The sequence below is a fragment of the Chionomys nivalis genome, chromosome 14 (assembly GCF_950005125.1).
Source record: "Chionomys nivalis chromosome 14, mChiNiv1.1, whole genome shotgun sequence".
NCBI lineage: Eukaryota > Metazoa > Chordata > Mammalia > Rodentia > Cricetidae > Chionomys > Chionomys nivalis.
The window spans coordinates 30,305,056-30,449,234 of NC_080099.1; the positions used below are offsets into that span (position 1 = coordinate 30,305,056).

At 38.5% G+C, this 144,179-nt stretch overlaps 1 protein-coding gene across 10 annotated transcripts; it reads right to left on the reverse strand.

Annotated features, from left to right (window-relative positions):
- Positions 1–11,216: 11,216 nt before the first annotated feature.
- Positions 11,217–100,872, reverse strand: Csnk1g3 (casein kinase 1 gamma 3). 10 transcript variants are annotated; one of them, XM_057788635.1, is made up of 15 exons: positions 100,465–100,871; positions 90,188–90,310; positions 75,214–75,634; positions 66,382–66,422; positions 62,030–62,099; positions 53,974–54,122; positions 51,600–51,834; positions 39,951–40,036; positions 39,747–39,831; positions 37,579–37,727; positions 36,724–36,819; positions 33,247–33,342; positions 19,730–19,836; positions 19,210–19,233; positions 11,217–13,534 (listed from the first exon to the last, which is right to left on the reverse strand). In XM_057788635.1, exons 3-15 carry the CDS (start codon positions 75,389–75,391, stop codon positions 13,480–13,482), a joined length of 1,371 nt encoding a protein of 456 aa, XP_057644618.1. In that variant the 5' UTR covers positions 75,392–75,634; positions 90,188–90,310; positions 100,465–100,871; the 3' UTR covers positions 11,217–13,479. The 10 variants fall into 10 exon arrangements, with proteins under 10 accessions (XP_057644618.1, XP_057644619.1, XP_057644620.1 ...); XM_057788636.1 differs by lacking the exon at positions 100,465–100,871 and adding an exon at positions 100,002–100,123; XM_057788637.1 differs by lacking the exon at positions 90,188–90,310 and having other exon boundaries at positions 37,579–37,724.
- Between the last annotated feature and the right edge of the window lie 43,307 nt (positions 100,873–144,179).

Sequence of the window (144,179 nt, forward strand, 5' to 3'; positions counted from 1 at the left end):
TTGGTTCCACCGATAAGTTTCTCTCCATCCACCAAGTCTCACTCCCTAGCTCCTGAAGCTGCTCATGAAATAACCATTCTGAGGCTTAATATTAACTATATACTCTTTGGCCTATTAGCTCAGGCTTCTTATTAACTAACTCTTACATCTTAAATTAACCCATTTCTATTAATCTATGTATTATGTGGCTGTGGCCTACTGGTAAGTGTCTTTCTCCTTTAACAGCTACATAGCACCTATCTGACTCTGCCTTCTTTCTCCCTGCATTCAGTTTAGTTTTGCCGCCTAGCCCTATTCTGCCCTGCCATAAGCCAAAGCATCTTCCTTATTGACCAATGGCAATAAAACATTCACAACATACAGAGGGGAGCCCCACATCAATCAACCATTAATAAATGGGATCTTATAAAACTGAAAAGCTTCTGTATGGCAATGGACATCATCAACCAGACAAAGAAGCTGCCTACAAAACGGGTTGGGAATTTTGCCAATTGTACATCTGACAGAGGGTTGAGTAGTCTAAATACAGATATCTGTAATATACAAAAAACTAAAAAAAAAAAACAACTGGACATCAAGAAAGTAAACAATCCAGTTTAAAAATGGGGTATAAAGTTCTCAAAAGATAAAACATAAATGGCCGAGAAACACTTAAAAATCTTCAACATCCTTAGCCATAAGGGAAATACATTATTAAAATAACTCTGAGATTCATCTTAGCCCAGTTAGAATAGCCAAGACCAATAAAACAAATAGCAGCACATGCTGGCAAAGACGTGGGAATAGGGAAACACTGTTTCATTGCTGATGAGAATGAAAACTGGCACACGGCATACCCACTATAGAAATCAGCATGGAAACTCCTCAAAAAGGTGAAAGTAGATGCAGTTTATCACCCATGGGTATATACTCCAAAAACTCTACATCTTACTATAAAGATACTTGCTCACCAATGATCATTGCTGCTCTATTCATAATGGCCAGAAATTGGAAATAGCCCAGGTGTCTAGCAGCTGTTGAATGAATAATGAAATGTGATGCATTTGTTAGCCAGTTGTTAGGAAAAAAGAAATTGTGAGACTTGTAGGTAAATGGATGAAGCTAGAAACAATCTGGAGTGAGGTAACCCAGACCCAAAAGACAAAGAGACTGTGATCTCAAGATAGTGTCTTAGTGACTTTTCTCATTGCTGTGAGAAAAACAAACAAGCCAACCCTAACACCAGGGCACTTGAGGAAGGGCTTATTTTGGCTCCTAGTCTGAGGGTGTACTCCATCACAGCAAGAAAAGGAAACCAAAGCAGCTTCTGTTGTCCTCACAACCGCAAACCAAAGCACAATGAGGGTTAGAGTCAGCTCAATCCCTCCTTTGTACCACCCAGGATCCCCACTAAGGAAATGGTATTATCCACAGTTTCGATATCAATTAAAGTAATCTAGACAATCCCTTAAAGGCATGTCCCAAGGCTAACAATCTATATAATACCTCATAGGTGTGCCCAGATGTTGGTCTTCCAGGTGATTCTCTACCCAGTCAAGTTAATTATCACTATTAACTTTAACTATCACAGAGATAAAAATAATGCATTCAGTAGCATATCTCTTCAAAGGTAAAGGAAAGATGTATAAATCTGCCCATTTTAATTGTTCTAAGAAAACAGTATCTTCTAATGAAATCTGTATGAAGGGAGAAACTTCAGATCATCAGCAAAGAGATGTTACTGATCTGTTTACTGATCTACTCTTTCTTTTTGGCTTTAAACTAGCATTTCTACTTAGCACCATTTAATTCCCTATAAACACAGAAGCAGGGATAAAAAAACACATAAAATTGGACTTTCCCTCCAGAGCGGCTTTTCTATGGATATTACCAGATAGACATATACACAAATAGCAATTTCCATCTGTCTAAACTAGCAAATACGATTGGCTTAAAGTGGGCTTAAAAGTGGGCTTGGCTTAAAACTTATTTTGTTATGACATAAAATTTTAATTTCATATTTTTAAGTCATGACAGGTCGATAAGAATTTGAATCATTTTCTTATTGTTTAACTGTTAATTTTTCCACTAAAAAAAAAGACAACAGTTGGGCCAGTGAGATGACACAGTTCTGAGTTCAATCCCTAGATTGGTAGGAGGTTGTTAGAGAGAACCACCTCTCTCTCTCTCTCTCTCTCTCTCTCTCTCTCTCTCTCTCTCTCTCTCTCACACACACACACACACACACACATTTACACTTTGATCTGTAGTCTACAGACCTGGAAGTAAAATAGAGTTGCATTAGCACTTCTTGGGCTGATTATATTGCCACACTGATAGTGGAAAGAACATAAAATGATAAATATGGAACATCACAAAAAGCCAGCTAGGTGTATAATGTATCTTGTAATGCTGTGGACTCCTTACAAAAATAATTATGAAACATTTCTCATATAAAAAAAGATATTTTATAAGTAGATTCTCAGAACATGAGATTTCTTTCCTTTAAACACAAGTTTATAATCCAATCATCTTTCTATTGGTAATTTTATACGCTGCCTAAAAAAAATGAAAGCTAAGAATGGCAAATATTAAAACAAAACCATTTGAAGTAATTATATGTGTGCTTTGACATGTTAAAACATAAATCCCATACTCCTGATGGCTCCCTCTGTCCCAGACAACTGTGGACAGCCTTACATTGTGACTGTCAGCCGTGCTAGGCATGACTTACTTACCCCTTTCAGAGACAAGTCCCCAGGGCCTAAGCAACCTTTTTCCTCTGCACTTTCCCGAGTTTGGAGACCCAGCCTAGTGATCTCTGCTGACCTCATTCCTCCTTTCTTCCACATCACTGTTGGTGGTGTTGGGCTCATGCCTTCTGATCCTCCCGACTTCACTGACCCTAAAAATGAAGCATCCTCCTTGAACCTCTTCCCATGGGGCTCCTCCTGGACAGGGTTTTGAGAAAGTATCTGGGCTCGGGCTGTGCTGCTCCCTCATTCACTCACTGTAAGGTTTATGTTTTTACTTGAAAGGTACAAATTCAAGCAGATCACACTACCCATTAGTAAATATCACAGGCAGAGGGCAAGGCGGATGTTACACCGTGGCAGATGACAGGACCTTAGCTCCTGATGCAGATGACCCCAAGGCAGTCCCAGCTCTGGCCTACCTGGATGCCGGAATGGATTACTGTTCTTTGTGGATGCTCCTGTTCAAAGCAGACTATTGTTCATACCGTTCATACCTAGAGAATGAATTTTGTCTGTTTTGAAAACAAACTTCTCTAGCTAAACAGAAATAACAAACATGCTAGTCAGTTTTGTATTTAGAAATGCATTGGTAGTAGAAATGTTTTTATAATTTCCAAAAATTATGCATTCTTCATGAATCCTTTTGAATTACTGCATGCAAATACACATTTCCAAACTTAAAATATAGGTGTGAAAAGTGGGGGGGGATATTATGTATTAATACAAAAATATCTCCACAAAAACAAAATCCTAGAAAGACCAAGGTGGCTCAAGATCATATAGCTAGAATGAAGGCCGTCTCATAAAGTCTTGGTAAGAGTGTAATGGACACTTAAAGTGGTTTCTACAACAAACCCAAATGGAGGTGAAAGTCTAGACGTACCTCACTAGTTGCTATGACACTGCCACACCACAGAGGACTACAAGTTTCACTCCAGGAAACTCAAGAAGTATGACAACAAGTACCCACAAGAGCGCACAAACTCGTGAAGCTAGGCATACGGTGGCATGGGAAACTTGGTGTCAGAGTTGGTGATGCTGGGCACAGTGGAGTTTCTGACTGAAATGCACACCGAGAAGGGAGGAGCCAGCAAGCACACTAGGAACATACATTTTCCAACAGAAAAGCAGAACACTCAAGTTAGAACACACTACAGCATCTGAGCAGATGAGAAAAAATTGAGACATGATTATGAAAATGTATCCCAAAATCTGAGACCCAAGAAAATCAAATTAAAGAGTACAAGCCATTATCTAGCACAGTGTTTGCTCCACCTCATTCCTTCCTCTCTTTCTCTGTCTCCCTTCACTCCTTCCCCAATCTGCTCAAGACCATACCTACAGAGTGTTTAAGACTCAGATCATACACCTGCATCATGATTTCTCTCCTGCCTTTCCAAAAGTCACCCAGAAGTAGCTTTGCTCTATTTTCTAAAACCTGCCTTTTAATTCGGCTGGATTTGGCTTATTACATCAGTGGAAAAACACCTCCACTCCCTAAACCAGAGACTCAAAAATACTTACCTTAAGTATTAAAACACACACACACACACACACACACACAAAATTACCAAATGTAAATGTTAGTGAAAGAAAACTGAAATGACCTAGATACACCCAACCTCTAACTTTCCAGGGCCAGGAAATCTGAGAATGTTAAAATCCAACCTCCCAGAAAACACAGGAAGGAAAAGCTGAGGTTACTAGTTTGGAATACACACACACACACACACACACACACACACACACATACACACACAGGAACTGACTGATCAAGAAATGTTTGGTCTTGAGACAATGTTAGCACCTCATCTTAACATTTATGATTCTTAGTGAAAAACACAACTCTGATTTCAATTCTATAATTCATGATCCCAATAGGGAAAAAGAAGAGAAAGCTTGAAAAATGAAAAAGTATTCCTTCCCTTCAAGAAGCTCAGATTTTAAAATGCATACAAAAATGAAAAATAACAGTTTATACAGCAACTTAATGGGAAGTGATGTGATTTGTTTCCCAATTAGCTGGGATTTACAAGGGTTTATAAACTATACACAGCCCAGAAGTAAAAGTTGAGGACTGACTAACTGTAACCCTAGACTTGGCTTTGTTTCCTTCTGCTGATTTTATTTAAAACATGAACAATATTCCATCTAAAGAGTGGGGGCAAGAAAAAAAGACTTTTCACAGGTGGGTAACAAACTTCAAAAGTCAATGAATTCTTCAGATCCACCTCAAAAAACACAATCTGAGAGACCGTCAGGTGGTAATTGGAACACAAGAAAAAGACTAGAGACAAGAAATAAAACTGTCTCTTTAGAAGGGAGAATGTACAGTTACAGACTGGTAAATGATGAGTCTGTGGAAGATCAGGTATGATAAAGACAGTTTATCCATGTCAGAAATAGAAATGGTAATCTTTAGGAATAAACATGGACCAAGAACATTTTCTCCCCTGATGGAACAATGAGAACAGTAGGGAAAGGGAGTCACACATTTGCCTGGACTGCAGCACATATACGTGATCAAGGGGTGAAGGGTCATCACTGTCTCAAAAGAGCACTGACACGCTCCATTAGTAGTATGGTGGCCAAATAGTGCCCTAAACATAGGATTCCTGCGACCTGGCCGGGGGCAACTTAACAAGGTATAAAATTAATCATTTTTTAAGTATCACTAGATGAGAAGTATGATATGCCAATGACCAAGAGAATAAACAGATAGGCATGACTTTAATCCAAGCCAACATTTAACAAATACCAACCCTTATTCTCACCCCGAAGAGCAACAGCACTTTGTACTCAGTATTAAGACACATGACAAACACACTGAGCCTCAGAACCAGATGACAAAGTAGCTGTCATCCGCAACCTAAGTTGAGAAAACTAAAGCTAAGAAAAATAAATTGGCAGTTTTTGAAAACTGAAGGAAATTTGGATCTAAATTTATCTGTGGCAGGGAATGAGGGTTAGAGGCTTTCACCTAATGAAGGAGAGGCTGCCTGCTTGATTTCTAATGTCATAAATTGATCTGTCTTTTCAGGATCACCATTGCCTCTCATCTAAGTTCACATAGAAGTCTGGCTTACCTTGTCTTTTTCCTAGCTCCCACGTTTGGGATGTTCTTTACACTGTAATTCTTGGTACCACTCCAAAATGCTGTTTTCTTTTACATAAAATAGGGTCACCTTTCTATAAGCAATGTCTCTCAATTAGATAAAACATAATTTTCCTCAAACGTCCAAATCCTTTCAATGTGATCTGCAAGCCCATGTAGCCCATATCCTTCCTGTGTTTGGTTAGCTCATAAGTTAAGAATGATATCTAAATTTTCAGATAGTTGAAAAAATCACAAGAACATCTCAAAACACATAAAAACTATATGAAATTCAAATTGCAGTGTCCATAAATAAAACTTTATTGGAACACAGCCATGCTCATTCATTTACATATTGTATAGGGCTGCTTTCGTGCCACAAAAGCAGAGCTGAATAGCTGTGATAGAGACCATATGTGGCAGTTTCATGGCTTTGCACTGCTGTTGAAAACACTATAAAGCTCAGTAATGACTATAATTCAAGGTACCTCAAGCACCACACACAGTGTCAGACGTATTTTCATTACCAGTGCACATTCATCATGAAAAAAGGAATCTTTAAGTATTGCACTTTTAAGGCACAGTGGAATGTGGATTATAATACAATTACACGGCAGAGCATTGTGTTCATTATGCAATGACACTTTACCTGTATTAAAAGAATGCATTTCTATCTTATCAGAGTAAGCACTCATCACAATATTTTCAAGGAAAGCAGTAATTAGGACAATTAGAACACTAGAGCAGAGTATCTCACCCTGGATGCACAGAGGTGTAAGAGAGATAAAGAATCAAAGAACCTCCTGGGTAGCTCATTTGTTTAAAAAAAAAAAAAGCTACAGCAATGAAATGGAGTTAATTGCACTTGGCTGCAAAGGTCAAAAAAAAAAAAAAGGAACATGTTTGTGTTAATGCTTTGCAGCAGGAAGTTGTGAAGATACTAATGGTCACCAATCATAGATTCAAAACCAAAGCAATTGGTTTTGAGTAGTTTTCCTTGGCTTAAGTCAATAGGTGTTACCAATACTGCCCAGTTCTTTACCTAAGGTGATACTGAGATCAAAGTGACTTAACGATCCATTTTGTGAATACATTGAACAGAACTACAAGAAAGTATCTTCAAAGAAGTTGAGAAAACATCAATTTGGTACAACCTAAAGTACGCTGATATGTTGCAATAGATAATGCAGAAATGTGTATAGCAGGGAAAACTACTGGATACATTTGCAAAGCTTGAGACTGTTGGCTGTCTAAAGCCGATAGTTACTTTATGCTTAGGTTATTTTGTGGAAACATTTGTGTTTAACTAGTAAAGAGTTAAGTATTACTAGATCTGTACATTCTGTCAGGAAGGAAAACTGAGAACAGCGACTTTCCTAAACAGCTGTTTGATGGCAGTGCTTGCAGTTTCCGAACTCAACCAGTTATGTGTCTGAATTCCAACATAAGTACAGGGCACATTCCATACCTAACCAGCATCACAGTACAATCAAGGGGAGCATATCTGACAGCTGTGTTAGGAAGTGATTCATTGTCGTGATCAAATTTAAACTCCAGCTAAGTGAAATAGCATCTCAATAATAAACAAGTGCTTATCATTTGCAGACCTGTATTACAAACAAAACTTAATTCAAGTATTAACATACTTTGAATTTCACCAATAAAATATGTATATATATTTTTTCATTGGATAAGTATGTAAAAGCCGTGAATTTGCCTCTTGGCCTATAAAGCCTAAACTTTATCCTCCCCTAAAAGTTTCCAATGCATCCTAGGCAATAGGTGTAGAATGATTTCCAATTAAGAGAAACTACAACCTAACCAATACCCTATGAACAACTGTTCTAACAAAACTATTTTATGCTTGGCAATGGTAACAAGCCCAGCACTCAGGAGGCAGAGGCAAGAAGATCATGAGTTCAAGGCCAGCTTGGGCTATAAACTGAGAACATGGCTTAAAAGAAAAAAATTTTCATATCCCAGCAATATTTGCCTAATAATATGTTTACAGTCCCTTTCTTTGGTTATGATCTATACATTCTCACAAAGAAGATAATTTATTAACTTGTGGCTCTGTAAAAGCTAGGCATAGACAAACTAGTCATCTATTTTCAACATTAACGAAGCTCTATAGTCATGTTATACTCATTTGTACTTGGAAAAATAAGCTTTGAACTCTTCTAACCCATCAGCACAGTCCTGAAAGGCTAACTGGGAACATATCAGCTAAGGGACTTGAGATTCCCTTTATACCTGAAGTCAGTTTTCAAATACAACCATGCACTATGTTAGCAACATCTGAAGATGTGTTTATAAAACTCTGAAAACCGATAATGCTAAGATTAAAACCTGAGTTTGTGCCTTTGTGCTCTACTGTGTTTTTCTCAGATGGAGAGAGGGCACCGGTATTTCACTGCTTCACAGTTATTAACTTCCCCTATCTTTTCCCTCCAGGCTGCACACATTAGTTTCCTTACATCCAATGAGATAATACAGGTCACAGCGCAGGATCAATGGCAAGCAGGCTAGGAAATGTGCTATGCCAGTGGTATACAGTGTATACAGGAAATGTGCTATGCCAATGGTATACAGTGTATACAGGCACTACAAAGTTTGCAATAAAATAGGAAAAGGTGCAAAATCTCTAACAAAATAGTAAAGAATTCAAGGAAGAATTTTAATCCACAATAGTATTAAATAAATATTACAAGTTCAAAAGTTGGTGTTTTTGATACGTATTGGTATGCCATGAACATCCAGCTAAAAACAAAAACAGAACAATGAAAAAAGCAAATGCTCTTTTTGATATTGGAGGCCAAACAGAAGGTTAAATACTAGCAAATCTGCATACCTTATCTATGTTCAGCCAATCATTAACTCGTCCCCAAACTACACTGTTTTCTTATTACTCCCCTCCAAAATTAATAACTAATTCCAAATATCTCAACTAAACATGACAATAGAGACACATTTGTAAGCCTCGAGTTCTGTCCAAAATGATGTCACACAAAGGAGGAGAATGCATGCGTTGAATAGTACATTACTTATCAAGATGTACATGTTTCATAGGAGACCCTGACCTAGCTTACTTTCTTCTAAATCAGGTGATCTAATCCCTATCATGGCCTCAATAACCATGCTTCAGCAGATAACTTTTACATTTATATCTCTTCTATATTTGACTCATATCCTGTACTTTTTATCATGTATTTCACTGAATATACTAAATACACCTCAAATTTACCATATCCCACACCAAATTTGGGGCCTTTCTCATCTTTTCCCCTTCCATGTTCATGTCTAAACAAAATACGTCACCATCTTTTAAAATACCCAAGTGAGATCCTTGGAGCTCATTCTGATTTCCACACTTCCGTTCCCATGAGCAGTAATATAACTAATGAATCTACTTACTAATTACCTTTCCTTTCCCTCCAGTGAACACCTCAGTCTAAACCCGGAGCATTTCTTTTTAACCTACTCTTCCACATTCCTAATGTATCTAGAGCATCCATTCATACCTATTTTACATCTACTCACTGAAACACGGTGAATATTTTGTTGCTGTTTTCCAAGCAGCCAATGTAACCAAGGTCAAATGTCTTACTGTTCTTTCACGTGTCACTTCTCAAGTGTTTTCTAAACATGGACCTGCGGCTCAGGTCCAACCATCAGGAGGACAGCAGCTATTTGTCCACAGGTGTTGACTCTAGTGAATGGAAAGCTGTCGCACCTGCTGAGAACAGAACTGTTCCGTCTTCATTTGGTTACCAAGACAGCAGCATCAATGTCTCATGCTGCTGAACGGCTACTTGCCCTCAAGCTGAAAGTGAAAGCAGTAAGATGGAAGCAGAGCCAACAGATGGCACAAGAGAAGGGCGGGTGTCCGTTTGAACAGGAGCCAGTTTTACTGGGCTTTACAGCTAAATATTTTATTGCTTAAGTTAGGTTGAGTTCTTATCATTTGCAGGCGAAAAAGTCTTACTAATGCAAATATAGTCATGGAGACCAGAATCCACTCTAAACCCACATTGCTCTTCCTAGATAAAGCCTGCTGAAGATCATGTGTCTTCCTCAGATCACTCTGCTTCTGTGTGTATATGTGCTGTGTGTGCTGTGTATATATATGTGCTGTGTGTGCTGTATGTATACGTGAGTGTGGGTGCACCCAGTCATACATGCTGTGTTAGATGGTTTTAAGCCAACTTGACACAAGCTAAATTCGTCTGAAAGGAAGGAACCTCAATTAAGAAAATGCCTCCATAAGACCCAGTTGGAAGGCATTGTCTTAATTAGTGATTGACAGGGTAGAGCTCAGTCCTTTCTGGGTGGGGGCACCCCCGAGCTGGTGGTCTTTGGTTCTAAGACTGAGCAAGCCATGAGAAGCAGCCAGTAAGCAGCACTGCTCCATGGCCTCTGCATCAGTTTCCACCTCTAAGTTCCTGCCCTGTTTGCATTACCTCCCTGACTTCCTTCCATGATAAACAGTGATGCAAAAGTGTAAGCCAAATAAACCTTTTCCTCCCCAAGTTGCTTTAGTTATGGTATTTCACCACAGCAACAGAAACCCTAACTAAAACAAACATAGAACCCAGAGGGTGACATCTATCACTTTCCACACTGATTTGAGGCAGGTGTCTACTAAACCTGGAGCTAGACTCCAACAAGCCTCAGTGATCCTCCAATCACTACAGAACATGATGCTGGGGTAACAGGCGCATGCTTAACTTAATTATACTGAGTTTTTATAGGGGTTCTCAGGATTTGAACTTAAGCTCTCAGGCTTATATAGGAAGCACTTTTACCTGCCGAGGCATCTTCCTGATCCACAGGCTTCTATTCTCATTTTTTTTTTAAAGTCTCTGGTGCTCGATTCACATATCAGTCATGGGTTTATCTTCCCTACATCATCCTCAGTAAACAAGACTCCATCAATACCATTTGGTAAAACTGCTTCAAGGGCCAACATTAATGAGAAGTCCAATTACTGTTGCAAATATATGCTCCCCATCTGCAACGACTTTATTCACTTAAAATTAATTAAGAGCAAACTTCCATAAATAGCATGACTTCATTTTTAAAAAAGGAATAAAATCGTTGTTTATTCCCTTAAGTTATTAGAAGACAGCTTTAACTAATTGCTCTATTAAGTAACTCAGAAACAAATATACATTAAAAACTGCAAACAAAGCAAGCTTAGATCCTTCTTGTTTTGTGTTCCTTACAACTGTGTTCCAAAAAAGAACAAAAAACAGAAACAACACAACAAAAGCAGGTTCCTTCTGCCTCTTACAGAAATAAACCAACAGAAGTTAATTTTTAAACCACTGTGCAGCAGTGAATCGCGTTAGTTCTCTCATGGTTAGAGGACAGGGGAAAGAGCGAGTTTAAAAAAACTACCTTTATTTATTTCTTTTTCAGTTACATACTTTTAAACAGGGCTGTGTTTCAGTATTCAGACATTCAGGCAATGTTGACTTCATTAGTGTTGACAGAAAAGAAGCATAAAAATGCAAAACATTGTTGGCTTAACCTGAACATACCTGCATCACCTATCACTGACCAGTTTGTGTGCCAGAGACTTATTCTCCGACACTGAAATGGAGCACTTAAAAATATTGCTAAAAAGCAAACGTCTACACACTGGCCTTTGCAGCAAATGAGGGTATTCATACTTTTAAAATATTTAAGTCCATAATTGGATTAATATACACACCTTCTTATGTATAAGGAGTTCAGATCATATAAACACTGTACAGTCCAAAAAACCCTACTGAGAATAAAACTAAATAGGCTTATGATAAGAAATACAGATATCGCATGTATTTACAAATATCATAGACACACAAATTTGGTCAAATACTGTAAAGAAGTGGTTTCACATTATAAATGGCCAAAATATCCATCTATCTTGCTCAGAGCAAACAAAACCAAAAATTCAGTATTTAACTCCTGAAGTTTAGACATCATGACAGTATATCAATAGAATGGAAACTGCTGACCAAATATACAGCAAACGTTTTCTAGGTTGAATATAGGTCTTCAAGATCAAGAAAAAAGATTGCTCATTGGATTAGAAGAAACAATGATAACAATGTCCTGATTCGTGATGTTCATATGGGTGCCCAATTCATCAAAAGCAACTCATTGAACTTTTGGCTAATAAGAAAAATAAATTACGAAATACAATTAAATACCTGCAAATTCAATAATGAAGTAAAAAAAGGTGGATTCATTTCCTTTAATATATATTTTAAATGTTACCTTGAGACAAAAAATAAATAAGCATACCTGAAGGTTCACACTTACGACAGAGAAGAAACTTCAAGGACAGAGCAACAATTTCATAAATGAAAGAGGACGTGTGATGTGATCAACAGTATCTTCCTAGCCAGTCTTTTGTTTTCACTCTTGAGAAACAGAAGCATGCCTGTGTCCTATGGCTTCAAATAAAGCACACTTGCAAAGGAAGGTCTTACTACTAACAGAACTGTTCCTTGTTCGTTTGCAGCACTGTGAAAGCTATGGGGGCAAAGCACCTGGCCCACCCTCGCCAAACAATCTCCCATCATCAACACGATGCTCAAGACAGGAGAGTCCAGAGAACTAGCAAAGCTGAATACAAGAGACTACTGTGCACAGAGGGCAGTAGAGTGACCCAGTGGTTTCTGCTGGGAGTATGTTTCTTTCCTTTAATTGAAGAACTACATAACAAACAGCCACCACTGTATGGCACATCCTCAGACTTCTGCTTCTGGGAGATGTGGCCACCCAACAGCAGGCTTCAGGGGCTCCAGCCTTACACACTGCAGTAAGTTTCACATTTATTTCCTTTCCTTAGTGTATTTTTCCAACTCCAACATACATTACTTCTCCAGTATTCACTTTTTTTTCTATCTAGCATACATTATCACTTGGAAGCATAGAGTGACATTATACAAATCGGTGCTCCTGCCACTTCTGCAGCTGTGCTGTACACAGTGGAACAACAGAAGCTGAGCTCTTTTTTCCCACATTTCTTCTGGTTTATTTACCACCACCGTTTGCCAGTCCCATAGTGCTTTTTCCTCAGTGCTTTTTCCTCAGTACCTCTGGGCAGTGACTGTACCTTGATTTCACAGAGAGAATGTCAATATGAGTCATGAATAACAGTACCATAAGTCATACTGAAATCAATGCAGATGTCACAAAATAGGAACTTTTCATGAAAGCTGTTTTTAATATTTGGGCAACTGTTTTGTCTCCTGCACTATCCATTGGGAAAAAAATTCCTGTTTGATTATGCTTTCATATAAGACATAAAAAATCAAATTAGGTGCAATTAATTGACACTTAGACACCTGTATTGTTTTCTGTAACAGAAGAGGTTCTGAAAAATGTCCTCTGGAACTGTGTTCATCAACACCACGTCATTGGTCCACTCCATTCAATGATGGGCAAAGCACTCACATCTGATAAAATCTTAAAGCTTCCATAAAGTTAAATTAGGAGGAGAAATGAATGTAAGACAACCACAGAGTGAAATGTGAAAGTATGACATTTCTGTTTCAAGAGTGAGTCCTTGAAAATATATGTGGTCACTACAGAGATGATTTAATCACGAGACAGCATATGAACATGTAAGTAACTCCCCAGGATCTCTGTGTCCAGTCATTTGTGACGTTGTATGGTTTTCCTTTTCCTTCGTTTGAAAAAACAACAGCACCTGCAGATGAAGAAAACATTTCTTTATTAGAAAAACACTGAAGTTATCAGACACTGAATTTATCATAGTAATTTCGATGGTCATAAAAAGCAACAGGCTCGTGCAGGATAGACAGTGAACACATCAGCGAAGCATTGGTATTAGTGACCCGATGGCAGCTATTATGACTATTTCCTATCAGCACGCCTTTCAGGGATAGCAGGACATTCTGTGTAACATACGAAGGAGCCAGTAAGTCCAAAAGGCTTTGCTTCAAGAGGTGAAGAACTACAGTGCTCCGACTCTCAACTGATCTGTTGTCACATTTCACTCAGGACAGTCAATCGTCTCGTCTCGGTGTGCAATGCTTTTATAAAGGTTCATCTATACAGTCTGCTCCCTTTCTTTCTGGTAGTTTTGATTCCTGAAGCCAGTGTTACAAAGGCAATAATGACCCTACTTCATTTTAGTAGAAATAAGTTTAGAATGCAAAGCAAAACAAAAAATAACATTGATTAACAATATTTCCTACTATATTTATCAAGAGAGAGAGAAAACAGATTAAGTACAACATTAAGATTGGCACTTGTTTTAAGGTTTCTTTTGGGAAGGCAGGAGGGCAGACTCTCAAATGGCCCAGGCTCAAAATCAAATATAACTGATGATGACTCTAAACTCTTTATCTACCTGCCTTTACCCTTTTGGCTCTTTTAGAGTCAAAACTTATGTTAACTTATTTAATTTTTATCAAAGTAATTTTATACTTAACATGTAAAATAGCACAGCAAAGGTGAATTCATTTTATAATTCAAAAACTATATATTCTAAACTTGTTTTAAATGTTTTTTAAAATATAAAATTCAAAAACTATATATTCAATCCTTGTTTTTTTCCCTAAATAAAAACATGTACAATGTAAACTTTACCTCACTGCAGTAACCACCCAGAAAAGTCTGGAATGAGCAGGGGAGGGGAGTGTGAGTGTGTGTGAGTGTGTGTGTGTGTGTGTGAGAGAGAGAGAGAGAGAGAGAGAGAGAGAAATATTCATGGGCCTAAATTAGAGAGAGAGAGAGAGAGAGAGAGAGAGAGAGAGAAAGAGAGAGAGAAATATTCATGGGCCTAAATTAGAGCTACTGCCATAAAACAAAAACTAAGTGGGGGTGGGGAGAGAGGGAGAGAGAGAGAGAGAGATATTTTCATGGGCCTAAATTAGACCTACTGCCATAAAACAAAAACTAAGTATAAAAGACTGTTTCAGGAATTAGAAAACCAGTTCCGTTTACTTTCAACTATATGCACCTAATACTTTTTCAAATCTCAGATACATAAATTTTCAAATATAGAAACACAAAGGGACCCTGCTCAGTGGGCAGAGCCCTGGATTCAATCTTTAGTGTCACTAGTGTCTGACACACAGCGTTTGAGTTGAGTGTAGAATACATGAGACCCTGTCTCAAATAGACAGTGTAAAATATTATCAAGTAAATCTTTCAATTACCAGGAAACATTCACAGAGTAAAAGGTAAAATGGGGGGGGGGGGGTATTTAAAAGAAAAGAAATAGGGCTGAAAAGATGGCTCAGCCACTAAAGGCTAGGCTCACAACCAAAAATATAAAAGAAATAGACCAAATATTTAAAATATTCAATGTAAGCAATATTTCAATGAAAATTCAGTACTGTTTAATATGAAGTCCCTGGTCCTTCCTGATTTAAGTGTTTCTATATATTCTTATTTGACATTTCAAGCTCCAAAGTATATTCCTTCAAAATTTTTCTACTAAAAAGGTATTTGTATCGCAGAAGCTTTTTACAATGGGAAATGTAATGCAATTCAAGTTTTGATAAATAGGCTATTAACTGCTAGCTTGTCCACACTGGGGCTGTAGTCAGATGCTTCACTTATTTCTCTGGTTTTGTCTTTAGTTAATGAAAGTTCTTTCCATTTGTTAAAAACTTTTCTTTCTAATGCGAGTATTATGGCATAAAGAAAGTATGCCCAATCATTTATTTGAAACTAAATACAATTTTAAGAAAAAATCTAATGGCACAGGTTCTCTAAATTCAAAACTACATTAAAGCATTGTCCACATAACTTTAGACTAAATCCCACTAACTAGGATGGCATACTATTAAAGCAATTACCACCAGAGGGCAGCATTGATACATGCTCTATGACTGCATCTGCCCACAAAGCAGTGGCATTAAAGGAGGAAGTTAAAATGTTAACCCCTGCTGGTTTTTAAGATACAAGCCATGTGAAGCCAAGCTGATTCAGTCTTGGTGATAAAGAAATCACCCTCTCACTTATTTTCTGCTTCCAGGCACTCAATCTGAAAGGAGGCTGTTCTCACAGCACTGTCTTTGTCTGCATTTACTGCTCCTTTGAAATGATTCTTTGATTTACTACCTTTTCACACTAGGAAGAAGCTACTAATAGCAAGTTGACAGAAACAGCCCATCAAATGAGTGAAAAGTTGCCACTCGTTTAGTATTTGTTGAAGGATTTGCCTCATTAACACAACCAAACCCTACAGTAAGATCTAGTTAAAATTACAGGTAGGCTTTGAATCTAGAGTTCTTTACCCATGGGCCACAAACTACTGTAGCCTACAAAATGCACATTTCAGCACACTGTGAGGCTTTTCAGAAGAAAACTGGCCTGGGATACATTCTTAAAATGCTGAGTCTGAATCTCAAGGTTAATACTTGACATAGCTTCTGTATCTAATAAGACATTCGAAAGAAGGTTATTAACAAGAGGAAGACTTTAGCTTTCAGAACTGAAAGCTATCCCAGAGAAACAGTGAGGCAATCTGAATCCAACACCAGAGTAAACAAACTGGCAATTAACAGCCTATGCCATTAAAATCCATCTTCAAATCAGTGAGCCAAGCTCGGCTTTGCTGCTCACACCACACCTCCGTTCCACTTCACTTACTGCCCTCCTTCATCTAGATTTGCTGCTTTCTTACACACTTTTACTTCTCTCAATCAAACTGAAGCATGATTTCCTGCCTGGATCTGAGGTTCTTCCCTATGCCTTCTACAATGACTCATCGGCACCACCTTTGGTAGAGACTATTCCTGCATCCAGCCTGTACCACCCACTCAGGACTTCAGAAGTCCATCTCTCCAGCGCTGGCTTAAAGAGCATATGCAAAAATACCTTTTATGACAACTAGTATTTTCCTGGCAAATAAGTATTTTACCTTAAAATTAACACCCATACTGCAATGCCTTATCTTTGGATTTCTTATTTACTTATTTAATGTTTGTTTTTCGAGACAGGGTTTATCTGTATAACAGCTCTGGCTGTCCTGCAACTCACTTTGTCAACCAGGCTGGCCTCGAACTCACAGAGATCCACCTGCCTCTGCCTCCCAAGTGCTGGGATTAAAGGTGTGCACCACCACTGCCTGGCTTGTTTAAAGAGAATTTTAATGAAGAACTTTAAGGACAAGAAATTCTGAGGATTCTTGCAACTCAACTAGAATAAAGTCACATATAACTTTATGACTTTAAATAACACATATAAATAACATGTCATAAAATTTGCCCTCATATGGTGTACAATGCAGAGACAAATAGTCTATTTACAGAATTGTACAGACACCAAAACTACCTAACTTCAGAGCTGCCTCATTCATTCTGCATATCAGATATTTACATTACAATTCATATCAGTGGCAAAATTACATTTACAAAGTAGAGACAAAATAATTTTATGGTGGGAGTCACCACAACAAGAGGAGCTGTATTAAAGGGTTGCAGCATTAGGAAGGAAGGTTGAGAACCAATGCCTTAAAGGAACCCTGCTATCATCAGTCCCTCCCATTTTCTTCTCTGCCAAAGACAACCACTACTTAGTTTGCCATACTTTTACCACTGCCCTTTTCACAGTTTATGTAAGTGGCGCTAAATAATTCATGGCATTATTCTGCTCCTTTCACTTAGAAAAATTTTCAACCTTACTTCTTTGTATTATATAATAATGTATTTCACGGGTATGGTAAATTGCTTTAGTGAATTACTTACTAATAATTTTTTTGTGGTTTTCTATTTTAACCACTGGGGATCTAAAGTTAAAAAGTGCCTTATTTTCAATACATTAAGAAAGACATCATGATGTGAGAGATGTATAAAGAAAAACAACTGGCAGATTAACAAAACAGTAGCAAAATACAAAACATCAGAATTACACTGAGGCTGGAGGGAAGCAGGAAATAGTAAGAGTAAGCAAGCTATGAAGGGTTTTGATGTCATATCAAGAAATCTGGACACAATCCTCCAAGGAATGGATAACAGTCCCTTCAGGAACAACAAGCCCATTGCTTTCTTCACCCTTATCCTCCAATGCCTCTGCAGAGAAAAACCAGCCTATCTGCACGCATACATACCCTCTGCAGAGAAAAACCAGCCTATCTGCACGCATACATACCCTCTGCAGAGAAAAGCAAGCCTATTTGCACACATACATACCCTCTGCAGAGAAAAGCCAGCCTATCTGCACGCATACCCACAGGCATCACAACTAAGTGAACCATGTATTATGTCATTCTTGGAAGTCACCTTTCTAATCATCTAGTCAGGAAGTGATCCTCTTCTTTACAAGTTTCAAGTTTTACCTTGTACTAATATCTACTAATGCAACTGAAATCTCAGCAGTGTAACCACTGAATGAACAAATGGAGAATGGATAATTAGATCAAAAGTAACTCTCTGGAAGGAAGTAAGCACAGATACCCAGGCTTAACCAAGACTGTGGGACAGAGATGGAAGAAGCAACAGCCTATGAAGAGCACAGATGAGAAGGTCACCAGCAGCGAGTGAGGAGGAAATAAATAGGTGTGATAATAGCGACAAAGTCCCTGTATGTGACAGACAACCTAGCCTCACCACATCTACTATTTTCCAACTCCCTATGAGGTGGATATTATTAGCAGCATTTTATGAAAAAAGAAACAAGGCCTTAAAAAGTACCACACAACCACTCTATGTCATAACTGTCCTTAGCATCATACCTAAAATATATAGTTTTCTCAGTTTTCAGCTAGCAAATCAGTGTTTTTTATGGATGCAAGTAAAATGACCGACAGGCTTCAAAACTGAATATTTAAGGCTTTATTCACAGCAAAGCTGACTCAAATTTTGTCTTGAAATTAAGAGAAGCACTTAAACACAAAATTACAACTGCAGGCAAATATCAGAAATAACTAAAATCAAGTACCATTTCTCCCAGGAAGAATATCATTAAGAACCATTAGAGGATGTTTACTAGTTAGAAAATGAAATAAGATTTTAGTAATATTGTAGGGGAAAAATATGTATTCAAAAATTGAAAACAGGGAAATGTAAAGTTTAATTCAAAACTTAACCTTCTACTTAAAATAACACATAAAAACTCCCATGTTATAAAACAAATGCGCAAGCACAAGCAGTTGGCAAATCATCTATGCAGTTAAAAAGTGCCCCAAACGATGTAACTTAAAGCAAAAAAAAAAAAAGCTGCAGCAGGCAAAACAGCTCCTCAACAATTATTTCTTGCTTTTCAGAGCTAATGTTATTGTCATCAATTAATTTTCGGTTTTACCAATTATAATTTCTAAGTTAAGAATTTGTTTATATTAAATGGTGCTAAAATTTTGCAATTATAGTCTGTGGAGCTATTTCTGCCTGCCTACACTTGAGAACTCACCACATATTCAATACTTTCTGGCAGCTATACACAGAAAAACAAAAAGAAAAGAAAAAGGGAGAGAGGAAGAGAGAGAGAGATCATCAAAAATAGCCCATAATTAAGTGATCACATTGTTCTGCATGCTTAATTTTCCAAGCAGCATTACTATAATTTACATCTTAAAAATTAATCATAAAGTAACATTAAAAATGCAGCATCCTATAATGCCAAGTACTTAAACTTATAGAAAAGTAATAGATACAGCAGTAACATCAATGCTCCTAATATTAAAAGCAAAAAATGTACTATTAAGTTTAAAAGAAAATTTGAGCACAGTTACTAAATTACAATTTGTGTATTAAGAAAGTATTCACTAAAGTAGCAGCACTTTAAACAGTGATTAAGATAATCGATTATATCATTTTTTGTATGCTCTATTCCCTACAGAAAAAAATATGTGGAATAATTGTATGTAACTATAAAGTTCATAAATGCAAAGTTACCAACCAAAAAAAATAATGAAATAAACAAAACATACTTGGTTTCATCCATCACTTCTACTTCCGTAGGGGCTGTGATGGGTGCATTTGATCGTCCTGCTGTGGGATCATCTGTGTTTAACTCTCCATTTGTAGAACTTACAACCTGTTTAATAGAGAGAGAAAGAATATTTATGTATCTCAAACATATACACATAATCCTGTATACTAAGTAAAGATTAAGGCATTTAAATTAGAAAGTTAATATGAGAAACACAAAATAATTAGTGGATCAAAGCCATCCAACATGTGCTTTTGACTTACTTCCTTTCCATCTTAAAACTTCTACTTTCTGCTTCTCTCTAGACACTAGCTCCTACACTGAGGTTTCCATCAGTTCCTCTTGTGTGCCCATCTTCTTTGGCACATTACATATGATTGACTTCCCCTCCTGTAATCTGTTATCACTGAGACTCCAACTCACACTGCCCATTTTAAAAAAACAACAGTACCATTCATACATACAGCTTAGTGTGTAGACCCACATCTGATCTGTAAGCAGGTCCTCTGGGACACTGCCCCAAACACATATCCTATCTAATGAGTTCTCACTACCTCTTATTACCAGTAGGACTCCAGTACCAAAACCATGTGATTTCTCCTAAGGAAAAAAAAACAAACAAAAAAGCCTATTAATTAGTCTTCTGCTCTGACTTGCATTACAAGTAAAATACATTATCCACACAGCAACCAGAGTGCTCCTTTTGAGGTATAAAATCTCACTGAGATAGTTCCCTTCTGAAAAGTCCCAACCCTTGGCTTCTCATTTAACTTATAATAAAAAGCTGTATTCCTTACCCCACATGCTACAGTTCCATATAACCTACTGTCCGCCTAACTCACTAATACCTCGTTAGCTCAGCTGCTTCCACCTAACACAAAAGTCAGGCATTAGCACTGTACACTGTCACTGGCTAGGGTTCTAACTCTAGCCAGACACCTAGGGGTGGTCTTATTATGTCTCAGATTCTCAGAGAGCACCTCTATGACAGGCTTTTTCTAGCATATGCCTAAAATTTCCATGCAGAAACAGTCTTTAATGCTGCATTTTTTTTTGACTCTTTGTATAAGCTATTTGTGTTGATTTTCATTCAATTGTTTTTATGTTCAACATATGGTATCTCTACGTAGCCCTGGCTCTCTTGGAACCTGAACTCACAGAAACCTGTATGCCTCTGCTTTCTAGGTGCTAGAATTAAAGACACATACCACACTGGGCTTCTTTGTATGTTTTTGGTTTTGTCTTGATGTTATTTCCTGATTTATCTATTTTGTTGTTAATAATCTGCCTCTATTAAAACTGTTTCATGCTGGGCGGTGGTGACACACACCTTTAATCCCAGCATTTGGGAGGCAGAGGTGGGAGGATCTCTTTGAGTTTGAGGCCAGCTTTGAGTTTGGTCTACACGAGCTAGTTCCAGACATGCTCCACAGCTGAAACCTTGTCTTAAAAAAAAAAACAAAAGCAAAAGCAAACAAAGAAAAACCCTGTGTTTCATGAGAGCAGTAATCTCATCTTGCTCTCTAATAACATGACACAGAAGACTCTACTTATTTGTCAGAATACATAAATATAACCATCATGAATGATATTCTAGGACTTTTAGGATTATAATAACAAAATTCCTAAATTATCCACGACTCTACAAGCTCATTTAGTTACCCTACTCTTTTCTTTCCTCTTAATGTTAAATTGGAAAAGCTGGCCACACCTCACAGTTCACCCATTATCCCTTATCCCTACAGTTCACCCAATTCACTTTCGCCTGATCATCACCCGGTCAGCTCTGTCTTTACTTTCAAACTGAGAATTCCCTTGAAAACAGCTAGTTAAGTCTGAAAAATGTATTCTGTAAGCTTTGCTCATTCCTCATTTTCCTGCACAATTTCTGTATTTTTTGGCACCACTTGATCACTCTTCTCTCTATATAGACTTATCTAGAGTCTATATTAAGATGGATTCATATCCAAAACTAGCTGTACCACTAGCAGCTAAGCAAGCATGAGAAAGATACCTTGATCTTGCTAAATCTTGGGGTCCTCAACTATGAAACGGAAAATGGTGTCTACTTAACTGTCAGGCTGGAATGGCCAGTACATATAGCTAGAGATCAAGCAGTGGTGGCCATCAGCACTAGCAGCCAGCGTTTGAAGAGGTACGTTACAAAGGAAAAATGAAGGTACAATGCTACAGGGAAGCCCAAATCAATCAACTAAGCAAATACATTTTTAAAAACTTCATATCAAATTCTAAAAAACTGGTCTATTTAGCTGACATTTCTAGAATTATGACTAAACTAGAAGGTTGAAATATCAGTGTTTTTCAGGCTGACTTGTTTTCAGGGAAGTTTATAAAAATGTCAGATGATCTTAAGTTTGGCATTTCAGAATGTAATCAGGTATCTTAGAATTTACTGTTATAATGCTTAAAGACATTTTAAGACATTCTGCTCTGACATTCCAACTTTGAGGGAGAAAGGAAACCAACCATATAGTAGTTAGTATTTTAAGCAATTAACTCCAGTTTCACTGCGAAGTTTCAGAGGACAGGAGAAGAAAGCCCACTAGCAATTCCAAAAGCCATTCTCATAGTCAGATAAGACAGAGGAGGCCTCAGACAAAGCAGCACCTCTGTCACCAAAATCTGTGGGAAGAGGGTTGAGAGGAGTCTGCTGTACCGTCCAGGCTGTCTCTGCCTCCCTACTGCTAGTATCACTATAACTGGCTCATGGGCAATGATTTTCAAAAGCAAAATTAATACTTTCCACATAAAAATTCATAAAAATTACTTATACCACTACCTTTCTGGTTTCTATTTTATTTCTCAAAGGCATGGCTACCAAGTGTATACCACAGGTTCACAATATTAATGAATCAGACAGCCAGCTATCCATTAACTATATCAAAAATACTAAAACACATATCAGTATTCTCTAAGACATTCATTAAAAACCATGCTAATATGTGAGATACAGTTAAAAGAATATTTTTCAGAGTTTACTGAACCGATGCTAGTAAACACTTAAATCACTACATACTCTGGAAACTAGAGAATAATTGATAGTTGTCACTTTAAAAGATGATACCACAGTAAAATGGGTTTCTCATGGACCACAAGTATGATTCGCCATAAGCAGTTTTTATTCTTTCAATCAAAATAAGGCAGATTTTCAATTTAACTTTCACTAAAAGAGACAGCAATTGTAGCAAATTTCTCTGAGTATTCAAATCTTTGGATAGGTAAAATGTTATCAAAACAGAAGATCATAATAAACGAATCATACTGATTCATACCAATGTGACTCACCAGGAAACTTCCTAAACTAATGAGGGTGGAACTATTTACATGATAGAAACAATAACTACATCCTTCCATAAACACTCTTTTGCAGATATCAGTACCCCAGAAAACTATGGAGAGAAGAATGAATTATAAGTCACTCAATTTTGTTCATTATAACTCTGAATTGTTAATGACCTGATACAGAAAACTAAAACTAGCTTTAGAAATGTCTTTAGAAAGCTCACATATAGAATAAGCACAACTGAGAGCTCTCTGCAAGTGAAAATCACTCTTCTGTTTAGCCATGTGTGCTTGCTGCCACTACAGGATACTTCTGTTTACATCATTTTTATGTTAGTATTATCTGTATTTGAATCCGACACTAAATACGTAAAGACAAAATCTACTTATTACAACAATTTATATTATTATTTCATTTTTCTTACCAGTACCTGACTGTGCATGTCTTTTAGTTCATTTGTGATTCTATACCTGTCTTGGCCTAGATTCTCAAAAATAAATTTCCTAAGGTGCAAATTCTCAAAAATAATTTCCTAAGGAGCAAATAAAAAACTTCCAACCGTAAAAAATTCCCAAGCAATCAGGTCATTCAGCACACTAGTATCTTTAAGGTTTTTCTTCTTCCTTATGCTTATAGTTGCCAACTATCACTGTAGAATCCATTTTCAGTGGTGGTAAGCTAAATGAAGATGTACCACAATGAAAGGCTCAGCTACAATGGAAATGGAGATTACTACTATCTGTTAAGATCAGGATATTTTAAAACCTAGTTTTAGAGACCTGATCAACAAGGTAGGAACACATCAAACTGGGGTGGCAACTATGCTCCTAATTCCTAGCCCCCAGATCAACTAAATTCTACTTTCTATTATATTTCAAATCTTTCCATTTCTCTCACCTCTACTACTCATTCCTGCAATTCAGCTATAGACTTTTTTGTTTTGTTTTTCAATTTGGTTTATCAAGACCAGATTTCTCTGTATAGCAGCCATGGCCGTACTGGAACTCTCTGTGTAGCCCTGGCTGGCCTCGAATTCACAGAGACCCATCTGCCTCTGCTTCCTGAGCACTTGGATTAGCACTACCACGCCCTACCGACTTTTTTTTGGTTTTTTAAAGACACCTGTAACACAGACTGTAGGTCTTGAAGTTGTGGCAATCGTCCTTCAGCCTCTTAAGTGCTGGGATTATAGGCATGAGCTACCACACCCTGCTTCAGCTATAGACTTTTCATAGTTGTGTCTCTGACTCATGCTTCTCTCCCTTTAATCAAGTCTTTAGCAAAGTAATCTTTAAGCTTCCAGGGTAAGCAGACAGGTTGAAGCTGCTTCTTTGTGACAGGATGAAGACAGGGCAAGGTAACAAAATTTAGACTCCATTCCAAAGAGATACTGTGGAAGAACACTGCAAACACAAAATCAGAGAACCAATGCCGAACATAGATGCAGCAAAAGGAAGGCCCTGCAAAGCTCTCCGGGGAAGGAGGGACAGAGACCCTGAACAGCTCTCCAGGGAAAGAGGGGCACAGAAGTGCCATCTAAAGTTAAGCAAGGAGACAGAGACCTTGGTGAAAAGAAACCAGCAACCCTGCCTAACAAACAAGTACACAGTCTCCACAAGCCTTAGTACTTGAGAGTTTAGATAGTGACTCCTCTGGTATAACAGTTATCAGTGTGGAAGAGGTCCTTTCTTCCACTTCTCATACCTCAGAGGGCTGAGGCCAGGTATCAGTTTAAGAGGCAACCTGGTGTTTAAGACTAAATTACCCTGGGAGCCTGATAACAAGGAGCAATCACAGTCCAGGAGGAGCCTGGAACTAACCCAACACAACTTTAAGTGAGGGATAATTACAGCAGACAGTCTTAAAGAGTCAGCAACCTCAGCTGGGGCAGCAAAGGGTATGGTGGCCAGTAAACTACCCTCAATCACTAAGAACTTGCCTATCACCTAAGAATTACTGGGAATTCCAAGAAGCTCAGGCCAGTCATCAGCTGATAAGCTAGTCTCTGAAACCACATATCTGCCACAAGGTTCACTGCCACAAGGACTGAGAACTCTAACGTACCAGTAGACTGCTTGAAATCTGCGACCTACGACAGAACCCAATACTGGGCAGGTTTTCAAAGAGTACAAACTTCCAGGTGTGGTGGTGTATGCACAGGCAGTGGCAAGCTGATTCTCTGTGGGTTCAAGGACAGCCTAGTCAATGTATCCAAGTCCAGGACAACCAGGGTTACATAAAGAGACCATGTCTCAATAAACAAGCAAACAGTGGGAGACTGGTCTAGCTGTGTAGGTCTGAATGACATGCTTGCTTCTCCAGCTCCCCAGTACACTACGGAAGTATCTCTGACTAGAACAGCTAGACATCCCAGGGTGTATAAAACAGACGGGACCAGAAAAGAATCCGTGTGGTCCACAAACTGCAAAGCTAAGATGGCTAACAGAGTCTCCTGCCACATACAGAAAAGAAGGTACTAAAAGGAAAAATAGTTTTGTCAGGTAACCTCACACTCGTCCAGTCCTGGTTCAGCACAACTCAGAAGGGAGAAGAGAGAAAAAAAACAAAACAAGCAAACAAGCAAAGCGACTCTCCAGTTTCAACAGATCCCCACCCACCTTCATGCCTCTTCCTGAAGACACCAATTCCATTATTTTTAAGTGAGCTAGCTTTTTACTGAATAGTCACCTACAAGCAGTAACCTTCACAATTCCTGTTACTTCCACTCCCCCAACAACCATATTTTGATTCCTTCTTCTCCTTTCAAATTGTGTCTGGGTTTAATGTTGTGTCCTCTGATGAAACTTCTGCTCTTATGGACTGGGAAAAATCTATTTATCTTCTTTTAATTCATATTTTTAAAGATTATTAGCATATATTAATTAGACATAAAACAGGTTTTATTATGCCATTTTTACCCAGTTATATAATGAATTTAATTGTATTCATTCCCATTACTCTCATACTCTCATTCCCCTCCCACTTCTGCTCATCTCCTTCCTCTTCCCAGCCAGACCTCCTACATTCATGTCTTTTTTGGCATGGGGGGAGGGGACTGGAGTCCTATGGGAACATGAGTTACAGGACACTTGCAAGAGTATGGGCAACTAACAAGTGGCTACACCATTAAATATGACTCCAACTTTGGGACCCACAAAGGTACTCTAAGATTCCATCTTCTTCCCTCTATGCTTCTCCATTTCCCTCTTATTATGCTTTCAGCAGTATCTTAATTTTACTTTATGTGTTTAAAAAGGGCTTTTATGTTTTTATTTTTAATAATAATTCTTACATTTGTTTAGTTTCTTTATACATTTTCTCATTATTAGGCAATATTTTTAGCTCTTCTTTCCTCTTTCTTCATAATAGTCTTCCCTCTTCTTCCTTTTCCTCTTTTATTTAACCCTGCTTCTCCTCTGTTATTTTCTTTTTCTGTTTCCTTCCTTTAATATTACAGAACATTACATTATTTTTGCCATTTTCTGTACTACGGTCACTGGTAGTGCGCATCAGGGGGCTTTAACTGATATTAAGTACATTTCTATATCATATATATTTTTTAATTGCTGCTCCTACATCAGTAGGTTTTCTACTCTTTGAATGGTACTGGGGTTGAGTTCAAAGGAACTGCTCCTTAAGAACAACCTGAAATACAAACGCAGAGATAAGCAGCAGACACAGCTGTCACAAGACAAACAAAAAGGCAAGGCAGCACAGTGAATCCAGGAGACCATAAGCCACTGAAACAGTTGAAATGTCAGACAAAGAATCCAGAATCTATTTCTAAAAGCAACAAGTGACTCCTAGAAGGTAAGTCCACAGTAAGAAAATCAATCCAATATACAGACACAAAAATCAGCAACCTTCAAGAAGGCCAGCAGGAACAGAGAATCAGTGGGGACAGGTGATGGGGACTCTGGAACTCAGTTAAATGGTAGAAAACATCACCACAGACCAAGTAAAGCTGGAGAAAGAACAAAGAAAGGCTGAAGAAATACTAGATTCAAACATAAATGAAGAAAAGATAAGCCAAGCATGACAACAACATGAAAGAATTCTAGGACTTGATCAAGAAACCAAACCAAACATCCATGGGGTAGAAGCTTCAGCTGAGATAAGAAGTAATAAAAGAAGGGATTAAGAGGATGAGACAAAGTATCAATGAAACAAAGGAGTTGCTTCTTTGAAAATAAACAAGATTGACAAACCCTTAGCCAAATTAATCAAAACAAAGAGACAGAAGAGGAAAATATAAAATTAGAGATGAAAAGGTGAACATTACAATAACAATGAAATCCAGAGAATCCTTGGGGAATGCTCTGAAAACCTCTATTTTAAAATGATGGAAAGTCTAGAAGAAATGAGTAAATTATATTTATATAGTACCATCTACAAAAATTAAATCAGGAGGATTTAAACAACATAAACAGGCAACAAGATAGAAGCAGTGATAGTTTCCTAACAAAGAAAAGCTCAGGACTGGAGAGACTCACTGCCGAATTCTCCCAGAACTAAGAACAAATGAACACTGGTGTTTCTCAAATACTTTTCTAAAACAGAAAAGGAAGCAAAACTATCCCAAGTTAATTTTTGAAGAAAATGTTACAGATACCAAAAACAGATAAGGAAACAACAGAAGGAGGAAAGTGTCAATTTCCTCAATAAACATACATGTGAAAATTCTCAATAAAATACTTATAAAATTGAATTGAAAAATATTAAAAAGAATACTCCATGATTAAATTTACTTTATTACAGGAAATGTATGAAATATTTACTATATACATATAAAATAAATGCAACACTATACGTAATATACTTGGGGAAAGAAATCACTGACAATCTTACTAAATGTAGAAAAGACCTTTAACATAGTTCTGCGCCTCTTCATATTAAAAATTCTGAATTAACAAGGAATAGAAGGAGCATGCATCAACATCATAAAAACTATAAATATGAAACATTATACTAAATTGAAAGAACTAAACACATTTCCTCTAAACATGATCGTGAATGAGATAAAGATGTCCGGTAACTCTACTTCTATTCAATACAGTGCTTAATGTTTTGGATAGATCAATACAGCAACTAAAAAAAAATAAAAAGACATACAAATGGGAAAGGAAGAAATCAAATTACCCCCATTTGCAGATAACAGAGTTCCTCTATACTTCAAAAGACCTCAAGGATTCTAGTAGAAATTCTTACATCTATGAAACAATTTCAGCAATGTAGCAGGGTACATAATCCACACTCAAATCAGTAGTTCTTTTATACAATAACAAACTTGTTGGGAAAAAAAGGAAAAGCTTCATTCACAAGTGTTTCAAAGCAAAAATATCTAGTCATAAAACTAAGCAAAGAGATGAAAAATTACAATGAAAAATTTATAAAGAAATTTAAGAAGCTATAGACAATGGAAAGAATTCCCATAATCATAAATTCACAAAAGCAGTATTATAAAAATGGTTATATGACCAAAAAGGTTGCAAGTTCAATGTAATCTCCAACAAAATTTCAATGACAGTCTTGACAGAAAGAGAAAACAGTTTTAAAACTCATACGGAAGCTTGAAGGCCTCAAAAGGCCACAGTAATGACAAGCACTAAGAGCAGTGGTGGGGGTACAGATATCAAATTATACTACAAAGATTAGTAATAAAAACAGCAGTGTGCTGGAACAAGAATGGACACACAAACCAATGGGACAGAATAAAAGGTCCAGAAATGAATGCACACAGCCACGGCAGACACTGGGGTAAAGACAGCCTTTTCCATAAACGGTGCTTAGAAAACTGCTTGTTTGCATACAGAAGAATAAGAATAGATATATATCAATCACTCTGCACAAAAATCAATTAAAATGGATTAAAAGGCAATGTTAAATCTAAAGCCATGAAACTGCACAAGGAAAGAAAGGGAAAACAGTTCCAGAAATAAACATCCAATAACTGCCAGTCTTCTGCATAGGGAAGAAAATCGGCAGAGTAGAGAGGCAGTCTACAGGAGAAAATGCTTGTCAATTATGCATCTGAATGAGGGTCAGTATCTAGAATCTGTATTTTAAAAACCTAAAAGAATTAAAGACCAAAAGCTCAGATCATTCTATCAATAAACTGGCAAATTAATACATTTTTAAAAACAAGAAAATACAAATGATTAATAAACATAGGAAAAGTACCAAAAACCCTTAGCTGTCAGGGAACAGTGACTGAAAAGCACATCAAAACTCCATCTCATCTTGAGTTGAACCCACTAGAATCAAGTAAACAAGGCCAGGCAGGGTGGAGGCAAAAGCAGGTAGATCTCTGAGAGTTTGAGGCTGCTGGCCTGTGTCTACACAGTGAGACCATGTCTTAAAAAAAAACAAAAAGAAAAAGAAAGCAAAATCCCAACAGCATTAGCTAGTAAGGATGGGCTCGGGAGGAAGGAACCCTTATACTCCTCTAGGGGGCCAGTAAAGTAGTGCAACCAATGTAAAAATCAAGATGAATGTTCTTCAAAAATCAAAAATAGAATTAGCACATGATCTAACTGTACCACTTCTAAGTATATACCCACAGGAATCTGAGTTAGAATACTACAGATACCTGAGAACCTATGCTTACATAGCAGCCACCTATGTAACCATCACAAATGCACATCACCAAATGAACAAACCAGGAAAATGAGATAGACATAGACAACAGATTGTGTGTGTGTGTGTGTGTGTGTTTTGCATGTATGAGGGTGGTGTGCATGATTGTGTATATGTTTTCCCACATATCTAGAGGCTGGAAGTTGACATCAGGTATCTTTTTAATTGTTCTCCAGTTTCTTTGTTGAGAAAGTGGTGTTTACTGAATCCAGAGCTCATTAATTCAGTTAGTCTAGCTGATTAGCTTTCCTAGGGATACTGTCTCTGCCTGAGGTTACAAGCATGCACCACCATGACTAGCTTTACATAATCCTCTTTATGTTTGCCCAGTATCTTCAGAATAAAATTCAAAACTAATAACAAGGACTATTATATCTTTCACAATTTACAACCCACAGGCCTCCCAGTTTCAATTCTTACCAACACCTCTATCTACTGAGTTCAATTCTTAAGTGTCTCTCTCCTCACCAACTTTATGCATGCTGTTTTCTCTGCCTGAGACACTCTTCTTTCCCCTACTGCCTTCTTCAGCTGATAATCACTACTGATACTTTTGTATTCAGAGTATTTTTACATGAAAATCTGAATCATTAATTCAGGCCATTTTAGGTTTGTTTCTCTGACTATTCTCCTCGCACTCTGCTAACTACCTACCACAGTCTCCTGTCTCTCCATTCTTCTTTTCATTCCATGAGTCTAGAACAGTAACTAACACAAACAGTTTGTAACAACATAATAGTAACTTACATAAATATTTCTAAATAATAAAGAGCCAAAATTATGAATGGGTACGTCTCTTTCCCAGTCATATCCATTGCAATGGTTCTATGGACTAACAGAGATAGGCACACTAAATCCAGTGGCTTTCCAAAACATACACAGGCAAGAACAGACTCAAAATAACATCTTCAGATATACTAATTTATTCTTCATTCTTCTAGCAGAAAGAGTTTTTTGAATAAATAGCTACATATTTTTATATTTCACTAAATAAATATAAAAAAGAAAAAGTGAATTTGACAATGTTTTCTTTTGGTTATGTCCTTATTCTTCAATTTTAGGAAATGAATAAAATATAACTTCACTGATTAAAAAAGTAATCAATTGTACTTAGCACTTTGAAAACCTCAGTCTCTATATAAAATACCTTTTACAAAATTTTCACAGCGAAATCAAGGTGAAAATATTGTTAATATCCTCCTCCTTTTACTGATAAATAATCAGCATACAAAATTTGAACCAAATCTATTGTACTCAACAACATCATCATTTTGGTAACATGTATATCTGGTCTGTTAAATTATAATTAATCAGGACAGGAGAAAGTTCAAGTTTAGACTCTGCTACTTAGCATCTATTAAAAGATCATCAGGGGTAGGAATATGGCTCAGCTTCTACATATATGCACATGGGCACACAATCATTGGAACACGTGTATCACCACACTCACAGAAATAAACACTATCTTTCTTTAAGTCAAAACTTCAAGAAATTCCATCATGGTCAACTCTAAACAGCCTAGATTGTTAACAGTGCTTCACTGTTCCACATAAAAAACTACAGTAATGGGGGTTATCACTGACTAGGAAAAGCCTGTCAAAGGTGGCTGCTGGGCTTGCAGCATCATGTTAGAGCTCTTGCCTAATGTGCTAAGATTTTTATACACACACACACACACACACACACACACACCATTTGATCCTTCAAGAGGCCAAAACAAACCTCTTAAAAAAGGTTCTTAAAAACCTCTGCAACACTTCCCTTTATAAGACCATGAGAATAACACACTGCTTCCCTTTCTACCCTGATTTAGGATCAGCTATAGTACTCAATAATAATAATCACAGTAGTTAGCCTTTAGGTACTTTTCTTTCATTTCATTAGTTTTAATTACATTTTCATTAGTCTAAGTATATATAATCATAATAATTCAAGTAATTCTGAATGTGCATAAGATAATTTGCAAATGCATTAAATACATTCTTTATTTTGCAGTGGGATAAGATTCTGGCATTGACATACTTGAGGTGTTAGTAAATTACTCATTAAACTTTTGAAAATGTTTACTGTATTACCTCGTATGATTGAAAAGACAGCGGAGTAAGGAAAAACTGATCGAGATGTAAAGAGAAAAAGAAAAAATGCAAAAAAAGAGAGGAGAGAAATCAATAAAAAGAGCATAATTTCTTATTTTGATCTATTCATTCATTCTCCTACTAAGAATTCTAGTGGGTAAACTGATCACACAGAATAGAATGAAACTGGAAGGAGTCTCAACAGACAGAAAAGTTTGAGAGAGACAGAAAAAAGTACAAGCACTCTAAGGGAAAACAGCATGAACTGCTAATGTGATGGAACAACATCCAAATAATTCATCCTGGGAAACACATAAGAGGAGCCACAGACCAGGAAAACAGATTCAAAGTAACCCTATAATGGCAGGACAGATCTCTATTAGAGCCTTTGCTGTTGCAGATCTTCCTGAGCACTAGAAAACATGTAGCATAGCACAAACAAAAGGACTCAGAAGCAAGCAAAAATATGGGTAAACATTTTATGCAGATTAAACATACTTAGCTTCTCCAATGATATGAATTCAGGTACTTCTGCCTGAGTCTGTCACTCCTGAGTTCATGTAACTATTCAAATATTTCTACTGCATATTACTAAAAATCTATATATTTTTATATATAAATGGGTGGTTACATACTTTAAAATGTAACGGTGAGGAAAACAAGATAGCTCCTAAGACTTAATTTTGAACTGATTTTTAGAATTTAAATAAAAATGATTCAATATAGATTATGTTGATTAATAATGTATTTAAAAAATGCAAAATTGATCAAATATGATGGAAAATTGTTCAAGCAGAAATATGCAGAGGAACAAAACCAAAACACAGGGCTTTCAAATTGAAAGAGGTGTGACAGAAGTCATCAGTTACTCTGAGCTAGTATTCAGATTGGCTTAAGGAGCCACTGTAAAGCCCTATAAAGCTGCAGTCTCCATAATCACACCTAAATAGTTACACCTGGTGGCCAGGACAGTGGCGGGCAGCTGCTGGCGGACGTGCTTTAAAGGTGCAGAAACTACAGCTTACTGATCTATGAATGTATAGCACAGCAGTGCAAATAGGGCCATGTTTCCAAGTAGTACAGATGAAAAAGTTCAGATATCTATGAATGAAACTTGAAGGAAGAAAAGTCAGTAAAAAGGGGGGAAGTTTTGTAAATGTTTTATTTAAAGCATTAATAAAAATATTAAACTTCACATTTAAAAATCTAGCTCAATGCATACTTAACCACACTCATTTTTTTCTAAGTTGCCGTGAATATGACTTAAATACTGTTGCATGTCCTTGCAAAAAATAAAACACGGCACACTAAAGTGTAGCATCCCTGGTGGTCTTCCTGGACCATGTTAACTTTGGTTTTGGTTAAGTAACAAAGAAATAGAATTATGGATAGAATTCGGCAACAAGCTTTCATAAAGATAGAGTATCATGCCATGAGCTCAAAAAAAGGTTAGTTGTATAAATCTGGGGAATAATCACTCATGCAAAAATCAGAAAATACCTGTACCGAGCCACCATGTCTGTCTGCTGCAAGGTGAGCTCTCAAATGATGGGGATTTGCCTGCTGAGAGTCCCAAGCTGCCCTGTGGTCTGCCGACTGCCATTTATTTAATGCATGTGGCATGCATGGAAGAAGAAAAACCCAATATGTTAAACATCTCATCCTTATAATATACAAAACAAATGTAAAAAAGGAAATTTAAAATATCCTTTCTATTCTGAATCATACATAGTTATTTATCTCTGAAGAGGAAAGATAATTTTTATTGATAAATTGAATAATGGTCAGCAATAAAAATAAGTTAGAACCATAAAATTTTAGAAGTAGAAAATTTGGGAAGCCATAGATCCCACAAGTTCATAAGCGAATTATCCAAGACCCAGAGAATAGACTGACATGAGCGCACTGCAAGCCACCACACTGTCTTACAGAGTCCGCAGAGCTTCTCCCATGGGCAACTACTTTTAGCAATGTGAGAAAAAAAATCCTTAAAAGGTTGACATCCTAGGAGATGTTCCTCTCTTTACTGTATTCTGTTTCTACTGCAGGTGTAGCAGGAGAAAACAGAAAAGGTCTTTGAAAAGTAAAAAGCACTACGCACAATACTATGAGACTATAACAAAACAACATTTTTAATCATAATCTCACAATCTCTTTGTGGCTTTAATTTTTTAAAAACTTGGTTCTAGTTAAAGAGCCTTCTTTAATGAAACAGACTGAAAATTTTGGAGTTTCTGAGATCACTTGGTAAATCTCTATGGGAATAAGAATAGGCTACTAGTATTAGACTAGTAAAAATCAGAATGGCTTCTTAGTTGCAATTTCTCTATTTCAGGAACACGCAGAAAACACTGACAGAAGGGAGAGTTCTTAAAGTTTGGTTCTGAATTAGTAACTTTAGATAAAATCTGTGTTTCTTGGATAAAGACACTGACATTCAACACTGTCCTGACGTCACAGACCTAGCAAAGAACACAGTGGCAATTTCAGGCAGAGTCAGCATCAATAACACTACCAAGCTCCTGGCACTAACTATGAATACCCTAAAGTCTCTAGTGCTTGTGTTTTTCTTTTTCTACCAAATTCCACAAAATCTTGCCACAAAGTGCCAAGTATGCTCAGCTAAAGGAAGCCTAAGTACACCGGACGCCAGAGTAACCCTTTCTAAAACAGACGTTAAATATAAGTAGAAGGACATGAAAAAAAACATTCTGGGAGTAAGCTTCCTAAATTAAACTGTATAGTGCAAAATTACATAGGCCATGGCATGAAGTCTGCCATCAAAACCACTGTGAGAGTTCTGTCTTTTCATCACTCGCTAACTGCACAGCCAGAATTAGTGGACTGAGAGCTGACATTTAAATAAATTATAGGAAATCAAATCTGAAAATGAAAAAGATGCTAAAATCAAGACAGGTATCTGTGGCAGTTGGTGACAGACCTCTGTAAGAAAATATTAAAAACCTATGTGAACTCTTTCTGCATAAACACTAACACATACCTAACATATTATATGTAACTGTAGCTCCCCTGAACTTCAACCACTGACTGCCTCTGTCTGCAGTCATTACAATGTTCAGCCCTTTTAAGAAACTCATGCTTTTCCTCTTTTGGACTGTGAACCATAGGGTCTGTCATAAAACAAACAGAACAAAACAAAAACATAACTGATGCATGGATATTTTGAACTTTTTCTATGCACATAACCTTTCTTTAACGAGGAGACTGTATATTCAGGTCTCAAATCCCATAGACAACTCTATCCCAAAGGATTTACTGAAATTACACATACATAGAAAATCTTCCCTGCATTTGGGGCAAAAAGAACTACAAAGAAAATACAGACCCCACCCTTAGAGAGTTTATATTAAAAGAGCTATGTCTGTGATAAGTAGAAAGTTAGAGAAGCTTAAAAGTATTTAAGTTGTGAAGCAATTCAATACTGAAGGCGGCCCTTACTACAAAGCTTTATTACAAGAGCTTGGGCATAGGAGTTTAGGGAGTACCAATCACTGACACTCTTCCAGGAACATCCAAGAAATCAACTCTAGTTTGGAAAACAGAAACACCAGCTCTCAACTTCTGAGCCCTATACTTACATAGATATCTCATCAGATTGTTCAAGTTATCAACTAACTCTACTTATAGTTGAATTAGTTCATGAGACTTTTCATGTGCGATTGTGTTTCTGTGTCAAACTCTAAAACCAAATCTTTCTAAATCAGCTATACCATACATATTGTTAACTATGCCCTAAAGTGAGCATTTTGTCCAGCTATATGTTTTAATGAATGGTATATTTTATCCTTTAGTTTTCATCTTGTTTTAACCATTATTTGGACTTTAACGGGATAAATGACGTGAAAATAAAGAGGCAAGATAGAATCTAAATAAAGAGAATCTTCTTGCAAAAGAGACATGATCTGCTGAAGTTTTCAACAGCTGCCATGCCTTTCCCCAGGAACATTAACTCTTCACTCTCAATCTTACTCTTATTTCAAATCACTCTTACATACCTTCTCTCTAATTTATGCTCTGTTCCAAGCAAATTAGACTGACCTATACTCCAAACAAATAATCTCTTGATTTTTAGCTTCTTGCTTTTCTGTTGTCTTTCTTCTCTCTCCCCACCCCTTTTTCTCTTTTCTCCTCTCTTTTCCTGTCTCCTGCTCACTACTCTTAAGATATCTTTATTCCATTATTTGCCTAAAAGAAGTCCATTTACTCTGCAGGTTCATGACAAGAAACAACATCTTCTATATTAGATATGGAAATGCATATAGCCTATCTTCCAAGTGGTATATTCTAAGCATATACTCCAAGTGGTACAGTTTATTCTACTTCAAAATTATCTGTGCATTTAATGTAAAATTCATAAGAACAACACCATCCTTGAGTTCAGATTTACTGAGAATAAATTTATATTCTATTTTATTTTATCCTACTTGAATTCTAACTAAAAATTATATTCTAGAAGTTAGCATGTATTACCACTACTTAATAGGTGAGAAAATAGGGCTTAGGAAACTAATTTATGCAGAGTAAAAACACATTCATGTTCGTTTGCTTCCAGGGACAAGTGAATTCTTAGCTAAGCACCACTCAGTCACTCAGTTTAAAGCACTTCTACAGACTGTCTTTTTTGCCTCTGTATTTCTCAACACATGAATAAAAAAAATCATTTTAAAAAGCAGAAATCCAATAAATAACCTACCGAATTAACAACAGAGAGAAAGAGCAAAAGCTGGTATAATTTTAACACTTCCATCCTAACAGCACCAAACATTGTTTGGTTTTGACTAATTCATAGCGTGAATTAGAAACTGGTAATTATTCTGAAATTAATGGCAAACTAAAAGCTTTCTGAAAACACAAGTACTTTCAATCCTTTCTTGTGTGTATAATGTGTGACCCATTGAAGAAAAATGTGCATCTCAATAATGAAAGTAGAGATTTCATATCCAAAGGACAGCAAACCTGGTTTTTAGACTGCTGCATCTTATCTCTGTGTTGGTGTGCTTCTCTGTTCGATGACAGGGCAGGGTCTTGCTGAACAGCACCCACTGGAGTAGGCTACAAGAAAACAACAATTACTGCTGGAATAGCCTGCTTCAGGAGTCCCATCTACAACAGTTTCATTAGCTGCTTTTAGAGAATCAATGAATCAATAAATGATACTGCTAAGTAAATTAAGTCTTTAAGAAGCAAAACTGTTCTCAAGCAATTGATAAAAGCTTTTAGAGTAAAGTAAAAAGACCGCAGTTACTTTTTAAAGTATTTTTAAGACATTTAAACACTTTTCAGTGTACTGACTTTTGTATATAGGAAGGGTCTTCTACTGTTTTTATTAATTTTAAGGTACTTTCTCACATTAAAAATAAAAATGTATTTATGAATCTCATATCCAATGCTAATATATAAGTAAAAAACATTATTACAAATTTAAAAAATACTACTTAAATAACGAAATTAGATATTTAATATTTTGACTCAGAAGCTTTTAAAATTCTTAATTTTGATCAAAGCAGAGCATAGGTTACTATAGAGAAGTAACAATACTATAATACCATAATACTATATAGAAATATCATATTTAATATTAAAAACAAATTAAGATAGAAAGTCCAAAATAACTCATCACCCTTTTATGAAAAGCAGGAAATCCAGTAGCAGAGCTTGTATAAAATTCCAAGTATGATGACCCCAAAGCAATGTCCCCAAACAAGAAATAAAAGGAATTCCTTACACACTGTTTTCAATCTTCAATGGAAATATTCTGTACTATTAAAATACCATAAATAATCTTTTACTTTAACAGCATAAAGTACCTACCAACTGTTTACCAATCCAGTCGTATTCATAATCAAACATATATCCTTTGCGATCAAACAGGTCGGTAAAAAGTTTTCTTAGGTAATCATAGTCTGGCTTTTCAAAAAAATCTAGCCTTCGTACATAACGAAGATATGTTGCCATTTCTTCTAGAAAGGAAATAAAAGTTATTCTGACTACGTATCTCTATAATACTCAATAAAAGTTAACAAAATCCTATTTCAATTTAAAATTTTCAATTATAGAAAAATTTAAAAAGGGGAAAAGAATGGGAGAATGGAAACAAGAGGAAAGGAAGTGAGTCATTTAGTTGTTTGCAACACTTATCAAAGGTTAAAACATTTTTAAAATTTTTTAATAGATATCTTGAGTTGTACTAGAGGGTGAATTAGTGGCTCAATGATACAACTGTCTAATCACAAGGCATACTTCATGCATATTTTAAAATTTACTCAAACCACTGCTAGAACTAGCTCACATGAAGCATCTGCACTAGTTTTCTGTGTTTCCTTCAGCATTAGCAACACACACTACTTACTAACATGCAACAAAATTTCTAATCTTCACCGTGAGCCACATTTAACCAACTGAACCGGCAAAACAAGCGAAATCATCTCAAAAAAATCTGATGCAAGAACACAATAAGAGTTTTCTTTTAATTTCTAATCAAAAAGTTGGGTAATAAATCTCTATGCCTATATATATATATATATATATATATATATATATATATATATATATATAAATAATTTAGTTAGTTAGTTTGCTTTTTCGGGAGAGAGTTTCTCTATAGCTTTGGAGCTTATCCTGGAACTAGCTCTTGTAGACCAGGCTGGCCTCAAACAAGAGATCTGCCTGCTTCTGCCTCCCGAGTGCTCTGGGATTAAAGGTGTGCCTCACTACCATCCGGCTTTTAAGTTTATAATTTTAAAAGTAAAGAAAAACAAAAATCTGGGTAAAGTTGTTAACTAGTTTTTTTTTTTTAAAGAAAAAAAAAGAGTATCCCAACATTATACAAAGAAACAGTAGGTTACCAGTGCTGAAATCTCAGACATGAAGATTTTGCGGTTCCTCTGATCCCACTAATTCATAGTGTAACATAGTGCCCTGGTGACTTTCCTCAAAGAGAGAGTCTTTCTCGTTATTCCACTTGCTGTGTAATTACAGGGTTAATTGTACTGGCACCTCCATTTTTTCCTGGAAAATTGCTTATACGCTTCATAATACAGTCACTCAATCTATCTAGACCTAAACTTCTAGGTCTGTCACCAATATTGCTTAATCTGCCATTTATAGAAGTTACATCAAGAGAGAGAATAAAGTTTACTGACAGTAAATAAGGAAACATATGCTATTTCTTTCATAACACTGACTTTATTATTATACCATTACACAGAAGAGCCATGAATACAAAGTGATATAAGACCTCCATCTTGAATGAGTTAATCTTCGTTATACTTCATGTTGCAATGCAAGCAACATCAGCTATTTAGTAACTACCAACAGCTAAGCTTTGTGGTACAGGCCACTCAGGAGGCTGCAGCAGGAAGGTAGCAAGTCCCAGGCCAGACCAGGGTAATAAAGCAAGGCCACAGACACGCCTGCGTTACTCAACAAGCTTCTATCTCAAACATAAAATTTTAATTGACAAACCATTTCTTAACTTAGGACTAAAAAAACCTTATTTTTACTTCTGAGTTGCCAAAAATGCATAGAGGAGAATTATTTTCAAAATGTATACACTAATATAAAATTTCCCTAAAATTAGTAAGATCAGTAAGATTTTATAGTACTTTAAAAATAAAAGTAATATTTTTAACAACTTTGACATTGAGATTCAAACAACTAACAGTGCACTAAATGATATCACATATTCTTTAGCATGTATTTCAACTTATTAAGAATGAATCATCGAAGGAAACATGGCTTTAGTCAGTCTTCAGGTAATTAAAAGATGGAATTTTCTTCATATAATGTCATCTTGTGGAACAAATATACAAACTTTCTGTGATCTATGCAGTAATTGTTGACAACTTTTAAATCACATTTCTAGAGTGCTCCTGCTTTTCAATGTATACAAAAAAGTACTTATAAGCTTAAGCAATGAAGTTCGGCCTTCTTTGCGCATGAGCACATCTCTATTCATGAAGCCTGTCACTGTCCATTACCTGGGAAGTTTTCACACAACACTTCTATTGGTGTGGCTCGTTTCGTGTCGCCAATTTTCTGATACCTCTCTTTCAATGTGTCAGCCTAAAGTGGAAAGAGGAGTGCAAGAATGTGGTGTTTAAAAACTATTTAATTGTAACAGAAGGTCTTAATACACATTAAGATTTTATGAACTCCAATAAAGAAACACAAAAAATAATTACCTTTAAGCCTTGCCAAGGAAGACTGCCTCTGAGGAAGTACATGAACATATGCCCTAAAGCTTCTAAGTCATCTCTTCTACTCTGCTCTGAAATAGAGAATAAGAAATTTCACTTTCACTTACCAGTGAAATATGCAAAATGAAGATTATTTCTAAATTTATGACATAAATTTAAAATATGGATTTACTATTTATAAATACCCAAATCATATATAAATTCTTTCTACAGATCGTCATCTTTAAAATATGCCATATGATATCTTCAGTGCTACTAAAAATTTATTTACCTGCTTAGATGCCTATCCATGGAACTTAGAGGTGAATGAATGGAAAAGGGGCTAAATGGTCAAACTGAGATCTCTGTATCCTATAGATCCATCTTAAAGAGTCAGAGCAGAACATGCTACAGTCTGAGAAACCCTGGAGCTGAAAGTGCTTAGCATTAACTTTGAATTTCCTAAACACATAGGACAAAATTTCCATCTCACATATTCTCTATTAACAATAAACAGAATTAGTATTGCAACCACATAACAATCATGTCAGACACAGCAACATTAATAACTCCTTTACTATTATTTGTGTCCCCAAGCGCTACTAGAACAACTGTCATTTTAAGGTTTTGTTTTGTTTTTGTGATAAAATATGTAGAATATAAATGACTGACAGTAACAGACCAAGACTCTGAGAGACACAAAAATATTTCAATACTGTCACTGAAAAATTGAGATTTCTTGATTTTTAAAATACGACAATACAAATAAAAAAAATACTTTAAGAAAGTGCAGCATGCAAGATAAGTTTCTCAAATGAGCCATCTTATTGTGTATTATCTGAACAATGCTCAATGTTTCCAGAAAAACAAACTTCCCTGTACTGATCTGCAGCAAAATGAACCTTGCGTTCCCACAGCACTTGCTTGAATTTACAAATAATGCTTATACTGTTAATCAGTGCCTATCATTTTCTAAGACGGCAAGTTATAGGAGAGCTCTTTATTCTCAAAACCCAGGAAAAATGGCTTAGGGTCTCGGAGACTTAAAAAGGAAAAGTAATATAAAGAAAATATTGTTTACAAACTCCAGATGAGGACTGAAAGCACTGTGGGAACTTTCACAAGTTCAAAGAAGCTGGCCTCTTCTAGTAACTGACTTGTTGTGTATGGTGGAGCAGAGGTAGGTGCATTTGGAAAGCTTAGTAGGTGATAGTGAAGTGCAATCAGGTTTGATAATTACTAGAGGGAAAAGCTTCGCTCATTGTAGTAAAATATACCCTTGACACCACACCTGCATAACTATCACTATGATCAAGAAATTTCTCGGAGACTTTAAATAGCTCTGCTATTAATTTCCCTTTCCACCTCCAACCTCTAGCCCGAGGATCCCACTTCCCTACTCTGTCATTATAGATTAGATTCTTTTCATACAGTATGAATTATACAATACAGATTCCTATCTGGATTCTTTCCCTCACCATGTTTTGTATAGAGCTCCATGCATCAAGAGCTCATTGCTTTTCATGACGACAACCACAATAAATTCACCTATTCACCTAAGTAAGCTCAAGTTTGCAGCTCTTTGTATGACCTGAGTCTTTGTATGACCACCCATTTTCATTCAACTTGAGGAAATACTTAGGAGTCCATCACAACATCATGTGGCAGTGCATACGCAGCTTCATAGGACACTAGTTCTAAAGTACAGTGTGGAGAGATTGTGCCATTTCCGATCTCCACCAACAATATGAGATTGCCACATTTTTACAAGTTTAGTATCGTCAGTCTTTTATATTTTATCCAGGCCAATCGCTATGACGTATAGGCTTACTATGGATTAACAGTATTTTACTGATGACTGATGCTCTTGAACTTCAAATGTTACTATTGTAAATCATTCATGAACTGTGTGTGTGTTTTGTATTTTCATGAATTTATTGCTAAATTTCCCTCTTACAATTCCTACTGGCTTATGGCCAATTCAAAAAATTTCTGATTAGGACTTGGGACCAGATAAAAATTTTCTATTTTTATAACTACAGATTGTACCATTTGGGTTCTTATATTTAAACCTATTATACACATTGAAGTAGATTTGTTTTTGCTTTAGGTATAGAGTAAAATAATAGATCCATTTTGGTCAATAATGATAATCTGGCTATTCTAAATTTTGACAAGATTTTCCCTGCCCCCTCAACTGTTTTTGCATTACTCTCAAAACTCAGCTGAACATCTATGTTCATATTCTGGACTCTATATTCTGACTAGTTATCTGTCTTCATTTATGTGTGTGCGTGTGTATTATATACTATATATGTTTGTGTATGTATGCATGCATGCATGTGTGTATGTATGTATATCTGGAGAGATGGCTCAGCGGTTAAGAGCAGTACCTGCTCTTCCAAAGGTCCTATGTCCAATTCCCAGCAGCAACCACATGATGGGTCATAACCACCTGTAATGAGATCTGGTGCCCTCTTGAGGAAGAGACCTAGTCAGTCATCTTCATCAACTTAGACCATGAAAGCCAATATGAACAAGTTCAACAGAACCGCCATATATGAGCTGCCCATGCATGCTTCAGCATTGCCAGGGCAGACATTTCATTTTTTCATTTTATATGTGTGTGTGTGTGTGTGTATATGTATATATAATAGATATTAAACATTTTAATACAACCTTACAAATGAAACCTTACCTAAATATAAGACATAACTGATAAATTCTACTACAAGCCAAGAAATATCATGTCAAAAGAACTCTTAGAAATAAGAGTTCTCAACCCATCATATTATACTGTTTCAAACACAAAATCACTGCAAGCTACAAAAACTATAGAAAATGTCTCATAAGCAAGCTTACAATTCTTAAGAAGGTAACTGTGATGTTATCTGAATAAGTAATCTTCACCCTTAGAATATAAAGCTAATTTAACTTTCAAAGGTAAATCTCTGGAAATTGGGGAAGAACCTATGGGGACTCAGTACATAAGAGTGGTTGCTCTGTCTGTAAGCACAAGACCCTGAGTTTGAATTCCCAGGAAGCACATATGGCTGCCACTGCTGCAACCCAGGACTTGGAGAAACAAGCAGAAGCAAACTTACCCCAAGAGCTTGTTAGCTAAAAAGGCAAGTGTTCAGTTCCATGAGAGTCTATCATGAGACAATAAAGAAAAGCCTTGATGACCTGCTCTGGACTCCACGTGTACTGACTGCATACTTGCACACTCACATGCATATAACATACATACATACACACACACACACACACACACACACTAGTAATTAAAATTTAAAAGCCATGAATTGTATGATCATCTCAGAGACATAAAAAGCATTTGAGAAATCTAACATGCATTCATCATAAAAATTCTCAGCAACCACAGTAATATCTCAGTGACTGTGTGTTTCCCAGCTTGATCTCGGCTTGATCCTAAGCACCATAAAACACTGTTTTAAATAAAAATTCAGCAAAATAAGTTATAGAAATTTATTTAGCATAACAAAAGACAACTATGAAAAACCCGTAACATTCTTTTTTTTCCTTAGTCTTTTCATTCATTTTATGTAGTACTTTTGAGTATGGTCTCTAGGGCCTTGGGGATACAACACAAGCTAAACTCCCAGCTCTTCTTCCATTTTTTTCTCCCCTTGTTTGCTTTTTACTTGAAATCAGTTCTCATAAACTTTTCCAAAATGACCTTGAACTTACACTTATTAGACTAGACGGGACTTGACTTTGTAATCTTACTGCCAATAGACTTGGTTTAAGTTAAATTTTAAATTATAAGAAACACAGTCTAAGGGTCAAGACCAAAATTAAAAATATCTACTACTTTATTTCTATTCATTATTATATGGAAAATTCTTTTTTTCTTTTTGTTTGGAGGGGGCAAGGTTTCCCTGTGTAACAGCTCTGGCTGTCCTGGAACTCTTTTTTTACACCAGGCTAGCCTCAAACTCACAGAGACCCACCTGCCTCTGCCTCCCAAGTGCTAGGATTAAAGGTGTGTGCCACCATACCCAATGGAAAAATTCTTGACAGTACAAAAAAAAATCAAGAAAAACATCATTTAATTACTGGAGTGTATTTGGGGACAAATAAGATGGCTCAATGAAACAACCCTGGTGATTCTAGCATCCACATAAAGGAATGAGAGAATAAACCCCACAAAGATGTCCTCTGACCTCCACATGAGTACCATGACATGTGCAACCCCCCACACACACATATGCATGCATAAAATAATAAGTATAATAGCAAACATTTTAAAGCTGTCCAGTTTGGAAAAAGAAATGCTATTTTTATCGACAATATAAACAAACAATGCAGAAAACTTTAAGTAATCTGTAAAATATGCAAACTAGTGAGTTTATCAAAGTTTCAGGATACAAAATCAATATATGAATCAGACAGATTTCTATACTAGCAATGAACAATCAAAAAAAATTTAAAAACTAACATCTTTATACAATAGTATCAAAACTCAGAAAATATACAAATTTATCAATATAAAAATTTACCAGAACAAGAGAGAATGAGAGAATGAGAGAGAGAGAGAGAGAGAGAGAGAGAGAGAGAGATAAATAGCATATGCTGACAAAGACTTGAAAGAACTAACTCCCCTAAATTGTCCTCTGGCCTTTGTAATGCACCACAACACCCCCTCCGCATAAACTATATTACATATGTGTACATACACATAATATATATAATTTTAGCCTTACAATAGGATTCTTTGTTAAAGAAAGAAACAGCACAAAAAGCCACTTCTATTCTATCATACAGTGGCCTCACCTGTATCACTCCATCAAAGGATGGTATTAGATTCATAATCTACAAGGCATTATAAATTCAAGCCATAAATAAAAGCTAGTAAAGTAAGCCAACTACTAAAACTTAATCTAAACCCCTTCTACCTTCATAATTGCTTTCTTTGTGTTCTTTTACCAAGTGACACTGAGAAAAAAATGTCACCAAGTGGGAAGTAATAGAAGTCACAAGAAAGCTTTCTCTTTGAACTAGAGTAACTAAGGAACACCCTTCAAGTTTCCAAGAGTTCTGTTTCATGAAAAAGATCTCTCACAGGTTATTAGGTTCTTATTAAACCTGGTCACATTTCTTCTAAAGTACTTAACTGAAAAGGCCTGTTTGAAATTGGGTATTTCCCTCAAAGTCATAATTTATTATGCAAATTTCTAAAAACTAGAAATGAAGAATTCATTAAAGTACAGTTAAAATTTCTTATAAATTCAAAGCAATTTAACTCATATAATTCATTTAAACTATTACTCATTTACATCAACATAATGCATTTTACGGGCCTTAAATATATCAGATGTTTTAAGTTATAACTTCACTGAAAGTAGAAATTATCTTATCTCAAATCTGGAGTGTAGGCTCAGAAAGGTAAAATAACTACCAGTGCTGAACAGGGCAGGATTCTATCCACTTTTGTGCATTACGTGCATTTGGGAAAGCCTAACAATGAAATAAAGTTTACAGCAAACTCCCTGCAATGCTTTTCCATTAAAAATTCAATATAATTTTTCCCCAATTAGTTATGATAGTACTATTCAAATATCTGTAATTATCCATATCAACTAAATTATAAATAAATTATATATAAATTATACCATTATACTAAATTATAAATTATTTTATAATTATATAATTATACCAGCAAAACTTTCTTTTCATTGAATCAAATTTATCTCTTTCAACATAGAACATGGCAAATGGCTTGTTGAGAAGCAGGAATCTTTCTATTGTATATGCATATATTATAAAAAATAAACTTATTACTTCATTTCCTACCAAACAACAAAGGCAAAAGACAAGTACCAACTGGTAGAGAACTCAAAGAATAAAAACTCAAGAGAGTAAAATTTATTTTTGTAAATATAAAATTAAAAAAAAATCTATCACATATAAATAAAGGATATATTTAGGAGCTAGACAGATGGATCAATGCTTAAGAGAGCTTGCTGGTCTCCTAAAGGACCTGAGTTCAAGTCCCGCCACCCACACTGCACAACCACCTATAACCTCCAGGACATCCAAGATCCTCTTCTGGCCCCATAGACAACTGTACTTTATGAAATACTATTATACAACACACATGTATACACATAATTAAAAATAAAAACACACCTTTTTGGATGGTTTTATTTAATATTTCCTTATAAAATGTTTTACTAGTTTTCTCTACCCAACAATACCCAGAAATACATTTGCCACAAAATACACTGAACTCATGTTTTTTCAAACTACATAAAAAAGATGAGTTTTTGCGTTTTCCCAATGACAATACAAGGGCAGAGAATGAGACTACTAAATTTGTAATCCCAGCATTCTGATGGCAAAAACAGGAGACTGCTGAATTCAAAGCTAGCCTGATAAACAAATCTGGGTTCCAAGTCACCCTGGGCTAAAAGTGAGTTCCAAACATGCTGGCTACACAGGAAGACAACCTCAACATAAAAGAAACAAAAGCAATTATGTAGCACAATATGCAGTAACAGCTCCCTCAAGAGACACACAACCCAACACTATCAAAAAAAACAAAACCCTAAAACAGGGACATTTCTTTTCTAAGAAAGAATCCAGCACATATATTTACTTAATTCCTAAACAAGATCTCTCTTAAAATTTCTTTCAGTTTAGATAAAATTCAGTAAGTTTGGCTTATAAGGGAAACAAACCCAAATAAGAAAAGCTAGGTGCCTCCACAAAAAACCACATATATGTATGTGTGTGTGTATGCGTATATGTATGTATGTACGTGTGTGTGTGTGTGTATATATATATATATATATATATATATATATATATATTGCAACAAACTGGCGCCCATGTGACCAACTAAATCCATGTAAAACCTGAGAAGGCTTGAAAAGGAATTCTAGACTAAAAAAAAAAAAAAAATAGAGTTTAACACAGCTTTTTGTTGCTTGCTGGTGGCTTGCTGCAGCTCCCTTAAAGAGGTTTTCCTGACTCAGGAGCAGGAGCAGAAAAAAGCTGGGCCGTTTTGAAATGCAGGCTTTCTGGGATGTGCAGCTGGAGCAACCTCTGGCTCTTTCAGGAGACCAAGTATTTGGATGGGGTTTGTGAACAATGTGCTGCAACTTGCTTGATGGCAACGTGGACCAGGTTTATGCCTGGAGATGGGGTGCAAGGCTCAGAGGTGCAAGAAGCTCTGCCATGGAGCAAGCAGGCAGTACCATATATATATATATATATATATTAAGTTTTAGACTGGGTGGGGCAAGCAAACAGCACCGTATTTAACCTAGTAATGCACCAGCTTAAGTTTTAAGAAGGGCTTACCATTTTAAAAGGACAGTAAAAAATTACAGATAACACAATAAGGACAGATTCAGACATAAAAGAACTCTAAATGAGACACAGTGTTGAATAAATGTACATAGGCTTGAGAGAGAGAAGAAAAAGAGTATAGAGAGTTTAAAAAGAAGTAAATGGTTTAAGAAAAAAGGTAGTTAAAAAGACAGAGTACAGATAGTCATAGATTAAAAGGAGAAAAGAAAAATAAGCCATGTAAAAATGGAAAATTCATAGAAAGTCTGGATTATGTATATTATTGTGTTATCTTTGAATTTTTTGACTATGAATGAGCTAAGTACAGAGAGACATTTCATTGTATGGGCTGCTAAGCTAAACCAACATGTATATTATAAAGGTCTCATGACTTCCAAATTTGGGTCTAAGTATATGTTGCTTTGGAAAAAAGGTTTTCTTGTTTCCACAGAAGAGGAGAACCAGTGGGTTGCTTCCAGACCAATATGGTCTCATGGAACAAGACCCCAGAAAGGTTGCTGTGAACACCCTCACAAAGAAAATACTTTGCCTAACTGCTGACTGAGATGAACCTAGCACACAGGATATACCAGGAAAGACCTGATTAACAGTACCCCCAAATAGCAGGAAGTACTATTACCATAGGAAATAACTATGCCCATATTACTAAATATTGCTTAAAATTTTTTGTTTACATTTAAAGGGGGATATGTTATAGAGATTTGCATTGGTATGAATCTTGGTTTATTGATACAAATTTAAGGTCAATTTTGTTATATGTATATTTCTGCTATTGATTAAGGTACTGTGATTGTGTAGCTCATTTAAAAATGTAATGTATAATTAAGAAATATAGGTTAATAGATAATCATCTATAATAGTCAAGCTTGTAGTCATGTTAGTTAGATTTTCTAGATGTATAGAGATATATTTCAGATGGATAGGCATTCTTCAAACCTACGGAATATGGCATTTTAAAATGTTTAAAAACTTAAGATTTTTTTATGATAATGAGACATATCTGCTCCTGGTAGCACAAAGCTACTTCAAGAGGAAGATGGGCATTGAAGAATCTCCTTATGGAGTGTTTAGTCATATGAGCAAGAACCTGCTCTTGCCTGAACTGCTTAGCTGGACATGCAATACCAGCAGAGAAATGATTGCTGAACTTGCCTAAAGGTGAGATGCTCCTTCAGGGTTCCTGCTTCATAAAAGAGTCTGTGAGACATTCTGCAGGATACAGAAGAAAGTGACTGAACTATCTTTGAAAATTCCTGCTTCAAGGAAAAGTCTGCCAGATACTTTGGGCCTGTAGGCTGAAGATGGATGCCCCAAGAGTACAGAAGAACTTTGGGTGACTCTCCAGGCAGTGCATGTCTCTGTCAATTCTAGAGTTTGGAAGCTGCTTATAATGCACTTACTGTTTACTTAGGTAATAATATATCCTTCTGGAGTCTTTGATGGAGTTGAAAAATTTATAGTTATAGTTTTCCTTAGTTATGATAAAAGATAAAGTAGCTATAAATATTGTAATTGTAAGTCTTGCTTGATACCTGTTATATGTAATTTTACTATGTTAAAGTTAAAACTTCCTTTTTGTTTAAACAGATTCCCCTTTGTATACTGTGATTACCATTAATGAATAAAGAAACTGCCTTGGCCTGTTGATAGGGCAGGACTTAGGTAGGTGGAGAAGACTGGACTGAATGCTGGGAAGAAGGTAGGGTCAGAGAGACGCCATGGAGCCTACTGGAGTCAGACATGCTGAATCTTTGCCAGTAAGCCACTGCCACATGGTTAATATACAGATTAATAGAAATGGGCTAAATTAATATAAGAATTAGCCATTAAGAAGCTAGAGCTAATAGGCCAAGCAGTGATTTAATTAATACAATTTCTGTGTGATTACTTCGGTTCTGGGCAGCTGGGACAAATAAGTGGTCTCTCTGCAACAATTACTGATGCCTTAAAGGTAATCACTAACAGGCTGGTGAGGCAGTTCGTCAATTCAGCAATTGCTCGCAGGTGCAAGGGCCTGAGTTTGACCCTCAGCACTGCAAGAGCAAAGAAAAGAAAAAGAAATTTAAAAAATGGTAAGAAGGAAAGAGCAGCATGGAAAAGAAGGAAAAAGAGAAGGGATATGGAGAAAACTGGGTTGTTAAGATCCGGGGAATGTTGAGAAGGCTTCAAGCAGATACACATAAAGTAAAAATCACATTCAAGTCACATTCTCTCTGTCCTCTTCCTTTTTTATTGGTTTCTCACTCTTCACCAAGCCATGTACTTTTAAATTTAAGAAACATGAAATATGCAAGTCCACAGCATCACAATATGACAGAATGTACAGAGTGCATCCAAACACATGCTACTTTAGAACTCATGTATTCTGGCAAACAAGCACTTCCTCATTACCCATCTACATTAGACTTGCTAAGTAGGTCTTGAAAAGTAAATCTTCAGCTTTTGCTGTCTGTACATTCCTACAAGAGTTAAAAGCCACTTCTCCCAAGCTCTGAAGGCCTTTCCTAACAATGACAAAAATTTACTTTGCCTTTTCTACAAATAGAAAGCTGCTACATGTACCATTGTTTACACACAAAAAAAACATTAGCCCATAAGGAAGCTGTGATGTCATATTTTACAATAAAATGGTTGTGAAACTTTGTTAGCTATTTTGAAATAGTCTGTAACAGTTCCCATGAAATGAGCATTTCTCAGACAATGCACATGCAAAAATGGGTGTGACTGGTTTTAGAAGAACACCCAATTGTGTTTTTAACCTGTCAGGAGAGTTTGCTATTGAAAGGACTCACCAAAAACATTACCTCAATAATGCCTGTCTTTTATCATTTTATGTCTGAAGCTGTGCTTCAAGGCAGAGGCAGACTCCCATTTCTCACGCAGTACAGATGTTTAAAGGAGAAAGTACCATGAGGCTAGTTAACAGGCAGGCTGCCAGCAACAAAGCCAAATGCTATAATTCAGAGCTGAGCAGCAGAGCAAAGACATGCAGTCTGCACCAGGTAAGCTGAGAAAAACTGGGTAGAGGTGAAGCAAAGACCGGAAGTTGGAAGTTGACTGGACAGCTCCTAGGGTCCTGTTGACATCTTATTTTATACTGTATGTCAGTGGTTCTTAACCTTCCCAATGGAGTGACCCTTCAATACAATTCTTCCTGTTGTGGTGACCCCCCCAACCATAAAATTATTTTCTACTTCATAAGTGCAATTTTGCTACTGTTAGTTTACATTCCTGCTATAAAGTCAGACCCTATCTCAAAAAAATTCAAAGAATCACATACTCACATAACTTCAAAGATCTACATACAACATGATTTTTAGCTGCCAAGGGAAAATACACTTTCCTGGAGAAACTAAGCACACATCACCTCAATAACTGAAAAGACCCAGCTGGATATCACACCAAATGACCCCGACACAATACAAAACCCAGACTTCCACGCTTCCACATAGATGTGTATTAAACATGCATGCCAACAACTAATCAAGAAAAAAATTAAAGAGACCCAAACCAAGAACATCCTAAAATAATGCCCTTGCTCTGAAAAATTATTAAGATTAAAACCTATAAAGAAAGATAAAGGACAGGACATAGACTTGATTTTTTTTAAAAAAATGACTAAAGCTATAAATAATACACTGTAGCAATTACGATCCTGAACTGAAAAAACAAACAAAAACATAAAAACGCTATATGGTTGATATTTTACTCTTTATACACATATGAAGTGGATTTTTAAAATTAATAACTTGTCCAAAGCCATACAGCTAAGAAAAATATTGTAGCCAGCATTAGTACCAGCCCTAATGCTATTAGCATTATAACCAATTAGTAAGGTTGTTACTAACCTGGCAAGCTGTATAGGAGCTATAATCTGAATTCAGTTAAAATTGGGCATTACTAGCCGGGCGGTGGTGGCGCACGCCTTTAATCCCACTTGGGAGGCAAAGGCAGGCGAATCTCTGGGAGTTCGAGGCCAGCCTGGTCTACAAGAGCTAGTTCCGGGACAGGCACCAAAGCTACATAGAAACCCTGTCTCGAAAAAAACAAAAACAAAAGCAAACAAACAAAATTGGGCATTCAAATGGGTTCCCTAACTGTATCAAGGTTGGGCATTTCAAGCTACCATAGAAAACATTTACCATATACACGACCTTATTTTTAAAGTATTATCAAAATAAAAGCGAAAGAAAACTATGGGCATGTGTCGAACAAGAATTACAGTATGAGCTGTTTTAATCTGCAAGCCCTGAAACACAGCCTACACTGCTGACACAGCAGAATTCAAGCTTCCATACTTGCACCATGTCCACATACCTTTTCCTAGATGTGTGTTTATGCTCATGTATCTAGCTGTTCCAGTAAGGCTTTTGTGTTCTCTGTATGGAATATGCTTCTTTGTCTCTGGATCAATATATTCCTTTGCCAACCCAAAATCTATAATATGAATGACTTGTTGGGTTTTGTTTCCTGGTCGTCCTATTAGAAAGTTCTCGGGTTTCACATCTCTGTATATCAAGTTCTTTGAGTGGACATACTCCATGCGAGAAATCTTAGTGGAAAAGAGAAAAGGATTTTTATTTTAGATTTTCACTAGCAAACAAAATCATGACAAAAACATGACAACTTTTATAATAAAAGTAACATTATAAAGAAAACAATTAGAAATTGTTTCAACCGCCGGGCGATGGTGGCGCATGCCTTTAATCCCAGCACTCGGGAGGCAGAGGCAGGCGGATCTCTGTGAGTTCAAGACCAGCCTGGTCTACAAAGCTAGTTCCAGGACAGGCTCCAAAGCCACAGAGAAACCCTGTCTCGAAAAATCAAAAAAAAAAAAAAAAAAAAAAGTAAAAGAAATTGTTTCAACCCTTTAAAGTCAAAAAGATGTCAATCTTCAGTTCCTCAAAGAGCATATATCCATTTATGACTTAAAATGTTTATCTTTGCTGTTATGGTCACAGATAAATGAAAGTGTCTGGATTTTAGGAATGCATTTCCTAGCAGCAAGTCAAACTCAATCACTATTTTCATGCTAGGCTATAAAGTTTAAAAAAAAAGAAAAACTTTACAGATTAAAAATAAAAACCTTAAATTCAAAACTAAAGACACATTCTTAAAGTTAACATTATTCTTCCTCAATTCAACATTCAGGCAATTTTTATAATCAAATAAAACTTTAGCACTCGGGAGGCAGAGGCAGGCAGATCTCTGTGAGTTCGAGACCAACCTGGTCTACAAGAGCTAGTTCCAGGACAGGCTCCAAAGCCACAGAGAAACCCTGTCTCGAAAAACAAAAAAAAAAAAAAAAAAAAAAAAAATCAAATAAAACTTTAAAATGTGATTTTTTTTTACCTGTTAAAAAAATTAGCATCAAAAATTAACATTATTCAGTATTTTTTTCATAAGAGATTTCATTTTTTCCTAGCATTAAACACTTTAAAACTGGAAAATGCTGAATTCCAACTATAATAATAAAGCATATATTAATTTTATTAATATAAACACAAATATTTGTATCAACCATATATACACTTACTATATTTATATATGAATAAACTAAAATAAATAAATAAACTATAAATATAGCATATTTATATTAACCATTTTTCAGATTCTCAAACAATGTTTACCATACAAAAGAACAGAACTTTAGATACAAGGCAAATGTTCCATTTGTAGCAAACCTGGTTACTAGTGCCATGTCAACATAGAGTCTACGGGCCATTCCAATCTGTTTATTAACAAACTGTGGCTCACACTCCTGTGACCATGCCTTGACTAACAATATCTTATGAGCACTTTCTAGGTCACAAAAATTCTTTTAATGCAGTTTTTAACAGCTGTATATGACTTTATGACTGTTACCCAATTCACCCTGTTAGCTCACACCATAAGGTGTTACTCATTATTTTACAATTCTATCTACACCTTACATAAAACAATAAGGGACCTAAATATTTCCAACATAAATCTCTAGGAGTATAATTAATAACTATGTGAGTAAAACAATTTCAAGACTTTTGTAGCATCCTTATATTGCATTTATGTCAAAACTGTCTAAAGCTCATCTCCAATGTTTCCTCATAGGTTCCCAGAAATTTAAATACTGAAGTATACTGCTCATTATTGGGTCATAAAAGTCAACTTCCAAGATTAAGATCTCTGTTTCTGAGGGTTCAAAGTTTTCATCTTACATGTCTTATAAAAACACCAACCCTTGAAGTATGCATCCTGTCCTTAAATCAATTAAAATATTAATTTAGATACAACTAAAATGAACTTGACTCAGTAATTTTACATTCTATGCATCCTAGAAAGACAATTTAAAAAGCAAAAACCATTTCTATTATATGAGTCGAATGTTCCATATGAAAAGGTCAAAAAGCTTAAATAAAACTTTTTACTTAAATTTACAAACACCAGGCATGATGATGTACACCCATAAAACCAGCCCTCAGGAGGCAGAGGCAGGAGGATCAGTAGTTCAAGACCAACATACACTATATAGAAGTTTGAGACTAACCTCTGGTTACATGAGACTGAGTCTAAAAAAATAATCAAAATATATAGAGAGACTGGGAAATAGAGCGAGGGAGGGACAAAAGGAGGGAAAGACAGAGGAATGGGGGAAACTTGTGATCAAAGAACTATGTAGTTGCTCAAGCAACTTCCAACACCCTGCTTTACTTACCAGTTGTATAGCTATCATAAGAACCGTTTTAAGAGAAAACGTTCTATCACATAGGTCAAACAAATCTTCCAAACTAGGTCCCAGCAGTTCCAGCACCATAGCGTTGTATTTACCACAAGGGCCAAAATAGTAAACTTGAGGTATACCATCTAGGAAAAAAGAAAAAGTTATTTAATAATTCCATCATCTTATATACTAAGCCTTTTACCTGGAAAACCTATAAACAATATTTTAATTTTCCTAGTTTTAAGCACGTTAACAGTAAATTTATTTTTTCCAGGAGGAAAAAAAAAAGACCTTTTCTGATTAAACCTCCTTCTTCTCTAAACCCACTCGTCGAGGTCCACATGGCAGCCCAGTACACCTGTAGAGTAGCTGTGTCCCTGAAACCATACAAAAAGTACTTTATTATATCTCTACACTCTCACCTGCTAAGCTTTATTAGCCTTCTATTTCTAGAGACTGAATAAAGAGAGGCTTAGACAGTAGGAAAGATACTACTTTTATTGAACTAGGTAGTCACTGCTGTCTTTAATAACTCCATGCTTGGTATCCTACCAAGATCAACCCAAATATCTTCCCTTAAGTATGGGAAATTCCTAAGACTTCACCCTTTCACCCTTATAGTTAGGGGTATGTGCGTGGCGAAGTATCACACACACACACACACACACACACGTGTGTGTGTGTGTGTGTGTGTGTGTGTGTGTACAGTCCCTATCAGCAAATCTTAAGTCAATCAAAAGGCAGAGTGCAGGTCTAGATGGGTCTAATCTTATCTGATCCCAACAGCACTAAAAGTTACTAATCTCTATGTTCTCAATTTAACAATCTATAGTAAAGCATTCCACTCTTTAGTTTGTCCTTCCTGAAGTGTCAGAGCTAAGTAAATTAGATCATCAAAGTCTGTCAACTGTACAGGATATAAAATGGACAGATTGCAGAGTTTCTTACTTCCACCTAACTCACCACCCACTTTCTAATAAAGCTGTAGAGAGTAATCTCTGAATAAAGTCTCAAATAATCGTGGTTACTATATGGCTAGTATTTTGTTGTCAGTGTTTTTCAAATGCTAGCCAAAATGAAAAAATACTTAAGGGTCAATACTGTCTTTAGTCACTAAATATTTATTAATCATCGATGACATCTTAATGGGAATGACTTATAGGACTATATTGTACATATAAAACCAAGTAAGATACCACAACTGAAGAGTCTGCTAAGAAATGCAAAATTGGGTTACATTTTAAAAATCCATCAATATAACTCACATTCAATAGAATGGGGGAAAATCATTTTTTATAAACATTTTATAAAAAAACATCTAACACAACTCTCAGCATAATTTGGATTATAAACTGGTAAAGTCTGATAAGCACACCTTTGATCTATTACGAGCTAGCATTATACTTAATGGAGAGTGAATTTATTCCACCAACAGCTGGGAACAAGTCAAGAACGTACACTTTGAACTCTTCTATTCAACCATGCTTTGAGAGAACAAACAATCAAAATGGAGTCGAGTTTCATGTTAACAAATATAAGACTTGTTTAACTGACCTTTCAAGAAACCAGGAGAAATGTTCTACACGGGCTAGTTTCAGCACTGTGCTTAAGTTCCCTCTGCTCTAATCCTCAAAGTGACGTGACATAATCTGATGTTAATCAGTCATGTGTCGTCTACTGTTCTGCCTCCTCTTTACTACCTTCAGAGTATAAAACCACTCTCCTCTGCTCAGCTCACCAAGATACTTAATTTCACATTATGGAAATAAGTGTTACAGATTTGTAATTCTGGCAGGCTGAGAAGCTGGGGTCTTACCTGGGCTGTTTACAGAAATACACTGATGCAATTTTTGTTAGTTTTGTTTTGTTTGTCAAGACAGGGTCTCATTATCTAGTGTTGCCTATCCTGGAACTCATTATTCAAATCATGCTGCCCTCTAACTCAGATCCACCTGCCTCTACATCCTCAGTGTCAGGATTAAAAGTGTGAGTCACCATACCTGGTCCTGGTGCAATCTTTTAAAAAAGAAAACTTGGGCTGAGCATATAGCTCAGTGATAGAATTCTTGCTTTATGTTCATAATGGCCATTTGGGAACTTTTTAATATTTACTAGAATTTCAGTCAACACAATCCAAACAAAAGGTCTCTGAGATTCTCAAAAACCTTACAGGTACAAAGGACCCTCAGGCCCCAGTGTCTGGGATGTGCCACTTTAAGAGACTTCCTGGTGCCATGAGTTCTCTCATCACTGCAGCACCAGGGAAAGAGAGGACAGAGAAAGCAGATTTTCTTAAAATTTCCTTTTACTGTGATCCTTTTATGTGCTCAGGTCTCATATGTTGTCCATGATGAGTTCAAACCTGTGACTCTCCTGCCTCATACTTCTAAGTGGTGGGATCATAGGCATGTGTTATTATACCTGGATAATCTTGAGTTTGCTAAAACATGATTCTGAAAAGCATGATCAGGTAATTACCATTAATGAATAAATGAATAAATGTGATTACCATTAATGAATAAAGAAACTGCTTTGGACCTATAGCAGGGCAGAAGTTAGGTAGACAGGGAAAGTTAGGCTGAATGCTGTGAGAAAGAAGGGTGGAATCAGAGAGAAGCCATGCAGCCCCTGCTGGAGACAGACACTGGGAACTTCACCCTGTAAGCCACAGCCACGTGGCGATACACAGATTAATGAAAATGGGTTCAAATTAATATGTAAGAGTTAGCCAATAAGAAGATAGAGCTAATGGGCCAAGCAGTGTTTAAATTAATACAGTTTCTGTGTGATTATTTCGGGGCTAAGCAAGCAGAAACTAACGAGCAGCCTTACTCCAACAGGTAACTCTGTGAAAAAGATTAATTCTAGACATCACTGATGTATACAGGGCTTACACAATAACCAAAATTCTTTGCAAAAAGCACAATGAAAATTCCACATATTATAGAATTCTCTACATTCATTTTACAGCAGACATAACCAAGGAGTTTTTAAAAGGTGGTATACGTTGATAGTGTCAATAACAAGATGGAAACATGGAAAGAACACAGAAGTCATGATTTTTTTTCACAAAGTACAGATTGAGAGGCAAAGTGGGCACCAGGAAGAAGGAAGGGAGTTCTCTAACGTCTTAAAAGACAATACTGTGAAGTTATAATTTTAGTAACAGCCATTTCTGCTATCACCAAATTAGTGTAGATCTACATAATTGAAAGAACCTCTCAAAAAGTCAAGCCACTCACTTGAGAAACAATATTTCCCATATGAATACTGAAAACATTCAAAGTTTTGATTAATAACACGATAACACTCCTCCTAGAAAGGAGTCAAGTGGCAGCAGGGAATGTGCTGCAAAGCAGGTGCATTTACCTAGGGCTTCACTAGGCCACCCACTGGTAGAGGGCATTCCACGTGCACAATGAATACAGATGTGATAATAGCCTCATGCAAGTAATAGTAAGTGTAAAACAACTAGGAAGTAGACAATAGAAAGAGAGAAAGAATATGCTCACGAATGTTAAAGAGGCTATAAATTAATGTCTTAATGAAGACCATGAAAACACAAAGAATTGAAGGGAACAATGAAAACAATTCAAAACATAACAGTAGTATTCAACAAAGAAATAGAATCACTAAAGAAAACCAAAATTGAAATAAAATTGGAAATGAGAAATTCAGGAAATCAAACAAAACCCTCAGAGGTAAGCCTCACCAACAGATTAAGAGTCATGGAAGAGAGAATTTCAGAGCTTGAATACCAGCTATCGCAGACAAAGAAAATGTTAAATCTAAAACAAACCAACAAACAAAAACCAGGCACAAAACATCCAGAAAATCTGGGACACTATGAAAAGACCAAAACTACTAGTAATAGGTATAGTGTAAGGAGAAAAAAAACCTATGTCAAATGCACAGAAAATATTTTTAACAAAATCATAGAAGAAAATTACCGCAATCTGAAGAAAGGGATGCCTAACAAAGGTATAAAAAGTATACAGAACACCAAATAGACATGACTAGAGATAAAAGTCCCTAAAACACATAACAATAAAAACACTAAGTGTACAAAACAAAGAAAGGATAGTAAAAGTTGTAAGGGAAAAAGGAAGTTACATACACAGGGAGGCCCATGAGAATAACACCTGACTTTCAATGCAGACTCTGAAAGCCAGAAGAGCCTAAACTGAGAGATCTTCTACAAGCTCTAAAAGACCACAGATCAGCCTATCGATCACAATCACCAGAATAAGGAAACATTACACAATAAAAAACAAATTTAAGCAATTTCTGCCCAGTAATTCAGTTCCCCAGAAGGTACTTCAGTCTGAAGAAGTCTGAAGAACTATATCCAGAAGGACACAAGAACAAATAATCCCAGAACTGTTAATCAAAAGAGGGGTAGAGACAAAGGAGTATACTATATGACACACCAAAGTCCCCAGTGTCATCAGGACGGATAAAGAGGTGACGGAGAGTCAGAAGTGGAGGTTTTCCTGTTTCTGATGTGGTTTTTATTCTGCTTTGGTTTATTAGGGTTTTGTTGTTGCTGTTGTTCTGGCTTTTGTTTGCTTATTTTGTTTTGTTTTCTTCTGTGGGGGAGGGGGATGCAACAGGGATGCTGAGGGGATATGAGGGCTGGGAGATGAACAGAATTGGGGTGCATGATGAGACACCCCCAAAGATTCAATAAAGAAGTTTCAAAAAAACTGAAAAAAAGAGGGGTAGAAAAACACACTAGCGAGGTAACCCAGACTCAAAAAGATAAACGTGGTGTGCACTCACTCATAAGTGGATACTAGCTGTAAAGCAAAGGGTAATGAGCCTATAGTCCACAACCCTAGAGCAGCTAAGCACAAAATGAGCCCTAAGGGGGGAGGGGAGGAAATATATAGATCCTCCGGGGAAGGGAAAATAGACAAGATCTTCTGACAAAACTGGGAATATAGGGGTGGGGGAAGAAGGGAGAGCAGAAGGGGAGGAGAAGAGAAGAAGAGGAGAAGAAGCAGGAGAACTTGAGGGAGCAGGATAGTCAAGATGGAGGAAGGACAGAGATGGAAAGCCAGGAAAGAGATATTTTGATTGAGAGAGCCATTATGGGGCTAGCAAGAAATCTGGCACTAGAGAAATTCCCAGGAATCCACAAGGATGACCCCAGCTAAGACCCTAAGCAATAGTGGAGAAGGTACCCAAACTGGCCTTGCCCTGCAGTCAGACTGATAACTATCTTAAGTGTCACAACAGAACCTTCATCCAGCAACTGCTGAGACAGAGGCAGAGACCTACATCAGAGGACTGTGCTGAGCTCCCAAAATGCAGTTGAAGAGTGAAAGGTATGAGAATATGAGCAAAGAGGTCAAGACCATGATGGAGACACCCACTGAAACAGCTTACCTGAGCTAATAGGAGCTCACCAACTCCTGCAGACAGGGATGGAACCAACATAAGACCAAACAAAACCCTCTGAATGTGGGTGACAGTTGTATGGGGCAGACTGAGGAGCCACTGTCAGTGGCATCAGGATTTATCTCTACTGCTTGTAATAACTTTTTAGAACCCATTCTCATTGAATGGATACCTTGCTCAGCCTAGATATGGTAGGGAGGGCCTGGACCTTCCTCAAAGCAATGTGCCTTACCCACTCTGAGGAGTGGATGGAGGGGAGAATAGGAAGAGGGGAGGGAGTGGGAACTGGGATTGGTATATAAAATTAAAAAAAAAAATTGCTTTCTTTTTTTAAAAAATAAAATTGAAAAAAAGGAAAAATACACTACCATAACAAAATGACAGGAATTAATAAGTACTACTCATTAGTAACTAACTAGCAATTCTTCAGGGAAAAGACACAGACTAGCAGACTGAATTTGAAAGCCAGATCCATTTTTCTGTTGCCTCCAAGAAACACACCTTAAATCAAGGATAGACACTGCCTCAGGGTAAAAGGATGGAAAAAGGTATCCAGGCAAGTGGATTAAAAAAACAAGCAGATGTAGTTACCTTAATATCTGATGAAACAGACTTCAAACCAAAACTAGGCAGAAGAAATAGGGAAGGACACTACATAAAAATCTACAATACATTCATTAATGCAAAGTTTACTAACACTGCAAGGACTACTCATTTGCATATGCTCTTAGTGAGGGAAAAATGCAAATTGTGTATCATTTGAAGAAATGGACATTCTACAAACTAGAATGTAAATATGTTTATAAAAATACACATCAAGGCCAGGCAGTAGTGGTGCAGGCCTTTAATCCCATCACTAGAGAGGCAGAGGTAAGAAGAGCTCTGTGAGTTCAAGCTAGTTCCAAGACAGCTAGGTAGGGCTGTTACACAAAAACAAAAACAAACAAACAAAAAAAAAACCCTTGTCTTGAAAAACAAACAAAAATCTATTTTGTTGAATAATCATTTCAATTAGAAGAATAGGAGTAAATAAAAGTAGCACTGAGAGCTTCAATGTGAATGCAACACATAGTAGAAATTTTAAAATATTTGTCAATGAAAAAAATCTCTATTCCCATTGAGACTTAAGAACTTCATATATAAATATATTTGTATTACCTACTATCAAGAAATTATTACAAATTTGATGGCTTAAAATAACAAAAAATAATTGTATTACACCTTAGAGGCCAGTGTCTCAAATCAGTTTCCTAAGGCTGAATCAAGACAGAGCCGTGCTCCCTTTGCAAGCTCTAGGAGAGAACCTGAAGGGCCTCCTTCAGGATCTTAGACTGCAGGCATACTTTAGTTCATTCACATCATTCCAAGCAATGCCCCCATGGGCATACAGTCTTCCCCTTTTCTGTCTACGTCTAGTAAAGATACTTGGGTTGCATTGAGGGCTTGCCTAGACAACATCCAGGATAACCCTGCAGTCTCACATGTCTGCTATATGCTAACTATGGGCTCCAGGGCTCACTATGTGGATATATTTATGGAGCCATTTTTACACCAATTATAATAACAGCAATATTGGTAATAAAAAAAAAAAAAAAAGACTAACAGTATGGATGCTCAGCAGTAAAGGCATCTGCCAACAAACCTAACTAAGAAGATTCCAGAAATGTGAGCCTATTCCTCCATATCTGAAGGTCAGAGAGTCTGAGATTATTTTTGCTCTTTCAAAGTTGTTGACAGCAGATGTGGCTATAAAACAAGATATCCTGACCTAGGGTGTGGCTACTTGGTGTTTTGGACTTTAAGATGGCCCAGAGTCGCAGACCCGCTCCACCCTGACCAAAGGTCAGAAAATTCAAACATACTTCTGCTCCTTCTTTTGAAATAGGAAGTTTGACATAGGGAGTGGATGCCTACAGGATACTTGGTCTAGGGTGTACCCTGCCCCAGACATCAAATGCTTTACTCAAAAAATAATGACTTGATGTCTCAAGTATTAAAGCAAGAACTGTTCTGCTTGTACTTTGTGTCCTGTTAAAGCAGTCTGTTACCTTCTCCCCTAGCTCTTTTGTATTGGGGTATAAAAGTGTATGAAAAATAAACACAGGCAAACTCAGAAATCAGAAGAGAGAACTCAGCATCCAGTATTCACTGAGTTGCCCTCCCAATACTATCCTGTGTCTCTGTGTTTCTTTCTTTTCTCTGTTTCTCCTACCAACATTTCTAATCCCAATGCCCCTACCCTGGAACATCTGAGCCTGCGAACCTGCCGTGGCTAGGACCATAGCAGAAGTCACGCCAAAAAGGGGGTTGGTGACACCTAACCACCTAGGTTTAGCTCCCAGGACACACAAGGTAAAGAGAGCGCACCACCTTCTACACTCCATCCCCTGTCCTCCACATGCACACCACAATGCACACCATCTTCCGAAACAGGAACTGCAGGGGATGCCCTCCTGACGTATGTGCTAGGACCTCCGGTCCGCTAAAAACAGGAAGCACTCTTAGCCACTGAAACATTTCTTCAGCCCCAATTTAAAAAAAAAAAAAAAAAAATCTGTAACCAAATTTAAAATATTATTTTTGAAACTAGAGTATTATTGTTATGATAATCTGTGTTACTCCAAATTTTAAAATTCATATAACTTACCTCCAGATCCTAACTGCTTGTAGAATCTGTATTCCAAATGCAGCTGTGGTGCTCTGGATTTCATGGGCTCCTAGGCAAACAATTGAATAAACAAAAGACATTTCAGTTAAGACAAACCACTAGTGTCTAATTCTAAATATTTTAAACTTCAGTATCAACTTATATACACTATAATATTCTACTAGGTATCTCTATTCCTCTAGATCTATATAAAAATCAACACTGTACTTAAAGTTCAATAAATTGATACCATCTGTAAACATACGTAAAGTAAGCATTTGAGCAGCTATCAGAGGAACCAACAGGATTAAAAAAATAATAATTAAATTAAAATCACAGTTTTCTGCAATAAAAGGTAAGCACAACAAAAGAACAAAGAGACTAAGGGAAACAGAAGTTAAAAGAAACACTATGTAAGTGCATCATGAGGGAGAAAGTAAAAACTTCACATCATTAGAGATCTGAACAATACAGAGAGAAGGTCTAATAGGCAGTGATGGGGTGGAGGGCAGTGACGACCACAAGCAAAAACCAAATTCAAGAATGAGACGCACAGTAGGCGTGTGTGTGTGTGTGTGTGTGTGAGAGAGAGAGAGAGAGAGAGAGAGAGAGAGAGAGAGAGAGAGAGAGAGAGAGAAATACACTAGAAACTTAGAATCAAAAGGATTACTTATAGAAAATGGTAAGCTTAAATCTTGAGGAGCAGTAAGAGTAGTAGTTAAATGCTCAGAGATTGAAACCAAATTATACTAGATTTAAACCTTTGACTTCCCACTTCACTAGCTGTGTGGTTTGGAAAGTTAGTTAACTTTGCTGTATATTGCGGTTCCTCGTCTGTAAAATGCAGTTAAAACTTTTTATGGTTCCCTCGCTCCTTTTTTCTCTATATATACATGCATATGTGTGTGCACAATATAAAATTTAATATATAATAGTGAAAACAGTGCCTTTCACATATCACGTTATCCATAAATTTTGACTGTCTAAATATATACAACCGTAAGATATGACATAATATTCACTTATACCACCACAACTGAAATTAAATGACTGATGTGCTTCAGGTAAAAAGAACAGGAACCAGCCCTAACTTAGTTTAGTAATTTCAATTTGATCCTATACTTCAATAGCAACAACACAATGTTAGGATACCACCATGTAGTGCAAGTCACATTACCAACAGATGACCTTTACAGTAGCCGTGGACAGTTGGTTACTATTTGAGTGGGAACACCTAGACAAGCTACCAATCTGAAGTAGGAAAAAGACAAAAGTAAACGTCCTGTAAGGTGTTACAGAACTACAGACACTAAGATCTGCTCTCAAAATATCCAACAGTGCCTTTATTTCTCCAAAATACAGCAATGAGATGTGTCTAAAAGTATATAGACATAGTATTTCCACGTGACTGTCTTTATGGCTGGTTCTAGACAAAATTACACCTCACCTACTGCACTTGACAAAATCAACAAAACAAACCACACACAAGGAAACTAGTAACTACAGACCAAAATATAAGCATTTTTCTAACTTTCAATAAATGTAGGGAGAATATGACTACAGGCCATACTTACCTCACAATACAAAAGTAAAAATGTTCCCAGTTACCCTAAATTATGAGTATTAGTAATAATTTTTGTATGTAATGCTGATCACTGCACTTAAAAATAAAAAAACAAACAGGCTGGGTGTGGTGGAACACACCTGAACAGTGGCAGAAGTGGATCCTGAGTTCAAAGTCATTTTCAGCTGTATAGCAAGCTCAAGACCAGCCTGGGCTAGAAAAAAAAACCTGCCTAAAAAACAGTCAGAGTAATAGAAAGGTCTCCTACTCCACCTCTCCCCAGGAAAAAATAAAAAAGAGAAATACACAAAATACACTGAACAAAAAGTGCTATATGTTCATGTATATATAGAGATTGGAAGATGACCAGATTTGCATTTTCTAAGGCACTAATGGTAGGGACAGGACAAACAAGTTCCAAATTTGAAAATGACAGGACTTGAGGGTTACACCTGATAAATTGACAGGGAGCAGTCAGCCTGGCAGTGGCTTCTGTTCCCTCTGCACACAGCTGTTAAGTATAGCTGCTTCATCACTAGCACAGAATACCACACATTTCTTTCCTGGTATACCACCTCCAACTCCAATGCCATACAAAAAGCTAGAATGTGAAGAAGAAAAAAAAAAGAACAATTCCAACAATCAGAATGCCCATTCAAATATTGTACACTTCCTGAATGCTGAGTCTCTCTACTGTCATTCCTATATACTAACTTCCTTTGTCTGTTTAAATTGGCTTTCTATGTAGCCCTTCAAAGTTATTTAATGCGGCGATACGTAACTGGTCAAAGTGCTGAGAGTAAGTGATCACTGACTATTCAGCCCTAAACGGAATAGCTAGATCGATCCCCTCAAACCTCCTTCTTATTCCTGAAAACCTGAAGGAAGACATCATTCCTAAAGAGGAACAGAAAGAAATTAAAAATCAGCGGAGGGGAAGAAGTGCTATAAAATGTTGTCTGCTGGCATGACATGGCCACTGCACTCATGACCTCAGAACAGCTAAGGTTGCCTTCACGAACAAGACTAAACCCATGCACATTCCAGCAGAGGGATGTATAATGCAGGATCCACTGGCAGGATCCATAATTCAGGAGCTATTGGCAGTTGATGGCTGCTGGAGGAGGGAAAGTGAGTGAGGTGGGTAGGGACATGACAGGTTGACCAAGCCAACACTCCCAAGAATGTAGACAGCACTAACTGGACTCAGTGAGCTTTTTTTTGTTTGTTTGTTTTTTCAGGGACTAGAGGTGGGAGTGGGCATACTGGAAAAAGCGAAAAGAGCCGAGGGGAAGAAAATGGATATGATCAAGATACATTGTCTACATTTATAACATGGATAAAGAATAAACTTCAGGGCCGGGCGGTGGTGGCGCACGCCTTTAATCCCAGCACTTGGGAGGCAGAGGCAGGTGGATCTCTGTGAGTTCGAGACCAGCCTGGTCTACAAGAGCTAGTTCCAGGACAGGCTCCAAAACCAGAGAAACCCTGTCTCGAAAAACTTAAAAAAAAAAAAAAAAGAAAAAAAAAAAGAATAAACTTCAAAAACTTCAAATATTTTTAAAATAAAACAATATTTATACTCTTTTGGGCACTTGAGACCTTAAGAGTAAAAAAGAATCTCATCAAAAATTAAAAATTATTTTCCCAACTAGGACAGCTCTGAGAGCTTGATTATATTAACTGATCTCATGGCTGATTACCACAAGTCCAGTTAAAACCAACAGTGACTACCCTGACAGAAGCTAACCAGAGTTTGTATCAGAAAGTCAAGGAGAACTCATCTGGGTGAGTCAAGTGCCAGACCCCTGTGTCCTGGTAGCATCACGCACAACACTTATACTCATTTTGGTAAAAGGAAGGGACACAGGCCTATGCTCAAAGACACTTCAAGCAAGACAGACTTCCCATGGCAGTTCAAAAGCTTGCATTCCATCTCATGGCCTCTTCCTCTAACAGTTGCTCTAGCAACACAGATTACACTGTCAGGACAAGGGTGACAAGGGTAAGGAGAATACGAACATTAAGCCAACATGAACCTCAGGGAAACCTGACTAACAACAAGAAAATATGCCTTATAAACCATTCCTAGCGCTGCATAAAGGAACACGCCTTGAATCCCAGCACTTGAGAAGCAGAAGCTGGTGGAGCTCGAGTCCAGCCTGGTACACATAGTGAGTTCTAGAACAGTCAGTTCTAAACAGAAACTGTCTAAATAAATGATAGATAAATAAATGAATGAGTGAATAAATAATAAATGAATAAAATAATTCCTGGGTGCAAATTCTTCCAGAGAACTACTTTGTACCTGTGACACTGAGCACATGGAATTTTACATGACGGTCCTCCTTGCTACCACCACACTCATGGCTTTCTAAATCCTTGAAAGCCAAGCAACAATCAGCTTTACTACATTTATAAAACACCAGTAGAAACACTTTAGAAGGTAATTGGAAGTGTGTGTTCAAATACAAACCTAAATGCTAAAGGCACTTTTGTCTAAATGCTTGAATCAGAAAGAAAAATTTTGCTTCTATCCACTTAAAAATACCACTGAAAATACTGCCAAACTACAAATTTCACTTCCATAATGCTGCCAAAGTAAAGACAGAATTGTCATGCAGAGAAAACACTGACACTCTACACATCATTAGAGACATGAACAAAAGGTCAGTCATGCAAACAGTTTTCCTTCTTGGATGAATACCAAAATTGTAAATGTAAAGATAAAAAATTAATAAGCTGATAATCAAAGGAAATAACTGTAGAAAAATAATAATGAACTTACCAGTTTAATCGCCACATATTCATTTGTGTATAAATTTTTCCCTTGAAAAAGGAAGAAATAAGTCAGATCCTGCTAATACTTTTAAATTTAACTTACATAACTTTTATGACCTGTACTCTGTCTTTTTAAAATGTATATGAGACATTTAAATAGCAAAAGTTTTTACATTCAGTTATAAAGAAAAAGAAATTGCTAAATTTACTAGCAACTCAAATGTATTTAATATTTCACTTAGATTCCAAGTAAAAACCATTCCAATTATTTATAGTTAAATATAAGAAATGAAATAAAAAATATTTATCATCTCAATATATATGGTGACCTTTCTACGGGTAAGAAAACATGAAGAACAGAATTTTATACATATTTGGCTACATGAAATACTTTAAACTTGTAAATACTGAAAATTATGTTAAATATAAAGGTATGTAAATGTTGGAACACAGGCTTAACATCACTAACATGTAAACAATTTTTATAAACTACAATTGTCTTTGTGTTGGCCATAAGCTAAGAAAATTCCAATGGTCAGAATCTACAACCCCAGAAAAACACTTTGGAGAATTTGAGAGTTAATAAGGCAAGAAGGGTAATATGAAATATCAATTAACATGTATCTTTGCAAGCACATCAAAAAGAATGAAATAAAAAAGAGCCATGTTGTTTCTTAATTTCTAGGCACGACTAATTATTGTAATGAAAACAGAATGATTTGTTTGTTTGTGTTTAAAGCCAGAAAGTGACTACTAAAAACAAAACGGGCAGTTTACCGATCTTCATGCACGGCATTTTTTGCACAGGACCCTCTGACCTTTCAGAGCTCCAGATGTGCCGCTGTCTTTACAGAGAGTATTCACAGACATATTCTAAATATTGCCCTCACAGCTTAGGGGAGAAACACTCACATTAAAGCTGAGCAGCATAGATCTCAGAAACTCAACATATTTGACAGATTTAACCCAGTAGAAATACCAAAAGTGGCACAAACCAAGTTTATTCTGAAACGCACAAACCAAGCCTACATAACTATTTTTCAAACTTTAGAGAATATTTTATTTTTTTAATCAACTAGTTTCACATGTAGAAATGTTTTCATGCACATTTTTAGGAACTCGTTATGTATGAAAATGTAGGTGTCCTCTGGGAAACCTGAGTGAAGACTGTTAGTGACCTGATTTTAGACTGGTATCCTATTTACAACTGAATCAAAGATGAAAAATATGTTTCCTCAGAGTATTACCATCTCTTCATAACTATATAAATTTTATTCTGAATATATTCAGGAAAAATCCAAAAGACAAAAGGCTAAATATAGATCCCACAGAACCAAAACATATCAACATTTTTGTAGATTTTCATATAGTCTAATATGTCACAGCAAAAAGAGAAAGAAAGAAAGAAAGAAAGAAAGAAAGAAAGAAAGAAAGAAAGAAAGAAAGAAAGAAAGAAGAGAGAAGTTGAATCCTAAAAAGAGCATCATCCTTGTTAATATTAGAGATCTGGCTTAACTGTGATCACAGTCATAAATATGAATAAAGATTAAACAATACAGTCTTGTCACTGAGTACAGCCACAGTCCTACAGTTAGATTTTAATCAATATGTGTTACACACAAAAGCAAATGGTGCACCATGTGTGTTTGTCTGTCTGTGTGGTATGAGTAAGATAGAAAGGATATAGAAAAGTCCATTAAGGCTACAACTGGACTGGGTCTAGCTCATTGATAGCTTAATTTACGTCAAGCGACATTTCCAATAGTTTTCTGCTGTACTGAACACGAAGAAGCTTTACCAATATTGTGGAATTGGAGTTATTAGAGAAAACTATGTCCTTTGGATGTTATATATTTGTTTATAGCAGGAACCACTAGTTATCCATCAGTATTAACACTGTACTTCCAATAACAAAGAATATCCAAGTTTAAAAATGGTTTTCCAGCTACAAACTACATTTTCCAGGCTCTTTTTCAGCATCGTGTGGCCAAAGGAAAAACTTCATACCGGTGGAGATAAAGTACGATACCTCCAATTTCCAGGACTGTAATGTGTTCCTGACTGGAAAGGAGTTAACATCTAGGAAGATAGCCCTGTAAACACTAAAGACACACACTGGACATACAGGGTACAGACACCCCAAGTGTCTGTCCTCTGCCTGTGTTATATGAAAGAGAACAAAGTAAGTGGACTAAAATTATTGTATTTGGGGACTTTTAAATTTGTTGTCATAGCATCGTTGTCAATTTTTTGATTTTACAGTTATTTATTCAGGCAAGGGGGGCAGGGCATGCATGTGCCATGGAGTACATGTATGTCAGTCAGAGGCAACTTGCAGAAGTCAGTCTCACTTGTCATCATGTGGGTACCAAGGATTACACTTAGGTCATCAGACTTGGTGACAAATGCCTTGTGTAACACTAAGCCATCCTGCCAGCCCCACCATCTAGTCTTTATTTTTACATTTTCCAGTGTTTTAGAATGTTTTTGCAGAAGTCAATAAACATAAAAATAACAAAATTACCCAAATCTTTATATAATGGAGATATAAGGCTTATGGAACTTCCAGCACCATAATTTCCAAGCCCAAAGATCAAAATAAGGAGTTGTGAGCAATACAGGAATAAAGGAGAAAAGCAAAACTAAGAGAAGTTATTGAAACTTAATTATGTCAAAAGGTACAGTATCTTATTTCAGATATGGTCATTCATAAAGCAATATTTCTGAGGGGTTTTTTTTAATGTAATGTCAATCAGGCACGCCCACAAGAAAACAGGAGAAGCTCAGGAAATAAATTATCTTTCTCTCAGAAAGCCAGGGGCAGTAGTTCTCAACCTGTAGGTCACGACCTCTTTGGGGACAATCAGACAACCCTTTCATTGCAGTCACCTAAGACCATCAGAAAACAAACAGATATTTACATTAAAATTCATAACAGTAGCAAAATTGCAAACATGAAGTAGCAACAGAAATGATTTTATGGTTGGTGGTCACCACAACGTGAGGAACTGTACTAAATACTGCAGCATTAGAAAGACTACTGCCATAGAAGACTGCAGAAGCAGCCTGTTTGTGTTAGGTGACAGAAGACAAGGATGTAAAAAAAGTTTAAGCAAAGGCCTTTATTATTACAGTTTTGGGGGAAAGGCAGGACAGGATAAACAGATCAGGACTGACGTGTCTGCACAGTTCCAATGGTCTTTGGGTAGAGAAAGGACTTGTCTCTAAAAGCATGGCACAGAATACTGTTCCTAGGGATAGAGACAGATAAAAACACTCAAGCTGAGATTGGATAATTCACATACCCAAGGCATGCCCCTACCTAAGTCTCTAGTAATTGCTCTTTTTCTAAGAACATACCAACTATAGGAGGCACAGGCTGTCCCCCAAACAAGATGGATTTTTGTTTTTGTCTGTTTTTTTAACATATCTAAAGAAGACTTCTGGGTATTTCAGAGGACCTGAGTTCAACTCCCAGGATCCACATGGCAGTTTAAAACCATCTGTAACTCCAATCCAGTAGATTTAACACCCTCTTCTAACCTCCACAGGACTGCACGTACTTGGAGCACTGACATACAGACAGGCAAAACTCCTACATAAAATAAAGGAGAGGATAGGGGCTGAGGTAGAAGCCTTTGCACTGAAACTTGTGAAATAAAAGTCAAGACAATGCTCGCTGGTTCTTTTACTTCACTAAAAAAGAATCTCACCAGACAATGAGGCTGGAGAAACCTTTGGATAATTTAGACAAGGGGCTCTCACCTGCCCCTCCCCTACACAACACCAATAGAGTGCTAGAGCCAGAGGGATCTGAGGCACCTCACCTTTCAATTGAGTCCAACTCATTCAATAAATTAGTATCAATAAATTGGTATCAATATTAGTTCAGAGATGCTTAATGTTGCAGTAAGCTGTAATTAAAGCCAGTGGTTGAACTAAGTGAAATCAACTAACTGTTGAGTATGACTCCCCCAAGCCTTAGGGCTCAGAGGACATGGAGGAAAAGGGGCAGAGATTGAAGAGCCTAATAATTGGGAAGAGTGCTATGAGATGCTGCCTTCTGGACATAGCATGACAACAACACTCATCAACCCACAGTAACTGAGCTTGTCTTCCTAAGATCTGCACAAGTTGAAGCCATCAGCATGACTGCATGAGTGGGAGGGACTCATGAGGAGCCATCCCTGCCTGAAGAACTGCTGGCAGTAGCTAGGATAAGGGAGAGCATTTCCTCAGTGAGACGCATCCACTAGTAAGCTGTTCATGCCTAGTTAATGACCCCACACAGGCACGGGCACAAAGCCACTCTACTCAAACCCAGTAAGGGCGTTTTCTAAAATGAAAGCCTCGAGTGGGAGGGAAACTGCTGGGAAGAGGACAGAGGCACTCGGAAAGGACATGAGAGGTGTGTGGGGTCAAAACACATTACACATATGCATGAAATTGTTAAAGAATTTTAATTATTTTTAAAAGATGTCCAAAGATCATAATGTTTTAAATACACAATAGAATCCTATTATTTTGGTTAGCTTTGTTTGAAGTATTTGTTAAGTATCAAAAATAGTTATAGGGATTCTGAATTGCTGTTTAAACTTGAAATCTATCTACCAACAGTCAAAAAATGCAAATTGGACTGACAACAGATGAAGACAAAAGAAAACAGCAAATAAATTGACCTATCATTTAAAATAAAGATGTTTAAAATGTTGACTTACTTAAATTTAATGCTTACAACTTTGTGTGGTTTTTAATCTCAATCAGTCCTTTTTCGAAAAAACTAATAACCTGTAAGAAGAGTTTCCACCAATGGACAACTCTCTCTCTCTCTCCTTGGTGCAACTATGCATGGGATGGGGCTGGGGGTATCTTCAAGTTCTATGTAAAGTTACAACATCAAGGTATCAAAGAGGTATCGGGCTGTTAAAGCATCCTATGAGGTAAGAGACAGCTCTCTACGAAAGAAAGGAAGGAAGGAAGGAAGGAAGGAAGGAAGGAAGGAAGGAAGGAAGGAAGGAAGGAAGGAAGGAAGGAAGGAAGGAAGGAAGAGAGCATCCTTGTTGAAAATTAGTAACTTTCTTGAAAAGCACTTACCTATAAAAAGTAAATCTTATAGTCTTTCTTGCTCAAATACCACACACACACATACAAATTAGTATAGAAAATCAAATGTTCAGGATGCTTTATTAATGTGACTTTAATAAAAATACTTTAAGGATCCGAAGCAGGACTGGAGAGATGGCTCAGCAGTTAAGAGCACTGGTTTCTCTTCCACAGTACCTGAGACCAATTGCCAGCACTCATATGGTGGCTCACACCATCTGTAATTTTAGTCTCAGAGTTATAACTTTTTTATAAACAAAGAAACCATGAAGGGCTTTGAAAAGAAAGTAATAAACCCCTCAGAGGTCTCTGAGTAAGAAAAATTAAAATGACTAACTTAGTTCTGTATATGTATAAGGACATGGTATATATATGGAAAATACTTAGATATACACAAAACAATGGCACACATAGAAAGAAAAGATATATTTATTTGATATATATGGAAACACTTCCTCCTGGAGAGGGGAATGAAGCATGAAGCTCAGGAAGTAAATGTTCTAAATTCTAGAGCTGCAGCTTCCAAACTCACAAGGTCCCTCCCCAAGGTTAAGTTTATGAAAGCAAAAAACAGATGCTCAAAGAAGGGACTCCCCCATCCATGAGTTGTGAGAAGGACATGCTCCCAACCTGTCAAGCTGCCTGTGAATTAGGCAGATCTCTGGAAATGCAACTTTTTCTGAGCTGGCACCCACATAGGGTGGGCTTTTCAGTGATGCAGCTGCCTTTGAGTCATACTGGCTTCTCACACAGACTACTAAAATTAACACCAATAAACTCTTTGGTTTACCAAATAAGAATTTCATAGAATTGTGTCTCTGCAGAAAAAGTCTCAGCCGGGCGGTGGTGGCGCACGCCTTTAATCCCAGCACTTGGGAGGCAGAGGCAGGCGGATCTCTGTTGAGTTCGAGACCAGCCTGGTCACAGGCTCCAAAACCACAGAGAAACCCTGTCTCGAAAACCAAAAAAAAAAAAAAAAAAGAAAAAGAAAAAGTCTCAAACTATAAGTTATTATAGTATTCATTTGGCTTTTCAAGATATACATATATATAATAATTTAAATGAATATGTAAGTATCATACATACAAACACAACACACTTAGATTCTACATATCACTTGATTGGATAAGATTAGAGATCCTAAGCCAGCACATTGTATTTACTTTTGCTCATTCACAGATACACAGAAGGGAATGCTTCACAATATACAGTATAATTTCAATATACAGATCATGGATACCATGTCTCATATTGTTCTGGTTAAGTTGGCCCACTAAAATTGTTCTATATGAATACATACATACACATAGTGTATATTGTAAGAATAATTATTTCTAAAGTATGTAGAAAACTGTAATAAAAACAACCAAAGCCTATACTGGTGTGGCAGGTCCTCTGTCTATGTGTTGCTTTTATTGGTTAATGAATAAAGAAACTGCTTTAAGCCTATAGCAGAGCAGGTCAGAACAGAGCTAGGCAGGGAAAACTAAACTGAATGCTGGGAGAAAGAAGGTGGAGTCAGAGAGAAGTCATGTAGCCCCCGCCAGAGTACAACTTAGTTTGTAAGCCACAGCCTCATGGCAATACACAGATTAATGGATATAGTTTAATTTAAGATATAAGTTAGCCAGAAATACACTTAAGCTAGTGGTCAAATAGTATTGCAAATAACATGGTTTCTGTGTGATTATTTCAGGGCTGAGCAGCCAGGAACAAACAAGCGGCCTCCTACAACACTATATAGATATTGTATTAGCTTTTTATATTATACTCTAAATTTAATATTTATAATAACCAAAAATGAACATTTTTCAGTATATAATCCATGTTAAGAATTAGATGGATAATCTCAAACTTTGACAGAAAGTAAATAACCTAGTTTCTCTGAGTCCCAAGTAAGAACACTATCTTTAAAAAAATAAGCCACAAAATATTTGCCCTTTCAAAGATTTTAATCCCTACTAAATGTAAAACAATCTGCCAACTACATTGTTTATAGCTATAGCACGAGCAAGGAACTCAGGACCGCAAGGGGTGCACCCACACACTGAGGCAATGGGGATGTTCTATCGGGAACTCACCAAGGCCAGCTGGCCAGGGTCTGAAAAAGCATAGGACAAAACCGGTCTCGCTGAACATAACGGACAATGAGGACTACTGAGAACTGAAGAACAATGGCAATGGGTTCTTGATCCTATTGCACGTAATGGCTTTGTGGGAGCCTAGGTAGTTTGGATGCTCACCTTAATAGACCTGGATGGAGGTGGGTGGTCCTTGGACCTCCCACAGGGCAGGGAAACCTGCTTGCTCTTTGGGCTGAGGAGGGAGGAAGACTTGATTGGGGGAGGGGAGGGAATGGGAGGTGGTGGCGGGGAAGAGGCAGAAATTTTTAATAATTAAATTAATTAATTAATAAAAAAATAAAATATGAAAAAAAAATGTCACTAGCTTTTATTAGCTTGCTTCTTCATTTATATTTAATGTTCATTAGCAACACAAAACAAATGAAATAAAAGAGACACTACAAGTTAGGGTGTTTTAAAAAATAATAAGAAATAGCTCAGTAGAAATATACAAATCATTTTATTTTCAACAAAGAGGGGATCCAGTGAAAACTGTGAAGCTATTTTTTCCCCTCAAGTTCATAGTCTTGGTGATTCAATGAGGCAAGTCCTTTATGTACCTAATTACCTTACTACTGATTGCTGTGACACCATGCCACATTCCTTATTGCTTTTCAATGGAGACAGCTTCTCTACTACACTACGAGTAAGAAGATTGAATTTCACTTCTAAATCTGTCACTGAACTGCGCTGTGGCATTCAGCAAGTGCCTTCCCTATGGAGCATCGGATTCCTGGAGTGGACAGTTGGGAGCGTCAATAAACACAGCATTTCCCAAACTATCACAGCATGAGTAGGTAGATAACTCTGAGATCCTTGTTAAAGAAATGATGCTGAATCTTACCTCAGACACAGTAGGGCAAAGGAAAGGGAAGAATGGTGCAGAGAAACTAGCTATTATAACAAGTAAAAGTTAACTTTACATAGTATCTTAACTTGACTTTAAGCCACATATATGACTCTAAAGTGATCAGTTACTAAATGTTTTGAAATATGAAAATGGAACCTAAATATCTCCCCAAAATATATTATACAACAAAAGACTTACTGGAAACTATGGCCTTTGTAAAATTTTATTTATTTATTTTTATGTGTATGAATGTTTTGCCTGCATATACATACACACATACATAATACATACATACACACACGTGTGCACTATGCACTTGAGCCTGGTGCTCAAGAAAGTCAGAAGCACAGGATCCCCTTGAACTGGAGTTCCTAGTGGTTGTGAGCTGCAATGTGGTGCTGGGAATCAAACCTGGTGCTCTGGAGGAGCAGCAAGTGCTCTAGTACCACTCAGCCACCTCTCCAGCCCCTGCATGATCTTTTAAATTTACTTTTCCTTGTTTTCTCACATTCTTAAGAAATGAGAATGGTTAATCTCAAACAGACATCTAGATACTAGGGAATTTCGTACAAATGAAAGTACAAATAAATAAGAAATTTCCAACACCTATATTCTTTATAACCAGTACTTTGAGAAAGCATGGTTCAACTAAAGCCCCCAATGTATACACAAGGAACTTAACACTAAAGCAAGAAAGTAGTCTTACAAGTGTATTTCTTTACAAGTGTATCTTTACATAATGTAACAAACAAAATAGTCTTACCTAATCGTAATTCTCCAAAATTGCCACATCCAATTTTTTTCCCAACTCTAAAGTTAGGTCCAACCATTAAAACTCCAGAGGAAGAAGAGCCAGTTCCTCGAGTGCTGTGTCCTGATCGACCACTGGGTCGTGCCATTCTATCATCTGATTTGTCCTTGTCTTTCTTTTTATTATCCATATCAAGTTTGCGGTACTCCACTTTGAATTCTTTAATCAAGACAAGCACAATGAAACGGGCACTGTAAGAGCAGGCGCATCACTAGGTAAGACCCGACGAGCAGCGCTAGCGTTCAAACTCCAGCCGATAGTCAGTCAGCTGAGGCGTGTTCATCCCATTCGGACAACTGTTCGCAGCTGTCTTCTCAGCAAAGTATGTCTTCAAAATTATCTTCTCAGGGATCGAAGCTGGTTTGATAGAGAGCTGTGACATTAAAAGGAGAAAACTGTCAACAAAGATGACATATATATTTAGGAAAGTGAACGATAAAAGCTTAGGTTACCTGTTGAGGCCCCAGAAATCAAACACAGTAGACTCTTAAATGAATCATTCATTTTTGTCTATACTTTAATACCAAATGTCACAAAAAAAAATTTAACTTTTTTTAAAAAATTGTGAATCTGAGTGTACATGTGATATATGTATATGTGTGTAAATGTTTATATGATCATGAACATATGGGCACACGCATATATGCAAGTATGTATGGAGGCCAGAGGTAGAAATCAGATATTTTATTAGCTTTTGTTGCTATGATAAAACATCATAATCAAAATCAGCTTATAAAAGAGTTTATTTTGGCCACAGTGATGAGGAATGCAAGGCAGCAAGCGGCCCAAGCCAGAGGTTGAGAGATTATATATCTCAACTGCAAGTAGCAAGCAGAGAAAACAAATTATAATCAAGGTAAGACTAAAAACTCTGTAAGCGTGCCCCCAGTGACACACTCCCTCCAGCAAGGCTAGACCACCAAAGAATTTTGTAACCTCCCCAAACAAAACCACCAACTGGGGACCAAGTGTTCAAACAATTGTGCTTATGGGAGCCATTCGCATTTAAGTCACCACAGGTGTCTATCTTAATTACCTCCCCCCCTCCCCTACTTAGTGCGCATGGACTAGCCAGGCTGACAGGACAACAAACTCCAAGGGTCCCCCTGCCCGTGCCCCTTTCCAGTGATAGGGTTATGGAGGCACACGTCATACCCGGCTTCTTAGAGGAGTGTTGGGGATCCAAACTCATGGCCCCACACTTGTGCAAGAGCTACTTTTCCACTTGAGCATCTCCCTATCCCCAACAAACACAAAACTTAAAAATCAGGGATCTGGTTGTTTTAAAATAACAAAGAAGAAAAAGTACTGAGCGTTTCATAAAACAGCACCCACCGATTAGACCAGACATTCCCATTTAAAAGTTACTGTAATAAGAAAAAGAAGTACTCAAAGTCTGAGAAATTAATATTTTAAATTTCTATTTAAAAGCACAAAAATACACACATTTTAAAATTTTTAAATCTTAATTATTCTCTTCACTCTTGTATACTTAATTTTTACTTTTCAAAAGTATGTTTTCATTTTAAAAGTATATTCTCATTTACTCAAATATTTATTATCCTTTATATATAGGAAGAGTCACAAAACTGATAGTACAAAAACACAGTCTTTGGATCTCTCAAGGAAAATAATTTTTATGTAACACTCAAACTAAGCCTTTAAAAAAATTCCACAAGGCTAAGAGATGTTGGAGAAGATAGGTATATAAAAGTTTCTTTTAGAGACAGGGGTTTTATTACGTATCACAGGCTGGTTTCAGACTTGCAATTTTCCTGACTCAGACTCCCAAACCAAGTTCTAGCATTACATATACCACCATGCCTAGCTACCTGCATTGAGTTTTCCAATATACAGATGAAACCACTAAAGCATTAAAAAGTGTTGGAGACTTTTAAAGAGCAATCACATACTTCCTTTAGAAATTTAGCTAGCAAATACATGTGAACTCTGCAGTTAGTCCGGCAGCTACAGTAGCTGAACATCTACTTTCGCCCAAGCAATCCAAGCAGGCTTCCACGCCTTGCAATAACAGTGTCAAGCTAGGCTGTGGTGATACATGTCTGAAATGCCCTTACTGGGCTCCATAATAAAATAAGGAAGAACAGAACACCTCAAAACATAGCTTTTAAAAATATCTATAAAATCAACACAATCCCAAAAAACTGGTGAGTCTGTTTTCTAAGATAAGACTACGCCTAAAGTTATTGTAAAAATGAAGAATCTAGAATAATCTCAAACCACAAAAACAAAATTAAATATACAGCACCTAATGCCAAGGCTTACTAGAGAGCTACAGTAATCAAGACAATGTGAAGCTACTACAGAATAGGTAAGTGAAACAGCAGAGTCCAAAACAGGGCCACACAGATGCCCAGCTGATTTTCCACTAAGACATCAAGTCGATTCAAAAATGACATGGGTCACAACAACTATACATCTGTGTGTGGGGAAAAAAAAGAACCTTGATTCAATCCATGAAAGAATAGTATGTAATGAATCATACCTCTAAACACAAAAAAGTGAGAACCATAAAGGAAAATAGCTTTGTAAGCTTGTGATATATAAAGAAAAAATAAGATAAAAAGTTAATAAATAGAGCTGAAGAGAAAAAACAAAAATTATGAAAAATTAGTTCATATATTTATGAATATGCAATAATATACTACAAATAAATAATAAACTATTTTTATGCAAAAAATAAATATATTTTCCACAAGGAATGTTAACAAATAGCCAATAAATATATGAAGTCTTGATTATCATATTCACCATAGAAATACAAATTAAAAGCATAAAAGTATCATTTCATACTCATAAGTATGGCAAAACTTTAAAAGATTACCAGTAGCAATGCTAGCAGAAATTAAGAACAAGCATGTCTGTCCTTAATTTTTGTACAAACACAATACGGTATGACAAGGAACCAAGTTTGACAGTTTTTATAAAGAAAAATGTGATTTTTTGTTGTTGTTGTTGTTTTCGAGACAGGGTTTCTCCATGGTTTTGGAGCCTGTCCTGGAACTAGCTCTTGTAGACCAGGCTGGTCTCAAACTCACAGAGATCCGCCTGCCTCTGCCTCCCAAGTGCTGGGATTAAAAGCGTGCACCACCACCGCCCGGCTTATAAAGAAAAATGTGTATTTATTCTATAACCTATCAATAAAACAATGTATTCAGAAAGATCTGTCACCAATTTTTTATTGTAACTTCATTTATAATAACAAAAACTGAACACAAAGTATTCTCAACAAAGAATAAGCAAATTGGCATATTCATATAACAGAACACCATTTGAATCATGAGTAGGTTGAAAGACATCAGACACAATGAGTTACAGTCACAGAAATACTAGAACCAGCAGAATTAAGCTACAGGATTAGAAATCAGAGCCAAGGTTTACCAGGTGGAGGATAGTTCACTAGAAAACAGCATGGAGGAACTTCCTTGTGGAAGCATATATCCTGTACCTTCATTAAGAGTATAGGCAACTATATACTTGTCAATGCATAAAACTACATTTGAAACCTCTGCATGGTGTTCTATGTACATTGTGCCTCAAAATGTGGCTTTTAAAATAATAGTTGGGCTGACTGAATGGCTCAGAGGGTAACAATATAGCGCTCCAACCCCCATAAACTGCCTTCTGACCTCTACATAAGTGTGCACACAAATATATATATATATATATATATATATATATATATAAGTTAAAATAAATATTAAAAAACAATTCCCATTCACAAAACAAAAATTTAGCAAAATATCTCAAAGTATATTATAATATCCCCCTTATTACATAAATTTACATAAAATTTACCTTAAAATGTAGCTCTTTTAAATAGTTAATTAGCTGTTAACTATTAACTAACATAATAGCAATACTTTTAAAAATTTTAAAACAAAATTCCTTCTCTGCTTTTTTTCATTTAGAAGAAAGTTATCTTCTTTTGGAAAATTTATGTATTTTTGATACATAGCTTTTCATTTATGTTTAAACAGTGAGCTATTCAAAACCATATTCTACATAAGAAACCAAATAATCCATAAATGAAGTAAAAATGTTCCATAGATATTTAGACATTTCTCACTCCTCAACCTATTTGCCCTTCCCTTCCTCTCAGTTACTGAATGTGCTTCTTTTTGGTAAAGCCTGTGTATGCATAATTGTGTACAGAAATACTTGTAGACTGTTCTGTCTGTGTAAGAGGTGCACAGGAAATCTTCCAAGAAGGCAAACTGTTCCACAATAGAAACAGAAAGTAAAAGAGTATCATTAAATTAAAGAGCTTCTACTCTCTCCCTTTCATAGCCTTCCATCCCTTATGAATCCTAGCACAGGGAATTCAGCAACATGATGGAGGACAGCAAGGCCAAGAAACAGCCCTAAATTCCTTCCCTATAGAGGGGCCCAGAAAATTGGCCCACACCTGAAACTGGGAAGTCAGGAGAGAAGAAAGAAGGAGTGAATTAGCTTTAAATGAAGCCATTAAAAAATGAACAGGTTTTTTAATGCTGGAAATGACTCCACTCCCAAAACTGAACTTTTCTGAATAGATAAAAACAAAGCAATGGAAACTGACTAGGAAATCAATCATTCATGACAGGTAAGGAGGACAAGTCAAAGTTTGACAACAATGACCACTAAGAAACTAACAGATCTCCTGTGTTACCTCACTCACTTCAGAACATTCCAGGAACTATTCATAAACTTGTAATACAGAATTCTTATTTTTAAAACTATTTTTAAGAAATTAAAATAGTTTAAAGCTAAGACTTTCAGGTATAGGAGCTGCATGGAGAGATGGCTCAGCGAGTAGAAGCACGTGTTCCACCAGCCTCAGGACCTGAGTTTGGATTCCCCAGAACCTATGTAAAACCCAGCACAAGCACTTACGGGGAGAAGGGTTAACCAGCCTGGTTATGCCAAGGTAAAGAGACCCGTCTTGAACAAGGTAGAATGGCAAAGGCAAATGGCAAAGGTGAACTGCTGACCTCCACACAGGCACCATGGCCACACACAAAGAAGCATCATACATACACAAAATCTCCAGGAGAACCAGGCATGGTGGCACATGCCTGTAATCCTAGCACCTAAAAGACTAAGGAGGATTGCCAAATTTCAGGTCAGAATCAAATAGTGGTAGAACTTTCTCTATGACAGCACCCATCAAGCAGTATTAGTATTTGACGATACAGTTTCTTATATGTAACTTTATGATCCCCCAAATTTAATACCATGCTTGGAGCTAGGACAGTTATACATATTATTCATTGATAAATGAAGTTTTTTGTTAACAATTCTGGTCAATAAACTTTTTTTTCTTCTCAGTAGATATTGGAAAGATAACACAAAATTTAACAGTGGTGAGGGGAGAGGACTTCTTACTCGGAAATCCACAATCCCTCACCATCTCTCTGACGAAAGGATCCATGGTTTTCAAATGATGATACAATCTTTAAAATGTAAAGAACAACTAAAAGGGTACTTTCATTTTCCCCCTGAACTGTTGTTAAACACCTTCTCAGAAACAGGGCTGGGGGTGCAGCTCTTTTAGAGTACTTGCTTTCCGCACGCGAAGGCCCTGAGCCCCAACCCTAACACTTGAAAAATGATAAATATCAGATGCAATCTCTTCTAAATACTAAATAACACCAGCAGCTGAAAATCCAACTATGTTTTTAAGTATCTAGAACAGTTTCAATAGATATACTATAAAAGACCTAAAAACTATTTAGGTAAGAAAATGAGGAAGAAATATTACATACTGTTCAGTTTAGCACCCACACAGAGCAAGTTTATTTCTGCATTTTCTAGTAGTCACACAGAAGGCACTTTTGTGACTAGATATGATTCACTGTGTCCAATTAAATACCAGTTGCTTTTAAAAAACAGCTAAAGAAAGAACTGCAGTGTGGTACTGCTATAGTACTGCTCCTGTACTGCTGGAGTACTGTAGTCTATTGTAGCGTTGTTATAGTGCTGTGGTACTATAGTGAGTGTTGTATGCTATTGTAGTGTTGTAGTGCTGTGGTACTGCTGTCACGTTGTAGTGCTGCAGTACTGTACTGCTGTTGTAATGTTGTAGTGCTGTAGTGCTATTGTACTGCTGTAGTGCTGTAGTGCTGTACTGTTGTATACTGTTGTCGTGTTGTAGTGCTGTACTGTTATAGTACTGTTGTAGTGTTGCCGTGTTGTAGTGCTGTAGTGCTGTACTGTTGTGGTGTTGTGTTGCAGTGCTGTTGTAGTGCTGTAGTGTTGTACTGTTGTAGTGCTGTAGTGCTGTAGTACTGTACTGTTGTAGTACTGTTGTAGTGCTGTAATGCTTTAGTGCTGTTGTAGTGCTGTTGTAGTGCTGTAGTGCTGCAATGCTATAGTTCTGCATTATATTTACAGATGCAATCAAAAGTGAAACTATGAATGTGTTCAAAGAAACAGTCAACCCAAAAAATACAAAGTAGGGAGGGCCTTGGACCTTCCACAAGGCAATGTGCCTTACCCTCTCTGAGGATTAGATGGAGGTGGGGTGGGAGGATGTGTGGAGGGAATGGGAAGAGAGGAGGGAGTGGGAACTTGGAATGGTATTTTTTAAAAATCTAATAAATTTTTAAAAAATCAGAAAACATATTTAAAAAAAGAAAACATGACTAACCAATAGATCCTACAGATTAGGTAGCATAGCTACTGAGGTGTGCTCCAGAAACACCCTGTTCACAATTTTTCACAACACAAAGTATTTATAATGCCCGAGGTTACTGTAATTTTTTTAACAGATGTGTCCCCTTTAACTGAAATCTTAATCCTTCTACTAACTAAAATTAGTAAGCATAATTAGCTATGTGAGTGTATATAAATGGCAACAAAATATATGTTAAAAGACAGTTAACTGGTCAAAAGGAAGCTTTTTAATTATCTTTAAGAAGGAGCAAATATTAAAATTGTCTTATTTCTATGAACTGCTTCAAATTTGATATAGTGATATTCACTAAAAAAGAGCTTCTCAATTTGGAGAACATTAGCATTACCTGGCTGTAAACAGACATTAGAGGACTGTATCTGACTGTATTTGACAATCACTAATAAATCTTCAAAACAGAAAATCAGACTTTCTAATTTGCATGGTTCAATCATTTAAGACCTTACACACAACCTAGATAAACAGAAAAACAGTCTGAAAATAAATTTGTGTACTTATGTTCTGCCTCATAGGCCAAACAGACACCAATGAGAAGTTTTAGATTTTTAAAATAATTTAAAAATATTATACTATCAAAATATTGCTGTAGTAAAAAAAGAAATTTATTCAATGCATCTCTAATAAACATTATAATTTACAAATAAAAAATTATAACAAAGTTAATATCAAATTTTATATTCAAAACTTATTTCTGACAGTGTTATTCCCCCACGGGTTTGTTACATGAAAGAAAAATATATATATTTATATAAGCAACAGTAAATAGACTCACCAGGTTGTATGTATGTGTATTTATGCATATGAATATAAAAATAATCAAGAAGAGATCTCGAAGTTGAAAGGTGTAAAGGGGACATTGGAGGAGTTGGAGGGGGAGAAAAGAGTGAAAATTATGTAAAATATTCATGTATAAAATTCTCAAAAGTAGAAAATTAGAACTATATACTTATTACAAAAAGGTTCATTTGGGGTATTAAACACTTTATTCAGTCTCAATCAAAAAACTGTATTAGAATATGTATCTTCAAGCGTCTCTGAAATTGAAATGAGTGGAGATATTTGCGATGAGACGGCCAGCCACTACATCACCTGCTATTAGCAGCCGGTGTCCCAGTTACTGGTGTCTGGCATTTCTCCAACTGCAGTTGTCTAAGAAAGGAATAAACACTTATTTTTAAAGTGAAATCATTAGCTGTAATGTCAAAATACGGAAATCAATTTCTTTAATTACATACTACAAAAAAATTGTCTCAAATGACTTAGAATCTATCATCTAAAATTACTTAGCATTTCTGAAACTTGATTTCAATGATGTTCCTGTACATTCCTATGAAGATCTAGAACTGTCTAGCCTTTGAAACTGACCACCTAAAAGAAGGAAAAAAAGAAAAGGACAGAAAAAAAGGAAGAGAAATTTAAAAGAAAAAAGAGATTACTAACTAGTTTTTTTATTCTCTCAACTGTGGATTAGGTGGAATCCACTAGTCACTCATGAAACTAACTTAGTGGATCTTAAATCGCAGTTATTTAAGATGACACTCATAGAAAAGAAAATGGAGTGCACATATGTAATAAGAAAAAATCGTATTATTCTTTGTTGTTTGTTTTGTTTTGAGACAAGTCTACCTACATAGCCCCAGCTACCCTGTAAGTTACCTGTATAGATCAGGTTGGCCTCAAACTCACAGAGGCCCACTAGCCTCTGCCTCCCAAGTGCTGGATCAAAGGATTGAAACTACTATGCCCAGCCAAAATATCATGTTTAATGAGACTTTCAGTTGTATGAATAAAAAGGGTGTGTGGGGGGAGAGATCCATGTCTCCAGCCCCTCATATGTGAGCACTCATACGTCTTTCCTGAGGCCCACCCGGTTCAACAGTTAGAACTGTAAAATACTCCGTCCCTTAAGCACTTACTATATTATATATGGAGAACCGCAGGTCAAACTCATATTCTGACCATTTAAGAATTGTCTCTCCAGGTAAGATGGTGAGCTAGAAGCCGTCAGAACCACTGGCTGATTAGTGTGGAAATGCAACAGGAGTATTTGATCACTTCATCAACTACTTCTCTAGTCCCAGAATTGACTTGATCAACACTCCAACAAACCTTCCCTACTACAGAACCCTCTGAATTACAGTAACAACTGGTCTGGCAAGATACATTCAGAAGTACACAGCAGGGACAATGTTATAAGGGTAACCTGCTGCTTTCTAATTGGTTTTAAGGTCTCCTCCAGAAGAGAAATCTCATACCTAGTACCATAAATGACTATGAATCTGCAGCTGCAGAGCTCACAGGCCCCATGATGAATTTATTACTGTTATTCTGCTAAACAGACACAGTATCAAACTGTGCCCTAAATTCGTCTCTCTGCAGCCCTCAAAATCAGGGAAGTTCATCTGTGCAGTAGACAGTGGTAAGCACAAAGCTCCCAACCAATCAGAGTAGAGACTGTGTCAGTAGAGCACTCAGCCACAAACAGGAGAGGGATATCACGCTCCTGCTCACGCCCCAAAGGCTGAAGAAAGAGTATAAGAACCAGAGGTGAGGAGCGTAAGCATGAAATTGCCTTTGAAACATGACAAAGACCACTGCTCTGGGAAGTCAAGGCAGCTGTGTTCGCCTGGATAAGATTGCAAGATCAAGCCAGCTAACATAGCATAGAAGGATGAGGAGTCTCACAGCCTCCACTTCTAACCAAGAAGTTGCTGCCTACTTATTACTGCTAGGAGAAGGAGAGTCAGTTTTCTTTAAAGGTGTGGGCCTGGTAGGTGGACCACACTCCAGTAGATGGCCCCACAACCAGGAGTATATGAGCAGCACAAATTAGACCTGGTGAGTTATTTAAAAAGAAAGAGGACATGAAATTGAAAGGGACCAAGGAGGTAGATATAGGGTAGTCAAGCAGAAGAATTGGTGTGAATATTATCTGTTCTTCCATGACCTACAACTTTTCAAACATGCCTTTTATATTCATTGAAAATTATTTTCTCCTGTTCATCAGCAAAGTCAAAAACATCTGATTCACAATAGTTATGTTTATCAGGTCAGTGCAAATACAGAATAATCAAACACTGAACCACTGTTCCTAGGAAAAAATGCATTTAAGGTTTTGTTCAGACTCTTTCTTGAGTCACAAAAGTTCAATAAACCAATCAAATCAATATACAAACTTATTTCATGTATATTTCTGTTTTGAAACACCTTACAACATATCTATACCTGCACCTGAACTAACACACTTACCCTCTCCACAGCACACCAGTTTTCTCATGCTTGGGAACACTATTCAGCTCTTCAGCAGTAGGTCTGGGGTTATTTTAAACAAAATCACGAAAGGAAAAGGGAAAGGACTCATTATGAAAAGCAAAACCAGGAGACTGAGTAGCCTTATTTAACCTCAGCTTGGCACACACACTGACTAGATCAAAGTTTTTCCTACCTTCTGTATGTGTCTGCTTGTGACTCACTAAAATAGCTGCAGGAGCGTTCATTTTCAGGTCACAAATAAAGGTTAGCCATCAGGAAAATTTGCAACTATAGAATCTTCAAATATTCAAAAGACAGTAAAAATCTCCTCTAATTGATGAAAACTGCCTCATTGAAAGTATTCCACCATGTTCTGGGAAAATGGTTCAGTCACACAAGCAAGGAGTTGGGTTCAGATCGCCAGCATGCAAATTAAAAGCTAAGCATTACATATGCTTGCGTCTGTAATCCTAGGCTGAGGTTTGAGGATCTTAAACTGGAGATCAACCTGAGCAACACAGGGAGAGAAACCTTGGTTTAAAAAAAGAAAAAAATATTCCAGAGCTGGAGAGAGAGCTCAGGAGGACAGTGCTTTCTATGTAAACATAGGAATAAAAGTTTAAGCCCCAGTACCTTCTTTGAGCTACAATCCTCTTTGAACTAAAACCAGAAAATATAACATGCACCTGTAATCCCAGCACTAGGAAGGCAAGCACAGGAAGATCCCCAGGCAGGGCTTGGGGCCATCCACTCTAGCCAAATCCTGAGACCCAGCTTCAGTGAGAGACACTCAAAAAACAAATAGAGAACAATTAAGGAAAACACCAGATGTCAATATCTGGCCTACACACACACACACACACACACACACACACACACACACACTTACTTTCATCTACTAAATGGATTAAAAGGATAAGGAATGAGAATTAAATACCACCAATATGTGACTCCTGGTGAATATAATGGAACTAAACAAGGATGAGGAATGACAGTTAAGATCATAAGAAGAATGATCACATCTTTCCAAAAGAAGCAAAACATCTGCAGCCGAATCCGATCAAGCCTCTGCATTTCACTGTCCATGTTAAGGAAGCATAGAGTACAATGCTTTGCTCTTCTATTTAGTATAGAGATACCCCAATTTTTTTTAATCTGATGTCCTCAAAAGCAGAAGTCATGCTACTCAACTTTTCTTCCCAATAACAGCACACATTAAAAACTGCTTAAAAGAATAACCAATGATCAATGAAAATGTTCTCAGAAATTTGGGAGTAATAATTCATATAGCCATTTTTTCTGAAAAAAAGGGATGAAACAATGACTATAAAGCTGTAAGGCAATTTACAGTTCAAGAAACGCAATATCCAAAAAAATGCAGTATCACATGGATCAAAAGTCTTTAATAGTGTAATTTTTGACTCTCCAAAATCCTACAATTCAAAAAGGGAAAAAAAGCTGAGCTAGAAGTCTGGCCTAAAAATCCCAGCAACACGACATGATGAATAGGAGGGTTACAAGTTCAAGGATATGCGGTTAATTTAGTTAATGAGCCCCTGCCTCAAAATACCAGGAAAAAGAGGGTAAGAGCACTTGCTTACATGTACACTGCCCCATATTCAATCCCAAGCACTTAAAAACCACCACTAAAGATAATAACATACATGTACTACCTTATTTAAACAATAAAAGCTCTTAGATGTTAGTTTCTTTTAAATAATTCTAAAAGCTTACTCTGGAAATAAAACTTTAAAAGTAACAGCTGAAGGGCTAGGAAAATGGCTCAGTTAAGTAAGACTGCTTGTTGCACAAGCACAAGGACCTGAGTTTGAATCCCTGAGACCCACATAAAAAGCTGGTGTGAGTCCATGGGCCTTTAACTCCAGTCAGTGCTGTGGGAGGCACAGACAGGAGAGTTTCAGTTCAGAAAATGACAGGACCGACCCACCCATGTGTGCACAAGTGCATGTTCGCACACTCACATGTCATCTTTCAAATTGATCTTCCCAATAAAAAGATGGAACAACCCATTTATCCAATAAATTCACAGTCATTAGAGGCCTACTATAGGCCAAACAGAAATGAAGAAATCAAATAAAACACAGTTTTTGACATGGAATGTTTAAACGGGCAGTAATATAAAGTGTACTATGTACTATAACAAAAGTACAAAGCTTTCTCAACACATGCCAAGTGTACAGAACCACACTGTAAGCTCTCGGTCTTGTCATTAAAGTACAGAAGCTGGCTATCTACGAGGTTCAACATGTTCACGCTGAATGTGCACCTCAAGAGCCTGGTATCTTAGTACACTCAGAAGCACAGATAACAAGCACATGACAGCAGTGCTCACTGGTCCACAGCCTTCCAGATGGAAATACACCAAGAGCATATACACAAAACACCGTATCTCACAATCAGTGTCGTTCCCCTACGGCAAGTTCCTACAAGACTAAAACCTAGATTTGTTTCTGACCTTTATAGCAAGAGAGAGATACATAATGCCACAATTTTAAGTTTCTTAAGGACCATTTTAAGAGATGAATGAGGAGATTACAAAGAAGAGAAGGGAAAAAGAAAGCTAACAGAGAAGATAAGAATTAGAAAGTAAAGGGAAAGGGGGCGTCAATACAGGTATAAAGATATTTACAGCAGTGACTTAGAAACAAATTAAGGAGTTCAAGAAAACTAAAACAGACATTACAGCCACACCCTTGACTCTGTCATTAAGGAGGTTTGAGGCAGAGTCAAATGTATAAAAAGAGGGCTTCCTGTAAGTGCTCTGACATGACGTTTGATGGAGGTGGGTCTTTATCTATCTGTTGCTTTCATTGGTTAACTAATAAATAAACTGCTTAGGCCCATTTGATAGGCCAACCCTTAGGTGGGTGGAATAAACAAACAGAATGCTGGGAGAAAGAAGCCGAGTGAGTGAGTCGCCATGATTCTCCCACTCCAGACAGACGCAGGTTAAGATCTTCCCTGGTAAGCCAACTCGTTGTGCTACACAAAATATTAGAAATGGGTTAGATCAATATGTAAGAGCTAGCCAATAAGAGACTGAAACTAATGGGCCAGACAGTGATTAAAAGAATACAGTTTCCATGTAATTATTTCGGGGCATAAGTAGCCATGTGGGCGGCTGGGTGCCGGGGACACAGCCCCGCCGCTCTTATTACAACAGACGTTATCATGTGCAAAACCCTTGATATAGTCCTGGATACCAGAGAGCACCTGAATACCCAGCTAAGCCCAGACTTCTTCAATGGTTCCATACTGAGCAACCTAACCAACACTATGCATCTGGGACCTCCATCAGGCCCAAGAGCCAGGGTTAGCTACTCAGTAAGGAAAGGACTAAAGAAAGCAGGAAAAAAGCAGACATGCAGTGAGGGGAGGGACTTTCAATAACTGTTAAAGGAACTAATGCAAATTAAAATAAAGTCCTTTCGATGATGATAAACTTACAAGAAAGAAAGTAAAAAAATATTAACTAGCACCTACTGAAACTGTCCAGGGAAGTAATATACACACATTCCTACTAAGTAGTTTCTGTTAAGAAGCAGATGCAAACCCATCCACATCCACACAGTTTCTTTCAAAGTATCTGCAGCCCCACCCCCCTTTTTTAGTTTTCAGAAAGTCTCAGGGCTTTCAACAGGTGGTATAATGTCTGCACACACCCCAGTAAGGACTGGACAACACACTGAATAAGAAAAGAAAACCACACATTTACCAAACCTATAATGAAACCTACAAATACATAAAGTAAGGAAGTAAGGGTCTAGGGATATACGTCAACTGGTGGATTGCTTGCCTATCATGCACAAGACCCTGAATTGACTCCCCAACACTGAAAAAAAAAATCTAAAGGGCCAGCAAGACTGCTCATCATATAATGGACCTTGTCATGAAGAAATGGCAACCTGAACTCCAGACTCACACAAAAGCTAGAAGGACAGAACTAACTCTAGAGTTATCCTCTGGCTTCCAAACACATGTCATTAACACATGCACACATGTGCACACATGCACACACACACACCATATATATAGCTTAAAATTTTGAGAATACTAGTGATAACATCTCAGAACAGATTTTGCATTTTTAAAACAAGTCAATTCATGCCAAAAATAAAAAAATATATATTTTAGAACCTTTTGCATAGTAAAATTATTAATAACAAACAGCAGTCCTATGAAGCAGTGCTCATTACTCATTACATGTTGATTTTATTATGGTACTGTGGCATTTTACCAAATTAAAAATAATCACCAAAAGTCATTCATAACGTTCACATAACATGTTCTCCAAATCCTATGTATAGAATATTAAAGCTCTCCACCACAAATTCTTAAGTATCAGAGTAGTTTTTAGAAATCTAATCCTTACAATGCATGGAATAATGGCAAAAACTTGCCACCATGCAGAGTGTGTTTGAGTGTGTTGGAACTGAACTGAATTCATAATAAAAATAGCTTGCTCCCTTGACAGGCAGTGACGGTGTACACCTTTAACCCAAGCAATCAGGAGGCAGAGGCAGGTGGACCTCTGAGTTTGAGGCCAGTCTGGTCTACATAGTAAATTCCAGGACAGCCAGGGCTACACAAAGAAGCCCTGCTGCCCCCCACACATACACACAAACAAAATAAATAAATAAAAAATAAATTAATAGAAGGCTTGCTCCCATTCTGTCAGACCAAAAGTGCTGAAAACTAGTAAGGTTACTCCTGAGCCAAAGTTAGCATCAAACGAGACAAAAAAGGACCTCAAGTAGTCATCAATGACAAAATGATCCTATACACACCTATTATTATCACAGTGTATTAATGTTATACATATCCTAACTATACTCAATACAGACAATATAGTATGAATATACTATTACTGAGATAAAAATATTTCTGCTGAGGAAAACTCCAGAGGTACTTGTTAGCCCTGATACAAAAGAGGAGGAGGAAGTAGAGTCTACTTACTATGTGATCACTTAAGTCTCTTCTGTCCCCAAGGAGACTCCTGTCATCTTGGCACTTAGCAGCTAAGAAAGGAAATTCAAGGGTTTGTGGTCTGGGTTATAAACCAGGACTCTGTCTCAAAACCTTAAAAAAAAAAAAAAAAGAGAGAGAGAAAAGAAAAGAAAAAAAGCAACCCAATGATTTTGTAAATATGATCAATATAACATAAAATGAGTTAACTTTTAATCAGCAAGCATTCTTTAAAGATTATTTTAGAGATGTGTTTTTATTCCTTAATTCTTAATATTTCCAAGAGTACTCCCTAGTTGCTGCTCTAATTTCTTCTTGATAAATTTCCTTTTAAAAAGCTTTACAGGATATCCTAAATGTTCTAGATGATGTTATGTTTATCAAAAATTACTAATGTGAAATAAATATGCCTCACCAAGGAAGCTGGTTCCAATGCTATAAGAAGTCACTTTTTGAATCTGATCCTCTGATAATAGCTGGGTCTATGTGTGTGTGTGTTTATTTATTTTTATCTCATTCTTTAGACCAGGTTGGCCGCAAACTCATGGCAATCCACCTGAATTGGCTTCATGCACACTGGGACTATAGCTTCATGTACCACCATGCCCTTCCCACGCATTTCTTTTACCATTTCCATACCTCATCCCCAATTAAAACGACAGCATGAAGGCAATGATTTTTAGTGGCAAAGGTGTCTATAAGGAAAGGAAGAAATCAGTTCTTTTCAACCTTGCAGCCAACTAGAATAGCCTAAAGAAATCTAAAAGATGCCAATGCTCTGGCTCAATCACCACATTCAAATATAAATTAGTTGGGTGATATCCTAAGAAAATGTTAACAGGGATTTGGGCTGAGCGCCACTGGTAGAAAAATGTTCTCCAGGGCCCTTTCTCTCCACTCATCTACTAACAAAGTGTTAACACTCTCAGGTCTACAAACACAGTCTTATAAATATACTTTTCTTCTCTTACGACAGGGGAAAAAATATATAGAATAAGATCATTTTTACTTATTTGACTTTTGGTGGATTTTGTTTTGCTTTTTGATTTTTTGAGACAGTGTTTCTCTGTGTAACAGTCCTGGCTGTCCTGGAAACCTCTTTGTAGACCAGGAAGGCTTTAAACTCACAGAGATCTACCTGCCTCTCCCAAGTACTGAGATTAAAGGTGTGCATCACTATTGCCCAATAACTGATTTTCTCATCCTAAATACTCAGAAATTATTTGTCTGCTCTTCAAAAAAAACAAATAAAAACAAAACAAAAAACTTTCATAAGGACAGTATTAAGATAATTAGCAAAGCATACAATACATTCCATTTAATCAACTAACTTTCAACAGATCAGAAAATATATGAAAGAATGTCTTTTTAAACTGGTGACATTTTAATACCTTATCAGCAATAAGCATTTATAGAACCTCAATTATATAAAGATATTTTAGCCACAATATACCTCAACATTCACATACTAGAAATGAACTCAGAAAACAATCTACCATTTGACTGAATGAAAATTGGTATCACAGGATTCCACGTCTTGAAGAATTAGATTTAGGAAGTATCGTGGGTGGTATTATTACTTTCAGATCCCAGGAATGAATACAAAATAATGCTTTATAAACCTTTGCACCAACAAATGCCACCTATCCAACACTAATGCCTGTAGTTACACCTGCACATTGGTGCCAGGCAATCCCTGACTACAATTTCATTATAAGGACTCACGGTCATATGTCTGCACAGCATAAGCCACACATAAGACGAACGGGACAGGATGAATGTTCTCTCTTCTCCACTACTTTACCAAACATATTCGCCTAACATATAAAGGTGCAATACTCACTGGCAGAGTATTTCAAAGAAATAGAAAATAAACATGACACAGACTGGGTATAAGGGGAAAAAAGCATTTTCACTTCCCTTTTCACAAAGGAAATTCTGAACATAATTTTAGCTCTAAATATATCACATTCTAATACATTGTCTAGAACTCTTACAAAAACAAATCTAAAAAATATACAGCACAATCATTTCAAAATACTGTGTATGAAACATATTACTTCTAGAAAGTACATTTATATGAAAAGGTGTCACACGGTCAATTTTAACTTAAAACTTCAGAGGTCTATGGAGATGGCTGCAATAGCATGAGGACCTGATATCAGATACCCAGCCCTATGTTAAACTGCTGGTCATGGCAGCAGTGCGAACCTGTGATCCCAGCATGGGGTGGTGGTGGAGGGGATGTAACATAGACGGTAGATCCCAGGGGATCCTAACTGAAATAGCAAGCTCCAGATCTAGTAACAGATACTACCTCAAAAAATATGGGGCAGGAGAGATGGCTGGCTCAGCATTTAAGAGCATTGGCTGCCCTTTCAGAGGACCCAGGTTCAATTCCCAGCACCCACAGGGCAGCTCACAACTGTCTGTAACTCCAGTTCAGCAGATCTGATACCCTCTCAAAGACAAAATGCCAACGCATGTTTTAAAAATATTTAAATAAAGTAGTTTCTCAAAAAAAAAAAAAAAAAAGCCAGGCCAGGTGGTGGTAGCGTGGCGCACGCCTTTAATCACAGCACTTGGGAGGCAGAGGCAGGCGGATCTCAGTGAGTTTGAGGCCAGTCTGGTCTAACTGATCTACAAAGTGAACTGCAGGACAGCCAGGACTGTTTCACAGAGAAACCTGTCTCAAGAAACCAAAAATGAAAAATGGTTAAGAGAGAGGAGGGTACCTGAAATTAAACTCTGGCCTCTACAAACACACAAGCAAATGCGCTCGTGCACACATGAACACACACATACACATACACTCATGCACACACAACTCAAAACTTTTAAGATGTATCCAATTTTAAGAATCAAAAAAGTATGTATCAATGTATTCAAGGAACATTTATTTCATGGTATTACATAATGGTAATAACAATTATGTGTAAAAATCCTAATCTGGCAGAAAATATTCCTTACTAGAAATCTATTCTCTTTACTCAAAAAAGAATATATGAATGCATGTACATGTATATACAACATATACATACATTTACATACACACACATGTACACTGGATGAAAAAGTACACAGACAACTGAAAATTCAAATACAGAAATATACTAAAAGAAGAAAAGTAAAAATAATTCTAAATGTCACTTTATAAATAACTTCCATTAACATATTCTTTTGGGAAATAAACAGTGAATATATTTACGTACACACATACATATCTATGCCTTTAACATACAATGAAGAAAGGAAAAGTCTAATATAACTTTCTTCAAAATGATAATACGTAAGCGGTTAGTTATATCTTCATTCTGCTTTCCATTTTCACCGAAACAGGTCAAGCTTGAGATTATTCAGTGAGTGTATGATGCACAGGTATTACACTCCAGTGTTCATTACTGCTGCTTATTTGAAGGGAAATTTTTTTAAAAATCTGTTATTTAGAAAAAAAGCACTCGGCTACCTGCCTCCAAAGACTGAGAACACAGCACCTGTCCTAGAAAGGCTCGGCTGACTCACCAGCAGTCAGAGTCTGAGTCTGCAGTGCAGACAGGACTCCTCTGACAGCCTCCCACCTGTCGGTCAGAAGGGGATGACACTAGTAATTTGGAGATGAGAGTTCTACTAATCAAGAGCATGACATCAATATTTCACTCAACCTTCCCATGACTCACTCAATTTTAAAACTGTGATTCTCCCACGCCTCCCCTCCCACCCCCCACTGATTCTCCTGTTCTCAAATTTGGTAAGAAACTACCCTTTCTTCTTGTCATTGAGACTCCACAGCTTCAAGTTTGTCTGACTTTCTTGTTTCATTTTGTTCCACTTGAGGTGAGGAACAAAGGAGTCTACTGAGATCAAAGGTGTAGGCAGTATTTTGAACAAGGACCAGAGGGCAGTAATTTGGTAAATAATTAAATAAATATATTCATGGTTTTTTTTATTTGAAATCAGAATAGCTTCAACAGTGCCATGTATAGCATAAGATCTTACTACTTGAATAACCTCTTTTAGCACGTCAAGTTAGCCAGTTTAAAACTAGCAATATTTTTAGTACTGAAGAATATTCATCCCAGAGTACATTTAAGACAGCAACATGGGACGTTTTCATCCATTGCATCTGTACTATGCTGTGGAGTTCAAAGCGCACTGACATGCATTATTTATTTCAGTCTCAAAACAAGTAGTAATGGTCACTATTGATTGTATCTCTAATATTCATTTCCCCATTCTTCCTTCTCACGCTATTTTCAAAATATTCTCTCTCCCCTGTGTAAGTGCAGAGCAAGGGGTATATCCTGACCAGCAGACACCAAATGTAACTCTATTTCATTGTTCTAACTGGATAAAACAGGTGCACCATTAATTCTGATCAATAAAATATGAAGAAAAAATATACTGGTAGGCCAGTGCTAAGGTTTTTCTCATTTGGAAAGGAGTGACAAGATGAAAGAGGGCAGGCAAGCAAGCTCCACTCCATCCTCTGCCAATGCAAGTCTATAATGTGATCTGATGGCAGTCTAAGGATGTATTGAGAGCACAGATAAGAGCCAGCAAAGTCACAGAACGGCAAACAACAACAAGACTCAGCCTTGAGCCTTCCCAATTCAAGTTACGCACTGCTGTGCATTGCATTTCAGCCTTCTGAAGCAGTGGATCCCACATAAGCCGCATACCCTGTATCTTTCTCAACCTGGACCTTGTTATTTTTTAACTGCAAATTCTCCTTTTCAACTTGAGCTAAGTTAGGCAGGTCAGCATAGCAATCTTCAGCCATCAAACCAGCATGCTTTGCAGCACATTCAAGGGCTCCTGATACACATCAAGGGAGTGTTATTTCTACTTTCTAAGAACAACCTCGCCTACCAATTCACCCTAGCAGTGCCTACTCAACTTGAAGAGCTACTGAAATGGTAAGGCTCTACTCCAATCCTGATACTGCAAAAAACCTGAAAAATAGCATAGGAAATCTGACCAACTGTAGTATGCACTACTTTATGCAATCACATGACTAGATATTTAAACAATGCATTCTGAGAAATGACCTTCTGGTAGGGTCAGGAAAACCAGAATTTCCTTTGTGTCTTGGAAGAAGATGCAGTCACGCAAAGTGGCTCAAGCCTATAATCCTAGCACTTGGGAAGGTGACAGACAGGACGATTTGAAGTTCAAGATCAACCTGAGCTACATATTCCAGGCTAACCTGCACTACAGAATGAAATCATCTCAAAAAACAAAAACAAAAACAAACAAACAAACAAAAACAAGCAGAAACCAAAAAAAACACAAAAAACAAAAAAAACAACCGGTCATTAGATACTAAGGAAGTCTCAAAGTTGATGTAATTAGATTAGATTTTAGTAGGGTCCTCTTAGGCTTATTTATCAACAGATGTCAATTAGCTTTAAAGAGAATTTTTTTTAAAATCTTCAGAACAAAAAACTCAGGGGCACTAAATAATTTACTGCAGCTAAAACAAAACAAGGTCTATTTACAGTGCAATCTTGCACTGCATCTTACATCACTTAAGCAGCCTTACATGGGGTCTTTACAAATTGTCCTGGATTAAAATCATCTCATCCTCCCCCCCATATTTCAACTGTAATTGGTTTCACTACACTGTTTTTTCCAACACAGTCAAATGGTTCTCATACACACACGTTTCTGACCTCAGAATTTGCTGAACAAGGTTTTACTGCAATATGTGATTACAAAATCAAATGTAACCCCCACCGATGGTTTGTGGAGCTTAAACACAAATGATTCTTGGGAGGGACAACTGGTAGGAATGAAAGTTCGAGAGGAAACTGGAGTAGCTTACTGCCACCACATGGCTTTGCTCTATTACTTCTTCAGGAAGAAGAAAGTATCATTTAAGCTCAGGAGTGGGTTCAAGCAGAGGTCACTTAAGAAGCAATCTTCCTATAATGAGCCTCCCCAAGAGTCTTTGGTTATTCTATACACCAATCAGGCCTCTAACAATTGATACCTATCAGCAATTTCTGAAATGAAGCCCTATATGGCATCATACCTTGGCACTTTCACAACAATGTGCTCAATCTCAATGAAGAGCATAATGGCAGAGTCAACCCTAATCTTCAATCTCATCTCCGCTCCTCTTTCCCCAACGCGCACACCAGCATACACGCATACAAACACACACACACACACACACACACACACTAAAGATTCTTCTAGGCAATCCAGAACTGGCTAAACACAAGAGAAACTTGAGCACAACTTCAAGTCTGATGTTACTATACTAGAGGAAAAAAGCATTAGTAGTTAAAGAGAAAAGGCTGATAAAATTGATGCAATGTTTCTGTCTTAAGCCACTGAAAGCTACAAAAATAAAAGCTGATATGATTTAGCCACAAATTTATTAAACTTAATTCAAACTAGGTTGGCCAAAATGTATTTCTTTCTCCCCCTAACACACTAATACTCATTGTTTGGAATGCTAAGGTGAGAGACTGAGATGGATGAGAAGATACAACCACTTAGAGTCTAGAAACATAATAACCCCAGGTCCCATAACAGACAGGAACTTCAAACACATACAGTTTCTCAACCCCAACTTTGGGAAGTGAGTTAGGAAAACAGGCCTAACAGTGGGTATCTAAAATAATCCCACATACCTCTCTCCTTCAGTATTTGCTAGGCAAGCACTCTACCACTGAGCTATAGCTTACTGCCACCGCATGGCTTTGCTCTATTACCCCAGGTTTTATTATATATTTTCTAAGAAGTTCCAGGCTATCCAGAGTCCTTCCTCTTTAACAAATTATGCATACTTGACTCAAAAAATGAGACCCCAAGTATGATTCTGTCTTGTGGATCCACACAACGGGAATGCTTGTCACTGAAACTGTTTTCTGAGCCTATAGATTCTTTGCAACTGGGAAAAGACATATATCCCCAAACTGCCACTTCCAAAGAAAGAGCTAACTTTCTTCTTAAAGAGCCAATACTGGAACATACTAACAGTATCAAATAATATCACTAAATGCCAACTGCTTGAATAAAGAAACAGAATATGAAAGTTGAAGGGAAAAACAATAGTGGTGACTATGGAGTTAAGAAAAAAAAGGATACAAATACACATTGTTATTCCCAAGACATATTTTCAACAGCTTACTTAGAATCACTTAGACTTCCCTGCTCTCATAAGGGGAGTCCCATCATTTAACTGAAGCCCCCAGAAAAGTCCAAAGTGGTCTTAAAAGTAAATTGTAGCTCGTTTTGTTTTTTAGAGGGAGGTTTCAAGATAATATAAATTCAGTCACAATGTAAGTCTTTCTAATATTAAGAGAGAAATTTGAGGGAAAAAACCTTCACTGTAACTTTTCTACAAGCACTCAGAAACTGATGGTGTGAGGGTGATATTTTTCTAACCACTACTTTGATAGTGATTTGAGGGTTAAGTTACTTTAGAGTCTACTGACACTTAAGATGACTAAAAATGGGCTGGAGAGATGGCTCAGTGGTAAAGAACACTGACCGCTCTTCCAGGGGAATCAGGTTCAATTCCCAGTACCGACATGGCAGCTCACAACTGTCTGTAACTCCAGGATCTAGCACACTCATGCAGACATACATACAGGCACAAAACCAATAAAATAAAAATAAAATGATGACGAAAACCTCATATATGTTTACCTGGAACAGTAGTTATTCTCATTTTATCATCTTACTATTACAGTTAATTTTCTTCGTGCATAGATTTTTTTCTTCATGATCCTTTTTCTCTAGCAAATCTCACCTTCAAATGTATTCACAGTAACAGATTATGCAATGGCCTGCATTGTGTTGTGTTGTTTAATATTTTACCATTCCCTTTATTTAACTGTATATTGTTTGGGGGGGGGGTGCCCTTTCTAATTAATACAATATTTGTTCTATTCTGCGAAGAAAAAAAAAACCAAAAACTATACCATAGAAATGATCTGTTCTGTTCCCAGCAGGGAAAAGATTACAGGATGGATCAGAGGGAACACAGAAATAATTGGAGGGCTTCCCATTTCTCCCTGAGTCATTTTTACAGTCCTTATTTATTTCGTGTAAAACCAATTACCAGATTACCAGACACACCCATAATCAAATGTAAGTAAAGAAAAATTATAAAGCCATGTATAAACTGATGTCCACTGTATATATCTGCTTCCCCCGGTAGCACAGATGACAGCCAGCTAACCATTGGGTTATAATTTGTTTCCTTAAACACAGAGTTCTTCTGTGTCTACCTCTTGTCACCACAGAAGAGACACATTTGAACCTTCACACCTCCAGCTGACTCACTGTTAAACACAAGGCCTTCTGAACCTCCTCGGCCTGCTCTCCACCCACTTTCCCAGCTTCCTCTTCACAGCAGCTCTGCATCCAGCTCAACAGGTGCCCTAACACCCAGCCATGTGACAGCGCTCAGTCCGCCCCCAGCCCCGTGTGCCCATGAAAATATTTAAGGCCCAAACACAGTATCACAGCCCCACGCTCATTCCTAACTCCCTTCAAATTAGTGTCTTGCACACACACCCCATGCTTCCGTCCACCTCTAATAAAACCTACAAGAAGCTTGGGTTGCAATTATTTGGGACCATGCCTGCTTCTCCCTTGAAGATAGCTAGAGTCTCTCTCGGTCATCTTCATATTTCTACCCAGTCTTCTAATAACATCAAGTGGTAAGGGTATGAGTTCATTAGATTATCACTTGATTCTAATCCCAGTACTTGATTTTGAAAAGAGCAACAAATGACTTTCGTCATTAGAAGAATTGCGGTATACATTTGCAAATCTGATACTAAAAATGTCAATAATTACACAATTCATCAATTTTAAGCTGACAAAAGAGGGGTCATGGAGTAGATAGATCATCAATAACCATTCCTCAAGATACACCACAACGTCAAAAAAAAAGTCTCATCTATATCAACATTAAAAGCAAGGCGGAACACTATTTAGTTATCCTAACACTTAAGAGGCCTCGGCAGGAGGATAATGAATTCAAGTCCAACCCAAGCTATGTAGTTAGACCCTGTCTCAAAAGTCCAAAATGAGTAAGTAAACAAATAAAACAAAATAAAATCTTTCTGTTCCCAAGTCCTATATGGATTCCTTCTACATGATACATATCCAGAAATGTAAGCTCACTTGAAGGAAAACTATCTATACATTCTATTAAGAATGTAGGTGAAAGGCACACAATGTACATGATAACACCATTCTTCCAGTGCCTATAAATATAATATTAATCTTTGTGCAGCTAGGAAACCTAATATACAAAATATGAAGTTTATCCTAGGGCAGAATCACAGTGAAAGCAAAGTTAAGTAACCATTATAAAACGCTGTAAGCACATCTCAAAAATAAGCAATTAAGAATGTATAGCAAGCAAAGCATTTGATTTCTGTCATAATATATTTTCTTAAACCTGTCTCACGTCTAAATTTAATGATTCTTAAACAACTTTGTGTCTATTTTTCTCCCACCTTGGGTTTACAGAGAAAGCCAAGATTCTTCAAAGAAGCACACATTTAAATTTGATTTATTTCCACTTTCATAGTTCGATATCTCTACCTGTGGTCAAACGCCAAGTATAATCACAAGAAGCAATTGCAAGATAAAAACAGTTTGTCTTCGTAAGTTTATTTTTTAAAGGTATTTCATCTCTTAATACTAAGTACCCGTTGAACTGACTGCTCCACGGGGGCACTGACCTAAACCCGGATACTCATCCCATCAGAGCCACAACTCATGCCCAGCCTGGAGCAACAGTAGCCTGCTGCCGATCAGACTTCTCCCTCACCCCTTTTTAACTTTTCGTCCTGAAACATGGGGTGGGCGAACAGGAGTGATCGTAGACGGCACAGCCCGAACTCTCCCGACTCCAGCAGCACACAGGATCTCCATCAACACCCCGCACCCAGGAACCGCGGTGCCTCCTCCTCCGCGGGCGGGTAAACACACCAACCCGACCCCAGAGCCCGCGGCAGGCACGTCGCCGCCTTCCCCGAACGGCTTGGCCGAGTTCCGAGTCGGCCGAAGGCTCGGCACACCGGGTCCCTCGCCACCGTCTCGGCTCAGGGAAGTTGCCCCGCGCCGCCGCCGCCTCCTCCTCCCCGCCGCCCCGGAGCTCGGGCAGCCGCGCGACCGCCGGGCCCCTCCCCGGCCCGGCCCGCAGCCCCTGCGCCGCCCGGCCCGGCCTCGCCCCGCCGCCCGCGCCCCTGGCTCGCCCGCCTGCCCGCGGGCCTCCGCCGACCGGAATTTACCTCAGAGGCGCAGCCGCGGGCAGCGGGTTCGGCCCGGCGCGCGCGTCCGCCCGTCAGCGCCGGCACATCCCCGCCGCCGGCGGCCGCAGGAGATGAACGAGGCCGGGGAGAGGAAGGCGCGAGCTTGAGAAGGACGGGCCCGCGTCTCCCGGCTCGGCGCGCCGCCGCCGGCGCCACCTACTGCCGCCGCTGAGCGCCTAGTCGCCGTCCGGGCCGCGGCTGTGGCCACCGATGCAACCGGGAATGAATGCACGGCGGCGCCTCGCTTATCCGGAGGTCAAACATCCTTCGGCCTCGAGCATCCGGAGCGGCACCGGACCCGGAAGTGAACACATGAAAAAAGAGGGGAAAAAAAAAAAGAGAAGGGAAAAAAAAAAGGAAAGCGTCTAGTCTCTCCAGCGGCCGAGGCCCCCAAGCAGCCCGCAGCGGCGAAAAGAGCCGAGTGGAACCGAAGATGACACAGGCCGGCTCGGATTGGTCGGCTTGCTGGCCGGAAAGGAAGCCACGCGCTCATTGGCTGACACGACCTAGAAAGTCTGAAGTCCCGCCCCGCCCCGCCTTCGTAGGAGCCCCGCGCGGGAGGGGAGCGGTTGTAGGTCCCTGGTGGCTTCGCTCTGAAGCCGTGGGAGGCAGGCAAAGCGAGGTCTGCGAAGAACTGGGCGAGCTTTAGAAAAGCTGCTGAGAATCAAGGGACAGAGCGTTCAGGGCATCGGTGCTCAGCCAGGGTGGCAGGGCCTTCTTGAACAATGCCAGCAAATCAAGACCAGGCCGATGGTCTCCTCTTCCTGACCCCCAAGTGCTCTACCACGGACTCGGGATGCTTAGAAAAATGGTTTTGTGGTTCCCATTTGCGAGCTCAGGTCACCATCCCCTGAGCGAAAATTGTGTCATAGATATTATTGCCATTTTTTTTTTCCAAATGAAGCTCTAGGAGTTTGGACTCTAAACGTGACTCAAATCGTTAAGTTGTAAAGCTCAAACGGAAATCCACTTCCCAGGCCACTCTGGCCACTTGGAAGGGACAGAGGATTATATTGTTTATTAAGCATTGCATCGTGAGTAACACAGCAACATTGTGTAATACAGGACAGCCAGGCGCAGCCCCCTAGGCCTGTAATCCCAACTACTGGGAAGGCTGAGACAGGCAGATGGCACGTTGGCGCTAAGAGCTGGGACTGGCTTGAGATTTAGTAAAAGGAAATAACCTAGCATTCAGGAGTTCTGAAGTTCAGTCCATGATACAGAGGACCCGTGTGTTGGGAGAACAGGTAAGATGTATACCTGTTCAGACGCAGGGAATTATCTCCTCGAACAACATATCCCATCGCATAAAAAAACTGATCTTCCAAGGACCCAGTACTAGAAAAGAGATGAAGTAAAACTTCTCTCAATAAATGGAAGAGAGAGCCGGGCGGTGGTGGCGCACGCCTTTAATCCCAGCACTCGGGAGGCAGAGGCAGGCGGATCTCTGAGTTCGAGACCAGCCTGGTCTACAAGAGCTAGTTCTAGGACAGGCTCCAAAACCACAGAGAAACCCTGTCTCGAAAAACAAAACAAAAAAAATAATAATAATAAATAAAATAAATGGAAGAGAGATGCCTACAAAATACATTGTCCTTCACTCCCAATCATCCCGTAAATGTTATCTACTCAAATAAGCAAATAAGCGTTGTATTTGAGGTTTAGCAAACCCTCTATCACTGAGACATCTAAAGCCCTCTTATTATTTGAGACAGTCTCAGTAAATTGTCCAGGCTTGCACTGAACTCACTCTGTAGCCAAGGCAGACTTTGAATTTGTAATCCTCCTGCCTCAACGTCCTATGTCGTTGTAATCACAGGCCTGAGTAGTCACCAGGCCAGGCCAAGTTTCAGTAAATAATGCCAACCCTTTTAAGCCATAAATGTAAATATGTGGGTTAAATATATTTTAATTAGATGTGGGTGAGAAGGTTTAGATTTCTAACACTTAAGTATTTTTCATTGACAGTTGACTGGAAACTCATGAATTGAAACTAGCAAGAAATCTGGATAGGAATTAAATTTTCAGCCTCTTCGAATAACTTGTAAGAAGAAAGCAAAGTCAGTATGAAAATAGTTTATATTAGCAGGGGAAAAGCCAAACCAAAGACATCGCAACAACGCTCTTCAGAACATAATGTCTCAACAAAGCAGACAGTGTGTGCTTTCCAGTCTGCTATATTGCAAACCAATGCAGTTGGCTTGTGTCACTCAAGCTGACACAGCCGTTCTCCAGGCACATATACTCTGCTGAGATTCTTTGTTACTCCTGCACTGTCCATTATGTGCTCAGTAGTTAGAGTCTTTAATAGCACACTGAAAACTTTCATTTGTCAAATTCTTCTTCTGTAAAGAGCTCCGTTTCCTACCAATTCTTTGTGTGTGTGTGTGTGTGTGTGTGTGTGAGAGAGAGAGAGAGAGAGAGAGAGAGAGAGAGAGAGAGAAGCTGTGGAAAGCAAAGCTGGCCATTTTCCCTCCTCCCTAAGAAATGAGGTTGCGAGCACGAGAAAGAGGGATCCTGGTTAGTTATAAGCAGGAAATTATGAGATTAAGATGCTTATTAAACCTTCCAAAGCAAAACCAGGTGATACATTCGGTTTGGTTTTTTTTTTTTTCCCCCACATATTTATCTTAATCAGAAGGCTGCTACGGTGATTTGGTGGTTGACCAGAATAAAGCCTGAGGCATTCCCAAATAAAACTAGTCTACTGCTTTTTCAATATTATCCTTAAGGTCAAATACATGGGACAGAGATGTAATTAAGAAAAATCAAATAGTCAAACAAAAAGAAAACTGAAACAAAATGAGACACTGTAACAACAGAGCTTGGGAGTAGAAAAATACATTTTGGTCACTTCATCTGCAGAGAATCCTGCAATCAAGGGGGGCAAAAGGAAGGGTTCTGGGAGAATATCAGTCACACAGAAACGACAGCTACCTCAAGCTATGGGAAAGTTCAGGGAGAATGTCAGTCACATACAGACAACAGCTACCTCAAGCTATGGGAAAGTTTTGCATAGCAGACTTCCTCTGCAATTGCTGTAGAATGCTATCCTCTAAGCGTAATGGACTTTACTATGGTCTTCAGAGCAGCTGCCACTATGTGCACACAGTCCACAAGATTGAGCCAGTCCCTGTGATACCCACTATGAGTATTGATCAGGGAGGTTCCAGAGACCCCCAAAACAGCAAACCTGTTTCCCTTCTGAGGATCGCCCACCAGGACTAAGGTAAGATCTCATTGCTGAGGATAGCAGACATTTTGGGTTCAGGACGTAGAGAAATCAAACTAGAACAGAAATGGAAGTTTCCTTCCTTCTTGCTACCTTTCACAGAGCCAGGAGGTGCTATACAGGCTGCTTGAAGAGATAATCCTCACCAGTCATACCCAGTGCACATCACAAGCCGGACCTTCCTGACGCTGTGCCCACAAATGAAATAGCGGCATAACTGTAAGGGAGATAAGTACTGACTTTCTCACTAGACTCACTGCTTTCTCCCCAGGAGGGAATTCATGCTGGGTACCTCATCAAAAGCCCATTGGTTGGTGACTTCACAGGCTTGAGGAGGGAATCTACCTCCCATTGTCATTTTGCTAAGTTGAAATGGTGTCAAACGCCTTCTAAATATTGATGTTTACACCCATAGGTTAAGGTTAATGCTACTTTTAAGTCTTGGTGAGAGAAGTTCTTTTCAGTAAGTAGAGGTTCATGCAGATTCCTAGCTAGTGAAAGTGCTGAGAAGAAGTGATTGTTAATAGTTGGGCCCTAAATGGAACATCTGCATCACACACACACACACACACACACACACACACACACGTCATGCCTGAGGCTTAGGAAATATTACAGAGGAAACATAAATAATGTAAGAGCTGGAGGATGAAGAAGGATGCTGGGAAAGACTGTGGTCTGGACATAGCATGGCCATTGCCCTCAGGAACTCCAAGCAGCAAGGTTGCTGTGAAGGAGCAGCCCAGGCCCATGATCAAGCCTGTAAACGTTCCATCACAGATGGGGGAGGGACTCATCAGGCCCCATCCCTTGCAGAGGACTTATTTGTAGTGACTGGCTCCTGAGGGAAGGGGAGGCAGTTTTTACTCTCCCTTCAGTGGTATAGCCAATGACAAGTTGTCCACCTTCCAATAAGTTCCCTCCCTTACTCATTGCAAAAAAACCTAGTTAAATTCAAGGGATCAAGAGGGGAAAATATGGAAGTATAGAAGGGAGTTTTTGAGAAGGCGTGGTCCAGAGGGAATGGGAGGGGATAAAAGAGGTACCCAGGGAGGAAAATGACCAGAGCACACATGTGGAATTCTCAAAAAATCAGCTTTTAAAAAGATCGGTCCTGATGTTTCCTTATAGAAGAAAGGAGTTGGGAAGGTCATTAGACATCCATCCCAGTCACTCCTTCCTACGGTACTTGTGCCCAGCTTGGGCGTACACATGCCCTCCTGTTCTCAGTAGGTGTCAGAATATATAAAGTGGGGGAAGTTAAATGGAGGAGCGAGGGGGAAGAAAGTTTCGCCTATGCTGGGGTGAGACTTTTTGGTAGTGCAGCTGTTTGTGGAGCATTATTCACACATCTGTAAGCAATCCCTCAGACACGGTATATAAGTAAGGCCAATAAACTTAGTCGTTCGCCAAGTTGGAGCTTTTGGTCTATCCTTAGTGCCTGCCTGGGGTGAGTATTGATTCAGACGCCCTCAGGGCTCAGGAAACACTGGCTATTTCATGGCTGGTTTCTACCATCCTGAAAAGGATCTTAAAAAATATTTTGTAGGTAGAAAAAAAGTCTCTATGACAATCACAAAATTTTCATGAGACTTTATTATACCTTAGAACAATGATCTTCGGAAAGGTTTAATAAAACCCCAGTTTGAGGGGCTTCTCTTAATTCAAGCTGAACCACAGTTTGGGAAACATTGGATGTGGAGCCTGATGGGGGGCATTTGAGTTATGGGAGCACAGCTTCCTAGAGCAGATTAATGCCTTTTGTACATTGGGTGAATTCTTTCATAGAACTGCATGACTTACTTTGAAAGCAGGTTGTTATAAAGCAAGTTCATTCTTTTACGTGCACCTTGGCCCTTTCACCCTCTGCCACTCAGCCTCCTGATCTTGGACTTCCCAGCCTCCAGTACTATGAACCCAAATGTACTGGCTAGTTTTATGTCAACTTAACACAAACTAGAGTCATCAGAGAGAAGGGAGCTTCAGTTGAGAAATGCCTCCATAAGATCTGTCTCTGAGGTGTTTTCTCAATTGGTAATCAGTGGGGGAGGGCACAGCCCATTGTGGGTAGTGCCATCCCTGGGCTGGTGGTCCTGGGTTCTATAAGAAGGCAGGCTGAGCAAGGTCATGGGAAGCAAGCCCATAAGCTGCTCCCCGCCACGGCCTCTGCATTAGCTCCTGCCTCCGGGCTCCTGCCCTGTTTCACTTTCCATCCTGACTCCTTGATGATGAACCACTATATGGAACTGTAAGTGAAATAAACCTTTCCTCACCTACTTGTCTTTGGTCATGATGTTTAATCGCAGCAATAGTAACCCCGACTAGGACATCAAATAGATCTTTTTATAAATTACTCAGACTGTGTGCTTGGTTATTCAATGGGAAATGGACTAAGGCAGGCTGTCACAACAAAATATAACAAGTTGAATGTTTTAAAATTGTGAATTTATTTTCTCACATTTTTTTTTTTTTTGAGCCAGGAACTCCAACATCAAACTGTCAGGGAGGCGAAGTTGTAAAGAGAGCTTTTTGTCTAGACTTTGGGATCCGTGCCTTCTTGTGTCCTCAAATGCCCTTACCTCTGTGTGTGGACAGGGACAGACAATGATCTCTCTTGTCCCCATCTTAATCCCATCTTGAAGTCTTTACACCCTGACTTTGACTAAAGTTGGTTACCTCCCAAAGGCTCCACCTTCAAATACCATCATGGTGTTAGGATTTAAAGTGTAAGTACATAAACTTTGGAAAGACAAAATTCTTTCCCAAGCACTTCTCAAAATAATACATTTCATGTCGGAAGTCGTTCATCTTTAAATAAAAGACAAGTTAAAGGGCAGACACATTTTAAATAAGAAACACTACCTTTGAACTACCAATGTAAACAGCTTATGGAGGAAAAGAGTACATACTTAAGAGAAAGCACTTCAATAAAGAAAATCTATAACCACCACAAATGCCTTAAAAAAAAAAAAAAGTCTTGCCAAAAAGAGTGGCTAAGTCTCCTGCTAGGCAATCTAATTTTTTTTCCATTAAGAGTCCTAAATTTTGGCAGCTTTTAAACAAGATTGTCTATTCAGAGAATGTTGCTTTGTAGAAAATGGAAGAGTTAGCTAAAGCTGTCTTTTTTATTTCTTAATGGTTTGCAGGATAGCTTGAATTCTGGGTAACACACAAATCCTGGCTTCTCTAGATGGTCTCTCAATAATTTATCTCTGCTCTGTTCCTCCCTGTTCGACTTCTATTATTTTGGAATCATATTCCCTACATTCATCTCAGGAGCCCACGACAGCTCACAAGCCCCATCTAAACAAGACTAGGTGGCCAGTCAGTCCCCATGAGGAAGAAGCAGGTCGTCCTGCACCTGCTGCCTCTGAACTGAGCTCTGTGGACAGTAGACTTTGAGCTCTGCCTGACACCTGTGTGTGGGGAGCACTGAACTTCTTGAGCTTCCCTTCCTAAATAAAACCGCAGCCTTTCCTAAACTCCCAGCCAGCCCACAGCAGGTATGAGTTTGCACGGAACTTTTCTTCACTAGCTCCAGTTTCGACCTGAACATACATCACTGGGTAAGGCTGCTTCACGCTTCGGAACGAATCATCACACGCCATTGTTAAATCATTCTGCTCGGTAGGATTACACTGGTGCCAAAGGCAGGGTGAACTTCGTGTGCCCTTTGAACAGCAAACAAGGAAGTCAGCCTCTTTGTCTAATTCTGTTTCTTTAATCTCTGTCATACTTGGATATTCCCGGTGTTCATATCATTCCTCTCTCCACCAATTTACACTGCTAAACTCTTGGCATTTCTTTATTCTCTTTATTACTTATTTCATTATCCTCACATCTACTTATCTTGGGCATTGTTTTCTTATTTGACTGAACAAATATAAGTCCAACAAAAGTTAAAATTGGTGCAAGAAGATACTTAGACTCTTACTTCTGTTGGCTTTTTTCTGCAAACTGTCTTTTGAGATTCCTTCTATATTCCTTCTTGGCACAAGCTACTTAAGTAGTTTTTACCTTAGTTGATCTGCAAAGTGGGCTAGTAATACCTATAGCATCCTGACACCAGAAAGATTAAATTTAATGATAAATCTGTAATATACTTACCACATTGCCCAGCACACAGTAAGCACTAAATAGACAGTGATTATCAGACACCACAAGGGCCCCCCAAGGAATCTCTCTTTTCCAACCCAACTCGAACAGTAATTGGAGGTTGGAAATAGCAAGTTTCAAGGTATTCCCTACAGTAAAATTTTAAGACTTAGAACTGGATATGTGGTCTTGGAGCCCATGGTAAAACATCAGTTGAACTTGCTCCAGGCCCTATTAGTCTCCATTTTCATACATGTATGTGAACATTTATGGAATATTGTCTGACCCCCACCTGTCTATCGTTTCTAAAGGCAACTCTGATTTCCTCCGGGTGATTGTTTTCCCCCATTTCTCTTTGCTCAGCAGCGAGGGCCCTGCCTCCCGTAGGCACACCATAAGGTTGGGGAGGGAAAAAGGGAGAGGAGCGAACATTGGCTTCCCTTTGCCTGCTCCGACACCGCCCTGTGAACTTTTGAATTCAGCCTTGCTTCTTCTCTCTAATTGCCACCCGTCCCTCTGGACTCTGGCTTGTGTTCTGATAATTGACAAAACTGCTCACACCCTGCCAAGGCTTTGTGCTCCAATGCAGCTGCATCCTGTCACCAGGCAGTCTACCTCAGCGTCTTCCTGAAACCCTACCAGTTACGGGTCTAACCCTTTGGACTGAGACTTAAGTTTTGTATTCTGCCAGCTTGAGTCACCTGATCTAGCAGACATTTCGACCCACTGCCAACGCCGCTTTTCTAGAACTGCTACTTTTATATGTATTAGTGTATGCTTATCAATGTATATTTACAATAATGGAAGCCAGTTCAGTCCAATATCTCATTTCCCTATGTTGCCTATGGCCTCTGTTCTAGGTTATGGTCTAGCTGATCAAGAAATATCAACTGGGACCAAAGAGATGGCTCAGCAGTTAAGGGCATATACTGCACTTGCACAAGACCTGAGTTTGGATCCCAGCACCCACATCAGGAGTTTCACAGGCACCAGTAACTCTGGCTTCAGGGGATCCAACACCCTCTTCTGGACTCCTCAAGCACCTGCATTCACACACACACACACACACACACACACACACATTAACATTATAGAAAATGAAATGTAAAATAAATCTTTAAAAAAGGAAACAAAAAGAAAAATCAACCTGTTTCTTTACTAAGTTATGTGTCTTTTTCTATTTCTTTTCTTTTTTAAAAAAAAATATTTATTTATTTATTATGTATACAATATTCTGTCTGCGAGTATACCTGCAGGTCAGAAGAGGGCACGAGACCTCATTACAGATGGTTGTGAGCCACCATGTGGTTGCTGGGAATTGAACTCAGGACCTTTGGAAGAGTAGGCAATGCTCTTAACCTCTGAGCCATCTCTCCAGCCCTATTTCTTTTCTTTTTGTTTCTTGGTTTTTTGTTTGTTTGTTTTTTTTATTTTTTGGTTTTCAAGATAGGGTTTCTCTGTGTAGCCCTGACTATCCTGGAACTCACTTTGTAGACCAGGTTGGCTTTTCAACTTAGAGATCCACCTGCCTCTGTCTTCCAAGTGCTTGGATTAAAGTCATGTGCCACCACTGCCTGACTTGTGTTGTAGATTTCTTCTTGCCATCTGGACACTTGGTAATGGGGAAGGGAGTTGTTGGTTTGCTTGGATTTGGTCTTACAAGTTCCCTAACAAAACAAGGTCTTGTTAGGGACTATTTAAGACAATCCAGTTGTTGAGTATTTGTGCTACCAACAGGCTATACAGCCCTGGACATCCTTCTGATTTCTTTTGACCACACATTAGTCTTTCGCTGGAAGTCTATAAGCGGTGTGAAAACAGTGTTCTGCAAGTCATGGTCAAGGTTACAATGAAGATCTGGCTTTTCCAGATGTCAGCAAATCCACTTGCATGTGATTAAGCATTAATAATGGTTTATTATTACTACACCCAAAACATTAAGCAAAGTAAAAAAAATTGTAATAAATCCTAGAATTACAATTCATAGATGAAAGAAAATGATAGCAATTTGATCTTGTCAATATAAAGTGACCTGTTAATATTTTATATTTTATTCTGTTGGGTACCATAAGGTCATTTTCCTGCAGGTATACGCTATACATTCAGCAGAGCCACTGCCCACCACCAAACCCTTCCTCACCTTCCACCTCCTATTAACCCCCTGCCCCCAGTCAGTTTTGTTTCTGTTTTCGTGCTGTATGTACATATATGATTTTATCTGTCTATATAACATCTACAAATCAAAAATGTCTTCCTGAGAATAATTTAACTCTCTTTATAATTCTCTACCTCTGCATCCATTTTCCTGCAAGTGACAGAAAACTTCTTTCTCCTTTATGGATAAAAAAAGATCCATTCTGTAGAAGGCACCTTTCCTTTACCCATTCCTTCACTAGTAGACGTGTTGGTAGGGTCCATAATTTAGCTTCTTCTGAATAGTGCTGTAATAAACACTGGCGTGCAACTCTGCACTACATTGATTTGTGTTCCCTTAGGAAAATAGCCAGGTATGGTATGGCTAGGTTCCTGTGTTTGTTTGTTTGTTTTAGTTTTCGAGAAACAGCTTCACAGATTTCCATAGTGACTGTATTTGTTTATATTCCCTAAGACTTTGTCTGCATTCTCCCCAACACTTATTTGTTTGTTTGTTTGTTTGTTTGTTTATTTATTGATTTTCGAGACGGGGTTTCTCTCTGTAGTCCTGGCTGTCCTGGAACTAGCTCTGTAGACCAATCTGGCCTCAAACTCACAGAGGTCGTCTGCTTCTGCCTGCCTCCTGAGTGATGGAATTAAAGGTGTATGCCACCCCTACTGGTTGTTATCTGTTTTCTTAAAGACTGGGGCTCTGACTAGGGTTAAATACAGAATCAGTTTTGTATTACTTTTCATTTCTCTACTGGCTAGTGAGATTGAACTTTTTTCACATTTATTGACATTTGGACTTTATGTGTTGAGAAATGTCTGCTCATTTTATTAGCCCATTTATTGATTGCATTGTCTGATTTCTTGATGTTTTGGGTTTTCTCCATTCATTATATATACTAGATATTAATGTTCTATCAGAGTTATAGCAGCAAAGATTTTTCTTCAGTTCCACAGATGGTCTCTATACTGGTTGTTTCTTTGATACATTGAAGCCTTTTAATTTCGTGGAATCACATTGTCAAGGGTTCTGTTGAGAAATATGCTGTGTTTGTGAATGATTCATCTCTCTGTGACTTAGTGCTTCTATCTTGTAGCTATCAATTTGTTTTTTCCTCTATATTTCGTTTTAATGCTTTTAGTATTACAATATGATCTAGGGAGGTTTCTTTCTAGTCTTGTCTGCTTGTTGTTCTAAATCCCTCATGAGTCTGGACTGTAGTCTTGCTAAATTTGGGATTTTATTGAGTTTTGTTTATGTGTTTAACCTTAAATTCCTATCCTCCTTCTATCCCCATAATTTATAGATTTGATCTTTTTTTTTTTTTTTTTTTTTTGAGACAGGGTTTCTCTGTGGTTTTGAAGCCTGTCCTGGAACTAGCTCTTGTAGACCAGGCTGGTCTCGAACTCACAGAGATCCGCCTACCTCTGCCTCCCGAGTGCTGGGATTTGCGTGCGCCACCACCGCCCGGCGATTTGGTCTTTTAATCTATTTCATAGATCACATATGCTCGTACTTCCTTTTTATTTTAATCTTTGTCAGAGCTGAACAGTCTAATTCATCCGTGTTGTCTCCCATTCATGACTTTCTGACTTCCACTTGATCCATTCTATTGGTGAATCTTCTACTGAGTTTTTTATTTGATTAACTAAGCTTTTCATTTCTAAACTTCAATTTGATTTTTTTTAGTAAAACTTTCTCTTTGTTGAATTCCTGTTTCAAGCCTTTGTATTGACTTCCTTTTTCACTTAGTTGTTTATTTGTGTTCTCTTAAAATTCACCTTTAAGATTGTTTATATCCTCTGATTTCACTAAATATTTTTAGGAATATTCTGTTGAATTCTTCGTCTGGAATTTCATCCTGTTTACTTATTACTGCTCATAACTATGGAATTCATATCAGGGGTAGAATAATACCACCTTCATTTTGCATGTTCACAATGGTTAGACATCGTTTAAATCATGGAAAATGCTAGTAGAAACTATGCAATAGAATGGTTGGAGAATCATTCGTAACTTTCTGAAACTTATCAAGTCATGCTTTGTGTCAAGCTGACAAATACTAACTGGAACAGAGACATTCACTTTCAAACTATTGCATCAGTTGGTATTTCTTCCTTGGTGAGACGGGATTTTAAATCTTTCCCTCCCTGGGATGTTTCATGTAGCAAATCGCACTGGTGGTAGGCACAAGTCTCAACTCCAGTTTGAATGTATAAAGCCAGATTTGGTGTATAGATTTGTCTAAGATACCCTTTACGTACAAATTAAGATAGACGAACTAAATTTGACTTCTTAATGTGGATACCGTCATGATCTCCCAAGTGTTTTTGTAGCTTAGTTCACTGAAAAGACTCAGAGGCAAGCCACGTATTTCCAACCCCAAATATAGCATAGCACTATATTACTTTTCTACAGCTGTAAATTACCCCAAACCTAGTAGTCACTTCAAAGAATGCAAATTTAGTATTTCATAGGTTTGGCGGTTAGAAATACCCAAATGTTTCTCATTCATCTAAAATTCTGACATTTGCAGAGTTATGTTCCTTCTTGGGGGCTGTAAGGAGGAATTCATTTGCTTGTAGTTTCCAGCTTCTAGAGGCTTCCAGCATCCCTTGCGTCTGTGTTGAAAGTCAATACCACACCACTCCAAATTGGAGTCAAGGGGCAGCTTATATAGGGATCCTTAACTGATAGCCACTCCCCAGCCAAACACACCAGAAACCACTCCCCTGCCATCAGGAACTCTTGAGGGTCTTGTGCTCAGAGCAGCTGCAAGCTGTCTCAGAGCAGAGGAAAACAAGTTGTTTACAAGAAATTCAGGCTCTGGGGGTTCACAGCTCCCAACACCTAGCCAGCAGTCCAGCCCAGATAATATCATGACCCCGTGTGGCAGCTCAGGCCTCCCAGATCAGCACAACCCTGGCAGCAGCATGGCCCTCCTCAGACACTAACAGGCCATAGGTCGTAGCCTACACCATAGGCATCTATGTAGCCTTTGGTAGCAACATGGGCCATGGACATCAACACAGACCCCGGTCATGGTAGAGTCACAGACCCAGACTTGGTCCTTGTCTGCAGCCTAGGCTCAGATGTCCCCATGACCCCAGGTGGCAGTGCAGACCATTAAGGTGGGCATGGCCTCTGACTCTAACATGGCCCAGGTGATGGCCCAGACCCTTGGCATTGGTATGGCCTTCAATAGTATCCAGAGGCACAGAGGTCTAGCAACACAGACCCTGGCTTCATTAAGGCCACAGACCTAGCCATAGCCTTCAGCAGCAGCCCTGGCCCAGACAATACAATGGACCCAAACACACATCTGGCCAGCCCAATAAGGGTGTTTTGCTTTTTGTTTTGTTTGCAAACCATTTTCCACTTTAAATTATTTTCAACCCTGAGTGTCCTCTTCAACCACTTCGTGCTTTAGGATTCAGTTGCCTTGTTGAGATTAGATAGTAGCTATCCTACCAAATCTTAATTAAGCTAAGCTCTGATAAAATAATGCCTATCAAATTAGTGGGTCTGCTCTGCCATTAGGTATTAAGTGTCTGAGCATACTACTGTAAGTTGCCTTGTCACATTGAATTTACCAAAAAACTTGGTGAAAAAATATTGTAGAAGATTTTAAAAAAATGCTGCCCTTTGCCAGGCGGTGGTGGCATATGTCTTTAATCTCAACACTTAGGAGGCAGAGGCAGGCAGATCTCTGTGAGTTCAAGGCCAACCTGGTCTACAAGAGCTAGTTCCAGGACAGCCAGGGTTGTTACACAGAGAAATCCTTTCTCGAAAAACAACATGCAACCCTTCCATTTCTAGTATCAAGTATACACTTACATTTAGTCAGACAAATCTCGTATCTCACTTGTGCGGTATTGTGACTTTCCATTGCCCAGGGAGTACTCCTTAACTAAATGTGCTTTATCACTCTGTGTCCCTGCGTTGTGACTGTAAATGCTTGAGGAACAGAAGAAACTGTCCCCGGAAACTCACTGCGGCAGTTGCTGTCGGAAGCTTTTCTTTGCTTTGTTGGAAGCTGCTGTTAAACCCAGGCTGGCCTCAACTCCCTCAGCTGGGATTATAGGTGCAATTCCATCCCGCCACACCAGCTGTGGGAATGTTTGTGAGGATGGCACTACATGATACCATGGCGTCATTATGAGGACCTGAAGAACAAACCTTTCAAGTGGCAATACCTAAAATAATTACTTTCCTTTCAAACAACTGGTTTGTTTTAAGCCCCTGACTACAACTCCTAAGTGTGCACAAACTGGTAGGTTAGGGAGCTTCCAGCCTGCAGAGAGTCCACGTGCCTATCACGTGAATTTTAGTCTCCAACTCTGGTATAATTTTATTCTGATACTTTTATTTATTCTGCCTTTATTTTTCTTGCTACGGTGTGTGTGTGTATGTGTGTGTGTGTATGTGTGTGTGTGTATGTGTGTGTGTGTGTGTATAGGTACACATGTACACACTCTCAAATGTATGCTTAGATTTATAGAGGTTTCTGCTTGTGTAATGATTTAGTGACATTTGGTAACAATTGCTAGTTGTATTTCAAAATTTGAAAAGTTCCTAGGTTAGTTTGACCTAACCATGGCAACTTTGGATTCCACAGTAGGACTTCCCGAAGGACACCTGGAGAAGAGAGGCTCTGGTCTTCTAGGACAACCACACTATGTCTAAGGAGGATGTCTCCAGTGAGGAGAAATGTGCCGTCACTCTGAGGTGTTCCTGTCAGAGAAAACAAACACATACCAGCTTAAACTCTAAAGAAACAAGCATGAGCAACCACTTGTAGAGGAGGCTGCTTTTATAACGAGGGCACTCTCTGTACGTTGCTCTAAACATGCCGAGGCCATTTTTGTTGGGGGATGCTGTGATTGTCCCTAATAATACTGGCACACCACCTCTAGCAATCAAAAGGAATGAGAAGCATAAAATAACTCTTAACTTATCACCCCCAAAGAAATAATGGCAATGCTAAACCTAAACATCAATTAGGTGCCCACTATATGCAGACACCCATAAAATACTCTGCACACGTTCCTTAATTATTTTAAAAATCCACAACAAGTAGGTGCTTTTCTCAGTCCATCTCACAAATGGGAAGAGTAAAGGGAAGCCTCTGGACAGTTTAAGGAGGCTTTGATTTTATCTGATTTACATTGAAGAACATCTCGCCAGCTGCTATGATGAGATTAGACCATGAAGGACAGCCAGTGAGTAGGCTTATAGTAAGCAGATGGACACTACTACAACATGCCAGCCCAGCCAGAGAGGTCCCGAGAGGGATTTGATGCAGAATATACTTTAATTAATATGAATGTATGTCATGTATATAAGAGAAAGAGAATTACATAACATTTTTTTCCCCTCAAAACCAATATCACTTAGCGGGCTAAATGAAGGTTACCAAATGTCAAAAGCAGTACCTCATGTACTGCAGTCCACATGAAAGATGAAGTCAGAGAAGGCTCTCCCTCCACCCCAGAGAATTTAGTGACACCCATCAAGGCCACCTCTTAAAAAAAGGTTGTGATTTTGCTGTGGGGAAAACTGCCTCCCACCTTCCATGTTCTGCTCTGCCAGCTACGGCCAGTGCCACATCAGCTCTCTTGTGAGGAGACTCTGTATCACACCCAGAGCATGGCACACGGAGGAGCAGAGGGCAGGAAGCTGTGTCCTAGGAAGTGTGCTAAGATCCCGAGACCTCTGAGTTATTTCTGACTTTCGCCTTTAGAAACTTTCCGTGATTTAATATAGAAACTTCGTATGGTAAATAAGAGCAATGGGGATTCTAAGAGCCGGGAGATGAAAATACAAGAACCAATTTAAATCTTTGCCAGGCCTCCTGCCTCGGGAATCTAATTAAAATGAACTCACCATGGGTTACCGAGTCCAGGCTCCTAAACACAGCATGTTTCAAAATGGTGCGGCATGCTATAGACATTCTGTCTCAACAAAGCTCTCATTTTTGTTCTCCCCTTGCCACAGACATGCTTGTCTCCTCGATGATTGCTTCACTGTGGTCTTGGCAGTGCCGTTCCTATATGTGTCTCCACTGTCTCCGAGTAGATTATATGTTCCAAGGAGACTTTAATGTGGTATAAGGCCACCACCATACGGTAAAGCCAGTATGAACCAAGATTCATTTGGGATGAGGTAGTCACAAAAGGAATCACTATAGGTTTATAGCTACCTACATTCTAAATTCATATGTATATAAAGCACATTGGTATAATATACAGTCTATAGAATATAGTGTGTATAATCATTGCACGTATGGTCTATACACATTAAATACTGTATGTTTATTTATACTACATAGATAAATAGCTTAGTGTCACATTTGTTTTATTTGCTATCCATTCACCACCATCATCCAACGCACACACATCCTACATGCCCACAAACCTACATATTTAATAACATATATTCCACATGGTTCCATATTAACATTTGATGGTCTCCTGGAACCACATCATTTCCAGAGTAAACTTTTGTTGATCTCGTGAAATACGTGGGTTTTGTTGTTGATGTTGTTGTTTCTTTCTTTCTCAAAAAACAAACAAATAAACAAAAAAAAAAAACCTCTCATTTCGGCTTTTTACAATTTACAGATTCCTAGGTCGCTTTGGAGCCCATCCTGAAGAGCTTCATGCCCTCTCAGATTGATTTACAGTGAACCACCGCAGACATTGCTGGAAGCCATTGGAATCCCTACATCGGAAACTCTGTCAAATCTAAGTGATGGAGATTAACCCCACTTTAATCCCACCTTGAGAGCTCGACTTAATTCCCAGATCACCCCCAGGTTCATATCCTCCCTCAAGAATCTCAAGAACCTCCCCCACTGGAACTAAGTGCAGAGGACACTGTCCTGTTAACCTCTTCACTGGCTTTCCCTGCCCTGCAAACCACACCCAAGTGTAGCTGTGGCAGGCTGTGAATTGCTAAGGTGACCTTTGAATGGGGCATTCCCCAAGTCATCAAGCTTTGAAGCAACTGCAGCTTCTTGCAGACACTCAGTATTACTAGCATCTACATCAGCTTTCCTCATCTCATCCTTTACCATTTGAAATACATAGAGTAACAATTCCTGCTTGAGCATTAGCGCACAGAAAACTAAAGCCTTGCTGGAGATAAATTCTATTCCCTGGGGCTGAATTTACTCTCAAAATAGTCTTCTCTCTCTCTCTCTCTCTCTCTCTCTCTCTCTCTCTCTCTCTCTCTCTCTCTCTCTCTCTCTCTCTCCCCTCTCACTCTTCAGATGGTCCAGTTCAGTCTGAACCCTTCTAGATCTCTCTGGCTGTTCTCTCCCTCATGTCTACAATAGAGCCATCTCCTCAACCATACCTAGGAATGAACAGTCATGTCCTCATTGTCATTCAAGTGTATCAAAGCTTTCTAAGTCACAGCCATCACACAGACTTTCTCGTGCCAACTGTGTAAGGAATTATTGTAAGATAGACAAGGTTTCCTCACCTTCCAGTCTCAAAACTACAAACACCCGGAAGCCACTTGGCACACCAATAAGTGTGTGCCCAGGGCTTATGGTTTGGATATGAAACTCACTGTTGAAGACTTGAACCCCAGTGTATTCTGGGAAAGTGGGTCCTTGAGAAGAGACGGGGTTATGAGGCTCTGATCCAGTCAATGGGTTAATCCATTGATGGATTCACAGTTGAACCGATTATTGATAAGTGGTCAAAGCTGTGGAAGGTGGAACAGGATTGGCGCAAGGGAGCTATGGGGGCTGTCCTTATACTTTGTCGGCAGCCTTCCTCTGGCTCTTTCTATGTCTCCTATTGCCTTTAAGCCAGCAGCCCCTGAACTGCATGCTCCTGCTGCCATAATATTCTAGCTCATCTCGGGCCCAAAGCGAGTGGGTCTAGCCTCTTGGATGGAAACCTATGAAATATGGAGTCCACATAAATCTTTGTCCCTTTTAATCTGTGGCGGGTATTTTGGCATAGTAATGAAAGGCTGACCAAGACTCGGGGAGGTGGCAGTAAATGCTAACAGTGGGTTCTAGGACGACCAACGCTCAGGGAGGTGACGGTACTGCTAATGGCTGGTTCTAGGCTGACCAACTCTCAGGGAGATGGCAGTAATGCTAACAGCTGGGTCTAGGCTGATCAACGTTCAGGGAGATGACAATAATGTTAATGGCTGGTTCTAGGCTAGGAGGAGGCACAGAGATGTGAGGTGTACAATTTGGTTATGTTTTTAACTTTCTTTTTTATTTATTTTTGTGCCTTTCACATCAGGCATCTCCATCCCATTCATTTCTCATCCCTTCATATCCACCCTCTGCCCTTGAAACTCCCTGCCCCCAATGAAATAAAATGCATTTTAGAGAAAAGAAGAAGAAAAAGATCAGTCTCATCTTGGAAGCTGTAGTGTAACACAGTGAATCACACAGTAAATACATTTAGCCCTATACCTTTGCTTACAAATGTTCATTGCAAAGCGTCTTTAGTCTGGTTTGAGGCCTCTGGTTTCTGTTACACTATCGGTGCTGGCCCCTCACTGGGACTCCTCTGGGATATCCTGTTGTCCTGTGTTGTGGAGATCCTGCAGCTTTGGGTCTGCAGAACCAATTCCTTCATACGCTCCAGCAGATCCCGATGGGGTAGAAGTTGGGGTGGGCCAACTCAGAACTGTTTCTGGGCCTGGGTAGTTGCAAAGTTGGTCAGCCTGCCAGCTCTCCCTTGTCCTCACCACCATGCTGAGCTCTCCTGCATTGCCCTGACTTGTTCACCCCTTGCAGCGATGAGCAAGGGGTGGGGTCAGTTCTACTGCTTTCACATCCTCAGGGTTGGTTCTCCCACACCTCCACCTTCAGGGTCAGCTCTATTGTGCTGCCTAGGTGTGGCATAGGAGCCGCCCTCTCAAGTGCTGCAGCTGAGGAGGGGCAGGGACAGCCAGCTCTCCTGTTCTTATGACCTCTGGGCCAGTTCTCCTTCCTGCCTCGAAGTGTTAATGGGCAGGATGGGAGAGGGCATCTTTCCCCCACCCATGCCACCACACCACATGACAGATGAGTAATGGGGACAACTTTCCCACGCTCACAACTTTAGGGCTGGTTCACACACACCTCCAACAGCAGGGTTGGCTCTATTGTGCTGCCAGGGCCTGCTCTCCTGAGTGGTGTGGCTCATGTGGGCCAGGGCTAGCACGCCTGCTCTGATGACCTCAGGGCCAGCTCTCCCACCTCCTGCCTCAGGTGTTGATGAGTGAATGGGGGTGGGGGGGTGGGAGGTGGGTGTCAGGGGGTAAGTATCTTTCTCCACTCATGCCATCATGTGACAGATGGGTAATGGGGGAATTTGCTTATTTTTATGATGTTATATTCCTATAATGGCTCATTAAGTTACTAATGTGACCTTAATCATTTTGCGGAATTCTTCAATTTTTTTTCACAGTACCCCCATAGCACACCATTTGTTTAATATGTTTTTAACAAAATTCCAGGAAAAAAAAATTCTCAAACTTGGTGCTCATCAAGATGAACTTTCTTCCCTCTACTTTTTTTTAAGGGATAAAGAAATGTCCCTTCCTATAATGTCCTTTTCCAGAGCAGAAATCCTAAAATAGGGTCTCCTTTTTCTCCAAGCCATGATCCCATTCCAGGGATTGGTTACACCCACAGTGGGCAGGTCTTCTTGCCTCAAGATAATCAAGATAATCCCTTCACTTGAGAGCAGAGGTAGTCAGATCTCTGTGAGTTCGAGGCCAGCCTGGTTCACATAATGAATTCTAGGACAGCCAGGGCTCAAAAACAAAACAAAAAAAACGAACAAAAAATTGTGCTTGAGACTTGATGGTGAAGCTCCTAAAGGAACTTTGGACAGGTGACTGCTGTGCACACCTTGGACTCTTCCTTACAGTAACCTTGACTATTATCTAAAGAGGGTAAAGGTGGCACTGAGGACTTCTTGTACCAATTATTCATGTCATAAGTTGGTTTAATACAAAAGTAGGAAAGAGCTGTACTTTTCCTTTTCTTTAACTTACTTTCTATTTGTTCTTGTGACTTTCCCATCATGCTTCTCGATCCCACTCGTTTTTCCATCGCTTCATATCTGCCCTCTGTCCTTGAAATCACACAAGATAAAATAAAATAAAATTTAAGAGAAAAAAAAGAAGAATAAAAGAAAGAGAAGGACAAATCAGTCTCATCATGGAAGCTACAGTGTGGCACAGTGAGTCACATAGTAGACACTTTTAGCCATATATCTTCACTTGCAAATGTTCTTTGCAAAGCCATTGATCTGGTTCGAGGCTTCTGGTTTCTGCTACCCTAACGATGCTGGGCCCTCACTGGGACTCCTTTGGACATCCTGTTATTGCTCTGTGTTGTAGAGATCCTGCAGCTATCTATCGGTCAGCAGGACCGGTTCCTTCACGTTCTTCAGTAGGTCACAGACAGGGTATATGTTGGCATGGGCCAGCTCGTAACCCTGGTTCTGGGCCTGGGTAGTTGCAGGGTTGGTCAGCTCACCTTCCTTACCACCAGCTATACTTTTCTTATAATGTATGCTTTTTATTCAAAATGATCCTTTCTCCCTGAATATAACAGGTCTTTATTATAAGCTTAAAATACTTGGATTATCTCAAATTTATACACAAATTTCCCCTTCCTCAAAAAACACGTAAAAATGCCACTTACAGATACTAAGATGTCATTCCGTTTCTAAATATTTTGGTAAATTATTTTAAAATTTAAATTTAAGGTGAGTTTTATTGTGATAATTATATATTTACGTGCAACTCTAACAAACAGCACAGAAGGATCCCTTGGGTATCATTCCTCTAGAAAGCTATCTTAATTTGGCCCTGTCCCTGGTCTCTATTTATAAAATATGAATATAGATGAAATCCCACGATGTTTAGCCATCAGAGATTGGTTTTTCGTTTCTCAGCATAATTTCTTGGCAATTCATCCGAACTGTTGTATGTATCAATAGCTCATTCCTCTCTGCTGCTGAGTAGTATAATATGCTATCTATGCATTCACCACTTTAACCATCTGCCTATTGAAAACAACCTAGGCTGATTCCAACCTTAACCATCCTGACTAAGGCTGCTGTGAACATACCAGGCATAGGATAATGTGAACTTGAGTCTTCATTTTTCTGGCATAAATGCCTGGAAGTGTAGTTGTGACTCATGTGGTCATTAGATGTCATATTTCTCGAAAAACATCTTCCAGCAAGGATGGACTGTTTGCATTCCCATCACCAATGTATGAGTGGCTCAGTTTCTCTACATCCTCACAAATGTTTAAAGTTATCGCGGTCTTTCTAATTTAGCAACTCTGATAGATATGTAATGATATCCTTCATTTTAACTTGCATTTTCTCTAAAAGCTAATAAGTTTGAACGTCTGTGCATTCTCTTATTGCTTTCTCCATAGCCTTTGTAGGGTACCACTTCTACATTTTATTTGATTGTTGTCTCATCACATTATTGGCTTTTAGATATTGAGATTTTGGTTTCCAGACATGGTCTCACTCTATGCTACATAAATTCATTCAAATTGTAATATAACCCCATCTGGCCTTCAACTTGTGGTAATTCATCTGCTTTTGACTCCCAAATGCTGGTATTACAAACTTATGTCATCAGCTACTACTGAAATTTAAGTTATTCTTATAGTCTTGTTTGGATAAGCGATACTGGGTACCACTGACCCACATCCCCAGAGCTAGGCATCATTCTATGCTATTCCTCCAAGTTCTGTGTCAGATATTTGTCTGCAAAGATTTCTCTCAATCTTCCCATTTTTGTGACAGGGTCTTTTTCAGAGGAAAAACTTTTAAGATATTAATGGAGTCTAATTGATCAACTTTCCTTTTTTAGATAAAGTTTTAGTGCCTATCCAGGAACTCTTTGCTTAGCTCAAGAGTCCAAAGGGCTTTCTCCTGTTCCTTTTCTTTTTTTAAAGTTTCATAATTTTGTATTACATTAACTTTGTGATGTTTCAAGTTAATAGTTAACACACAAAAATCAATAGTCTTCCTGTATACAAATGACAGACAAAGAAATCAGGGGAATAATACCTTTCACAATAGCCTATATATATTTATATATAAAATCTTGGGGACTCTGAGCAATTCAAGCATGGAACATATTTCCATCTTGTATAATAAAAACTTTAAGACATTGAAGAAAGAAGTTGAATAAGACATAGGAAGATAGAAAGATTTCCCATGCATATGCATTGGTAGGATTAAAGTAGTGAAAACGGCCATGCTACAAAAAGCAAACTACAGATTCGGTGTAATCCCCATCAAAATTCCAAAACAATCCTTCACAGAACTTGAAGAAACAATCTTAAATTTCACACAGAAACACCACACACACACACACACACACACCACATGCACACCACATGCACACAAAGCAAGTATAGCTAAAGCAATACTGAGTAATAAAAGAACTGCTGGAAACACCACTATCCCAGATTTTAAGCTGTGTTATAGAACTATAGTAATAAGAACAGCATAGTATTGGCATAAAAATAGACACGTTGATAAACGAAATAGAATTGAAGACCTAAACATAACTTCATATACATACAGACACCTAATTTTTTTTTACAAAGAAGCCAAAATACACACTGGAAAAAAGAGAGCATCTTCAATAAATGTTGCTATTCAAACTGGACAGCTGCATGTATAAAAATATAACTAGATCCATATCTGTCACTCTGCACAAAACTCAACTCCAAATGGACCAAAGACTTTGACTTAAGGCCCAGTACCCTGAATCTGATTGAAGAGAAAAATAAGGAATAGTTTTAAACTCTTTGGCATATCTGTAGCATAGGCATTGAGACCAATAATTAATAAATGTGACTCCCTGAAGCTTTTGCAAAGCTCTGTATAGCAAAGGACAACATTGTTCAAGTAAAAAGGTTTATCTTTCATTAGATTATTGATGAAGTAGATAAAATAACATCGTAAAGATTTGTTTACTTTTACACGTGTGATTTGCCTTTATATATGTCTGTATAGCATGCGCATGCCCAATGCCCTTGAAGGTCAGAAGGAGCAGGAACCATCCTGTAACTTGAGTTATAGATGGTTGTGAGACACCATGAGGGTGCTGGAAACTGAACTCAGATCCTCTTCAAGTGTGGCAAGTTCTAACCCCTGAGTCATTTCTCTACCCACAGATAAAATTAACGTTTTTTAAAGAAAATATTCAACCAGCCTTGCTTGCCTATATAATAAATGCCGCCTGGTCACAGTGTACAATTTAAACGCATTGCTTTGGGAATTTGTCTGCAAACTGTTTTCAGAATGTTTGCATTTGTCGGTATTTTTCGTTCTGCATTGTTGCTGTCATTTACTTTACAGCGTTGCTCTTTCTGCTAGGGCCAATGCTGGCCTTCGTAAAGTAAGCTAGAAAGTTCCACCTTCTATATGAAGAGATTGTGCAGAGTCAGTTTTAATTCAATTTAAAAGCACCACTATTGGTGTCTCCCTAGTGGCCCCTTTGCTCACCATTTTGGTGTCTCTGGGTGGATAAGGAGATTGTCTATAGGAACAGATAAGCTTTGCTGACCAGGTCCCAGTGTCTCCCGAGAGTTCTGCCTTGCCATCAGGGTTATTTCCAAGCAGTGAGGAGAGGTTTGGATCCAGTGGTGATCAAGAAGAAAGCACTGATTTCCAAGGGCAGTTCTCAGTTTGTTTTACGAGCAGTTGTCGGTCCCACAAAGGGATGTCAGAAAGACTCCAGTGTGATCCAGAGAGAGAAACAAATGTACTTGGGCTGCTTTCTTTTGCTAGACTGAAAGTCAGCTTTTGTTTAGGAAGTACTCCGCTGCTGTGTAAGGACATACAGGACAGCGGGCCGTGGGCTTGTCTCTGGAGAGAGCGCATTACTGGCGCATACTCTATGATAAGCTTTCTATAATCTTTGTGTCCCAAACTACCATGTCTTCTTCTCATTATATTTATTTCACAGTTCTCCGATCATCTTTCACATCATTTTAAGGGATCATAGCTGTGTTTAGTGGAAGGGACCAAGAAAAATAGATCTACACCGTCTTTCTAGATTGGGAGTGACCTTCACGTTTAGTCGTAGAAGCCTGAGGACTCAGTCAATCCCCAGGCGTCTTAAATTACTTCAGTTCAGCATAGATGAGCAAGAACTTAACATGAAGATGAGGAAGAAGACAGACTCGTGCATCATTAGAATTGACCTCAAGCTGATGCAGCATAAAGGCCAAGAGGAAAAACAAACTAATGATAGCCAAAGTTCTTTTCTTTGTAGTAGCTGTGGGCCAGCTCATCAAAATTCGGGTTTATGTAACAGTTAGTTATGGGGTTCTTGGAAAATTTGTGAAAATTAGTAAGTAATGATATTATTTAAACCAAATGATTTTAAAAAGAAGCCAGTGTGAACTATTTGGTATGCATGTATTATTTTATTATTCATCATCCACATATTAAATAAGACACCAACATTTATTTTTTAACAATATTTATTTATTTATTGTGTGTGTGTGTTGGGGGGGTCCCTAGTGTATGCTGTCTACGTGTGAACAGGAGCCAATTGAACTCAGAAGTTATCAGATCCACTGGAACTGGAGTTCAGATGGCTGCAAGCTGCTGTTTAAGTACTAGGAGTCAAGCCTGGGTACTCTATATGAGCGCAAATGCTCTCAACCACTGAGACATCTTTCCAGTCCTAGACACCTTTGTTTGAATGAGCTATAGAGTAATTGAAGGCAGCAATGAGCAGTTGTGTGTCTTGTGTGATTGTTGCTGTTGTAACTGCCCTTTGCTCCTCCTTTTCTTATTAATCAGCATTTAAAGACAGGACATATTATTTTTCCTATCCATATAATCATGATTCACCAATTTCAGCCAGTGAGGGTCAAATCAACTGTTATTTATTAAAACTTTCTCATTATAATTCCATTTAAATGAGAAACTATTTATCATTAAGATTCATTGAGTTTCTTGGATCCTTTAGCTAAGACAGATACACTAGAATAATAGGGTACACGAATTTGATTCCTGGGCTTGGCATTTTTAAATTAGCACAGTCATACATCTTTGGCAAGTTTAAGAATCCTCATTGGTACCCTTACTATCTTTAGCTTATTTTCAGGATTAACCCACTTCAGTACCACAAGGGATGACAAAGCACAGGGAAATTACTCTGATCAATTTACCAAGTTGTATCAATAATTCTTATACTTCCCAATTCATTGTAACACCAGTTAAGAGATGACATATAACAACCTCTTTACCTTTTACCAGAATCATGATGACAGGATTGGTTAGTGTTATTGAACCCAAGTTGATTCAAAAGCCAACAGAATTTCAAGTAATATTACTATCCTTAAGAAAATACCTTAATAGAAATTATGTTTGGGGCTTTAAAAATAGCACCTTCCAGCTCAAAGATATTAGCAGTAGCAGGCATCCAACTGGAAATCTTGAAAACAAACACAAAAGAAAGCAAAACAAAGCAAAAAAACCTTCTGGGTTATGATAGGTTGGCAGACTTTTTTGATCCACTTTAAATACTTAAATAGACATTGTGTTGTTCTTTTAGACTAGTTTTTAATCCCAGGAGCATATTTATATTTATATGCAAAGAGAAAATCCATCAGTTCTTGTAAATTTATGAAAAAGTGAAAAGCATGGCTAAAATCCAACCAACATTGTCTACATTGTCAGTTTACAAAGAAATTGTATTATTGCCCTACTTACTATTGCCAATATTAGCATAACCTAGGTATGGTAGCCTCATACCATACTGGTATTGGTATATTTGAAGGCTGGAAGTAACCTATATTTTCTGTTTTATCTGAAAGATATGCATAAGCATAATATTCTGATTTTAAATAAATTAACAGAGATCACATCGTCAGTGGTTTCTACCCTCTTTAGGGGCAGGAATGTTGCCAATTTCTCTCCACAGCCCCCAAATTTAGTGCTTTATTTTCTACATAAAGGCACAATAGGTGCTCACTAGATATTTTTTAAATAAATATTGTTTACTGCTTACAACAACCTGTGACTCTAGCTTCAAGGGATCCAAAGCTCTCTTCTGGACTCTAGATACACAGGCACTCATTCATCCACATCTCAAGACACACATACACACACACACACACGCACACACACAAATACACACAGACACAAAGAGATATACACAGATACATGCAGATGCACACAATTTTTAAAAAATGAGAAAATTTAAGATTTATTCATCAGGTAGCTCCTGCTTCATTACCTAAAGCCATACCCAGTTGAATTCTAAACTTGCTTAGCTTACAGGCCAAATGATGGAGCTGGATGATTATAGTGTTGGGTAGAGTTCAGGTGTTTGGGAGGAAAGGAAAGTTAAAATACACTACCGGTGTGTGCTTGACCAGATAGAGTTCTGGTTGGTAAGAATGGAATAGCTGGGCTGTTCAGAAAACTGAACTAGATAGTGAAGTGAGCTCTATGCTACGGATTCTTGCCTAAATATGTGCAATGTATGTGTGATTGCTCTTGTCTGAATGTATACGGTCTACGTGTGATTGCTCTTGTTTAAATGTATGCAGTCTACGTGCGATTGTTTTGGGCTCCTAGGCTTTACAAATGCCATTCCTGCTTTGTGGCCACAAATGTGTTTGTCACTTAGCTCCTTGCACACAAGACACTCTCTCCCACCCGCCACCCACAGAGAGAAATTCTATTCTGAGTCACTCAGCCACTATAGAATCAACCCCCACACAGGGACTGTTAAAGCAGTTACCAAGCCCTCCTTAGAATCTGATGTGTTAAATTCTGCTAGTTTCTCTTATTGAAAGCAACATTCTGCATATGATAGAATTTGTTTTAAATTGGATTTAAAAAGACTCAGTGATCTTTGTAAGACAGTGCCACAATCGTTGAAGCTCTGAGTGATTTTTATTGTCAGTCAAATGGGATGTCTTTTAAGGAAGAAAAACCATTACGATTATAATCACAGAATTTCAGATGTGGGTGGTAATCCCTGTGGACACATCCATCTCAGCTGAAACAAGTTAACTGATGAGTGAGATTTCATCTGCCAGCACTCACAGAACATTCCTCACACAGATCAGGGCAGCATCTGGGGGTGGGGGCATGGGGTGAGTGTAGGGGTGCAGATGGAAAGGCCCTGTTAGGCGGTCCTACTTAGTATGTAGGGCTGAATAGGACGCATTCTTCCAGCTCACTTGCCAACAGACAAAGTCAGCCTGGAACAGTGTCAAATTCAGAGACCAGAAAAATGACTGAATACCATATTAGACAAGAATTCAAACATGGGCTAAGAAATTGAAATTTTTACACAGAAAGGCAATCTGATACCATTTGATCTTTGCATGCCTTGTGTGTTTAAGTTTGATCATTGGTTTATGGTTCTTTTTAAAAATAGCAATGCAATGATCTTTCAGACAAGTCATCCTTATACACCATTTTCAGATCAAAGTTTGTTAAGAAGTCCTAGGCTACATTTTGTCTTTATACCTTATACAAAACAAAGATCTTTTAAGTCACCTACTGTGTGATGTTCATAGTGCTAAAGATGGAAAGATAAGAAGAAAGAACCTTACATTTAAGGAGCTTTGCAAAGGAAGTCGTTTTGATGAAAAATCTAGCATAGTAAATGGTTCGACTGAAGCATGTACTTTGGGTAATACTAATCCAAAAATATGATGATTGACTTGTCAGGAGTGAACACGTGGAGACTGAAGGGAGGATTGAACGGGAGCAGTGTTTAAGTAGTCAAAGTATAGATGCCTAGTGTCTTGCTATGACCATGTAATTTTGGAGTGTGGATATAATGTATTGTCTTTTTATTTATGGTCAGGATCTCTAGGTACCTGCTGGACTGTGCTCTTAAGACCAGTTTTAGAGCTGGGCATGGGATGTACGCCTGTATTCCCAGCACTTTGGAGGTCAGAGGTAGAAGGATCAGGAGTTATGAAGTGAGTTTAAAGCCAGCCTAGGCGACCTGAGAACCTCTCTCAAAAAGATTAAAATAAAAGAACAAGGGCTAGCAAGTTGACTCAGCAGATAAAGGCACCTGCTACCAAGGCTTAAAAGCTAAGTTTGAGCCCCAGGACCCACTTGATGGAAGGACCACAGTCTGTCGTAGGACCTTCACTTGTCAGCTACGGCATGCACATTTGTTCATGTGTGAGAACACATATACACAAACACACAAAATAAGTTGAAATGTAATTAAATTTTTTTTCGAGGAACAAAAGACCAATTTAGCTTAAGAGGATTTAAGGATTCAAATTTATGTACTATAGATATTCTACCTTTAAATGAAGCAAGCAGAATCTGAGCATGATGAACAGGGTACTGGGGACAATTGGCTAACAGTAATCACATAAAGGAAGTTCACTGATCTCAACAGTGTAACAGTGACATCAACTTAATTAAACATAGGTGATTTTAGTCGACATGTAAATAAGAACAGTTATCCTGGATCACATAGGATACAGTAGAGCTGAGATTCCAACTTAGTTCTCTGGGCCCATTCTGGCCAATCAGGCAAAGCTGTACTTTAAGACAGAATGATGAAGCTGGAGAGATGGTTCAGTCCATAGAGTGCATAGGCAAGGAGACCTGAGCTGGGACTCCGCACTCATAGAAACCTGAGCTCTGCAGAGAGAATCATTGCCATCTATACACCTGACAGATGATTAATAATCCAGACTATATAAAGAACTGAAAAAGAAAACTAACAAAAAACCAAAGGGTCAAAAAACAAATAAACAATGTCCTGTTCAACAATGTAGCTGGGACCTTAACAGAGAGTTCTCCAAAGAAGAAAAAAAATACGAAAAAAGTGTTCATTGTCCTTAACTATTAGGGAAATGCAAATCAAAATAACTTTGAGATTCCATCTTACCTTACTCAGCATTGTATTGCATTACAGATGCTCGTGAGCTGCTTTGTGGTGGCTGGGAATTGAACTCAGGACCTCTGGAAGAGCAGCCTGTGCTCTTAACCTCTGAACCATCTTTCCAGCCCCTACTTACACATTCTTAAATACATAATTTCAACTTGCTCAGTCTGTATAATGTTATTTATACATGTATTTTCAGAGCTGTGGGGGAAAGAGAACCTTCTTTCATTGCTGGTGGGGATGCAAATTCCTTCAGCCAATCTGGAATTCAGTGTGAAAAAATCTCAAAAAACTAAAAATAAATCTACCATAAAACCGAGCTATACCACCCCTTGTGATAAGCCCAAAGGACTGCACATCCCACTCTACAGATTGCCCAGCCATGTTCATCACTGCTATTTACAAGTTAGGAAATGGAAACAACCTAAGTGTACTCCAGCTGGCAAGTAGATGGTGAAAATGTGGTACATACACACTAAGAAATACTATTACACTGTGAAGAAAAATGAAATCATGAACTCTGTAGGTAAATGGATAGAACTAAAAGAAAGCCATACTGAGATTGAGACAGTGAACCCATACCCAGAAAGACAAATGTCACATGTTCTTTCTCATCGGAGGTTCCCAGTTCTAAATCTTCTGATGTGAGTACATATTCAGGAGTAATTGCAGAACCAGGAAAGCAAAAAGGGATCATTGCCTGGGTGGGGGCAATCAGGAGGGGAATCACAGGGTACAAGTGATCTGATGGGGGATATGGAGAAAGTGGGGGGGCTCTAGGTAGGGGCCAGGAGATAAACACAAAGAAGGAGCAGGGAGAGTAAAATAACAGTAAGGATGTCCAAAAAAAAGTCTCAAGAAATCATGCTATTAACTACGTACCTAAAAAATATAAGTCTGTGCATAAATGTACATATATAGTTTAAACTAAAGTTTCCTATCTGGGCTGATAGTGCTTCCACCAAAGGCCCAAGGCCATCTAACAAAAACCCCAACACCAGGCATGAGAAGCCCTCTTTTGAGTCCTTGATCAGACTCCCAAAACATTGTCTCTAGTTGCCCTCCCGAGGTGGAATGCTAAGTCTCTATTTCTGAAGATACCATGTACTTCAGACTCCAGGCCCCGAGGTCCCTAAACTAGAACTGATTTGACACCAGAAGATACAATGCAAGCTTCCAAAGAGGGAAAGCAACCAAAAGTCTTACCCAGCTATGACCACTATGAACCACTACAATAACATCATGGCATGATAACCCTAAGGTTAGCATACATACCTTGTCAGTAATCAACAGCTTTCTAATTGAAGTTAAGGTCTTCTCAACAAGAGAAAAATCATGCTTGATACTGGAAACCTAGCCAACCGTCCAAGCTTTTTAAAAGCCTGTATCTTGGAAGAGAACCTACAAGTACCACTTTACTAAACCAGCATGATTTGTGAGAACATTCTAAAGGTCTGTCATCATACCTACAAATAAGAGTAGTCTTCATCCCTCGTCAAGTAAGCTGCTTTTTGCAACAGATGGAGGCTATGCCAGAAAACCACAGGCAATCAAAATGCAGAATTGTAGAATCCATTCCCGGTGGATACATCTACAAAACAGCTCACGGAACATTGTGAAAGAGGGAATAAAAAGATTGAAACAAACCAGAAAGAAAAAAAAAGCAGATGGCCAAGGAGTTTGCTGTGAAATTGTGTCTCCTAGAATTGTCAGAAGATATATCTATAAAGTCTGACCAACATGATTGCCTAAAAATGACCTGAACAAGAACAACAACAACAACAGACATCTAACACGGACTGGGGAAAGCCCAAGAGACCTCAACCCCACACAAAGAACAACAGGAATACTGAGAGCCAGAGTCTTCCCAGGGGAAGAACACACCAATTGATCATCCAATACCAAACAGTCAGCCCTGAAAATACACGTATAAGTAACGTTATACAGACTGAGCGGGTTGAAGCTATCTATTTAAGAATAAGTCAGGGCTAGAGAGATGGTTCAGAGGTTAAGAACACAGGCTGCTCTTCCAGAGGTCCTGAGTTCAATTCCCAGCCACCACATAGCAGCCCACAAGCATCTAAAATGTAATCTGGTCATGCGGATCTGTAATCAGTTATATCATACAGGAATACATGCTGGCAGAACACTGTATACATAATAAAGAAATCAATCTTTAAAAAGGATGTGTAAGTATATACATGCATATATACATATGTTACGACAATTGGTAAAAAAAGAGTTCATGGGTATATGAGAAGGCTTGGAGGGAGAAAGGGAGGAGGGAAATGATGTAGTTATATTACAATCTCAAAAATAAAAATAACTAAAATACAAAGCTGAGTTCCACAGGGAGGGCATATAAACCTATCAGGGGTAGTTGCAAGGACAGGCACAAAGCTTCCTGGAAGCTCACTGGCCAGCCTAGTCAAATAGATGAACTCCAGGCTCAGCCCAGAGCCTGTGTTCAAAAACATCAGATGGACAGACTGGGGAGAGCGGGCTCAGTACATAAGAGCAGTTGTAATCCAAGAGTGAGGACCTGAGTTTGAATCCCCAGACCCATATAAAAAGTTAGGCACAGACATGACTGTGCATGGCTGTAACATCAGCACTGGCCAGTACTGTTGATTATATCCTAGTTCCTAAAATCTTACGGATACTATCTTTAGGATTTTGTAACAACTCAATATTGACTAAAATAAATTTTAAAAGAGAAATAGAATAGTGAATGAGCCAGAACCATATAAACAGCTGAATTTATGACACACACGAGAGAGAGAGAGAGAGAGAGAGAGAGAGAGAGAGAGAGAGAGAGAGAGAGAGAGAGAGAGAGAGAGAGAAATTTGGCAGACAATCAGTTGTCATTAGCTGGACCCACCAGGAAAATCAAAATATTCTCGTAGAAGAAGCACAGTGCTGAGAAATATGGAAGCGATTGTGCCGAACAGCTCAGGGAAGTTCGATCGCAGGGAAAAGTGCCAGGTGTTGGTGTTCGGGAAAGCAGCCAAGCCTCTTGTTAGGATGACGGACTAGCTAGAAGCAGTTCAGGGTTTATGCTTACTGGAAAAGAAGAAAGAAACAGGCTGTGTCCTAAAAAATGATGCTAGAAGCAGACCATCAGGCCTTAGCCAAACCAATGCTAAGGGTTTCTGAAAGCACAGTTTAAACAAAGCTGAACTAGGCTCAGACGTTCTTTCTAGAAGTCAAGTCCATAATGAAGCTGCTATGAAGGGAGGGTGCTATTGGAATAATGAATGACACAGCCTTGAAAAGTTGGGATAAGAAAAATGCCACCTTTTGGGAATATATGGGTTTTTGTTAATTGTTATTGTTGCTTTGGTTCTGTTTTCCTGCCCTTCTGGTTTCCCCGGTTTTCTCTGAGACCCATCACCCATTAACACATCAAAGTGACTTGCCCACGCAAGACCCAGGACCCTAGCTACATCCCTTGCTCTTACCCAGAGTTTGAATAACAACAGCGGAAGAAGAAATGGTACCTAACGGATGCTACCTCACTGCTAAGTGTAGGCTTCCATGCATAGAGTTGCCAACTCTCTTTGAGCTCATCTCCTTTCCGAAGTCTGGGTCTTCAGTGTTTCCTGTCTTCTGAAACTATTCATATTTCTCTAGTGTATATTTCTTTCATTTGAGTCAGCTGAGGTCATTTCTGTTACTTGCAACCAAATGATTCATTATCAAAAATGACAGCAAGATTCCGGTTCTTTCGAGCATCCGCCTTCCTGAAGGTAGAGCCAGGATCAGTGTCTCTGGATCTGCACATTGTGGGTCCCCTGAAGAGCTGCCCCCTAGCTTCAGGATTGTATTTCTCCAGGAACCTCCTGAGCACATCAGGGTGACTCTCCTACTCCAACTCTCTATTCCAGTAACTAACGAATACATTTCCTTGTGCTCTGAAATGCTTAAGGCATGACATAGCACTCTGGGGCTTCTCTGAAATCTAAAGCGTTTATACGTGAACACTCAGCCAAATGCTACCTTTTATGTTCAGTATCTGAACATAATGTCAGATCTAAAATAAATCACATGAACAATATGTCTTTGATATACTGAAATGGAATGGAAATGTTGTGCGCAGTAAATTAGATCAGCGAGCATGGCTACTGTGTTATTGATGTGACCAAGAAAATGATGGGGGTTTTTTGTTGTTGTTTTAAAAAGTGGGGGAGGAGAGGGGCAACTGGAGAGCAGCTGAGAGGTTACGAGCACTTTGTGCCCTTCCTCAGGACTTGAGTTCAGTTCTCAGTACCCACATCTGATATCGCACCATCATTTTTACATCCAGCTCTGACACCTCTGGTCTCCAAGGACATTTGTATTCACAGGTACATAACCAACACACACACACACACATACACTCCTACACATAATTAAAAATAGTAAAAACTAACTCTTAAAAACATAAAGAAGAAACTAAAATTACTTAGGCCAATGTTGAGAGATTTTATTCGAACACACTGTTTATTGATGTTTACAAACTTGAATAGACATTATATTTCCTAGGGTTCTTGGCTCAAATGTAACGTCTTCATTATAAAAACTGGGAGACCCATAAATGAGGAAGCTAGAACAATGATCCTTAAACTACAAACAAACAAAAAAAAAGAACTGAAGTTATTCATAGCCATTTTCACAGGCAATCGATACAATATTGATTTTCTATTCTTGCTTCTCTTGCAGTAATGTCCTTGGCTCGAAACCCAACCTAAGCTAGGGAATATTAGCAAATAAAACAGTTCCTAGCTAAAGCTATGGGGAGAGAAATAAGGCAGTTGAAATCCAGGTCTACTTCTGAGATAAAAGACATCCCTACTATCTGTGGAATCTGCTGATCCTGGAATCATAGCACAGAGGCCCAGGATGAGTGGGTCCTATGGGAGGTTCCAGGGTTCGCTCTGTTCTAGGCCAGAATCCAGGTCGGTCTTTCTGCTGGTCAGGAGCATCTTCAGTCACTCTACAGAGATCTGGGTGGGGGTGTCTGGGTTGGACTGATTCATGCCACCACGACTGCAAAATCCACCCAAAGGGCAAGCCCCAAGCCTCTGAGTCAGTAGCACTTGTCCGAGTTTGTAAGAAAGAGCAGGAACTCATTGAAATTTAAAAGGAATCGATCAAATTGAAAAAGGGTTTAAAGCTATCATGCATTTGAATGCAGGCCATTAAAGAAGCCTTGGGGAAATTCATTCCAGAATCCAGTGCAGTCATTCCTTATAAAGGCAAACACGCCGAAGCCTCTGTTGAGTGATTCACCAGTAAAGATCAAAGCTCAGATTTTTCCACTGGGGAAAATGGATTCTAAATAAAGGAACACCAAATCATAGTTTTATTTGATAAGTATTATTTAAAGTACCTTTGAGAGAGTCAATAAAAATGACTTTCAAAGAAAACGTAGGCCTTCTTGGTCTTTTTATATTTATTAAGTTTTATGCATATGAGTGCTTGCCTACATGTATTTATACATAATTGGTGGTCAGAAGAGGGCATTGAATCCCCTGGAACTGGAGGAACAGAAGGTGGTTGTGAGCTACTATGTGGGATTCAAACTCAGGGGCTCTACTCAGTAACAGGTGCTCTTACCTGCTGAGCCACCTCTCGAACCTCACTTCTTGATATTACAATGCTATTTTTCATTGTCATTATTTAAGTCCAAGAGCTGCATGCACCCCACTCACCCAAGCAATCATAGCAGGTGAACTGCATCTATCTATAAGTCACACCATGGTTAGAGGACATCTGCTGCCAAAGTTTTCTTTCCCACATCGTCTCTGTGAAAGTATATTTTCTAGGCAATATTTGCTGTCTCAAAGCCACCATCATTTCATACCAAAGATACCCAGATATGTCGTTTAAACAGTGGTCAAGGACATTTCAATGTAGTAACATGAAAATATTACTTGATTTTCCAGGGCGTAGCATTTGGGGCAAGGGTGACATTTATTCTTCACAAAGCTTGTTGCAAACAGTAAAGATTTCCATAGTTGGCATAGTGACCAAAACTTCCACTTGTGATATTACAGATACAGTCCATATCAAGAATGAGGGAGTGGGCCAACAAGATGACTCAGTGAGTCAAGACATTTGCCTCTAAGCCTGTTAAAATGAGCTTCATCCTCAGAACCCACAGTGGCAGGAGAGAACCATTTCTATGTGTTAATACATCCCTACTAAATCAATCACTTAAAAAATGAATGTGTCAGCAATACCCATGTCAAAACTTATAATGCCCACACGAGTGGTTCTGTGTACCAACATACTTTTCAGTCCTCATGGGCTAGACATAGTGGCTCACACCCATGATCCTAGCACTCAAAATGGTGAAACAGAAGCACTCACGTGAGTCTGAGACCAACCTGGGCTACATGACGAGTTCCAGGCCAGTCTGAGCTACAGATTGAAACACAGTCTCAAAAAGAGAAACAAGAACATCTTCCAGATATAACAGAATAATTTCTTAGCTATACCTACATGAACTACATGAAGACAAAAGTATGGAATAAGCCCCACAGCCCTTCCGCCTGCCAATTACCCTCTCTAACAGGAAAACAGAAACAAAAGCAAACTGCTTTTAGACTTTATAAGCTTATCATTTTCAATAAACTGTCCTTGGGGGGCGGGCTTAAGACAGAGCCTCAAGTAGCCCAGACTAGCTACAAACTCACTCTACAGCAAAGAATGTCCTTTGAATCTCTGATCTCCCTGATCCCATCTTCCAAGAGCTGAAACTGTAGTGGCATTTCAATCATATTTTAATAAATAAAGACTGCCTGAGGATCTGAGATTTAAACAGCCGCACTGGTCAGCCTTACAGACCAAGTTATGGTAACACACACCTTTAATCCCAGTAGACACACTAGTTGCCATAGAAATCAGGTGATGCAAGCTTTAATCCCAGTGGTGCACAACTTTAATCCCAGCCCTAGAGAAGAATATAAAACGGGGTGCAGGGGGGTGGGGGAGACAGCTCTCAGACAGTCTCATTCTGAGATTCCTGGAAGCAGAATTATCATTTCAGACTGAGGTCGAGGTAAGAACCAGTGGCTGATTGTTTTGCTTTTCAGATCTTCAGGTTGAACCCCAATATCTGACCCTGAGTTTTTATTAATTGTGCTTCATGGGACGATAGGAACCTGTCACTAAGTTCACTTTATGTGGTTCTAGGGATTGGGCCCAGCACTTCCTGCATGCTAGACAAGACCTCTACCAAATTAAGATGAATTCCCAGCTGAACCATGCTTTCCTAACATTGGGTTAGATGTAATTATTCAGGTATTTACATGCTGGTGTTCTGTAGACTCATAGAATAACAGATCTGAATGGCATATTGCAGTTCACCTAAAGGAAGTCTTCACTTACTGATGAGGCAAAATTTTGCCCTAGAGCTAGCAGACTAGTCTTGTTCCGCTTCCCTCCAAGCATGAATCATTATTCTTGCCACACTTGACGTTTCGTTAGCACTGTTAGAGTCTTTCCACACACACCAGAATTGCTCCTTTATTCTTAGTTTTCTTAAAAAGACTTATCTCTAAATTACACAGTCAACACTGCAAATTACACAAATACTTTGCCTTGACTAAAATACCCATTTAAATGACTGAGTACTGTGTGCTCAAAGAAAGTTAATGTTTAATCTCATAACCTGGAGTCCACATGAGCATACAATAGTAATAATGCCAAAATATAACTGAAAGAACCTGTTGTGCTATCTTTCTGGTTCATCTTTTATTGGTGTTAAGCACCACTGAACCAGGTGATTCCATACCAGGTTTTCTTACCATTCCAGAAAACACCATTTTGTCCAGTAAATGCTTACCAATTGAGAACCCAGGTTGCCCGATAGTTCATCAAGAATGATCTAACACAAAGAACTATGACTGCTAAGACATCAGCAAGATGAATAAGTAATGGAAATTTCTAGAAACAGACTCAGAGTATCAGAAAAAGAATCAAGCTACTGTTAAAGTCGGCTACTTTGACAACATAGCCATTCAAATTAAAGTCAGTTACCATCTCCAGTCACCCATAATGAATATTCACTGGAGAAAAGAATTTGGCTAATGTCAGAGCGACCTTAGGAAGAGCTGTACCACAATTACATGTGCAGTGTCCTGAAGCTTTATGTTTCTTGCCCGAGTATAATTTTCACAAGTATCCGGTCATGTAGTCCAGCATTCTGGGGTGGACAGTAGGTCCCAGGAAGGGACAATCAAGAAAAGCAAGGTGCAGTACTGCTTCATTTGTGTGAGACACCTTGGGCACAGTGAGTAAAAACTGGCTTGCTCTAAAACAGGAAAATAAAACCGGAATATTTTATCTCTGAAATAACTCAACTGAAATGAGTTTTATTTTTTATAAAACCAAGAATTTGGTGAGTGGGGTGATGAATAGTGTGGGTTGGATCCTTAGCTCTCTGGGGTCTCCTGGGTGAAAGATGGAGCCATTATTTAGAAAGGATGGCACTGTAATAACCGAGACAGAGATATTTGTAAGGGTTGGAGTTCTTTTTTTCTATGGTGAAGGTTGTTCCCCTTCCTTGAAGACCTTGTAGCGACTCAAGAAGGACATCAAACAGTGGAACCGAGTCCGTACGGCAGGACCCTGCTGGCACTTATTGTCTGCAGGACTCTGGAGAGAGTACCCAGAGAACCCACCGCAAATGTGCTATGTAGTGAACAGAACAGCAACCCTCTGGATGTGGAGAGTCTGCCTTGAACGCAGTCAGAGCTCTCCCTTCGCTCAACTCAGGTTGAGTCTGCACAGATATTCGCAGAGAACTGGGATGTGGCTTGATATGTGTGGGTAGTTCCCTGTGATAGCAGCTACGCACTGTTGTTTTCCTTATAAAGAAGCTTAATCATTCACCAGAGTGATTAAGGGAATCACTGTGCAATGGGGACTGGGAAACCCTCAGGCCTTTCAGATGACTGGATTTGCTCTGTGGATAGTATATCTAGCAGGTGGAGATGGATTGTTGGTGCGGTTCAACGGTTAGGACACAGACTTAAAGAAAGCATTCCTAAATCCATATAATGGTATTTTCCTTGTTTTCTAATGTACTATCACTGTAGATAGTACCAACAAATGGTCAAATTTCCACATTTTATCCTTGAAGCAATTTACTGTTTCTCTATATAATGATTGTGAAGAACAATGACCCTCACTTCATAACAAGAGCACCCTTCTTTCACAATAAAAGCACTGGTGACGGTATAGTGAAATTGAGGCTGTTTACCTTATGAACTTGCAATTCAGGCGTCAGCTCAGAATGGTCGAACACTAAATGGGAACAGTTTATAAACCCTGAATACATGGGCCTTCCTCCTTTTTCTGAATAATCAGGAAGGGACAGTCTTATGGGTCATCTAGGTAGTCCGGGTCATATCAGGAAGGGACAGTCTTGTAGGTCACCTAGGTAGTCTGGGTCATATCAGGGACAGTCTTGTAGGTCACCTAGGTAGTCTGGGTCATATCAGGAAGGGACAGTCTTATGGGTCATCTAGGTAGTCTGGGTCATATCAGGAAGGGACAGTCTTATAGGTCATCTAGGTAGTCTGGGTCATATCAGGGACAGTCTTGTAGGTCACCTAGGTAGTCTGGGTCATATCCTTCCTTTTGTTACTTGCATCTGTCTTTTTCTCAGTAAGAGCTATGAATGGTCCATGGTTTCATCTACAAGTTTACATCCTGTTTATTTTAAAACTTACCAGACACATGACCTTGCAGACAAACTTAGCTGTTAGTCACTTTCTACTCTAAAGTTCGTAGTTGGGGGCGGTTGCTTATCTTGGCAGAATTTGGTGGCGATGGCGTAAGAGAAAGACTAGTAGCTTTTAGGGGGAACCTAGTGTTTTCTGTTCATCTGCAGCTGGACCCTAGGTGGACCTCTAAAAATAAACTATTTTGTTTTATTCCTAACAATTATTACTGTACTCCCTTTTCTTAGAAAAACAATTAGCCTGGTGTGATGGTACATGACGTCAGCCCCAATACTCAGAAGGCAGTGGTAGGTGGATTTCTGTGAGTACCAGAACACCGCAGACTACAAAGAAAGACCCTGACTCAACTAAAACTAATAATCCTGGTTTTAATGATAAATCATATGATCACCACACTTATTAAGGTAGAAAGGACAAAGGGAAAGCCCTTGACCCCCTCCTCCTCGATGTAGCTAAGTAAGAGAAGAGCTGTAGCATATATTATGGTTTGGATAGAAAATGCTCCTTTAATGCTTAAGTTTGAACCCTCAGTCTCTGGCTAGCAGCACTGCTAGAGGGGGTTGTGGGTTCTTTGGGAAGGGGGGCTTGTGGAAGCAGGTAGATTAGGGTGGGCCTTGAAGGCTGGGTGAAGATGGTGCCCTTGATGTCTAGTTCTTTCTGCGCCTGACTCATTGCCATGCAAGCTGCCCTGGCAACTCCTTTCTGCAGCTATGGACAGAGCTTCTCCGTAGCTATGCCATTCCCACAGTGATGGACCAAAATTCCTCCAAGGTCATAGGCCCAAATAACCCTTGCTTTGCTAAAGTTGTTTGAATTCGGCATTTTGTCACAGCGCGGCAGAGAGTAACTAATAGATCATATACCGAGGAGGGGACCAAGAAGTAAGGAAGGGAAGCAATAGCGATGCCATTGTGGGACACTAAAAGGTACTGAAGAACCTTGTTTAACCAGTGTGAATTTCATTGGGTGCTCAGAAAATGCTCCATAGACATTCCTGTCGAGTTGGTTATCACAAAGTGAATCAAATCATCACTGCCCATCCAGATCAAATCAAATTTCTTTATTGGAGCAGGTAAGAACAGTTTAGGGTTTATGCCTTCTGACCTGGAAGATGGTATTTCAATAATTAAAGAATCGGGGCTGGAGCGATCACCCCATGGTTGAGATTGTGTGTTGCTATTACAGAGGGCAGAGGCTGGCTCTCAGCACATCCACCTAAACTCCAGATCCTGGGATTTGACAGTTTCTTCTGAACTTCTTTGGGATTCTGCACTCATGAATGCACATGTGTGCATGTGTGTGCTTGCATGTGTGTACGTATGTGAACACACACAACACAAGCATTTAAAAAAATTTTTTTAAAAGAAGAGCTCACAGAAACAGTCCCCTTGCACCTGGCAGAAACAGAAATATAATTGTCTCATGAAAACAAAATGTAAGCTCTGACCACAACTTAGTCCATAGGGTACTTAATTGTCTTCCTATTCTATAGGGATTTCTGCCAGTCAACTACATTATGTGATCAAGCTGTTAATATGCAGAAATAGAAACAAACAATGACCTTGTATGGGCCTTGCATCTGTCTGAAGCACATAAACTTCTTACCAGGAAGGATAGGCCTCTCTACCTTGCACACAAAACCATCAAAGAAAGATACACAGTCCTTGATACACCTCATTGGGTTTTGAAATCAACAGATAATATGTGTATTTCTTTGATCCATTTCCAAGGTGACGTGAATGGCCTCAAGCTTTGAATGGTGCCTAAGATAAAAAAAAAAAGAAAAAACAGAAGCAAAAACAAACCACTAGGTAATTTGGCCATGCTTGCTTGCTCTCTGTTATTGACCAAAAACAACTTAGAGGAAAAGGTGTTTAGTTAGAGTCCGTCATCCAGGAAAGTCAGAGCGGGAACTCAAGGCAGGAATCTGGAGACAGGAAGTGAAGCAGAGACCACAGGAAAATGCTGCCTTCGGGTGGGCTTACCCTCTCTTTCCTATGCAGGCCAGGCCAGGCACTTAGGGATGCTACCACCAATAGGGCTGAGTCTCCTACATCAATTAGAAATCAAGAAAAAAAAACGCTTGCACAGACGTGCCCGCAGGGCAACCTGATGAAGGAGCTCTTCAGGGTCGTTCTTCTTGGTGTGCCATGCTATAAACAAGGTTAGTGATCACAGTAGCGTGGTCTTTACTGCAGGCAGCTTCTGTTGCTTGGCCTGCAAAAGAACCCAAAATTTCTGTAGTCTATCGGCATGTACTCTAAACTCTGTGAAAATGCCAATACAAGAATCACAGCAGAGGCCACTCGGGTATTTGAGCACAAGCATAGCCTCTTCGCCAAGTAATAATTCTTCCGACAACAGGACTGCAGCGGCTAATGGCTCCTGGTAAAGAGTGAGTGAGAGAGGTCTGCACTGAAATAGAATATTCTTGGAAACACTCTCGTGCTTGATCCATAAGCTCCTGAGAACAATGGCCACAGTGAGATGAATATAGCTATGCAGGAGCTCCAAATGTGGACATTCCCTGATTAAAGCTGGCCCAGTAATGCCTTTGATGAGTATCTGATTTAACATCTGCATTAATTAAACCTGAGGTTCCAATGTGGTACCCAAAATGAGTGGAAACAAAAGGTACATAGGATTACTGTGATTACAGGCCATTATGAACAGGCAATTTTTGTCGTTACTGGAATAGACATTTCATTTAGATTGCAATTTTTGCTTGTCTTACCATATAGTTGCAGGCATTACCATCTGTAGACTTAATGAATGTTTTATTCACTAGAAATCTCTTTAAAATATCTTTTGATCTATTTTCTTCTTAGCGAAATTAGGCAGCATGCTAACATTCATGAAACCACAGACATCACATTACCACATCACTTGAAAGCAAGCTGCCTTCAAAAAATGGTAGAAAGCCAATGGAGTATTGTTATGTTACTTTTTCCTGGGAAGACATGAACAAACATCTATTCACCACAGACAGAGCACTGAAAGAGCAAAGAAACAATTCTGCTACTAATAAAAAAAAGGAAATCTTAAAAAAAAAATGCTATCCAAGGATAGCTAGTGATTCGTTTCCTTTACTTGATGGGGTTACTTGCTTACAGGATCATCAAAAACCTGCCCCAGAGTAGGGTGGGTGATGAGCCCCAAACCTGCATCCATGGAACTCCTTACACAACCTGAAGACAACTAGTCAGGTTAGAGAGTCTCCTCTCTGAAGCAATTGCTACTGCTTCTTGGAGAAGGGTCTTGTGAATCTTGTAAAATTTAGAAACTTTCTGAGACTTGTGAGGGTTGTTTACTTAAGGAGCTTCCCCACATGAGGGAATGTTCTATTTTGGAAGAAATAGCTTTACAACAAGTAATCAGTTCTATAGTTTAAGGAATAACATCTGGACTATTTGGGATGTTATTTCATAGATGCAGTCTTGGCAATCTGGGATGCAATTCTATAGATGCAGTATGTGATTCTAAAATCACTCTTGCCACTGTAGCCAAATACCTGAGACAGCTAATGTCATAAAGAAAAGAAGTTTATTAAGATCAAAATTCTAGACATTTAAGGTGAAAGCAACCAGAATTAGCTTAGCTTAACTCTATGAGGAGAGGATCTCATTACTAACTCATTACATTGGTAGCTTCCAGGTCGGAGGAAGAAATCATTTTATAAAACCTAAAACCATAGCATGGGGAAGATCAAGCAATGGCTACCCCCCTCTTTGTCCCATCTCTCCAAAATTTCACAGTAATGACAAATCTTGGGCTCAGATCATACCCCAAAATCATAGCATTTGTACCCACAAGCTCCAAAGTTCATGCACACCTCACAATGAAAAAAAACCTTTTCTCCAGTAGTCCTGATTTGTTTCAGTGTTGCTCAAAAGTTCAAGTTGAAAGTCTCCTCTGAGTCTGAATAAGACCTCTTTTGCCTACTAGTCCCTGTAAAATAAAAACATAACAAGTTACACAATTTCAAGACATAGTGGAGTATGTATAGGATTAACGTTCTGTTTCAAAGGGGAGAGATCAGGAAGTAGATTGAAGTGAGTAGCATGAAACCAAACCTAAATACGGAAGAAGAGATAGTAAATTCTTACTCATCTGCTTCCTGTTGCTATCACAGAATGCCTGAGGTAATTAACTTATACTGAGAAATGGTTTATTTTTGGCTGACAGCTTTGCAAGTCCTAGTCTACGATCAATTTGTGTTGTTAGTTTAAGCCTGTGGCGAGGCAGCACATCATGGCGTAAGCATTAAGGCAATGAAGAAACCCTCACCCCTCGATCAGGGGGACAAAAGAGGAGTAGGGGCCAGGGTTGCACAATGCCTTCCCAGGCTGTCTTAGCTTCTTCTATTGCTGTCACAAAACATCATGGCCAAAGCAGCTCATGGAAGCAAGGGGGTATTTGACTGAGTTTCAGGGGGAGTGACCAACCCCATTCTAGAAACTTGACACAGCAGTCACATGACACCCACAGTTGGGGAGTAATGAGCTAATGCATGCTTGCTAGCGCTTGGCCTTGCTTTCTCCACTCTCAGGCTGTCCAGAACTCTTTGGAATGAAACAGTGCCACAGGAGTGGGAGGGAGGGAATCTTTGCCTCAACTGACATAATCAAGATGATCCTTCACAATTTCAGAAGCCCCTTTCCAGGTGCTGCTAGTTTGTGTCAAGATAACAACACTAACTATCACAGAGGCATGTCTCCAGTGTCCCAACAGCTCCCACCTGGCTCTGGCTCTTATTGGTCTTACTAACACAGTGAAGAACTAGACTCTACACCTAACCTCTGGGACACAAACTTAATTGTAACCAAAGAGCCTGGCAGCTTTGAACCAGAAACAATTTTTATTTTTTGTTCCTGCACCCACAATGTCTTGGCTGAGATAACTATATAACAAAATACCTTAGAATGGGTTACTCATGCATAACATAAGGTTTTTCCTTCTCTACCAGTTCTGGAGGCTGGAACAGTTTAAGGTCAGGGTGCTAGCAGATTTAATGTCCAGTAGTGCTTGTTTCTATGTCCTCACAGAGGACAGGGTTTCTTTTCGGTATCCCTTTCAGAAGTAGCCAGTAACTCCCCAAAGGCTCCATCTCTTCATACCATCATTTTGGGGACTAGGTTTGAACACAGGAATGTGTGAGAGACACAACATGGAGACCCGTTAATATTGAGTCTAAGAGTCAAATGTTTAGAATTGGGAGTAGCATCTCTTACTATTAATACTAATGATCCAGCTGTGTGATGGGGGATGCCTGTAGTCTCACCACTTGGGAGTCAGAGGCAAGATCTCTGCAAGTTCAAGGATAACCAGGTCTACACTGTGTTCCAAGCCATATAGTGAGACCCTGTCTTTATAGAAAGAGAGGAGGGAGGGAGGAAAGAAGGAAGGAAGGAAAAAAGGAAGGAAAGAAAAAAGGAAGGAAGGAAGGAAGGAAGGAAGGAAGGAAAGAAGGAAGGAAAAGAAAAGAAGCTTAATGATCCTCTTGTCCTGTTTTACAAAGATTTTAAAAATTACATTGTGGGGGGAGGGGCATAAATTCATACACAGAGGCCAGAGGACAAAG

Bases quoted from the DNA above. Each gene is read 5' to 3' on its own strand.
- Csnk1g3 (XM_057788634.1), bottom strand. From the start codon at position 75,391: ATGGATAATAAAAAGAAAGACAAGGACAAATCAGATGATAGAATGGCA. The intron at 62,100-66,381 runs GTAAGTTCATTA...TTGTTTGCCTAG, and splicing joins AATATGTGGCGATTAAACTG to GAGCCCATGAAATCCAGAGC. The intron at 37,728-39,746 runs GTAATGGACAGT...TTTCCTTTCTAG, and splicing joins GTTGTGTGAAAACTTCCCAG to AAGAAATGGCAACATATCTT.